This window comes from Dermacentor variabilis, chromosome 11 (genome assembly GCF_050947875.1).
Source record: "Dermacentor variabilis isolate Ectoservices chromosome 11, ASM5094787v1, whole genome shotgun sequence".
In the NCBI taxonomy this organism is placed as follows: Eukaryota; Metazoa; Arthropoda; class Arachnida; order Ixodida; family Ixodidae; genus Dermacentor; species Dermacentor variabilis.
Genome location: NC_134578.1, coordinates 97,530,416 through 97,674,594, shown reverse-complemented (window position 1 = coordinate 97,674,594; position 144,179 = coordinate 97,530,416). Strand labels below are relative to the sequence as shown.

Genomic DNA, 144,179 nt, shown 5'->3' with positions numbered 1-144,179 from the left:
GCTAATTTTACTGATGATCATTGTACAGATCGCAAGAACTAATACATATATAAATTAGAATTTTAGCCTATATGCCCAGAATTGCCAGGAGTTTTCTTTATCGCAAATCCAATGACTCGTAAATTGTCCGTCTGACTGTACTCGAAAAGCTCGCAAGAATGTAATCATATGTTGAAGCATGCACTTTTACAACGTCGAGTGGAAAATTTTTATACTTCAAAAATGAAGGCAACTCAAAGCGGTGCTGGCGAGCTGTCGGCGATCGCCTGATGGCGAAACAGCGCTGGACGATGGGAAAACCAGTACCAGTGCATATCTTTCTGTCAGCGACATCAGAAACCTTCGTCGTCATGCAGCGTTTGGGCAGTTTTTTACTGCTTCCCTTTTTATTGAAGGCCAACACTTGGAGCCGATGAATGAGGCTCATATGTGTATCCCACAAATGTGAAACTCTATAGAGCATGTTGTATTCGTACATTTCACGGAGAGCCCAATGGGTGACCTTAGGCGACTCCGCGATTACACAGGCTTGCAGCGACGTTCTGGATATATAGGGAATTCCTTCTTTAAAAATTGGAGGACGCTTAAGCTTCGCCTTCAAGAGTGGAACGCGACAGCGTTCCCGTCGACCTGCCAAGGGGTGTAAGACAACGGGCTACGGCGCAGCGACTACGTGCCCCGCATCGGACGCGGTGAGCGTCGAGCAACGCAGCGTTCGGCGCGACAACGAAATGTGCGCCTGAGAAAGCGACGCACGCCTGAGCCTTAGAAACAGCTCGTTTCTAAGGCAACACCGCGTTCACTAGAGGCGCTTTTCTACCGCTTTGAGTACCGCTTTGAAGCATCGAACTCATGGCTCAGAAATAAAAAAAAAAGAACTCATGGCTCAGTGGTAACGTCTCCGTCTCACACTCCGGAGACCCTGGTTCGATTCCCACCCAGCCCATCTTGGAAGTTGCTTTTTATTTATGAAGTGCCTGCCGTGATTTATCGCTCACGGCCAACGCCGCGGACGCCGACGCCGACACCGACGCCGACGACACCGGCTTTTCTGCGACACGAGCTCCTTAACGCTATCGCGTTAAAACTGCTCGATCACCGGTGGATCGAGCCTCATTAGGACAAGGCTTGACTCATAGCGTAAGTTATTGAAACGAAACAACATATATATTCCGGCAGCTCCTCCTACATACTACACTCGGTGAAATGGGAACATAAAAAGCAACGAGCAACGTTATCTTTATTGATTCGTGCGACACGTGCTTCGCAGGGACGCAAAGGCTTAGTGTGTTTATAGTATTCTTATGAGCATACCCTTGGGGGAACGGGGCGGTATGTTCCGCCACCAAGCTCTTGCTATTATGCTGCCTAATGTTCTACCTAGGTTAATCGGCAATCGCGAGCATGTGCCCCACGCGGTGGTCGCGGGAACTAACGGCGCTGTGGTCGATTCCGACTACCGGTTGGCCGCGCCGGCTGCAGCGGCGTGGCAGCTTAGCACTGCGCATGCTTTCGCTCGTCTGCGTCAATTTATTACTACACTGAAAAGCTTTACTGCCTTGGCAATTAGAGTGTATTGGCTTTCACTACGAGGGACAGCTTCGCAAGCGCAGTACGAGTCCTAAGAGAGAACTGTACGCTTCGATTTGAATGGCTTTATTGCGAAGGTCATTCGACATCAATTGGGACAAAATGTGTCCTGTAGATAAGGCAGTTCATAATTGATTATGCGAGAAGAAAATAAAAGCAGGATAGCCAATGAGGGAATAAGCAAAAATAAAACTACCGGATAGCATGAAAAATTTTTTAAAATAATTGTTTATCGCTCCATCTGCAAATGGAAAGCCTGCTTACATCCTATATAAGCTCTGCAGTTCCTTGGAGAAAGTTGGTCGTATCGTGCGCTGGTCCACACAAAATTTCGGTTTGTCCCAGTCCAAATTCCATATTGGGCGAAATTTTAAGCTGCCCAATCCCCAAATTTCAATTTGTTCTACTCCCAAATTTCAACTTTTCAACCCAAATTTCAATTCAATTCAAATTTCAACCCAAATTTACCCTTTCCCACCCCTACTATAATTTTTCCCATGCATTTTCAACGGAGGCCCACGCATCCCTATCTGCATTCTCTCTGATCGATTTTGTATTTTTTGTTTATACTGTTCGCTATCGCTTAGCAAGCCGCCAATCATCCGCATTTATAATATTATAACGATTAAACGTCATGATTTCGCAAATTAAGCATTTTTGTGGAGATGCAAGGCAATACACTTTTCGCGTGACTGGCGCTTAGCCGACGACTTGAAGCCGCTTTTCAATCTGGAGCGAAACACGTGGTTGTATGCAATACTCGACACAAGCCAGGCTGCACACTTTCGCAGAACAGCGCGAGCTCCCAGTCCCCAGAACGTCACCAGGACGCAGCAAATTCGCAGCAACGAAACAACCACACGGGACGCAGCCGCAGCGAAGGCGCGCCACCGGAAGCGCTGCCGGTGGCGCGAGTCGATCGCCGCGCTGTTAGTTCTCGGGACAGCCACGGGGCCGATGCTTTCAGGCGGAGCTGTGCCATTGAGTTGGTTCTCGTTTCGTTGGCCGCACCGGCACCTGCGACGTGCGTGCCGTTATGACTGTGGCAATAAGGGTAATATGGCAATAAGGGTCGTAAGTGACTTTGAAGAAGCAGAAGTATTCCGAGATGAAAGAAGTTACCTAACTACAAGTAGGTAAAACTTGCAGCGCGATAACTTAGTGGCTACATGGCGTAGCGCTGCTGGGCTCGATGACCCGGGTTCGATCCATACAGCGGTGGCCACATGTTGGCGGGATTTAAACGCAACAGCGTTCGAGCAATACTTAGATATTTTGGTCCACAGAAAACAACCCCATGTGGTTAGAATTATTTGGGTGTCCCCCATTACCATGTGAATCATGCTCAGATCATGCGGTTGGGGCATTGCACAGCGGAATACAATTCAATTTTATGAAATAGTTCCAACAAAGACAAACCACATACCCTTAAATCGTGTGAGTATCACATATATGATAAAACGCAGAGTTGCAACTCAGCCGTAGTTGGTGTTCTGGAATCGCAAGATGTGTAATTTACTTGTGAGCACAGCCGGCAATAACACCGCTGACATGAACGTCCAGATTGTTTTGAGCTTTAGTTTATCTGCTGATACTGCCCCCTTCGCTATTATCCCGGTGATATTTAAACATTGTCGCATTTTAAGGTCGAATGTTCAGTGCGACGAACAGTTAATTGCAGCGCCCAACGTTATGTTACGCTGGTTTAACATGGTGCGAGGGGCAGTAAATATGTTTGCCTAAAGATCATGTATAATTTACTTGTTAACAGACCAAAGGAAACCATGTTCTAATCATTAGACTAAGGCTGGCAGATGAGTTGTTTTAATTTTTTCTGTGCTCATTGTTCCTTTCTGTCTCAATTGAAACTAATTGAAAGTTGAAACGACGCAAAAATCCTAACGCTTCAAGGAACAAGAGTCAAAAGGTAGGGAATGCTCTAGCCTAAGCATAATGCAGGCTATTGATGTCACGATAAAAGACCGTAAATAACAACTAGTCGGTGCATAAAAAGGCTATTGGCTAGAAAAAATAGAAAGAAAAGGTACAAACAAGACCTGGTTGCACAATCTGAAGGCTAATAAGAATACAAAGACATACAAAAAAGATAATTTATGCATATAAACGATGTAATACAGCTGAGAATCGCGGTAAAAATGAAAACCGCTCTCAGAAAGCAGAATTCGTTGGGGGCCTCTTTAATAAAGCGAACACTACCGCTAAACGTGGCAACATTTACGAACAAACTGTAAAACACGGCAATGCAAGGTACACTACGGTACGTTTGTATTTCATAAAAATAAACCGCGTGAGAAATTAACACGCGGATTGCACATTTGCACAGAGCGTTGCAGACAAAAAATTGACAGTGGCTTAGCTCAGCTATGCGAGGATATACGTAGCGTAAAGATACGGTTATGTTTGGTTAATTTTCCAGTCTTTTTCGGCGACTGGCAGCGGCTCGACTCTCCTTAAAGGGACAAAAAAGCGAATCATTAAATCTGTTTAGACTAATGAAGCATTGTTTGAGAACCCTGCAGGCACTCATTTAAAAAGATAGTTTGATTATTCGATGAGGAAATGAAGGTCCAAATATCAGTATTTGCATTTCGCGCCGAAAATCCAGCGCCGGCACGTCAGCGGGACGTCAGGGATTCCAAAGTACGTTTTCGCATTTGGGCCGCGTTAGCTGAGTAAAGGTTCCCGGAACTTTCCACGTTTAATATTTGGTTCCTTTAGAACAAAATATAGTCAATCTGTACCGTTATATGTAATTAGTAGGCCCTAGAAGATGCCATCAAAATCCAAGACGTCACAGCCACCACGTGCGGGAACTTAAGTAGGCGTCGCCACCCGTATTTCGTTCTTGCACTTTTTCTCGCTAACCAAACATCTTATCGTTCTCAGAGTGGTGTTCTTGCTTTGTGGAACGGTAATTTACTGATGCAGAAGAAATCATTTTTCACTTGTGTGTCCCTTTAACCTCCATGTAGAGCGCGCTGCATTAACCGTTTCTCCCGCGTATTTATACGCACGCTGCGGCCTGCTCGCGCATGCGCAGTACCGTGCGGCGCCGCAATCGGAAAGGGGCGTTGTCCGACGTTATCGGCGCGCGGGCGAGCGTCGTTAGGCGCCATGCGCGTCGGGGCGCGTTGCCCTGGTTGGCCGTGTCTGGTTACGTTGGCGGCGCCAGTGCGTCGAACCATGGGTGGAACTGTAGGCGCTGTTGTTCTCGCCAACGTGACGTAACGTGTGCGCGCGTTCACGCTACGTCAGACTGTATTTAGGCCTTCAATGCAGCAGCGGGCGCACAGGGCGCCGGCGCGTCTGCGGAGACTGCGACGTCACACCTCTGGAATGCGCCGCAGTCGGCGGCTGCGAAGGCGACGCAGCTGCGCCTTTCGTGACGTCACGCGGCTCTCGTGCATGCGCAATATGGCAGGCGCCAAAGCGCGCGAATCTCGGTGCCAATCCGCGTAGTGTAGCTTTACGCTACAAGAATATATTCAAACACCGCGGCGTGAACACGGCATAGAGCTAAAGTACGCTGCCTTCCAAGAAATGAACACTTCAGTTACGATTCAACGCGCCGTGTGACGGAATGACAGTGCTAATGTTCGCGTAGGCGGCGAACAGTGGCGCAGCACAATGCCTCGAGTGAAGACGTCTCGCAGTGTGTTCAGTGAATTAGCGGTGCAGACATGGTAACGTATAAGATCGCTTCCCGCCTGTCCTATAACGTCAACATCACCGCCAAATATCGTCAATGAACGGAGACTGAAAAATGCACGGCCACGTGAATTTCGCCAATACGAGTGATCTGTATAATTTTCCCACTTGCATTTATTTATGGCTTCGCCTACTCTTAGCTTTCATATATGCTCTTCATGGACTGGTTCTCCACGCAGTGGCCGCACCCGTGCCTTATTATGGCTACCTGTGCACACTCACCGAGCCAGTGCGCGGAAAATATGGGTACCTGCCTCCGGACAACGTTTGCGACTACCTGTTTTACGACTCACTCTACAAGAACGGCAAGAACTCCCTCATTGCTGGCTTGAATAAACTGGAAGGTGGCGTTCAGTACTTCATTGGTCAGGCGTCCAAGTACAACAAGACGAAGTTCGGTCTCTCCTTCGCGCCCGAGTGAGTGCTTGTGGAAACTTATTGAACAGTTTGGATAGCGCTTAAGTGGAGTCATAGATGATGATCCATTTCACCGCGAGCACAGCTTTCAAATTTCTTGCCGAAATCAGCACGCAAGTGCTTCAAACGTGACTCCAAACTTATTTTCCCTCGACTAACATCAGCTTGGCTCCATGGCGTTTTGACAAAACTCCTTTTTCAAGAGAACTAGAAACGTGCAAAAAATTGCGTTTTTTTTTTTGTTCCTTTCACTATTCAGGATGGGGCTTCATAGGTGACTTCAGTTCTCATAGTTTGGAATAATTACGAGAAAATAGCATTGCCGTTCTTTGCATATATTTACTGTATATTTTTGCATCAGTCGAGGCCAGTCGCTGAGGACGGCATAAACTCTGATATGCAAATTCTGAATCTCAAAAACAGTACCCGGCCGTTGCTTAGTATCGTGTTCTGATATTTTGCAAACATTGGGGGGACGAGATTTCTATTTGCCCTTATTTTGTAATCTAAAGCCGGAGCTGTGCGTCGTAGCTGCTGTAGGCTGAAAGGCTATCGTTCACGGTTATCTAAAACCACATGGTACTTGCTGTAGGGAATTGGGGTCTTCTCCCTTTGCCTCTCAAGAAATAAGAAACACAGCGTTATGGAAATATTAGACTGAAGCACGCGACGTAACAAATTATGTATAACTTCACCGCACTATTATATCGTATGCTGAACCTTTTACTTACAGTCAATGACTTGTCTTTCTCTCTACATAGGAGCGCCCTCTTGAAGACAGACTACAAGGACCCTGTATTCTTCGCTTATATCGACACCATCTGGGGCTACAATATCTCCCATTTCGGCTTCCTTGACCTCCACAGGCAGTTCGCAACTAAGCCAGTGGTCACAGATGCCCTTTCTGTTCTCAAGGTGATTTAAGTGAAGTTGTTTTTTGTAAGTTACTTGCCGATTCGAGAAAGCTGTGTTGCGCCGTGTCGGACTAGAAATGAGATAAATAGTAAGGAATAGTGTTTTCATTTTAGCGAATTTATCGCTAGATTTAGTGAATTGTAGGTCTGTTCAGTCATAATTTTCTTCATTTAGCGACAACTGACTTTTAGTAACGACAGATTGACAATTGATTGACGACAGAATGATTTAGTAACGACAGAAAACGACTTAAGTAGCCCTTTATAGCTTACCAGCTACAAATCTACGGCCTAATCTGGTTGCACACAGCACGTGGACTTTGTGAGCATGCTTAAGCAATCTCGGCCTGCTCTCACGTTGTGATTAACGGCGCAACGCAGTTACGCTTGTGTTATTTTTACGAAACTTATCAGAAGGGATCTCAACACCACGGATTCTGAAATCTCGGTAAATACTAGATACTGAAGTTCTCACATGCACACAAAAGAAATGGCGAACACATATCCGGTGCAGCGGTAAATTCAATAACGATTTCTTAGAAATTTGATTCTAAGATAGCGAACGCAGCAGGTAAATATTACGACATACAATCTGTAAAATATAGCACATATCGTAGCAGCTGGGCAGGTTCATGCGAGGTTACCGATAATATTGTTACGGGAAGGAAGAAGCGTTCGTCTATTTACAAGTGGCTTTTTAATGGCTGAGCCAACAAGCGTAGAGCAGCGATGATGCTAAACTCTTCTTCGTCGTCTCTAAGACCACCATCAGCGTCGTCTTCTTTCCACATTACCGACTGTGACATCACCCCCGTCGGAAAAAGCACCTGATTGGTGCGGCTCAGCTGTCCGAGAAAGGTAAGGTTTGAGACGGCTGACGTGGATGATGTCAGAGAGAGGTGAAGGCATCGTGGCATCCAACGGAGACACTTCATACGTGACAGGGGTCACCTGGCGAAGGATGCGGGAAGGGCCATGGTATCGCGAGAGGAATTTCTCCGAAAGACCAACATGCCGAGTTGGATACCAGACTAGCACCAGGGCACCTGGTTCATAATGCACGTCGTGATGGCGCTGGTCGTAACGGCACTTCTGGCGTGTCTGTGAAGCAGAAAGACGAATGCGGGCAATCTGGCGTGCTTGGGTCGCTGTGGTTATGACATCCCGAGTGTACTCTGTCGGCGAATCGAGCGTGGTCGAGAGGAGGGTCTCGAAAGGCAAAGTTGGCTCACGGCCGAAGAGGAGATAGAAGGGGGAATAGCCAGCCGTGTCGTGGCGCGAGGAATTGTAGGCGAACGTGACAAATGGTAGAGCAATGTCCCAGTCGCTATGATCGGAGGAAACAGACATTGCGAGCATGTCAGTTAATGTGCGGTTCAGGCGTTCGGTAAGACCGTTAGTTTGAGGATGGTAAGCGGTAGTAAGTTTGTGTTTAGTAGCACATGATCGAAGTAGCTCGTCTATGACTTTGGAAAGAAAGTATCTGCCGCGATCGGTGAGAAGTTGACGAGGTGCACCGTGGTGCAAGATGACGTCGTGAAGCAAGAAATCAGCGACGTCTGTAGCGCAGCTGGTCGGTAGGGCTCTAGTAATGGCATAGCGAGTTGTATAGTCCGTAGCGACGGCAATCCACCTATTTCCGGCAGTCGACATAGGGAATGGTCCGAGAAGATCAACGCCAACGCGAAAAAAAGGGTCGGCCGGTATATCCAAAGGCTGCAGCAGTCCGGCAGGAGGCACAGCTGGTCTTTTCCGGCGTTGACACGACTCACACGCGGCAACATAGCGGCGACATTCGTGAATTATCTCATTGACCGTTGTGATGTTCTTATAAACAAGCAGGTTAAACGCGTCGCCGCTTTGAAGACGCGAAGAGTCGCCGCATAGTTCGACAGTTTACTCGTCTACCTAATACCGCAGCTTCGTCGACGTGCGAAGACATTGGTCCACCGCGTGAGTCCACCTCCAGCGAGAACGTCGTACGTATCGTTCGGCGAGAAATCGAAGCAGCGTCTCCTTCCACGCCAGTCACGCAGTGCTTTGACGATTCCCGGCCGCTTGTGTCCCTCATTCAGTCGGTCATTCGCCAAGAACTTGCCAATGTAGGTCTTCCATCCATCTGCTCCGCCAGCCGTCCTGACTTTGCTTCGTCTACTGCCTCTGCCCCTGTTCACCGGAGCCAATACGGTCCATATCCGAGCTATCGCAACCCGGCCGAATGGCGCACCCATGATGATAGACCCATCTGCTTTTCCTGTGGACGTGTGGGCCACATCTCTCGCCACTGTCGAAGTTCCTGGCCAGCCCACTCACGACCAAGCTTTCCCGCCTACCGCCGCTCCCCACTGAATCCTCGCCCGCCATCACTCTCCACCGAGGTTGAAGACGCACCTGACAACGCTCGAGCCACCGCGACCAGCCGATCGCCATCACCACATAGTCGCCGCTCCCGTTCGCCCCAGCTGCGTCGCTCTCCATCCCCAGCTTACCGTCGCCGCTCTCCGACGGGAAACTAGCTGGGGCAGCTCCTGGAGGTGACGCTGCTCTAGAACACCGGCCTGAAATTCCTCTGCTGACCCTGCCTACTAATCGGAACCTTCTGGACGTGGACGTGGATGGTTTGCCCGTTACGGCACTCATCGACACTGGAGCCCAAATTTCCATCATGAGTGCGGAACTTCGAACGCGCTTGAAAAAAGTACTTACCCCGCACCTCCACCAATGATGTTACGGGAAGGAAGAAGCGTTCGTCTATTTACAAGTGGCTTTTTAATGGCTGAGCCAACAAGCGTAGAGCAGCGATGATGCTAAACTCTTCTTCGTCGTCTCTAAGACCACCATCAGCGTCGTCTTCTTTCCACATTACCGACTGTGACAATATGTATCCACCACCTAAATTTCTCATGGATTTTCTACAAGAAGCGCAAGCAACACAGTATTTGAACTGTATAAACGCCACGTAATTGTCATTCCCCGTGATAACAACGGAACAAGCGCGTGCCAAAAAATTGTGTTCTCACGAGCAACCCGATAAAATTGAAGCAATGACTTGAAACAACATCGTTTTCGGGTTCACAAAATCAGTTCCCTGTGCATTTTTGAGCGGTACAGAATGTGAAGCTAAGCAAAAAAGTTTAGCTCTGATCATTCGTTGTTTTGTAGATACAGTAACGCAGAGTAATGTGCAATGTGTTTGGCGTCATTTATCACATGCACGAACACGGGACTAGTACAAACCTTTTCGGTAGGTTTTACTCTACAGTAGATTATGTTATAGTGTTCCAAAAAGCCATCATTATTTAAACTAGAGAAGTTGGTGTCTTCTCTTTCATGATTTAACGACGCGTTCAAAACAAATCTACCAGCAGCGCGAACGAATTGGGACCGCCCCACAAAGCTAAGGCTTATCATTCTATCATTTTTCGTTACGCAGTTCGCGGATGCCGTCCCACGTAGCCCATGAACAAACGTTGCTAATTAGAGCGAAATTTCCTTTGTGCTAACAACGGGCGTAGATGCTGTAGATAACACGGTGATGACGTAGGTAACGTCGTAATGCCCCGGTGGCCAATTGGACGACAAAGCTTAGTTAACGTAGATTCACGCAATGCGTGCGTTGTCGACGATTTTTTGGCCACTTTTGCTATCACTGTAAATTGAAATAACTCCGAGGTGGGAGTATAACGCTTGTGCTCTAGCGACCCCCCGGTTCGGAGTTTCTTATGCTCCGTATGATCGGAGTAGAATTTTTACTCCGTGCGAGCGGAATTTTTGTGTGGAATTATGGGAGATTTTTTTTTCTGTCTTTTCTTTATTTATTGCTTTGCAATGGACGGAGTTCTTTCGAGGTGCAACGGGAGTATAGAAAGAGGCATCGCGTGAGTTTGCGCGAACATCTTTGCATACAGAGACTGCTGGTCAAATTTGGAAATATGCACACGAGATCGCGTCAAATTCGACGAAAGAAGTCAATGAAAACACATATATCATGACATACATAAACTTCTCAGAAACGCCCAATGCAGAAATTTGAAAGATATCCCACGTACACGCGATACTCAAGAAGCAACGGTGCCAGTATATATAGCCACGATACTGTGTGCCTCGAAACCGCCTAGGGAGCAGCAGTGCTGTTTTCAGAATTACGACTCTCATGCTCGTTCATACGAGATCTGCCTCTCTGAAACCCGCCGTGGTTGCTCAGTGGCTATGGTGTTCGGCTGCTGAGCACGAGGTCGCGGGATCGAATCCCGGCCGCGGCGGCCGCATTTCGATGGGGGCAAAATGCGAAAACACCCGTGTGCTTAGATTTAGGTGCACGTTAAAGAACCCCAGGTGGTCAAAATTGCCGGAGTCCTCCACTACGGCGTGCCTCATAATCAGAAAGTGGTTTTGGCACGTAAAACCCCAAATATTATTATTATTATGCCTCTCTGAAATTTACAGAATACCTTAATCAGCACAAAACTGTTAATTAAGACTAGTAAGAGAAAAATGTTAATGCCGTAATTTTTCAAAATTATCATGCCATTCTGCGAGTGCTGAAGCGACTTCGCACACTGTCGGCGTTCGCGACCAAAAAGTAGTGCGTTAGTTATAGTAAGCAAGAAAGATGTAAGTGCGTGTGCTTCATAAAAAAATTTAATTTTTGCAATATAGTGGTAGAGTAGCAAGAAATTATAACGTGTGAGCATGACCCGCAGCAGCCGACGTAACACCGAAAAATGCGCAGTCATACATTTTAAACACCGCACTACTTGCTCTGCGTCCAAGCAATCTCTCTCGGTTGTGAAAAGGAGCTACATCGCTGATCTGTCGAGTGAATCCTTAAACTCGGAGCCAACAGGACATGCGTCTAAATCTGTGTCTCGGATAGAGCGTAAGGTTAATGCAATATCGGAAGCAACGACGTGTCCAAAACCTATATGCGCGATAGCAATTCGATTCACATCGCTCAATAAGAAGCTTTATTTACAGTACGCATACTTATGTCCTACCATTTTTCTTCGGGCGAGAACATCCGTTCACAGTTGCGTAAAAACAGTTGCTTGCACTCCGGTCTTTCTCACTGGCAACACAGCACCGCAACGAACTTGAGGTACGCCATTCATGTGCGACCGCGGACGTCGTCGCTCGAACAGTGGCTGCTGTTGCCATTGCTACGCGGTCCTTTCAAACATTACACCGGACGTTGTCAGCATTTACCCAAAAAGACATAAAAGTCGTATTTCACGTACTGAAGAACACAAGCCAGGGCCACGCAGCACGAAAACACAGTCAGAACCTGAGCCGACATCACGAGCCAGTGAGCAGCTTCGAGGTATACCTAAGCCTTTTTACGCACTTGAAAACGTTGCTCTTGCATTCGTCGTTGTCAGCAAAGTGATCAGAGCTAACGTACTTGAAGCTGAGATACAGTGAGCTTCAGGCATGCCTACAACACTTTCTGGAAGGAAATACGGGAAACAAATTGACGAAACGCTGTCACGGAACGACACTTCACAGATGTAAACAAACCGTCAGCCATGAGCACTGCCGACTCCGCCGAACGCGCCCGGTCGCTGCCGAGGCGCACAGCCTCATGGGAAGCGCCACGTGACCAACCTGTTTGGGTGGAGGGGAGTTTTTTAAAACTCCCTGTCGGAGTTTTACGGGAGAACAAGATATTTAAGCGGAGTAAAATCGCGTCATGTCGCCCTAATACTCCCGCAGCTAGCCAGCGGAGTGAAACGAGGGAATGGCGCTGTTTTGCTCCCATACATCGGAATAAATATTTCAGGAGGGCAGGTTTTAGGGCACATCACCTGCTAAAAACTCCCAGGTGGGTTTATTTTCGTTTACAGTGTAGACACACCGACAGTGATATCCATAAAAATCTGTTTTCCCAACCACCCTATATGAGCGTAACATAAAACCTGCTGGCCCGTTGGACAAAACACCGGTAGTATTGCTACTTATAGCACGAAGCAATGACACACCACATGAACACAAAAGCAATGAAATTTGATCCGTGTGGTTCTTCATTTACTTTCTAGTGTAGCACTGGGAGGACATTTTGTTCCACTATGCCACATCATTGAACCCCAGTGAGGCTTTGTCACAGCGTCCGACGACAATCCCTAGAGTATCAGCTAGCGTCATCTATAGAGCGCGGAACACCTCAGTTGCATAGAGCCGCGTGCATGTAGCAATCATCATCATCATCATCATCATAATTGTCATCATAATCGTCATCAACAGCCTGCTTACTCCCACTGCAGGGCAAAGGCTTCTCCCATACTTCTCCAACTGCCCCGGTCATGCACTAATTGTGGCCATGTTGTCGCTCCAAACGTCTTAATCTCATCCGCCCACCTTACTTTCTGCCGCCCCCTGCTACGCTTCCCTTCCCTTGGAATCCAGTCCGTAACCCTTAATGACCATCCGTTATCTTTCCTCCTCATTACATGTCCTGCCCATGCCCATTTCTTTTTCTTGATTTCAACTAAGATGTCATTAACTCGAGTTTGTTCCCTCACCCAATCTGCTCTTTTTCTTATCACTTAACGTTACACCCATCCTTCTTTCCATAGCTCGTTGTGGCGTCCTCAATTTAACTAGGACCCTTTTCGTAAGCGTCCAGGTTTCTGCTACGTAGGTGAGTACTGGTAAGACGCAGCTGTTATACACTTTTCTCTTGAGGGATAATGGCAACCTGCTGTTCATGATCTGAGAATAGCTGCCAAACGCACCCCAGCCCATTCTTATTCTTCTGACTATTTCAGTCTCATGATCCGGATCCGCGGTCACTACCTGCCCGAAGTAGATGTATTCCCTTAGCACTTGCAGTGCCTCGCTACCTATCGTAAACTGCTGTTCTCTTCCGAGACTGTTAAACATTACTTCAGTTTTCTGCAGATTAATTTTTAGACCCACCCTTCTGCTTTGTCTCTCCAGGACAGTGAGCATGCAATGCAATTGGCCCCTCAGTTACCAAGCAAGGCAATATCATCAACAAATCGCAAATTACTAGGGTATTCTCCATTAACTCTTATCCTAAATTCTTTCCTATGCCGGTCTCCGAATACCTCCTGTAAACACGCTATGAATAGCATTGGAGAGATCGCATCTCCCTACCTGACACCTTTCTTTATTGGGTTTTTGCTGCTTTCTTTATGGAGAACTACGGCGGCTGTGGAGCCGCTATAGATATCTTTCAGTATTTTTACATACGGCTCGTCAACAACCTGATTCCGTAATGCCTCCACTACTGCTGAGGTTTTGACTGAATCAAACGCTTTCTCGTAATCAATGAAAGCTATATGTAAAGGTTGGTTGTATTCCGCACATTTCTATACCACCTCATTGATAGTGTGAATATGGTATATTGTTGAGTAGCCTATCCGGAATCCTGCCTGGTCCTTTGGTTGACAGAAGTCTAAGGTGTTCCTGATTCTATTTGCGATTACCTTAGTGAATACTTTGTAGGCAACGGACAGTAAGCTGATCAGTCCATAATTTTTCAAATCTTTGGGGTCCCCTTTATTATGGAACACAATTATGTTAGCGTTCTTCCAAGATTCCGGTACGCTCGAGGTCATGAGGCATTGCGTATACAGGGTCGCCAGCTTTTCTACGACAATGTGGCTTTCATCCTTCAACAAATCTGCTGTTACCTGATTCTCCCCAGCTGCTTCCCCCTTTGCATAGCTCCTAAGGCTTTCTTTACTTCTTCCGGCGTTACTTGTGGGATTTCAAATTCCTCTAGACTATTCTCTCTTCCATTATCGTCGTGGGTGCCACTGGAACTGTATAGATCTCTATAGAACTCCTCGGCCACTTGAAGTATCTCATTCATATTAGTAATGATATTGCTGGATTTTTCTCTTAACGCACACATATGATTTTTGCCAATTCCTTGTTTCTTCTTCACTGCTTTTAGGCTTCCTCCGTTACTGAGAGCATGTTCAATTCCATCCATATTGTACTTCATAATGTGAGCTGTCTTACGCTTGTGGATTAGCTTGGAAAGTTCTGCCAGTTCTATTCTAGCTGTAGGGTTAGAAGCTTTCATACATTGGCGTTTCTTGATCAGATCGTTCGTCTCCTCCGATAGCATACTGGTATCCTCTCTAACGGAGTTATCACCGACTTCTATTGCACACTCCTTAATAATGCCCATAAGATTGTAGTTCATTGCTTCAGCACTAAGGTCCTCTTCCTGAGTTAAAGCCGATTACCTATTCTGTAGCTTTATCCGGAATTTCTCTATTTTCCCTCTTGCCGTTAACTCATTGTTCAGCTTCTTATGTACGAGTTTCTTCTGTTCCCTCCTCAAGTCTAGGCGAATTCGAGTTCTTACCATCCTATGGTCACTCAGCGCGCCTTGCCGAGCACGTCCACATATTGTATGATGCCAGGGTTAGCGCAGAGTATAAAGCCTATTTCACTTCTAGTCTCGCCATTCGGGATCCTCCACGTCCACTTTCGGCTTTCCCGCTTGCGGAGGAAGGTATTCATTTCCCGCATATTATTCTGCTCTGCCAACTCTAGTAATAACTCTCCCCTGCTATTCCTAGAGCCTATGCCATATTCTTCCACTGACTTGTATCCAGCCTGCTCTTTGCCTACCTTGGCATTGAAGTCGCCCATCAGTATAGTGTACTTTGTTTTGACTTTGCTCATCGCCGATTCCACGTCTTCATAGAAGCTTTGGACTTCCTGGTCATCATGACTGGATGTAGGGGCGTACACCTGTAGGACCTTCAATCTGTACCTCTTATTAAGTTTCACAAGACCTGCCCCCTTCTCGTTAATGCTATAGAATTCCTGTATGTTACCAGCTATATCCTTATTAATCAGGAATCCGACTCCTAGTTCTCGTCTCTCCACTAAGCCCCGGTAGCACAGGACGTGTCCGCTTTTTATCACTGTATATGCTTCTTTTATCCTCGCAACTTCACTCAGCCCTATTATATCCCATTTACTGTCCTCTAATTCCTCCAATAGCACTGCTAGACTTGCTTCACTAGATAACTTTCTAACGCAAACGTTGCCAGGTTGAGCTTCCAATGGTGGCCTGTTCGGATCCAGGTATAATTCGCAACCTCTGCTGCGTATGTATAAATATTGATCTACAAATAATTACGCCCTATTCATGTGTCTGGCATTCTTTGTGAACTTCAGCCTGTTTGCTCTACACAGGGTGTTTCTCTCAGCAGCACGACATTTTTTCAAGTTTCCTATGGTAGATGGCACAATTCCGACCCTCGATCTTAATTACTCGAAGAGGCGGCCATTACATTTACGAAAAACCAAAGCGTTCAATCGAACAACTAACATAATTACCCTAGTTAATTTTTCATTTAATTACTTTACGCCCCATATTTCAATGTACGAATTGCAGCCGCTGCGTTCGCACGACGTATCCACATGGAACGAATTTTCTGGACAGCACCATTTCCGGGATATTATTTTCATAGTCTCCATCGAAATAAACTGGTGTTCCAGTTACTTTCGTGCTTAAATGCATAAAACAGCGGTTTCTCAAAAAAGTAACTGGAACGTCGATGCATTTCGTCGGACAGTTTGAAAATTAATTTCTCGTAACTGCTGCTGTCCAGAGAATTCGTTCCAAGTGGATAACCATGCGGACTCAGCGGCTGTAATCCGTACATTGACATATGTGGCGCAAAGTAACTAATCAAAAAGTGCCATGAGCAATTATTAAAAGTTTTGGTGCAGCTAAACAATCCATCATGTGTGTGTATCTAACCACTCACTGCAACTAAGGTGACTGATTGTGTGTCCCTCTTCAATGAAACTCTTCAATGCCAATTTAGGTAACCGGCTAAGTAACAATGTGCATCTCCAAATCATACACGAAAAAAAAGAAGGTTTAAAATGTATCTAATGCTAGGCGGAGTCGGAACTTATTAGGCTGGGCAGAGTCAAAGCACCGCATTCAGAAGTTTAAGTGAGTGGTGCCATGAAATAGCTACACATGGGCCGCTCTTCCAATTGTCCGCTTTAAGGGTTCCTGTAGAAATCTATGTACTTTATTCTATGCATATTTTATAGATCTGCTGCTAATTATGCCCTTTAACGGCTTTCTACTGACAACATATTAGGTAGAATTGTAGCAATTTGCATATGTATCTCATGTAGCAGCACCGCTAACCCCATTATGCTGTGAAATAAGACTTTAATTGTTCAACATGTTTTCTGCTACCAGGCCGTGTACCTTCACCTGAAACTGAAGAGCTCAGCAACAAGGCCTTCCTACTACGTCTTGGGTTTGTCTCTGGACACACCTAGTGACTATTCCGTTGTGGGTTTGATGAAGTGAGTCACACTAAAGAGCCCATATTAGGCCATAATTCGTGGCTGGCTATCAGGTTGTCAATGTTAAACTATAGGTCATTTTAATAAATAGGCTATGCTATAGCTACGGAAATGCTCCTTCTACAAGTAGTTTATGGTCTCGGCTGATGCAATTTTTCCGAACCAGTGAGAAAGGAGATGCATAAATTTAGAAAAAAACACTTTGGTACGTTAGGCATTTCACGGTTATCTTACATATTCATCTAGAAATGCGAAGAAAGTCGTGTTCGTGGAGAGCTCGTGCCAGTTACGCGTAAACATGCTGTACATTTTCGAGCTTGGTCTTGATTCATGAGAAGTGGCTATCACTGGAACCGTACTCAGCACGGCTGTTGTTTTAGTAGCAAAGTGCAACCTCTGTCCAGTTGGTGCACCACTGTCAAGGTGTGTTGCGTGAAAATCGAGAAAACGAACTGCTGGAGGGAAACAGCGCCAACATCGAACTCAATTGAATGCCACAGCGCGCACGAATAAACTTTTCAGGTGTGTAGATACACCGACAAGATCTTACAGACAAACCTACGAATTAAACATATCATATGAATAAAAGCAACAAATATTGATCAGCCGTATCAATCATAAAAAAATGGTAACAATCATTTTAGTGAAATCGCGAACAGGAGAAAAGGGTAGGGATAGACAGGGAAGTTAACCAGTGAAAGAACCCGTCGGGCCTACGCTGTGGTGGGGAAGGGGGCAAAGGCAATAAAAGGTGGTTGAAGTAGAGAATGGAAAGAAAAATGATGGAACGAAAACCATTGAGCACCATTAACGCGCTGTAATGCGCTACGACATTACTTGTAACAGCAGAGAAACGCTGCTGCACAGTGTAATACTTTCCTTATTCAACAGACTGCTCCTATACGGACATAACACGACTTCTTCTGACACTATGCAGGCCCGCAAAGTAGGTCGGCATTGCTCAAGCGTGCGCACTTATTCTGGCACGCTCCCCAGTGATTGGATGAGGTAGAGCATCGCCGAGTGTCAAAGGGTGCGAATAAACGCAAGTGTGAGCAAGAGTGCGCATGAGTTTGAGGGCACGTGAGCGTGAGCATCAGTGAGCGGAAAAGAACATTACACCAAGCTGGTGCTAGCAAACAAATATGCAGCGTGTATTCAATGAAACGTTAACTACACTGATTTCAGAACGAGTAATTGAAGTGTGAGATAAGGCACCCAGGCAGTAAGTAGGTAAGCTCTCTCAATTAACAAAGTACCCAGTGAAGAAACGACGAAGGATGAAAGTTTTTAACTAAGGAAGTCAGACACAATCCGCTGAAATCCAAGCTGATAAACAAGAAGAAAGTAAGCGATACATTGCATTACAACGTCGGAAATATTGCGGAAGCATTACAAAATGGGGGAGCATGAAATCAGTTAGAAGAAAACTTGGCTTAGGAACTAGCAAAGTATCTGGAGTAAACTATAAGCACTGTAATGTTATCAGCAATTGAAATGATATAATAAGCCAGTACGGGAGTGTAATACTAATCTATACTGTACCCACACGACCCTCGTAGCCTTGATTGGAAATAGGTCACAGAAGCTTCATCTGTGACCAACCATGAAGTTAGAGTAGCTTTCTGAGACATGTCCCTGGGAAAAGCGCCAAGAAAACAGGGCGTAAAAGAAGATTTCCTCGAAAATGTAGGCATTATTGTAAAGCTTTCATACCTTTATAAGCAGTGGCTCAGACCAAGGAGTTGAAAGAATGCCAACATTATACTAATTATTAGGAAGAAAGAACATTAAATAATTAAAAACTCTAGGCACATTAGGGAAGAGGGTTGCTTGAAGTATTGTATATAATATTCACTCAAGTGGTTACTTAGAAAATCAGGGCAAGGCGTGACTTTAATCAACCAAGAGGTTCAAGAAGGAATATTCAACAATAGATCGTATCCATATCGTCAATCATTTGGTTGAGAAATCTGCGAAGTGCAACAAACCATGAAGACATATAGAGAAACGCAAAGGAAAGACAGGTTAACCAGAGACCATCTCCGGTTGGCTACCCTGTACCGGGGGAGGGGCAAAGCAATAATGCATATGATAGACAGTGAAAAGTAATCTGATTCCGTATACGAGCAGGCATGGAGGTATTCCGTAATCAAGGGGTAGAGAAAGCATACGTCGATATCTTGCCATGTATCTATAAAGATTTCATACCTACATGTATTCTCCACAACAAAAGCCGAACAATACCTACATACGTCAATATCTTGCCATGTATATATAAAGGTTTCATACCTACATGCCTTCTCCACAAGAAAAGCCGAACAATACGTATCAAGAGAAAGGCCAGGGAAAGATGTGTGTGTGTGTGTGTGTGTGTGTGTGTGTGTGTGTGTGTGTGTGTGTGTGTGTGTGTGTGTGTGTGTGTGTGTGTGTGTGTGTGTGTGTGTGTGTGTGTGTGTGTGTGTGTGCGTGTGCGTGTGTGTGTGTGTGTGTGTGAGAGAACTTCTCCGCTTACGTCTATCTCCGGGACGAATGTGACATAGAGTCTCTCACCATGTTACCTAGAGGGCAATCTGCCGCTGCTGCGCTGTGTTATACATGGGAATGCAGGTATATTGGGACTTCGGATTGGCATTGTTCACGGAGAGGCAGGCAAGCACCGTTTCGTCTGTTACAATGATCCGTTCTCTACTAAAACAGCCCGTAAAAAGCTGTTTTAGCGTTATTATTACACAAAAACATGTTTTGTTTACCTATCAAAACTTGTTATTGCATGTATCTGATACGGAAAAAGTATCAGCGGGCTGTTAAACTTGAAGGACAGACAAGATGCGCGCGCGCTTTGAAATAGTATGTTGTCTGTTCTTGCTTTTCTTCACTTGGTCATGCACTGCAGGGGAGTAAAGATGTAATATGCATGAATGGAAACATTGTATAAAGAATTTACCTTAAGAAGGTGTTATTTGTGTAGCCATATCCACGTTTTAGACGAAGCCTCTTACAACACCAGCCAACACGAGCCTCGCAGACACATATACCGTCGTTCCAATGACGGCACGGCGCCAGATTGCCATAGACGGTGGCGCCCGATTTTCCTCTAGGTGTTATTGTGAGAAACATTATGGAATGGGATATAGAGTTTATTTAAACCCTTATTTAAATCTACGAGACAAGAACGAATAACTCTGCATTTATGGCACTATCTTTTTCTGAAAATAAAATCAAGGCAAAAAGAAAAAAAAAGATGCCTGCGCCGTCAATATCGCCGCCCCAGATATTGTCACGGTTGCACCGTCACCGTCAGCACGGCTCGTGAGCGGCTACCTATCTGTGTTCACCTTCGTTGTTTTCCTTCGCACGTCGGCAGCTCACTGTCTTCAAGCCAGCGACGCGCTAAACCTGCACCATCATTGCATCATGCGTCGCTTCTACGACCAAGCATGCTTTCGGCGGCACACGTTCGCTGGTGTATGGATATTTAAACTGCGAACTTCTCGCCTTGGAATAAACCTAATCTAATAAACTTAATCTAAATAAATGTAAAAGGAGAATTCTTTTTTCTGGGCAACCACTGCAAGATATTTGCCGAGTTTTTTTGCATTTAAAACTAAGATTTAAAATCTAGTGACTGTTTGTTTCTAATTTTTGATTTAGGCCGTCAAATTTTTATTAAAAGTGGCAAAAATCGAAAATTTTCAGAAAACGAAACTATCAAGTTTACAACGCTGTAACTCAGCGACGAGAAATGATGTAACAAATATGTGAAATGCATCTAATAGTACATCTAAAGAGGACAAGAACGAGTCGTTGCACACGTCTCTAAACAAATTTAGTAATATGTAAATGCAGCCTTTGCGGAACCCTTGTACACAACGTAAGAAATTTCCGTAAGATGTGAAATGACTTATCAAATTTGTCCGCTTTAAATGGTTGTGTGGATATCGTTTTTAGAACCGCGATATCTGTTCTTGATGCAGAGCCATTTATTTGTAAAATTCTTACTTCTATGTTTTTCAAACTTTCGTATTTTGAGAATCCCTTTTATAAAATTCAGGCTCTAAAGCGGAATTCCGCTTCCAGCAGTGTAATTTACCTTTTTCTCTCAAATGCAACAAATTTCATTAAAATATGTGCAGGGGTTACCTTACAAAAACGTTTTTGCGTTTTACATATGTTTGAATAGGCCGCGTGGAGTTGGGACCGAGCTAAAGCTTCCTCTTAATAGAAATCAAAAGCGGACTGTCCACCAGGACCACGCTTACGGGGCCATGTCACTGACATCACAAAAGGCTACGTGCGGTCAGGTTGACTTTACTGACTTTCTCTTTCTGCGTCAGTTACGCTTTCCGAGACCGTTTAATTGGAAAATGTTTGTTCGCACAGCTCTTACAGAAGCATGTTTAATCAAAATGTCTTCGCTCGCTAGATAACCTCGAGGACGGGCTCCAAACTACTCATTTTCTTTAGGCATTTAAGGTCAATACTTGAAAATATAATTAACATACCTTCGTTAATTACGCACACCACGTCTCAACGTATCCGTATCTAGACGTTACCAATATGAACATTCGAATGATAAAATGACCTCACGAAGACTTATATTGGTTAGTATTTTTATTTGGTGCAGATAAGAACAGTCGGCATAATGATAGGGCAGTAGGCTTCCTATAAAGCAAGTGTCAAAGCATGTTCACTAGGCTGGAGGATTGGGCGAGTTGGTATTGCATTCTAATACTGGTACAGCGCAACATAGAAAAGGAAGAAACAGTTGGAAGTCAGCACTCTGTTCCTGTATCTGGCCGGCTCGGCTTGTTTCTTCCTTTCTATGTTGCGCTTTACCAGTTTTTGAGCGTGAAAGCATGGACAGGTTTTCTTGGCGCAAATCAAGTTCATGAGCTGAAACGCGCGTGCCCAACCCTGCACTTCTGCCTTTACAATGGATTCTTCTACATTATACAAGAAGCTCCTCAGAGTTATAGTACATCACAGAAGATGTGCGAGAACATTGTGTGCGCTCCCGATTACATTTCTGAGCGTTTCTGGCATCAAGCTCGATTTCCTGGTGTCATTAGAAATAAAATGTCGCGGAACGCTTAAGCTTTGACTCTAAGAGTGAAGCGCGATAGCATTCAAAGATCCCCTACTGCTTCTCACGCTTCCCCGCAAGTGCAGCTTATGTAGCTGTAATGTTTACCGGAAAACGCTGGCGGCGAACTCTATGCACGAAGGCGAGTGTCCTGGTAGAAACGCGGCCTCTTGCGTGGGCCGATCCTGGAGATAGTGCACTGCCGCGCCAGGAAAATTGCATCATTTTCAGGTTTCTAACGTTGTTTCGCACTTTTATTATTTCAATTTTATAAAAAAGGAAGGAAGGAAGGAAGGAAGGAAGGAAGGAAGGAAGGAAGGAAGGAAGGAAGGAAGGAAGGAAGGAAAGAAGGAAAGAAGGAAGGAAAGAAGGAAGGAAAATGAGAAGCAGAACGCAGGGAGGTTAACTAGAATAATGTCTCTTTGGCTACCTTACACCGGGGGAATCGGAAAGGGGAAAACAAAGATGTCGGGGAGCGAGAGGGAAGGAAAGAAGGAAATTAGCGGTGAGTTCGCTTATGCGTGTAGTCTAATAGTAATTGCACTAACATTCACAGACGGTCACGCAAGCCCGTCGTCCTCAAGAAGCACAAAAGCGCCGTCACCGCTTTATGGGCCGATGAGCGATGGTTGCGGTGTCCCAGCAGCACCTGCCCGAATAGCGGTCCAGATTATGGAGAGCGTTTGCAAGTTCCTGTCTTTCTGAGGCATATCGTGGACAGTAGAACAGCAGGTGGTCGATATTTTCATCGGTGCCGCAGACGTCGTATGATGCACTGTCAGTCATTCCAATTAATGTAGAGCATGCCTTTGTGAAGGCAACTCCTAACCAAATGGCGACAAAGAAGAGTAGCTTCACGTCGAGGAAGTCCGAATGGAGGTCGGAGTTGCAGTGAGGGGTTTAATGGGTTCAGTCGTGTAAGTCTTAAGTATAGCGAATTCCACTCAGTCAGTGAGAGTGCGTGCCAGTTGCCGAAGCCGCCTTGCGGCGTCTGTCCTTGAAAACGGAATTGCAAGGCTGTGCTCTTCTTGAAGTGATCTGCGAGCAGCGTTATCGGTGGAATCACTGCCACTGATTCCACAATGGCCAGGTACCCATTGAAAGACAACCTCGTGGCCTTTTCGTTGGACGTGATGGTGAAGTTTCACGATTTCGTATGTCAGCTGTTCAAGACAACCGTGTCGGAGAACTGAATGCGTGCACTGTAGGCCGGTTTTGCGTCAGAAAACACAGCCCGTTTTCTCAGTTTTAGAAGATTTAACATAAAATGTATACGCTCTCGATCTTGCAAGGCATGGCATATACATATGCGGAAGTATGTACAAAAATCTATGCTCACTGACAACGCCGCCAACGCCGCACGAGATTTTCTGACACGCGTGGCCCTTAACGTTTTCGCGTTAAAACAGCCGCCTGGAGGAAAGAATTGGATACATTCTTCAGTACTTTGCAACAGATGGAGCAGCGTGGACATGTACGTTAGAATGAAAAGTACTAATGTATTAGGATGAGTGTTTGCGGCATATACTTTGTTAAGACCTAAAAAAGTAAATACCGTGATTTTGTGACCGTTATTGCTGACATATGTAAAGTAACGTGAAATATGAGCTCCGACACAGTGCCCGTGATGGAACTGGCCCCTGGACTACAGGGCTGCATTGACACGCGAAACACTGGTCTAATAACTACCAGTTATCTGAAAGTGTTTAGCTTTGGAATTTTTGGTATGTCTGCGCCACTGTGCAGTCCTCGGGGCCCCTTTTACCACGAGCAATATATTTCAGCTATTTGAAGCAACAATACATGATTATATTTTTTACGGGTGAGCTTCCTCGAGCGTCTCACCACCGTTCCAATGTTATCGCTTAGCTAAAGACGCGCCTGCATGTATTTCATGTATCCAGAATGTCGTCACGGGTCCAATGGCGAAAGAGAGTTATCTAATCAGATTGCGCGCGTGAGGCGAATGCTGGCATCGCATACAATGTCGGTATATATATCGATCCCTACCGCGGGAGCTGGATTTCGGCTGGAGCGAAATACAATCAAAGTCGTACACTTAGATTTAGGTGCACGTTAAAGAACACCAGGGAATGAAAATGAATCGGGAGTCCGCTATAACGGCGTGCCTCAAAATCTTATTATGGTTTTAGCACGTGGAGCGTCATAGTTCTGCCAACACGTCTGCCGCGATGCGATGTGCCATGTGAAGCAATGACAATGCTCAACCCTCTCATAATATATAAACAATGGCGCACAGCAACGTCTCAATCAAACACATCTCGCTGTGTGTTGTGTTCCACGCAGACTAAAAACCAGTGGTGCACGCAAGGTAACATTTGCCATCAACTCGCTACTCTTGTATTGCACTAAACGCTGAAGAAATTGTACATTCGCAGTCAGCATTACAGTTAATTATTGTCAATAAAAGCAAACAACACAAAAGCTTCGCTTATATAGATTCCCACAGTGCGTGGGATCCCCGTAATATTTTAGGCTGTGGATTTATATGCTTAAGATTGGCGTTCAATAATGCAATATTTTCATTCGCATTGAGCAAAAGCGGCTGTAGTGTCCATGGTAGAACGGCTTCAATCCCATGGCCATTACATCCCTACAGTTTGTACAATTCTTCTGTAGTGGCTTCTGCCTCAAGCTGCAAAACCAACTTATCCATGTACCCATTTAATAGTTATGCACATCTCGATTTGCAGCTGCTGCGGTAGCCCATGAGTTTGGAGAGCAAAGTCGCTAGGGGAAATAATTGGGGGCACGTTAACGAAATCGGTAAGTCAAAATCAAAAGCCGTCCACGATGGCATCTCACATAGGCGCTGTGCGATGTTCAGACGTTAAGAATGTGTGCCGACTGAGGAAAGGCTGCTGCGGTGTGTTTCCGACGATTACCTTAGCTTGTTTGCTCCTTAGTATCAAAAAAGGAAAAGGAAAAGAAAACCGTGTTATACCCGTGTCGCACGGGCAACTCGGATCTCCTTCAATCTTCCTTCCCTTAAAGGACCGCAAGGGAGTTTCACCTCAAAGAAGTTAGCTCCGTGTCACACGGCCTATAGGCGAGCTTTTGAAAGCGGCCGCTGCGGGCCCATTAGGCGCTGTTCACTTCGTGCGTAGTCATGAAAGAAACACGTTATATATTGCTAAAAAGTTTTGGTTACTTGTATGTTCTTACAAAATAGAAATATTTATGCATTGCATTTTAAGAATGTCATCTATCTTAAAGACAAAAAATTCTGTGAACGCCCGGTTCGAGAGTCGAATGTAGCTGCACAACTCAAATATATTTGTCAGTGCTCAAATACTATATTATATGCAATAAAAACAGTTATAATTGCTGGTAAAAGTGAAATTAATAAATATGAGGCTGATTTCATGACGCGAAATTCAAGCACGCTGGGAACAGGAGTACTCCCTTCTGTCTGCAAGGAAGATCTTCCATCTCCTTTCGCTAGGAACTTCCTTAAACTTCCTTTGCTAAAGGACTGCCATGTGACACGGCGCGCATCTCCCTCGAGATAAAGACGTCCTTGGTTGAAGGGAGTTAAAAGTACTTTAGCCGCGTCCGTGTGACAGGGGTATTAAAAGCCCCGAATCAACCGTCACTCGTCGCGACTAAACGCTCTTAAGATAAGTCATTTCCAGGCGACGAGCGGCTACGCTTTATCAAGAACACTGATAATGCCGGGGGGGGGAAGGGGGGGGGGGACCAGCATTTTGGCGAAGTTCAATGCGCAGGAGGGATAGCTTCTAATTATTTTATTTTTGTTTTGTTGACGTCATCGCGCGTCACCGCAGTAAGTTTGAAAAGTTTAAGGTCAATACGCCATGTGGTGGCACTCACATGAACTAAACCCTCGTATCCAGAAAAGCTGGATACAAGTTGTAATCCTTTGTAGGGACTGGGTGACCTAGCTTTCTAGCTTGGCACTAAGCTATCATAAAAAAATTGAAATGACTGTGTTCATGATGTTTGAATGCCGGTAAGGTGGGAATGAAGAGATGGAGCCGCATTCTGTAACAATACCTTTTCTCAAGAATTCGGTTTGGCGGTGCGTCACATTTGGATGGTCCGTTGACGTAATGAGAATGAGAGGAAGGGGATTGGCCAATCGACGGGCAGGTTTTTGTTCTGAAAGTGAACTTCACAAAGCATGAAAAAACATAGAAACTTAGGAACGCTTTCTTGTTATTTTTATTGATGTTATTCATAAGGTTTATGTTTTTCACTGTGAAAAGAATGGGTAACGTACTGGCGGCGAGTAATTCAGCGTACTTCGTTCACCGGGATTGATTGATTTATGCCTCTAGGTGGCAAGTCATGCACTAACTTAGCGTGCCGCGTTCGAAGAACCGTTTCATTACGACGCCTTTTCATTTGTCGTGTTCGGAAATTTCCCACAACCATTTTCTTTGCGGAAGGTTGTTATGGCTTCAGCAACAGAAAAACATTTGCGCAGACTGATGGCTGGGGTGGGGCGACAGTTTCCTCGTTGACCACGCACGGCTGGAAACTTCCAGTAGAAAACATCGCAATGCGCATAGCACTTTCGCCACTGTATCAGTACCGCTAGTGCGTTGCGGCCCCAAGGCAACCTCCAGCTCCTCGCTGAGGGGATGCACTGTCTCTTTGGAGAGCCCCATTGCCTCCTGAATGCTTTGTCTCCCATCTAAAATGCGCCTTCTCGATGTTGAGGTCGTCGTTGTCTCTCACGGAAGCTCGCTAAAAGCACTAACACAGGATCCACAGGGATCACCATTGCCCCCACGACGATCTCGCCCGTGCATACAGCACGCACAGGCCCTGCACACGGCACCTTCGGATCCCACTGAAGCACCTCACGCCACTTCGCTTCGTAGCAGACGACGGTTTTCATTTGCACATGATTGACATGTGCGTGACGTCGACATAATGTGCGTACGCGCCCCGAAGTGATGGCGTCACATAAGCGGCGACGAATCGCTGCTCACAAAGCGAATTCTTCGAAGACGGAACCGTTACAGAACACGGATCATGCTAGTACGGCTCATATGCCTCCTGTGGTGAAAATTTAAAAAAATCTTCACAAGAAGCTTGCGCATCGCCCTATGGTCCCTCAATTTCTTGGACTAGTCAACTGCACCAGCTAACTCTAAACAAAGAACGATTTATAATGGTGTTATCACATGACAAAGAGACCTTAGCTTCTAATCGATCAAGTTTTTGTCCATTTAGAGTTTAAGGAGGTATCGTTAGAGATAGCAAAATTCGAAATTACACTAACATGACAAGGGCTGCTTCACTCATGACATGGATCACAACGCTTCACACTTGATGCTAAAGAATATAAAGGAACATCGAATGGTTTATGTAGTAAATGTAGCTTCTCTAATAAGCTCGACTTTAAATTTTGTAGCATTCGCGCCCATTTGAATTGGTCATATTGTTGCTTTTTGAAAGCAAGTTGCTCTCTTTATTGCCATGGTGTTTGCAGGACAGTCTTCACCCCATCGTTTTTCATTTCTATCGCGCACCTCTCCTACTCGGTCAGCAATTTCTCAGACTGCCGGATATTCCCTGTTGCTATGGATACGCTACCTCCAGGCCTTGTCCGAGGGAGAGACTACAGCTACGGGCACACTGTGGTACGTATTCACGCAGACTTTGAGCATTACTGAAGACGTGCTTTAGGGAAAAGGTGGCATAAAATCTTCAGCATGACAGTCACAGGTTGGAGCGCACTATTTGATATAGTTAATCAGGCGGTGCTTCAGCCCTTCTACACTTCCAAAAGTGTATTCAAACATTATATTTCTCACATTGACCCTACCATCTGCAAACTGCAGGAAATGTAGACCAAAGCTCTCACTTTCTCTAAACGATATGAATATACTCGCACGGTCAACAGCGGCACAGTAAGCTGGTGCTGCTCCGCCTTGCAGCGTGCGCGGATGCGTCCGGCTCAGAGGTAGTGTCGTGAATAAGGCGTTGTGTACAAACCTTGTCGAGGCCAGATGACATCTAGTCCAACGCACTTTCACGGCGAAGCTAACACAAGGCAGCACAACCAAAAAATCGAGGTAATTGCGTGCCATTTCGTAACTATGTCGTCTGCTCGCGAAATTGTGGACTGCCGCCGCGCACTGACACGATTCAATTACAGAAGACAAATGACGAATATTACGCGCAGCTGTTGCGCATGCTCCAAAAATGTTTTGGCGTTTTATTGATTGTGTCGCGATGGGCAAGGCACAGGCTCCCAAAGCTGCCCAATTGGATGCGACCAGTCGTCATCGTTCAACCTTTAATCCCTGGCACTCTTTAGAGCAAGCCTTTAACAAATTCAATATCGCTAAACGCGAGACTGTGCCTTACAGAGCTTCCCTGGGTCTCAGCACCGTATGATACTCGCGGTACTTTCGAGTTGCAGCTTGCAGAAACAATCCAAGCCCACGCTGATATTGAGGGACTTGTTGTGTTCTCATTGAGAAACAGACCGCTGTTATAATGTTAAAACACATTAACGCGCAAGCTGAGCTGAAGTTCGATGTTATAGAAGAAAATCAATTGTTCGCGTAGCATTCGAAATGCCTAGATTGAAACGAAATTAAACATTCGGACCACGCAGGGTAAGATTGCGACCTCGCTTTCGCTTCCGCATGTGACGTCATACTTTTTTTTTCAAATTAATTGGCAGCAGTTATCCCGCCGTGACATAGATGGCAACGGTTGCAACACGCAGCTACTTTCTAAAAATATGGGCTTCTATGAAAGTTTCGTCTCTGCTCCAGTTCACATGTAGCTTGAGATTGACAGTCGCTTTATCTCGCCTAATTACGCGTTCAATATACAGCTACATCGACTCTTACAATTAGTAGCAGCATGCCAAGCGGCTGAGAGAGCCAGAGAGTGTCAAAACGTGGGAATAACCTCCTTCCGCACGAATATTTACTGCGTAATACCGTCACAATAAGGTATCTTCAGAAGAAACCATAGCAACAGAGGCATTATTATGGCGCTCTAAGGCCTGCCACTTATTTTTTCATTTCTGAAGATCTACAATTTTCTGCAAAAAGAGGAGTGAATAGTCAGAAATACCATTTCAGTACCTAAGTTGTGAATTTATAAGGTCGGACACGCATGCGACGCTCTGCGACACCCATGTTGCGACAAGAATGGATGATGTTGCCGTGCGACGGCAGCAGGTTTCACGTTCAATGGAGCACGTCCTTCTGTAAATGTCAGTGGGCCATTGGTCATCGCTGTGCCATCTCTCAGTATTTAGGGTGCACATGCCGTTTTCGCGATTAGAATTTGTTTTCCTCCTTCGAGTGCTTCACTAGAGTTGCTGCAGTGGCTGGGTGCTTAACATGAAAGCAGGCAGCGTACGGGCGTGTTCGATTCTTTGTGTGTGCTTTGGCAGCTAGTCCATGCCTCGCCCACCTCCACAAGCTCTCTTTGTTTCGTGCCTTTACAGAACGAGAGCATCGCTGTGCTTAGGGAAGTTGAGAAGCTGAACCTCTCCATTCCCTTTGCAATATCGTTCGGGATGAAGGGAATTTACTACGCTCCCAAGCTTGCCAATCCGTCCTCACCGAAAGCCGAAGAGTTCGTGCTGTTTAAACCGTGCCAGGACTTTGCTTCTGCTAAGTTCGACAACCCTAAGGAGGTGAGCATACAAAGCTCCTCAGCCATTTGAACAACGCAAATGCAGGACAATATTGAAAAAATCGATTTCACGGTACTTCCTGTGGTAGAGGCGTAAACATTCAGTTGCATAAAGAAAAAACACCTATAACAAGAATAGCGACGTCATGAAGGCGAGAAGTTCGTAACGCTTTGTATCGTTTGCTAACTGCATGAACACGAATTACATTCACCTACAAACAAAAATGCGTGCTGAATAAAAAAAATTCAGTGGCATTACACTCCGTGAATGTTGATGACCATCGAAGCTCTTGTGCGGACGCCATATAGGTGACCCATCATATTGAACAAATGTACGGGCATAATTATTGAAGTAATCTGTCGTCATCGCGGCATATAGGTACGCACATACATTCCTTATCACCTGTGTTATTAAATGTGTCTGTCACGTAACACTGAGAGTGGCTCACACCCCCTTAATGAATGGCTCATACGCTCGCGAACGCGGCCTCCCCATTACGACGGCAGAACAGAAGTGAAATTCTAAGCTGGAATGATAGCGGGCACCAAGCCAGTTGAGGAAAAAGATGAAGCTACAGCCATTGATGCTGATGATATTTTTTTGCTCGACGGACCCAACTGTGCAAGACGACGACGGCGATAATTTTTCAAGTCTTTTGTGAAAATGTTAAACAAAAATATTTTTTTTCGAAAACATTGGTTCTCGCACATGTGCCAAGGACCTATTTGTGGCTCACGTGTGATAAGTGCTTTTGCAGGGGGCATTGCAGGTCGCCGAGCCCACAGGGGCATGTGTCATTGAGCTTGGACCTTTTATGCACAATCACTCCGATTGGTCCGCATGATTATTTCTTTTTGCTCAACATCTCGGCAAGATTTTTTGCCAGATCTTAGTCATAGACAGCTTCGCTGTAATAGCAGCATGAGTACAATTGATGTAAACGTTTTACTTTAGTATATGCAGTTGATTGAAAGTGATTTTGCGCAATGGCACGCAACCACTTTGTTCGCGTGTCCTTGTCTTCGGGGAAAGAGAAGACTTGCACCGTATACCCTGTATAAAAATTGCCTGTGCCCACCGGCACGCAACATCTGTTTGGCATCGTGCGTGCCATCAGACATGACAATGCGAAGAAATATCCGCGGTAGACGCTACAGACTCAGCACAAGCACAGCACAACACACAAGGAAGACACCATGTTTTGATATTTGATACAGATGAAGTGATACACCACTTGATATTTACAAGTGTGACGAAACGTAGCTTGCAATACACAGCAAGTCAATAAGTCGCTTTGCGCAGGTGTAATCATTAACAATCGTCACACGTATAACGCAATTATGTTGATCAAAATGATATCGATTCATAACTACACAAAGTAGTTATCGATTGAGCATATCACTACAGATTATCTTGCTCGCCCTTTAACTTTCTGTGTTATCGCTGCGGGAGGATTTGAGAATTTCTATAGTGCTGGTCTGTCGCCAGGATCAACAGTAGTTTTTCTGTGACAATAGTGCCACAAGTCCAGATGCGCATTTCGAGCAATGACACTGCTGACATAGAGATTTGCTGTCAAACACATGGAACGTGAGCATGAGAAACTACAGAAGGAAATGGACCGGGAAAGGGTGTCAAGTTACCATCTTGATGTATTCATAAATATATGAAGGAAAAGTACGTGGGTAATAGGCTGACACTGTGATGCGCATATGCTGTTGTCCAGTCGCTTAGGCAGTGGAGTATGCGCTATATGGGAGAGAGTTGACAGGAGAGTTCGTGCCGAGAATCAATTCTGACGACGATTCCAGTAGCAGCCACGGTGGACCAAAGAGTATCTCGGAAAGGTCAGGCAACCCTGGATGGCCAATTCCCCGAAATGCATTGCGCAGGTACGCCCAGGAGAGAAAACTATGGGACGAGGTCACACTAAGCTGGCTTGCCGAGGCTAGCCGCCTGGTGTCATATTCTGCTCTCGTGTTATTGTGATCGCAATTATATGGATACGCCAGACGCACTTCTACCGTCGCAAGTGCAGTCGGCGTCACCGCGTTCCCCCGTGTGAAGTCCGTGTGCAATAACAGCGGAGCCATGCGCCGTATGGCGCAGGTGGGAGTAAAAGCGTGCGAGGGTCAGCCGAGAAATGGTGACTTGATCTCGGACGCGCAAGGAAGGAAGGCCGGGAGAAAGCCTGCCATCTTCCACCGCGCTCAAGGCATCAGTGGGTTGGGGCGGAGGAGGCCCTCTCCCCGGCGGCGACTGCGGTGGCACGGCTGAGCGCGGCCACGTGGTCCCAATCTTGAAAGCGATCTGCCATGAGTGCAGAGTGTAGGTGCACCAAGAGCGCGTAGCTTCGTGTGCACTCTGCTCTACTCACTTATTTCGCGTTGACGCAAGCGGCAGCATGAAGGTCGATTCGATCGCTGCTGTTGGCGCTCTTCCTTATATAAAAATATGTGCAACAAAATGACACTTAGGGCAGTATTAAACAAAATAATTGACACTAGTTAAACCTGTGCAGTACAGTCTAACAACAAATAAGAAAAAGGGCAAGCGTGAAAGGTGAAGCAGAAATAAGATAGGCAAGAAATTACAATATGCACAGTGTAAAAGGAAATTAGTGGTTGTATTTGAAGTCACGTGCTCTTTCCGCAGATCGAAGGGATCTCAGAAGACTAGGATATGTGGGTGAAGCTGACACCTTCTTTTAATGGCCACACAACCAGTATGCGAAAGGTGCTGTATTCGACATGCACTCCATCGTAATATCGAATACATGCTCTAAACCGGTGTGAATGTTGTACCACGTCTTTTGTGGACCAGGAGTTAAGCGACGATCAACGGCTGGGTTGCTATTGTATGCCTTGAATTGCGAGGGTGTTTCAAGCCGTCGGCTTCGAGCGGTGTGATGGCGGGCGAAGAGTGGAGAAGCGCTCAGCTCGGCACCAATCGGGTAGCGGTAAAGCACTCGACAGTCGCTCACAACAGCCGCAAAGGCACTGCTCATGCTCCGCCGTTCTAATACAATTTCAAAATTCGCACGCATATTCTGTCACACACTCGAAAATGATTGCTCAAACATGTCAAATTGATTAAGTCGAATAAAAGAAAGCTGGACATCAAATAAGATTAATCGTTACGCTGCATAATTTCAATGGAGTAATCGTTCGTCGATATTACCAACCCTACATGCGCAGGTTGCGCCCATTGTAGAGAAAATCCCCAAGATTCCCTTCCACAGCTGCACCTAGCGTCCCGGGGAGGCGTGAATAGTAGGAAAACGAGAGGTAAAGAACATACAGGGAGGGGGCTCCAAGTGTGGCGCCACGGGAGTCTACGCTCCAGATTTAGGGGCCCTAACTTGTGTGGCCGGTGCTGGGATAAGACTGCGCATAAGAGTGATGCGCACACGTTTATGGTGCGGCGCGCAGCCGGACCACATTGGGGATGGTGACAGCGTTGTCCCATGTTCGAATTTCTTTGATGCGCACGTGCGATGTACCCTGGGCACTGGATCGCATTGCCGCCGCCACCAGCTCCTATTTGTTTGTTAGATGTATTTGTGAGGCAAAAGAAATGAAAATCACTGACGCACACGCACGAAGTATATTTTTCGCTTACGGCTTACTCTAGCTGAGACTCACTAAAATTCTACTCAACCTCCTCCCCACCGCTCACTTTGACTCACGAAAATTCTTCTCAGTGGGGCTCACTGGGACTCCGATTCACGGGTCAGTCCGAGACTGAGTGAGTCTGAGTGAATCATCTCCTGAGCAAGTCGGCTAATGATGTTCCTGGCTGAATCTTGTTCGCCCTCGTTTTCCATCCAAGCAGTTGAGTGAATCCCCTTGTGATCTATATTTTGGGATCAGGCAGCACGCTTTTGCCCCCTCCGACGATGCATTTTATATGGGCGGCTGGACTGACACAGAACGAAGTACTAATGCTCTAGCAGGGAGGGTGCTGGGTGTATTCTCAAGCACATTCAAAATCTTACGGGGTTAAAAACTGTCAGACTTGTATTTACAGAATACTTACAATAATTATAGCAGCTGGCAAGATGGTAGCCAGCGCGCGCAACCCATAGCGTCGTCTATTTCCGACCAAGCTGACATCTTCTTCGTCAGCGTGTCACACGACCCCCGGCGGTGGAAGCACCGGCTCGGTGCTGGCTAGGAGGCGGGCGAGTAATACAACTTAAGACGCGCGACATGGACCACGTCGGAGCGATGCTGAGCCACGGTTGACTCAAGAGGGGCGATTTCGTACTTGACGTCAGTTACATTACGCAAGACAGCGTAAAAGTAAAAGTAGCGATAAAGTAACTTATGCGAGAGGCCAAAGCGTCGCGACGGCGACCAAAGGAGAACCAGGATGCCCGGTGTGTAATGGACGTCACGATGGCGTGCGTCATACAAGCGCCGCTGATTGTACTGCGACTCCACAAGTCAACGTCGGGCAATATGGCGTGCCTCTTGAGCTTTGAGTATGGCTTCACGGGCGTACTAGGACGCGGAATTCAGGCTAGCAGGCAGAATGATGTCGAAAGGTAGCGTAGGGTCGCGGCCAAACAAGAGGAAGAATGGAGAGAAGCCGGCGGTATCATGGCGAGACGAATTATAGGCGAAAGTAACAAACGGCAGCGCAACGTCCCAGTCGCGGTGGTCAGTGGAGACATACATGGACAGCATGTCACTAAGGGTGCGGTTAACGCGCTCGGTTAGACCATTCGTTTGTGGATGGTAACCAGTAGCAAGTTTGTGTTTAGTCATGCACGAGTGCAGAATGTCGCTGACAGCTTTAGAAAGAAAGTAGTGGCCACGGTCGGTGAGGAGCTGTCGAGGAACGCCGTATTGAAGGATGACGTTCTCTAGGAGGAAGTCGGCGACATCGGTTGCACAGCTTGTCGGAAGAGACCGTGCGATTGCATATCGGGTGGCGTAGTCTGTTGCTACAGCAATCCACTTGTTTCCTGAATCAGACGTAGAAAAAGGGCCTACAAGATCAACACCTACATGGAAGAATGGTTCTGATGGTACGTCAAGTGGTTGAAGGCGACCAGCAGAGATTGTGGTCGGCTTTTTCTGTCGTTGACAAAGGTCACACGCAGTGACATAACGCCAGACGTCACGGTATAGGCCAGCCCTATAGAAGCGCCGACGAACGCGGTCATAGGTCCGTGACACGCCAAGGTGACCGGCAGGCGGGACATCATGACGCTGGGCATGAACAGTCTGACGCAGATGCTCAGGCGCAACGAAGAGTCGGGCAGGGCCGTCCAGGTGCATGTTAGAGCGGTACAATATACCATGTTGGAGTTCAAACATGCGAAGGGAAGGATCGGGCGTCATTGAAGTGAGCCATTGAATAATGTCCTGTAAGGAGGCGTCCCGACGTTGTTCGGCTCCAATATCCGAAAAGCACCCAGAGAGAGAACGGTGACAGGTATGCCGTCCACAGAAACGTCAGGAGGGTCGACAGGATGGCACGACAAGCAGTCCGCATCTTGATGTAACCGGCCGGTCTTGTATACAACTGAATAGTTGTATTCTTGATGGCGCAGAGCCCAGCGGCCAAGGCGCCCTGAAGGATCATTGAGGGACGAAAGGCAACACAGAGCGTGGTGATCAGTGATGATTTGGAATTGGCGGCCGTACAAATTGGAGCGGAATTTACCCACTGCCCAAACGAGAGCCAGACACTCACGTTCGGTGATGGAATAATTGCACTCAGCAGAGGAAAGAAGGCGGCTGGCGTAGGCAATAACACGTTCTCGTACTTGTTGTTTCTTTGCCAAGATAGCGCCAATACCGTGGCCAGTGGCATCGGTACTGACTTCCGTTGGGGCTGACGCATCAAAGTGAGCGAGAATGGGCGGGGACGCAAGCAGCCCAGTCAGCTCGGTGAAAGCACCAGCTTGCTCAGGGCCCCAAATGAATGCGGCGTCTTTCTTGAGGAGCTGATTGAGAGCACGCGCAACGTTCGCAAAATTTCGGACAAACCGACGAAAGTAGGAGCAAAGGCCCAAGAAGGCGCGAACATCCTTGGTACATGAATAAAGGGAAAATGAGACATCCACCCGTTCGTAGCAATTGCTACAAAGGAAACCCATACGGGTTCCTCGAAAGAAAAGCCTCATAGTTGAAGAAAAATTCGTCCTGGTCCGGGACTCGAACCTTTGTAGCAATTGCTACGAACGGGTGGATGTCTCATTTTCCCTTTATTCATTGCTTCTCTCCACCTTGCAGGTTTCCGCAGAACTACTACGTCAAATCCTTGGTACATGTTGGCACGGGAAAGTCTTTCACCGCCCGTATTTTATCGGGATCAGGGCGTACACCAGAAGAATCGACGACATGCCCGAGCACAGAGATTTCCCGTCGACCGAAGTGGCACTTGAATGAATTTAATTGTAGCCCCGCCTGACGCCTATCGTCGATAGGCGTTCGAGGTGTGTCGCAAAAGTCAGAGAAAAAACGATCACGTCGTCCAGGTAACAGAGGCATATGGACCACTTGTAACCATGTAAGACGTCCATCAATTGTTCAAATACGGCCGGGGCATTACATAAACCGAACGGCATCACTTTGAACTGATATAGGCCATCGGGAGTAATAAATGCTGTCTTTTCGCTGTCCATGTCGTCGACGGAAATTTGCCAGTAGCCGGAGCTAAGGTCGATGGACGAAAAATATTGTGCTCCATGCAGTCATTCCAGGGCATCGTCAATGCGTGGTAGCGGATAGACGTCTTTCTTTGTTATCTTGTTGAGGTGTCGATAATCGACGCAAAATCGCCAACTGTTGTGCCTTTTAACTAGTACCACAGGGGATGCCCATGGGCTGCAAGAAGGTTCGATGATGTCTCGACAAAGTATCTTGTCAACATCGTGTTGGAAGATATGTCGCTCAGTAGGCGAGACGCGGTATGGTCGCCGGTGGATTGGGCTCGCATCACCGGTGATTATTCGATGTTTTACGACAGATGTTTATCCTAGGGGGCGTTGTCCAAGGTCGTATATATCCCAGTATGAGGCAAGAAGTCAACGTAGCTCTTGAGCCCACTCGTGAGGAAGGTCGGGAGCAATCGTTTTTGTTAGGGCATTCAAGTCTGAAGGGACAGGGGGCGAAGCCAGGGCTGAACACGAGGAGCTGTCACAAGTTAAATCCGAAATGTGGTAGTCTGTGGCTGGCGTTATTTGCGCCAGGGATATTCCGTAGGGGAGTACTTGAGGACAGAGTCCAAAGTTCACAAGCGGAAGGCAGGACGTGTTGCCCGAAATGGTAACGACGCTGTGAGGAAAAGCAACGTTATGCGAGAGCAGGACATCCGGATTAGGGGATGCGATGTAGTCACCGTCTGGTATAGGTGGAATGCGGGAGACACCTATGTATGTAACGGCACGATGAGGGAGGCGAATATGCTCTGTGGAACATAGCCGTATCGGGGCACTTTCGGGAGGGTCAATAGCAGCAGGTAGAGCGAGTTGCACAACACCAGCAGAACAGTCTACCAAAGCGGAATGTGTAGGCAGAAAGTCAAGGCCGAGGATGAGGTCGTGAGGGCAGTGCTCTAGTACATAAAATAAAACAGAAGTACGATGTCCGGCGACACTCACGCAACCCGGACACATGCCGATAACGGCTGGTGTTCCACCGTTGGCCACAGGCGAACGGGCAGGAGTGAGGACTTTCTTGAGACGATTCCGAAGCTGAGCATTCATCACAGATACGTGCGCGCCCGTGTCAATCAGAGCCGTAACAGGTACACCATCCACGTTCACGTTAATGAGGTTCCGATGTGTGGGCAAGGTCAAAGGAGGATTTTTGCGTCGGGTCGGTTTGGCAGCATCACCTCCAGGTGCTGCACCCGTTAGTTTTCCGGAAGGGTCCACCGGAAGGAGCTAGGGGACGGTGATCGGCGAGATGGGGGCGATCGGGAGAAGCGACGACGTGGCGAAGGAGAGCGGCTAGAGCGGGTAGGAGAAGAAGTGTCGCCAGAATTTGCTGGCTGCGTTTGCGGGGCGAACCTAGGAGCAGCATGAGGGCCGTGGAATACGTGGTAGGACCAGGGGGTCGAATTCCACGAAGACCGGCAGTGACGTGAAATATGGTCGATACGGCCACAAGTGAAGCATATAGGCCTGTCGTCTGGAGTACGCGATTCGGCCGGGTTGCGATACCGCGTTGGGGAATTCAGGCTGCGGGTGCGTATGACAGTCCTGGACGGAGTGTAGTCAGGTCGATTAACTGAGCAGACGTTGGTCAAGCCAATGTTGGCCAATTCTTGGCGCACGACGGAGTGTATCAGTGAGATGGTCGCCTGGCGATTGTCGGGGCCGTAGGTTGGGGTTGTGAAAGGAGATGCGGCTTTTCTTTCACGTCGGATGATATGTAGGACGTCATCAGAGCGATCGGGCGTGGGCGGGCTGCGGAGGTCTTCGCAGGTGGACGTAGCAGCCGCGTTGGGAAGGCGGCGAAATGGCTGGGCGATGCGGCGACTCTTGGCTTCTCCAAACCACTGGCATTCGTTAATAATGGCTTGCACAGTGGAAGAATTCTTGAAAACAAGGAGGTGGAAGGCATCATCTGCTATTTCCTTAATGATATGTGCAAATTTATCAGGTTCGGACATATTCGGATCCACTTTGTGGCACCGAGCGAGCACGTCCTGGGTCGCAAGAGGCAGCTGAATTCGTCGATAGGCCTAATCAGCTAGGCCTCGCTGCCATATCACCAACGACGACCGGGATGCAGGCATGAGACACAGATGAATTGCCTGACTCATACTCACGCGATGACATATACAAGATCGTTGGAAACACCGACCAAGGACGAGTTGCCACCAAGCTCGGACTTTCAGGCAACACAAGCCGGTAACAGGAAGTAAGGATATTCTATTTGTGTAGGGACGCAGTGTGCTGCCAGAGAGGTCAACGTGGTGACACAGCTGTGACGTGCGAGGACGAGAATTAACGCGGTCAGCTATAACTGTTAGCGTTGTTTCGGGACTGGTTTGGGATATCTCCTAGAATTTCAACATATGTGCGTGGTTACCGAGTCTTAGTTTCCATTTTCTTTCGTAGATTTTTGCTGTGTGATTAAATCTTGTCTGTTGCACGAGTCGGCGTCCCTCATTTCCCTCTCTAGAACACACACCCCCGAGAACGATGACAAGACTGGCGAACAATGCCATGATTTCTTCGGCCTAGTCACCGATTATCGGGAGTTGCAGAGACTGATTGGGAACGTTTGGTGGCAGTAGCTAAAGACCTAACGTTATCAAAGGAAGAGATGATTACGTTTTTTGAGAGGTCCTAGCGGGAGCAGGATCAGCAACACGAATGAGCGCGCGAAGAGCACAAGCGTGCGTGCTAAGCGTCTGAACGGAAAAGGAAATACTCGAGTTAGAAGTTGAGACTAGCGGAGATAAATGCGTGTCCGCGCAATGACACTAATAATAATAATATTTGGGGTTTTACGTGCCAAAACTACTTTCTGATTATGAGGCACGCCGTAGTGGAGGACTCCGGAAATTTTGACCACCTGGGGTTCTTTAACGTGCACCTAAATCTAAGCACACGGGTGTTTTCGCATTTCGCCCCCATTGAAATGCGGCCGCCGTGGCCGGGATTCGATCCCGCGACCTCGTGCTCAGCAGCCCAACACCATAGCCACTGAGCAACCACGGCGGGTGCAATGACACTAGTACACCAATGTTGGTGACATCCGAATTACCCTTTCCTACGCCGAGACAGATTTCTCTCAGAAAACGAAAGGCGGCCTTCTGTTGACGAAGAGACAACCTGGATGCGCATTTGCATCGATTTGAGATAATTGCAGACGGGAAAGGTCGAAAAAAGACTGAGTGGGCCAGCGCCCGGAGCCTGTGTTTAGTGGGTGAAGCGTTGAGAGTGTTTGGCCGAATGCCAGCGGAAGAATCGACCTCGACGTGCTTCTCGACCCATCGAGAAGCACGTCGAGGTCGGTGGTTCTTTGTCTGGCATTGCAATTAGGTCTTGGCATCGGATCGCGGCTGCGTCGTGTTGAACTGAAGTTGGAACGTCGCGACGTCAAGTCGTCTTTCGTCGGTGTAGTCTTGGCTTCCTGACTTCGTCGGGACGGCGGCGTATCGCTATGTCGTCGAGGTAGTTTCTTCGGTGTCTTCGTCGGCGGCGGAGGATCTTCGTCAGTTCGACGAACAGCAACCGCACCTCCATCGGTTGCTGCTTTTAGTTTTCCGGATACGGGCTGGCTGACCGGCCCCAGGCTGGGCCAGTGTATGGCCGGAGCTGCGGCGACAGGTAGCGTCCTGGTGATGGCGAACGCGACGGTCGTCAAGAACTCCACTGAGTAGCGGCGAGGTAGTCGGCGATATCGCGAGGGCGTTCACCTTGCTGCGGGCGCGGAGCGTTCACGGCGAAACCTCGCAGTCCCATCTCCCGGTATGGACATCGTCGGTAGACGTGACCCGCTTCTCCGCAGTGGTAGCTGAGCGGGCGATGGTCAGGAGCGCGCCATACGTCTGTCTTCCTCGGGTAGCTGCGCTTGGCGACGGGTGGGTGTGCTGGCGGCGGCGGTGGTGGTCGACGGAATTGCGGCGTTACGGGGCCCTGGCGCGGTCGTGGAGGGGGACCCTGACGGCGGGCGACGGCGGCGTAGGTCATCGCTTGCGGCTGAAGCTGCGGTGATTCAGGGGCTACTCCGAGTTGTTGTTGGAGCTGCTCACGTACGGCGTCGGCAATCGAAGCCACTTGAGGCTGTGATGATGGGAACAGCTTCTGTAGCTCCTCCCGCACGACAGCTCGGATAGCCTCGCGTAGGTCGTCGGTGGCCAGAGACTGAACTCCGGCGTAGTTTGTCGAGTTCGTGCGGCGGTCGAATTGCCGGTTTCGCATCTCGAGTGTCTTCTCGATGCTGGTGGCCTCGCGAAGAAACTCGTCGACGGTCTTCGGTGGGCTTCGTACCATTCCGACAAAAAGTTCCTCCTTCACAACACGCATGAGTAGGCGGACTTTCTTCTCCTCGGGCATTTCAGGGTCGGCGTGGCGGAAGAGACGGCTCATTTCCTCCGTGAAGATCGCGGTTGTCTCATTAGGTAGCTGCACCCGGGTTTCTAATAGCGCTTGGGCTCGTTCTCGGCGCACTACGCTTGCGAATGTCTGCAGGAAGCCGCTACGGAAAAGTTCCCAGGTCGTTAAGGTGGCTTCTCGGTTCTCGAACCACGTCCTGGCTGCGTCTTCCACTGCGAAGAAGACATGTCGCAGTTTGTCGTCGCTGTTCCGGTTGTTAAACGCAGCGACTCTTTCATACGTCTCAAGCCAGCTTTCCTGGTCCTCGAAAGTTGAACCGCGGAACGTCGGAGGCTCCCTGGGCTGCTGCAGCACGACGGGGGACGCTGGGGCTGCCATTGGGGCGGATTTGGTGGCTATCTTCCTAGTCGTCTCAGGCAAAAGTCCGTGCTCCAGGGCCAGTCCTTGCAGCCTGCGGCTACCTCGCTGGTTCTTGGCGACGTTGGTGTCTTCCGCGTGAGGACTTGGGTCACGGCTTTGTGGGGGCGCCCGGTGCATGAACGCAAAGCACCTCCACCAGATGTCACGTGGTCGTGACGTCAAAGAACACAGTAGCAATACTGCTAAACACAAAACTAACTTTTATTGAGCGAACCTGTGCCCACAAAAGAGGCTACACTTATAGCACAACGATAGCGGCGAACACGGTCGACGATCGTCGAAAATCTGATCAGCGGGTCAAGCGCGTCGGCTTTTATAGAGCAGTCGTCAAATGTTCCAGACTATTCGTTCGGACCCCCCTGCCTTCCACAAAGCTCTACGCCATTCGTGTCAGGTGATGAAATCAGATAACATAAGGTTCGGCGACAACAGACAGCAGATGGAAGCATCGATAACTTTCCAGAAATTTCGGATACATGCAGGCGCGTCCCACGCTGTACGATTACATTTGTTAGGCGACGAAACGTGGTTGCCCGATACAGATAAGTACACGTGTCACTATGAAAAGGTCAAGACAGAAGTTTAGACTAACCACTGAAAGGTTTCGTGGGAAGTTTTGACTGTGGCGAGATTAAGATTATTGGTGTTGTATTTGTCGGTTTTCTTTGGTTTACATTTCTTGTGTTTATTTGTATTTCGGACGTGCCCTGTATTTTAGATGTGTGATAAAAGTCTTTGTGTTGTGCTGCTCGGCGTCCCTGATTTCCATCTCCAGAAGGCACGCCCCCGAGATCGGTGACACAGAGAACCTTTGGTATTTCAAAGAACAGTATCTGCACGTCTATTTGCTGCATTCAGTTCTCGAGATTAAGGATGGGAGATAGATAAAGGCTCACCCTAGCCGCTTCTTAGTTAACGGCTATCAGATCCCTGCCACCTGTGTACGTCTGGGTTTTACAAACGGGAGTGTCGGCGAAGTTTTCTCTACCTCACTACGAGATAATTGGTGATGTCACATGCCAATTTGTTTTTCTGTGAGTATACGCTTGCAAAAAGTCGTGTTATGTAGATATGCTCAGGGAGTATTTACATATCCCTCCCTCTGATGTGCATGATCGCAAAGCGGGTGGTGGTCGCGGGCATGCAAAAGTCTTGTCTTTAGCTTAAGATATTTTCAATGTTGGAAACAAGCAGAGAAGAGAGGCTCAGAGAAAGGACTTGCCACGTATTCATAATTCAAGAATTTTTGAAGGAGATTTGTATGAGCTCACAGAAATGACCGCGCATGCATAGCGAACAAAGGGAACTAATTTAAAGCGATATGCCAACCCACCATATCGAAGCAATTAAAAAAGTTAAATCCAAGCATGCCTGTGGGCATGCTAGGATATGGCATATTGAATGTGGGCATATTGAAAAATACAAATTCTTTGTCATGTAGAATGACAGAAAGAAGGCTCATGTAAGTATATCCTCTTTCTTTAAAAAAAAGCCTCTTATAATTCGCATGCGAGCTGGGTATCACTTTTATGGTAAATTTATGTTTCAGTGAAAACTGGAAAGCACCTAAGACGTTGCACTGGGCAACTGTGGGCCAGCTGACCGCGATAGCCGTAGCGGCTGACGAGGGATAACGTGGACAGCAGGCAGAGGTGGTAGCTTAGGTCAACGCTTCGGGCTCTTGCTAAGGCAATTGTACTTCCAGTTTGGGAACTGTTCGCGAATGGCGTGCCCCTTCTCGGACGATGTCAACCGTACAGGCGGGCAGAGCCTGCGACGCTGGGAACACCTTGCAGAGTCACTCGCGAAAAGCGGGTGTAATGGCCTCCTGGAAACTGATGTAGCCTAACGCGTGTGCTTAGCAGCAGTCTGTCAACGGGCGACGGTTATAGTTTCTAATGCGCATTTCTAGTCAATTCTGAAACATCGTGGCCTCCCGCAGTAATTCTGACATGGCACTGAATGAATGGGTGGCGCGACCGTGCGGCGAAGCGTTCGTTTGTCGCCACCAAGACCACAATTCATTTTTTTTTCCTCTGGCATATAGGAATATTGAGCGGGAAAAGCGCGGTGTTCTCATTAGGTAGTTCTATTCGGGCTACTGGTATAACTTGGGCTATTCAAAGCGAAGCTTTCTTTGCGAACCAGCCGCCCCCCTCACCCCATGCGCATCTCTTGCTGACCACGGCTGCCACCCAATCGGTCACAGTCAGCTGCGCGGGACCGCGGGCAATTCACCGTGTGGTAGGATTCTGCAACTCTTACCTATGGAAATGCGGCCACATTGAAGAACCAGGTTGCGCATTCAAAGAAGACAACCACAGGAAAAGGCGACGGAGACAGAGAGCTCAAATTATAAACTTTCTATCAACTATCAACTATATAAACTATATAAGCTATATCAACTATATACTCTCAACTATCAACAATTGAGAGTTTGCGCTCTTCTTGTCTCCGTCGCCTTTTTCTGTGGTTGTCTTTTTTGAATGCGCAACTTGTTTCTTCAAAGCACTACACCAACTACCTCAGCAAGAAGTTGTAAAGGATGCGGCCGCCGCAGCCAGGATTTGATCACCAGACCTCTTCCTTAGCGCAGCAACGCCTTAGCCACTTAACCACCATGGGTACAAGATGTTTCTGCGTTCTAATACCGCCGCAAAGCCGTGCACCAAGTACCAAGCGCGAAGACAACGCCAGCGTCGTCACGGACTAGCAATCCAGCCTCAGGCTACGATATTCTCCTCAGGAGCACGGACGCCTGCCCGACATCAGCAGCACGACGACGACAAATACAGAAGCCACGAAGACAGCTCCAGTGTCTCCTGCATCAATTGCTCTGGAATAGCCTGTGGGGCCACCTATTTTCAGTGGAGCTTCGCCAAATTACTTCAGAAACCTGTCTCGAGACGTTCGGAAGCATCACAAAATTAAACAACTGAAGCTCTGAGGACAAGCCGCGCGACGCTCACTTCTCTGTGCAAAACACCACGAGGACATCCTTAAACAAACCGAAGACAGCCGTAACAAGGTGGGACTTCACTCATAAAATGCATCTTGAAGATGTTCAAAATTGTCGACCGTAGAGAACGGGCAGAAATTGTACTAGAAGCTCCCGTACTGCTTCATAAGGAGAACGTCGCCACCTTTGTGGGAAAAAATTAACCATCACTTGCGCCACGCTGACCACGACATGATAAAGGAACAGAAGGTTAATTCTTTAAAGTGAAGATTTCTTTGTGAACCGCCCTGTGAATTTTTCGCTGAACATGGCTACCACCCGCCACTGCTGCTGCTCGTGCGTTCTCGCCGAATAGCTCACACATGGCTCCAGGATCTAGGAGCAATGGCTCACTTCACGTGATCACAGCAGTGGAAGGTGGAAGCTAGGGTGGCAGCCGGCTGGCGCATGCCGACCGTGAACCACTGGTGGAGAAGGCGAGGAAACCGGGACGCGGAGAGCCGCGGTGAGGAGGGAGAGAGGGCACCGGAGGAGATGGCGTCGCGGTGCGCACGCGTTGCGCCGCCTGGCATCCGCGTAGACGGTCGCATCTGCGCCTCCCAGGGAGGTCGGCTACCCCAACCAAATGATGCAGCAAGCCAGGTTGCCTCATTAAACCTCTACAGTGTCAAGTGGTAGGGACGGTGAAGAAGGAAGCCGAACTGTGATTATAGAAACCGGCGTTTTATTGGGCGAACTTCTGCCCTCAAATGCAGGCTATACTCAAAGAACAACGATAGCGGCGAACACACTCGGCGATCGTCGAAAATCTGATCAGCGGGTCAAGCGCGTCGGCTTTTACACATAAGTCGTCGGATGTTCCAGAGTAATCGCTGGGACCCGTGTGTCTTCCACAAAATTCTACACTATTCGCGTCGCGCATACATGCACAAGTTGCGGGGGACATCACAGAAACTTCTTGTACATGCAGGCGCTTCCTGCGCTATGCGATAACATTTGTTAGGCGGTAAGAAATGGTCGCCCGGTAAAGATAAAGTACACGTGTCATTAACCCCCTCTTAAAAAGCATCGTCCCGATGCTACAAATATAAGAGAGCGAAACATAAAAGGACACTTATTAAACAAAAGTAACAAAACAACGAGAAGAAACAAAGTCCAAAGGTGAGTTACGCGAAGTCCCGAAGTTCATTAACGCTGGTAGTACGGCTTGAGTCGCACAACGTGGACTATTTCAGGTCGTGAGCGGCACCGCTGTGATAGCGAAATGCCGTCTGGCGCGACCTCATAGTCCACTGCGCCAATACGTCGGATGATCTTGTACGGTCCGAAATAGCGACGCAAAAGCTTCTCGCTCAGTCCTCGTCGGCGTATAGGGGTCCAAACCCAGACACCGTCACTGGGCTGGTACTCGACGAAGCGCCGTCGCAGGTGTTAGTGTTGGCTGTCGGTACGCTGCTGGTTCTTGATCCGTAGGCGTGCGAGCTGTCGGGCTTCTTCGGCGCGCTGGAGATAGGTCGCGACGTCAAGATTCTCTTCATCGGTGACGTGCGGCAGCATGGCGTCGAGCATCGTCGTCGGGTTCCTCTCGTAAACCAGCTTAAACGGCGTGATCTGTGTTGTTTCTTGCACTGCCGTGTTGTAAGCAAAGGTTACGTAAGGCAGGACGGCGTCCCACGTCTTGTGCTCGACGTCGACGTACATTGCTAGCATGTCGGCGAGGGTCTTGTTCAGGCTCCGTGAGACCATTTGTCTGCGGGTGGTAGGCAGTTGTCCTCCTATGGCTTGTATGGCTGCACTGCAGAATGGCTTGGGTGAGCTCTGCTGTAAACGCTGTTCCTCTGTCGGTGATGAGGACTTCTGGGGCACCATGTCGCAGCAGAATGTTCGCGGCGAAATATTTCGCCACTTCGGCTGCGCTGATTTTTGGCAGAGTTTTAGTTTCAGCGAAGCGGGTGAGATAGTCCGTCGCCACGACAATCCATTTATTGCCGGATGTTGACGTCTGAAACGGCCCCAATAAATCCATCCCAATCTGCTGGAATGGTCGGTGAGGAGGTTCGATTGGCTGTAGTAATCCTGCTGGCCTTGTCGGTGGTGTCTTGCGTCGCTGATAGTCTCGGCATGTCTTGACGTAACGGGCGACGTCAGTGGTCATACGCCGCCCGTAATACCTTTCCTGTAGCCTCGACATCGTCCGGCAGAATCCGAGGTGCCCAGCGGTTGGATCGTCATGTAGGGCGTGCAGTACTTCTGGACGCAGCGCTGACGGTACAACAAGAAGGTAGCTGACGCGGACTGGTGAGAAGTTCTTCTTCACGAGCAGGTTGTTTTGTAGCACGGACGAAGACAACCCGCGCTTAAATGCCCTGGGGACAACGTCGGTGTGCCCTTCCAAATAATCGACGAGGCCTTTAAGCTCCGGGTCCGCTCGTTGTTGTTCGGCGAAGTCTTCCGCGCTTATTATTCCAAGGAAGGCGTCGTCATCCTCGTCATCTTGCGGCGGCGGGTCAATCGGGGCGCGTGATAGGCAATCGGCGTCAGTGTTTTTGTCCGGACTTGTAGATTACCGTGACGTCACATACTTGCAGATTGAGGCTCCGTCTCGCCAGCCGTCCTGAAGGGTCCTTTAAGTTAGCTAGCCAATACAACGCGTGATGGTCGCAGACGACTTTGAATGGCCTGCCTATAGGAAAGGGTGGAATTTTGCTGTAGCCCAAATGATGGCGAGGCATTCCTTTTCAGTCGTAGAATAATTGCCTTCCGCTTTTGACAGCGACCGGCTAGCATAAGATATCACCCGTTCATGTCCGTCTTTCTTCAGGACAAGGACGGCACCGAGGCCTAGGCTACTGGCGTCGGTGTGGATTTCAGTATCGGCGTCTTGGTCGAAATGTGCAAGTACCGGCGGCGACTGCATGCGTCGTTTTAGTTCTTGAAATGCGTCGGCCTGCGGCGTTTGTCACTTGAACTCGACATCATATTTGGTTACATGCGTTAGCGGCTCAGCGATGCGTGAAAAGTCCTTGACAAAGCTCCTGTTGTAGGCACACATGTCAAGGAATCTGCGCATTTCCTTCTTGTCGATGGGCTGCGGGAACTTTGCGATGTCAGCTGTTTTCTGTGGGTCGGGGCGTACTCCGGATTTGCTGATGACGTCGCCTAGGAACAGAAGATCACTTTTCGGGCTTCAGAGTGAGCCCCGATGACTTGATGGCCTCTAGTACTGTCACAAGCCGCCTAAGGTGATCATCGAAATTTCCGGTGAAGACGACGACGTGATCCAAGTAAACAAGACAGGTCTGCCACTTCAATCCTGCTAACACCGTGTCCATGACGCGCTGGAACGTTGCAGGCGCCGAGCACAGTCCGAATGGCATGACCTTGAACTCGTAGAGGCCGTCTGGCGTGATGAAGGCAGTCTTTTCGGAATCTCTCTCATCGACTTCTATTTGCCAATAGCCAAACTTGAGGTCCATCGACAAGAAGTATTTAGCGTTGCAGAGTCGATCCAATGCGTCGTCTATCCGTGGAAAGGGGTATACGTCTTTCTTCGTGATCTTGTTCAGTCGACGATAATCGACGCAGAAACGTAGGGTTCCGTGCTTTTTCTTTACCAGGACAACAGGAGATGCCCACGGGCTTTTAGACGGCTGGATGATCTCGTCGCGCAGCATTTCGTCGACTTGTCCTCTTATAGCTTCACGTTCTCGCGGCGAAACTCCGTAAGCGCTCTGGCGGAGTGGTCGAGCGCACTCCTCGGTCATTATGCGATGCTTTGCGACTGGTGTTTGTCGAATCCTCGACGGCGTGGAAAAGCAGCCTTTGTATCGTTGGAGCCGACTTCTAAGCTGTTGTTGCTTAACCATGGGGAGACTTGGATTAATGTCGTAGTTTGGTTCGGGAACTTTTGTCGTCGGGGTAGACGCGGCGGAATCCGAGAGTACAAACGCATTACAAGTTTCCAGAATTTCTTCGATGCAGGCGATCGTCGTGCCCTTGTTGACGGGCTTGAAATCCTGGCTGAAATTTGTCAGCAACACTTCAGTTTTCCCTCCGTGAAGTCGAGCAATCCCTCTCGCGACGCAAATTTCACGGTCTAGCAGTAGACGTTCGTCACCCTCGATGACGCCTTCTACGTCGGCAGGTGTTTTGGTGCCGACGGAAATGACAATGCTGGAGTGAGGCGGGATGCTGACTTGACTTTCGAGCACGCTTAAAGCATGGTGACTACGAGAGCTCTCCGGCGGTATCGCTCGATTTTCTGGCAGCGTTATCGACTTCGACTTCAGGTCGATGATTGCGCCGCGTTGGTTCAGGAACTCCATGCCGAAAATGACGTCTCGTGAACCTTGTTGGAGGATAACGAAGCTGGCAGGGTAAGTCCGGTCATGAACGGTAATTCTTGCCGTGCAGATTCCAGTCGGCGTAGTGAAGTGTCTCCAGCGGTTCGAAATTGAGGGCCTTCCCAAGAAGTTTTCACTTTCTTCAACTGGGCACCGATGTGTCTACTGATTACGGAGTAATCGCACCCTGTGTCCACTAAGGTGGTAACTGCGTGGCCGTCGAGAAGCATGTCGAGGTCGGTGGTTCTTTGTCTTGCGTTACAGTTAGGTTTTGGCGTCGGATCACGGCTGCGTCGCGTTGACCTGTGGCTGGTGTGGGACGTCGTCAGGACGTCTTCGTCTTCGTATTCTTTGCTTCCACACTTCGTCGGGACGACGACGTGTCGTTATATCGTCGACGTAGTTTCTTCGGCGTCTTCGTCGGCGGCGGAGGATCTTGTCAGTTCGACGAACAGCAACCGCACCTCCATCGGTTGCTGCTTTTAGTTTTCCGGATATGGGCTCGCTGACCGGCCCCGGGCTGGGCCAGTGTATGGACGGTGCTTCGTCGACAGCTAGCGGCCTGGTAACGGCGAACGGGACGGTCGTCGAGAGTTCCACTGAGTGGCGGCTAGGTAATCGGCGATGTCACGTGGGTGCACCCAAGCTGTGGACGCGGCGCGTTGACGGCGAACCCTCTCAGTCCCAAGTCGCGGTACAGGCATCGGCGATACACATGGCCGGCTTCTCCGCAGTGATAGCAGAGCGGGCGGTGGTCGGGGGCTCGCCAAATGTCCGTCTTCCTCGCGTAGGTGCGCTGGGCGACGGGTGGGCGTGCTGGCGGAGGCGGCGGCGGCGGCGGCGGACGACGGAATTGCGGCGTTGAAGGGCCCTGGCGCGGTCGCGGAGGGGGCCTTGAGGGCGTGCGACGGCGGCGTAGGTCATCGCTTCTGGCTGGGGCTGCTGTAAATGAGGTTGCACCTCAGGAACCCCAAGCGATCGCCGAATAGAATCAGGAATGCTTTAGACTTCCGTCAACCAAAGGACCAAGCTGGATTCCATAAAGGCTACTCAACAATAGACCATATTCAGACTATCAATCATGTGATAGAAAAATGTGCGGATTATAACCAACCTTTATATATAGCTTTCATTGATTACGAGAACGTGTTTGATTCAGTCGAAGCCTCAGCCGTGATGGAGGCATTGCGGAATCAGGGTGTAGACGAGCCGTATGTGAAAATACTGAAAGATATCTATAGCGGCTCCACAGCCACCGTAGTCCTCCATAAAGAAAGCAACAAAATCCCAGTAAAGAAAGGCGTCAGGCAGGGAGATACGATCCCTCCAATGCTATTCACAGCGTGTTTACAGGAGGTATTCAGAGACCTGGATTGGGAAGAATTGGGGATAAGAGTTAATAGAGAATACCTTAGTAACTTGCGATTCGCTGATGATATTGCCTTGCTTAGTAACTCAGGGAACCAACTGCAATGCATGCTCACTGACCTGGAGAGGCAAAGCAGAAGAGGGGGTCTAAGAATTAATCTGCTGAAAACTAAAGTAATGTTTAACAGTCTGGGAAGAGAACAGCAGTTTACGATAGGTAGTGAGGCACTGGAAGTGGTAAGGGAATACATCTACTTAGGACAGGTAGTGACTGCGGATCCGGATCATGAGACTGATGTAATCAGAAGAATAAGAATGGGCTGGGGTGCGTTTGGCAGGCATTCTCAGATCATGAACAGTAGGTTGCCATTATCCCTCAAGAGAAAAGTTTATAACAGCTGTGTCTTGCCAGTACTCACGTACGGGGCAGGAACCTGGAGGCTTACGAGAAGTGTTCTACTTAAATTGAGGACGACACAACGAACTATGGAAAGAAGAATGATAGGTGTAACTTTAAGGGATAAGAAAAGAGCAGATTGGGTGAGGGAACAAACGCGAGGTAATGACATCTTACTTGAAATCAAGAAAAAGAAATGGCACGAGCAGGACACGTAATGAGGAGGGAGGATAACCAATGGTCATTAAGAGTTAGGGAATGGACCCCTAGGGAAGGGAAGCGTAGCAGAGGGCGGCAGAAAGTTAGGTGGGCGGATGAGATTAAGAAGTGTGCACGGACAACATGGCCACAATTAGTACATGACCAGGGTAGTTGGAGAAGTATGGGAGAGGCCTTTGCCCTGCAGTTGGCGTAACCAGGCTGATGATGATGATGATTATGATGATGATGATGATGATGATGATGATGATGATGGTGGTGGTGGTGGTGGTGGTGGTGGTGGTGGTGGTGGTGGTGGTGGTGGTGTAGATTGGCGAATGGCTACGCGTTCTTTGCGTAGTTCGTCGAAGCTTTGACAGAGACTGACGAGTTCAGAGACTGTCGACTGACTTTTCGCCAACAACATCTGGAAGGTGTCATCTTCAATGCCTTTTAAGATATCGCGGATCTTCTCGGCATCGGCCATTGTGACGCCAACGCGGTTGCAAAGGTCAACAACATCTAAACTGCTAAATGTCTCCCCGCACTGTTACGCACGGCCACGGAAACGCTGCACGGCGCGAAGCTTGCGAACGGCGGGGCGCCCAAATACCTCTGTCACGTTAGTCTTGAAGTCCGTCCACGTCGTCAGATCACGTTCGTGGTTGCGGTGCCACACGCTGGCGACACCGCTCAAATAAAACGACACGTAATTCAGTTTTTTAGCGTCATCCCAGTGGTTATGTATGCTCATCCGGTCGTAGTCAGCGAGCCAGTCTTCTACGTTATGGTCTTCGGTACCACTGAATATGGGTGGGTCGTGTTGCCTCAACGGGCCGGGGGAGACCACGGTAGTCACCGGGGCAACGGGTTGTGGTGGTCCTTCTTCCGGCGTAATGGAGACGGGCTGCAGTGTCTGATTACGAAGTTTCAGAATTCCGGTTGTACCCAGCAGCCTTAACAATTGTAAGGGGAGTTTATTCGGCTCGTACAGCAGCAGCGACAAACTCAGCACCAGCAGGTACGGCGCAGCCAGCGAACGAACTGGGTGTGAGCCACGCGATGGCATTGGGGCTTTTCAGCCTGCGATCTTCTTCGTCACAATTGCAATAAAAATTTCTAGAAAGTATGACTATAGCGAGATAGTATTTCTTGAAAGCTTGCGAATGTGGAGGGGTAAAACATGTTCAGCGCACCGTATGTAATTTTTCAGTTTTGTCCCGTGCTAGATGGCGAGTTTCGCGTCGCAGTAATATTTGTCTGCGGCACTTACTCCGCCCACGCAATTTGCCGCCAAGTCAGTGAGCTGGGCTTCTTCCGAGTAGAATTACTTCTTTACAGCGCTGAAAATTAAGACAGATAAAGGAAATGACAGCAACGGTACTATAATTTAACTGGTTTACTAATGCACAGACAGTACAGGTGAAAAACAGGGCGTGGAGGAATGATGAAGCAATAAATGTGTGCTATCCTGACTTACAACACAAGAAGCCTACGTTGAACTCAGTCTAGGACCCGATGCCAGCAGGTACGATCAAGGAACGGCACCGATAGCCACCCTGCCGGCCTCGTGAAGGGAAATAGTCGCCAAGCCTCACTTCTTTCCGCAGCCCATGCTAACCTGGGCCCTGCCGCGATCCGCGAGCTGACGATACTCGCCACCTTACCAGTCTGTTCCAGAATAAATGTGTACTCATTGCGCATGGGGGACAGAATAGATGACCAAGCTAGCCAGTCAGCCATTTCGGCTGGTCGCGCCGTATGCCGTATGCCATATGCCGTGGCCAACGAACGACCTTGAGCCACCGTTGCCTAGCAACGCCGCAGCCGCACTCGAACAGATGGCGCCGCCGTCGCCGCTCGCTCCACCGGGTGTGCTCCGCTGGGGTAGAGGTAGATGAGGTGTCGCCTCGCGGGGTGTATATATATATATATATATATATATATATATATATATATATATATATATATATATATATATATATATATATATATATATATGCGCGCTCGCCTCATTGTACTTAGTCGTTATAGAGAACGCGAAAGAGACGAAACAGCGACAGAACGAAGCGTGGAAGAGACAACGCGCTCAAGAGACGCGAGAAGAACGCGCCGCACGACTCGAGAAGCGTTGTAAAAGCCTAGTCGTTACCTGAACAGTGTGTCTTATCGTGTCCAGACAATAGAGCTAAACCAAACGCTTAACCACAGGCTAACAGCACAAGCGTAGCCACACCGCTCTTGCTTTCGCAATTCAACTAGGGTTAACCAGAGCTAAACGACAGGCAATTTTTTTTTCTTTTCTGAGAAAGACATAAAAACGGGCGAAAGCAGAATTTCCAGTGTTCTTTACAAGAGTAGGCCTTGAGTTTTTACCATGTTTGAGCCAATACTATAGCTACCGAGAACATGTTCGCGCTCATGAACTGACGTGCGCTTACATATTCAGGAGGAGTTTCCACTTAATTGGCGAGTCACTCAAGCCATGAGTGAAATAATTTCATTTTTGTTTCCCTTGTACTGCTTATTCTCAATGAGGTCCTTCAGTCCCGATTTATGTTGTATTCGTTCTTCATTAATTTTTTAGGTGTGCCGTAAGGATGGCTGGGAAGCACCGAAGTACTTGCCTAAACATGCATACAACTTGGCGGAGAAGAGGACAATCACCTACCTAACCGAGACAACTATAGTTACACTGGTGAGTTCACAAGCTGGCCTGTCGTTGAAGCCTCTATTAATGTGACTGCTATTCACAGGGCACATCGAACACTTCCGTATTTTTTTTTTCTATCTATGTCGGCATCCAACCATTTTCCTGCCACGCTAACTTCATTGTGGCACTGTGCTACTGAGAATACCGCAATGGGTATCTTTGGCCACTGTAATGAGTAGAAACCCTATGTTTAGGCACTATACAAAGGCTTTTTAAGCGCCTATAACTGGCACTAATCGTGTTAATTAAATAAGCCCCCCCCCCCTACACAGGCTGAAATACGAGGAACTTCCGCTTTGCCTCTGAGGATAAGTTTCTGTGTTCTGGAAAGCCGAGTGCACTAAACCTCTCTTTTCTAATATGTACGTTCGCTATAAAATGGAATGAGGGATGGTGCATGATCTCAATGTTTTCGGCTTTCCTGTCGCACCTTTTCCCGCTCAGTATTGGTCTCTATGCGATAAGGGAATGCTGCGGACAAATATTTGTACTTCGGAACTTTCGATGATTCAACGCTCTCTGGAAGTCCAGAATCACCACCTGTCAAAGCCTCTGACGGTTCTTTCAGTACCAATAACTACAGTTTTTGTCTTAGATTGAAGACTTGAACTTAGAAAGAGGTCCATTGGGGATGGTGGCGAACCTCTATGAACACACTAAAGTAGCCTCACATACCAGGTCAGAGCTGCGCTAGAGCATTCCAGTTTCTCGGTGATGCTGACTAAAAGCGTAAAAGGGGCGCATAAGTGCGCTAGAAACATGGAAGTTTATTGCCACGTGGTTCAGTCTCAGTCCTTCTGGATGCCGGTAGCTGTATGAGCCCCCTACATGAATTTTTGGTTCTGTCACATGCGTGGAGACCTCGTATCTCTTGGTTATGATGGTCAAGATGGCGATCTTGAAATGGCGATCAGCCCTGTCCATGCAGGAGGAGCTTATGATGATGGTGTTTTTAATCTCGTTGCCCGGAGTTGATCTAGTGAGGTTGAAGCCGTGGAGTGGCCAGTGGACTTGGTGACAAGGTTGCGGAGGCACAATCGATGTATGTTGATGCAGTGGACGCCACCATGTACACGAAGAACGATGTTGTATTGAGCGGCCAGAAGTGGCGGAGGACGACGCAGAATGTGGCTCACTTGTGGTGGAATTTTGAGGGTGCTTGGCGAGGTCCGCGAAGGCTTCTTGGTGTCGGAGTAAACAAAATACTCACGCCAATCAAGGATCTGTTTCGGTGTGATGGCGACGCTGTGCACGATGCCGACTTGACTCATAGCTGGTGCGGCTGCTACCGCGGATGAAAACTACGGGCTTCCACGACTTGTCTTTTAAGGCGAAAGCCTCTATAGGCTCATGGTGAAGCTTGTGTCAGCAGGCCTGACCACCGGAGTTCCCGCCGAAGAGTCATCACACCATATTGCTACGAAACAGCCACCACAGTGTGGCTGCACTGAAGAGGAGGAAGACGACGTCGACCCGCTTGATATAGCGTCGCCATTGTGGCCTTCCGTTAGCTTCCTCTGAATAAATGTATATAGCATTGGGCTACAGCTACACGTAACATTAATTTGGTGGAGGTGGGCGTTCCCCGTACCGTCATGGAGCTTCGCAGCGGTCGCAACGGCGACAGTGCAACTTCGGCTCCTGCTGGCGGCACTTCATCTACACAACCGTTTCAGCCTGCAGCCCCGACCTACGTCGCCGTTTCTCTACCTCGGGTTCCTGGTGTTTTCAACGGAGTCGGCCGTCCTGATGTTGACGACTGGCTCCGCTTATACGAACGTGTCAGCACCAGTCACAGGTGGGATCCGACTATTATTCTTGCGAACGCTCTTTTCTACCTCGACGGAGCTCCACTTGCATGGTTCCAGACTCACGAAGAGGAGATCTCGAGCTGGAATCTCTTGAAAGAGAAGCTCCGCGATCTTTTTGGAAATCCGTTCGGTCGCCAAGTCAATGTCAAAAAAGCCCTTGCCACACGTGTACAGACGTAGAACGAGTCCTACGTGTCGTACATTCTCGACGTCTTGGCCCTTTGTGCCAAGGCTGACCCGACCATGTCTGAGGACGAGAAAGTTAATCACGTCCTCAAAGGCAATGCTGACGATGCCTTCAATTTACTGGTGTTTACGAACGTCACCAGCATCAATACGATCCTCAAGGAGTGCCGCCGTCTCGAGCAGGCTAAAAGCCGCCGGGTATACCAGCACATCACGCGACTTCCCAACACAGCTGCTACGTCATCTTGTGACGACCTCTTCCACCAGCCGTCGCGATGTGTCAACTTGACCCGCATCAATCGTCGTGAGGTCGAAGCGGCGCAACGGGCGGCCCCTTCATTCCGATCCCCTGATCATTCTCCGGTGACAATCTCCTTGATACAGGCCGTCGCCCGTCAAGAGTTGTCCAACGTCGGCCTGCGATCCATTCGTTCCGTACGCTCAGAACCTCTCTCTCCACGCTCGTCCCCACCGCGCTCTTCTTACTCTTATGGACAGCGCAACCCCTCAGAATGGCGAACCGTGGACGACAAGCCGATCTGTTTTTACTGCCGACGCATTGGACATGTCGCTCGCCATTGCCGCAGCCGCTGGACTTCTCCGACTCTTTATTCTTCTGATTACCACTCTCACCCCTCTAGCATCCTTTTCATTCGCCCCTTCTATGCCCGCTGCATCATCTGATCCTGCGACACCTTTGACACGACCCCGTTACTCCCGCTCACCTTCTCCCTCCCTTCGTCAAACTCTTCGCCTCCGTCACGCCCTGCTCCTTCTCCGACCTACTCGCCGCACCCCAGACCGGAATACTAGATAGTGCAGCTTCTGGAGGTGACGCTGCAATGACGACATTGGCACGAAATCCTCGCTTCACATTATCCACGAACAATCTCTTGGACGTTCTCGTCGACAATGTTCCTGTGTGCGCGTTGATTGACACCGAGGCGCATGCGTCCATTATGAGTGCTGCTCTTCGCCGTCGGCGCAAGAAAGTTCTGACGCCCGCCCCGAACCGAGTTGTACAAGTCGCCGATGGAAGGACTGTCGCTATTGTTGGCATGTGCTCTGCCCGACTCACCAGTGCTGAGAGACATACCATCGTTCATTTGACCGTCATCGAGCATTGCCCTCACGAACTCATTCTCGGTCTGGATTTCCTTGCCAATCATTCTGCCCTCATTGACTGTTCGGTCGGCTCACTTCGCCTTGACTTGCCTCTTCTTGCCGAACCTGTGGACCCCCCTCCAAGCCGTTTGAGCTGCATGGATTTTATTCACCTACCGCCCCACTCTGTGACACCCGTCGACTTGTTGTCCTCACCAGCTGTACCTGACGGTAATTATGTGGTCGCACTAATTCCGGCAGTTACACTTACACGTGGTGTTACCGTGCCGCACAATGTGCTGACAATTACTGGCAACCGCACCTGCCTTCCTTGTCAATTTCGCGCTAACCGCGCAAGTTCTGCCTCAGGGGATTTCATTGGCTATAATTAGCGCTTTGCAGGATGATGAGATCCAGCCATTCACAGTGGAAGATCGTCACAGCTCAGCCCATACCGTGACGTCATCGCACGGTACTGACGTCGACATTGAGAAGATGGTTTCCTCTGACCTTACACCTTCTCAAGCTGAAGCTCTTTGCCGCGTTCCTGAAGCCTATCGCGACATTTTTTTACTTTGACATTCGACCCTTAGGTCAAACGTCCGTCGTGACCCATCGCATAAACACTGGCGATGCCAACCCTATTCACCGACGTCCATATCGTAATTCTGCGTCCGAACGAGCTGTTATCCAACAGGAAGTTAAAAAGATGCTTGTAAAGGACATTATCGAACCTTCATGTAGTCCCTGGGTTTCTCCCGTCGTACTTGTCAAAAAGAAGGATGGAACGTGGCGTTTTTGTGTCGATTATCGCCACCTCAACAAAATCACAAAAAAGGACGTGTACCCTCTGCCACGTATTCATAACGCTCTTGACTACCTGTACGGTGCCACCTATTTTTCTTCTATCGACTTACGGTCCGGCTACTGGCAGATATCCGTCCCCGACATGGACCGAGAGAAGACTGCAATTTTTACCCCTGACGGCCTTTATCAGTTCAAGGTGATGCCTTTCCGTCTCTGTAACGCGCCAGCCACCTTCGAAAGAATGATGGACTCTTTGCTTCAGGGGTTCAAGTGGTCCACCTGTTTGTGCTAACTGGACGACGTCATCGTTTATTCGCCCACTTTTGACACGCATCTGGACCGTCTTTCGGCGATTCTTGGCGTGTTCCGCCACGCCGGTCTCCAGCTGAACTCGTCAAAATGTCATTTCGCTCGCCGCCAAATAACCGTCCTCGGACACCTCGTGGACGCCCGAGGCGTGAGACCTGATCCGGACAAAATTCGCGCCGTTACGAACTTTCCTGTTCCAAAGTCTACCAAGGACGTTCGCAGTTTCGTAGGGCTGTGCTCTTATTTCCGACGCTTTGTGAAGGATTTTGCGACCATCGCACGTCCCCTTACCGACCTCTTGAAGAAAGACGCTCCATTTTTTGTGGGACCTCACCATGCCGCATCTTTTTCGCAGCTCACTACCCTCCTTACCACACTTCCCATTTTGGCCCACTTTGACCCGTCTGCCTCAACGGAAGTTCGAACTGATGCCAGTGGTCACGGCATAGGAGCAAGGTTAGCACAACGCCAGCGTGGACATGATCGTGTTATAGCCTATGCCAGCCAACTTCTATCATCCGCCGAGCGCAATTATTCAATCACAGAGCGCGAGTGCCTCGCTCTTGTGTGGGTTTGCGAAGTTTCGTCCATACTTGTACGGACGCCCCTTCTGTGTCATCACTGATCACCACGCGCTCTGCTGGCTATCCTCGCTTAGGGACTCCACGGGACGACTCGCTCGCAGGGCGTTACGCCTGCAAGAATATACCTTCTCCGTGGTATACAAGACGGGACGCTTGCACCAGGATGCCGATGGTTTGTCCCGCTACCCCGTCGATGAACCGGCTGATGCGGACGCCATCGCTTGCGTTTTCTCTGTATCCCAGTTGCTTGAAATCGGCAACGAGCAACGCCGCGATCCCTCATTACGAGCCGTCATCGACCATCTGGAGTCAACGCCTGGCGACGCCTCTCTCCGGATGTTTCTCCTTAAGGAGGGGACATTATAACACCGCAATCTCGATCCACACGGCCTTGACCTTCTGCTCGTAATTCCATCACACGTGCGTCCGACTGTCCTCCAACAACTTCACGACGCTCCCTTGGCTGGACACTTGGGCGTCTCGCGCACATACGACCGTGTACGACGTTGATTCTTTTGACCGGGTCTCGCCCGCTCCGTGCGGCGCTACGTTGTCGCTTGTGAGCCCTGTCAGCGCCGGAAGAAGCCCTCCACAACTCCAGCTGGATGTCTCCAGCCCATCGACATCCCACCGGAACCCTTTTTCCCTGTTGGTCTAGAACTGCTTGGACCGTTTCCTCTCTCGGGCTGCGGAAACAAATGGGTCGCCGTCGCTACTGAATATGCTACGCGGTACGCAAACACCAGAGCCCTTCCGAGAAGTTGTGCTACTGACGTTGCTGACTTTCTGCTCTATGACATCATTTTAGTACACGGTGCTCCGCGCCAATTACTCACTGACCGTGGCAGCAGCTTTCTGTCGGCAGTCGTCGAGGACATCCTCCGCTCCTGCTCGACAAAGCACCAGTTCAGCACGTCCTACCACCCACAGACCAACAGCCTCACGGAGCGCCTCAACCGGACCATCACCGACATGCTTTCGAAGTACGTTGCGAAAGCCCACCACGACTGGGATCTTCACTTACCATACGTGACGTTCGCGTATAATTCATCGCGTCACGACACCGCCGGCTATTCACCATTCTACCTTCTATATGGCCGAGAACCCGCGTTGCCCTTAGACACTTTGTTGCCCTCGGCAACACGTTCAGCCACTGAATACGCCCGCGACGCCATCGCACACGCCGACCACGCCCGCCAGCTCGCCCCCACCCGTCTCAAGGAGCATCAAAGACGCCTCTATGATTGCCACCATCGCGACGTGCACTTTACTCCGGGTTCTCTGGTGCTTCTCTGGTCACCCATTCGACGTGTGGGCCTTTTTGAAAAGCTGCTGTCGCGCTACACTAGCCCATACCGTGTGGTATGACAAGTGACCGATGTCACGTATGAAGTCGTCCCCGCCGACCCCACAGCGTTATCGTCGGCTGCAAGTGACATCGTTCACGTGGGGAGACTAAAGCCATACCATACTCCTTTCACCGCGGATGTGTACATTAAGCACCGGGATGGTGCTTCTACTGCCGGGGGTGATGCTACGAAGTAGCCACCACAGTGTGGCTGCACTGAAGAGGAGGAAGACGACGTGGACCCGCTTGATATAGCATCGCCATTGTGGCCTTTCGTTAGCTTCCTCTTAATAAATGTATATAGCATTGGGCTACAGCTACACGTAACAATATGAAGACAGATTAAACAATGAAAAATGATTGATAGTGACAGTTAGTTAATGATAATGGTATAACAGGGATTGGTAGAGGTTAATAATGACTAGTAATGACTAATAATTACTACTAATGATTTGTAATGACTACTAATGACTCCGAAATGACCAATATGTCTAAAGACGTCTTGTAATGACCTCAATTGATTAAAATGACTATAAATGTGTGGCAGAGAGCAGTAATCACTAAAATGAGTACTAATGACTTGTAATGACTAGTAATGACTATACAATGATCAATATCTCTTACGACAACTGTAGCAGCCACCATGGATTAGACATGACTAAAAATACTTAGTAAGGAACAGTAATGACTAATAATGATAGAAATTACTTGTAATGACTACTTATGACCAGGATATGACGAACATCTCTAACGACGCCTTTTTACGACCACTACTGATTAAATTGACTAAGAATGCTTAGTAGTGAGCAGTAATGACTAAAAGAAAGAAAAGAAAGAGAAGAGGCAAACAGAAAGAAGTGAATGATAAGACGAGGAAGAGTAGGCTTTCGCCGTTCACCTCTTTAGAGAGATCTTAAGAGACCCTCTAATTTTTTCTTTGGTTGCTACTAATCATCACAATCACCGTCTTGTGCAAGATAGCCTTGCCGCGTCAGCGCGCTGTCTATTTCACTCAGTAATAAAGCGTTTAGCATAATCACTGACGACTGAGGGGGTCGCAGACTGGGAAGAGCATCCCTGCGCATACGTGTAGGCTGTATGTACGCTTCTTTTGCAGAAAAATAATGCAGTTGATAGTTTGCGCTCAGCAGCCGTGTGTAGTGTTTTCTCCTAATTCCTCTTCCTTCTACGCTCTGCGCAACAGTTCTAATTATGTCGAACCAACAAGCCCACAGCGGAATTTTCCCTAATTGCATAGATCGACGTTTTGGTAAGAAATTAGGTGGAACGACCGTACATTTTTACCGCAAATGTGACTGCGCATGTCTCGTAAATTGTGCAATGCGCAAAATTCTTTACACCCGCTAGAATATGTCAATTGGTTTATGTGTCATGAGTAAATTAGTTAAAAAGAGGATTATTGAATGTTTGGTATTTAGATGATTAGGAATTTCAATTTCTTGGGCAAGTAATGTCTGCCTCTTCGAGCAGACCAGCTCGCGGTCTAGAATTGGGCCATGCAATTTGCGGTCTAGAATTGGGCCATGAATCTGCCACATGCAATTTTAAAAATTTTTGAAAGTGTTCGCTGAGCCACCGCCTATTACACCGATCTTGTCCGTTTTAGATCACCTTCTAGGAGAAGTTTCTGGAATTGTTATTTAAGGGATTAATTTTTTTACTACTGAGTTCCTTCAGTTCGTGCTAACACCTAACAGAGATGAACTTTTTTCCGTGCGTGGTGCGGTCTCTGTCGTTTCCTTTTTTTTTCTTTTACAGGCATGTGATGCCAAGCTCTTCAACCTAAAACTAAACTACGGCCTTGCTGCCTACGACATAGACTACGATGAAAGTCAAACATGCCAGGCTTTCGGCTTCGCAACATCACTTGGAGGCCCTTCTCGCCTGAACCGGGTCGTTAATATGCGCCAAGTGATGGATTTTTTGCGTACGAACTACACCAGCTCCAAAGACAACTTCAACTGCTTAGCGGTTTCGGACCCTTTAAACGCCCTGCTTGGTCGTTAAACTTATGCGTCCATATGGGTTTTACTCTGAAGTCGTCGTGGCCGCTGGACTTGTCAAGCGACCTTCTACAAAAAAAATATAAGAGGAGAGTGAGAAAAAAAAACTTCGTTTTTGAGTTGGGCATCACGTGTCCGTTTTCAAAGGGTTCAATGTTGCTTCTGCAATCCTCAACAATGTATGATGTACAGAATAAGCTAATTAAGAATAATTTTGTTGCGATAGCAATTACACGAACGCTCAAGGCACCACCATTGCCACTGTCGTTGTCGTGCTGTCCTGGTGACGGCGCATGCGCCGCTCCCACGCAGGGTGTTCGGACTCGAGGGGCGCCGAGTGCGTTTAGCTGCAAAACGGGGAAGCCCCGGGAACTCAGCATCAATGTTGCATCGTTCAATATTTTCAGCAGTGGAGCATGGGCAGAGTTCTGCCGTCCTCTGCTGCTGTGTGTGTCATGCGCGCCACACCGTAAGCACACTAAGGTTGGTGCTTATCTGCTTTGGGAACACCTTCGCCTGAGCCGCAGTCTACGTGAAATCAGTCTTATCTAATGGTACAGTCGGCTGGTCCCTACCATGCTCGTACTCTGTTTCGAACGATGTGGAGCCTGTTTTTTATCGGAGCTAGAGAAAGCGTGACCGAGCCCAACATGCAGCCACTCCCCAGAGCTGTCTTGAAGCCGAAAGAGCAGACACGTCAGCGCGTATTCTTTTGTAAACTAGGCGAACAGGCACCGACGCACGAACGGGGCAGACGCGGAGCCAAGAAAAGTTTCAGAAACATTTCAATTTCACAGCTTCCTATACGAGCCCGCGTGGAGGAAGGAAAGAAGTTGGGAAGGAACATCGCACAACGCGATTGAAGCCAACAGTGTCGTCCCAACACTTGGTGAAAACGTCAGAGCAGAGATGCTCTGCGTGAACGTGCGGAAGGTTTTAGAACTCACGGTTAATTTTTTTTTTCTATACCCACTCGCACGGAGGAAAGCAAAATTAAGCAATTATAAACGATTGCCTTAGTGTTCAAGGTAGATGCGCATGGCCATATAAAGCTTGATTAGGCACGTCGAGGTTTACAAGTTATCACATTCAAGTGCAAGCACTCTTACCTGTCCGCCGTTTTGCAGAATAAGTTGCCGGAATGATGATTCACTCAAATTTGTGCCGAATAAGTTTTTAACTGTGCAGTTGTTCAATAAAGGTGAATATCTCAGGCTGAATGTGAACGACCTGATATCTCTGAGAAGAGGCTTTTTGAGGTAGAGAATCACGTACATTTGATGCCAATTAGTGTAGTTTTGCCGGAACCTTGTCCAGTCGGGTAGGTGGGTTTGGGCATGGGATCTTGCCAATGGTTTCCTTCTGATGGTGGTGTTCGAACACTCTGCGTGTCAAATGTTTTTTGGTGAAGGTAAGGCCCGGACACGGGTCCCGAATCGTGGAGGTACCCACCCGCGTTGGATGTGCAGGGTGAGTGTGAAGAGTCAGGCCCAGCGTGGCCGCAAGTTCCCGTAGCCGACGCCCGCGCTTCTTTTCACGCACGTACTGCCAAAGTGTGATGTCAGCGTTGAAATCGCCCCCGATCACCCGGGGGGTCCCCGCCCGCAGCCTTCAGGGCGCGAGTCAAGAGGGCTGCGAAAATTATATTTTTTGAGCTTCGGAGAACAATAAATCTTCCGTATATGTGACGGTTCGTTTCTTAAGCGGAAGAAGGGTGACCTTCACATATGAATATTTAGTATTGAGCTCCAAATCAACCTGGTTCGCTGTATAATTTTTTGTGAACGCAGATACAGGAAGAGGGGTCCTGCTGGAACGTGGCATAATTTGTAAGGGTGGCGCCGCTTTCTGGCTCCTGGAGGACAACCACCGCAGGCAGTGAAGCGAATGTTAAGAGGAATCGCCGGAGGCCTGCCCGCTTGGCGTGGTAGCGGAATCCCCGGCAGTTGCATTGGGGCTGGGGGTGGTTGAACGGGTACGGGGGAGCGCCTAATTTGAAGGATGTCTTCCGTGGTCATTGAAGTGAAAGAGCGATTGTAGGGACCCTGGTCCGAAGCCAGCACTCGCGCTTCAGTTTCAATGGTTTCGGCGTGACGTATTTGGGAATCCCCGGCAGTTGCATTGGGGCTGGGGGTGGTTGAACGGGTACGGGGGAGCGCCTAATTTGAAGGATGTCTGCCGTGGTCATTGAAGTGAAAGAGCGATTGTAGGGACCCTGGTCCGAAGCCAGGACTCGCGCTTCAGTTTCAATGGTTTCGGCGTGACGTATTTGGATAGCTGCCAGACACGTGTTTGATAAGACCAACGGTTAGTCGGACGCCACGCGAGCATTGGTCGACGTGCTGCGAGACGATTGCGGGCATATTTTCAGGCATTTGGCTATCGCGGAGGAGATTGCCGCGGAAATTTGACTTTCTAGGGTATTGTAACGGGCGCGTGTACGGGCCTCAAGACGGGCCTCAAGTGCAGCTTCCACGCTCAGTGCTGCCTTCGGTGCCGTGTGCTCAGTTTACGTAGCCTCGGTTGCGGGAAGAGGGCGGAGTGGTAGGCTATTTTAATTGCGATTTTGGGAGGGCAATTTTCTTGAGCAGTGTGTCAATTTGGTACCTCGAGAGGTGCTATTTTGGTTTGCTCGGCACTGCGTGCCACAATTGGTAGGGAAGTGGCAGGGGAGGAGGAAGCAGCCCTGCCCGCACCGTTCACCTGCTTTCCGCTTTTCACGGCGTTGGCCGAGGCCCAGGCTAGGGTGCCCTAGCGCGGGTGCTGCCAAGCTCCAAAACAACCGGAAGTGAACGATGTGACGTCGCATCGCGACGCAGAACCAGTGAAGGCGGAGCTTAGTCCCGATGGCTCGGCGAACGAGTTGAGGAGGAAAAGCATGGCTAGAGAGGAGGGTAACATGTAATCGCTTAACGCTACATTAGTAAGTAACGCTTCACTTAAATTGTGGTGCGAATGTTCTACTTAAGCAGTACTCTACGCGTCTACAAAATTTGTCAGGACCGTTTCAGGGGCCCTTTAGGGAATTACAGGAATGGAAATGAACTGCCCGGTCATTCCATGAGTGGGAATGGGTTAAGCTTTTTCATTCCAGGGAATTGAAAAGAATAGCGGCAAGTTCTAATTCCCCGAAATGGATTTGAATGGGGGCGCCCACTCCGAAACACTGGTAGAGAGAGAAAGAGTGAGAACAAAAAAGCATAAATAGAATGCAGGGAGCTTAACCAGGACTGAGCCATATATAAGTTGCATTAAACATTCGCATGCAAATAAAATAACAAGCTTGGTGTCACGCGCTCATAACACATGAACAGAGCTCACTCGATGTCCACGAACACATTCTGTAGCAACGCTGGCGTGGTGGAGAGAGTGAATAGATGGGAGGGAATGCTTCTGCTTAAAGCCCCTTAAACTTCGTAAAGTATCGGCACGCATTGAAGAATGCCGCCTCCTCCTCGCGCGCTCTGGCCGAGGCTGACGCCGCGTCGCTATTGGCCTAATAGCATCACGTGGGCCCTCGCGCCGTGCTTCAGCACGCGACCTCCAGCAGCGGGCGTGCGATGAGATAGCGCACATGCAGCGACCAGCTATCTCGCATCACCCGACTGTTTCACGTGCCGAAGATTACCTCCAATTGATTGATTAATTGAAAATATTATTATTAAACCGAGCTGGGGTGCCCGCCTCTTAACCTACACGTATGTAGGAGGGGGGAGGGGGGGAGGACGAAGCAGTCCCTGCGCGTTGAGGACGGTAAGTCTTCACGGCCTCAACGGCCAGGCGGATTGCTCGACGCTGGTCGTCTTCGCCTTCGCTCTGGAGCAAAGCCTCCCAGGTTTCTTTACTGTCAATGTTTTCCTTGGGCCTTGGGGAGCCAGCACACTCCCATATTATATGGTCTAGCGTACCTTTTTGATTAGCTCCAAGATAAGGCGGCAGCCGTGTGCGCGTTCAGCCGCGCGAACAACCATGCAGCAACCAAGGCCGGGCTAGTGTAGGAGACGCGCGTGGACCTCTCGTGATCGCGCGTGCTTGATCACGAGGGCTCCAACCTTAGGCGCGCATGTAGCAACCACCCTTGGCTCATTCTCGCACACATTCCCTCGCGTAACTATGCCTCACGATCACGCCGTTACGCAGTGATATCTGACGCCTAGCGATGTCAACCTCCCGCGCCTTGACATCCATTGGATAAACTCCTAAAACACCAAGTCAGCCGCGAATATCTGTAGCTTTATATGGGTATGGCTTGACTGCGATAGCAATTATACTGTCACGGGTATAAAACTATTTACAAGATGTATTTACAAAGCATATATAAACAGCAGCTGAGAATCCCGAGAGCCTGTTGCCACTTCGTCGTCTTCACCACCGACGACATTGTCCTCTTTTCCACCGTAACACGACCCCCGGCAGAAAAAGCACCGTCCCGGTGTTTCAGACGGGGCCGTCGGTAAGGGTCGAGAGACGTGTCGAGTCGAGAGATGTCGACATCAGGTGATGTGGAACCGGGTGGCATAACGGAGGTCTCGGGGATCATCTCGTAAGTGACATTGGTCACTTGACTTAGAACACGGTAAGGGCCTTTGCAGCACGGAAGGAGCTTCTCGGAGAGCCCCACTCAGCGGCAAGGGGACCAAAGTAGCACGATAGAGCCTGGTGAAAAATATGTGTCACGATGGCGGTGATTGTAAGCGTGTCGTTGAGATTCCTGCGATGCCGCCAGACGAGTACGGGCAAGCTGGCGCACATGGTCAGCGTGGGCGATGGCGTCGCGGGCATGCTCGGTCCTCGAATCCTGTATCAAGGGGAGTGAAGCGTCCAATCGTAATACAAGGTCACGACCGAAGAGTAAGGAAAAGGCGGTATACCCAGCAGTATCGTGGCGTGATGATTTATAGGCGAACGTGACGCAGGGCAGCGCCACATCCTAATCCTTGAGGTCGGGTGAAACGTATTTCGATAGCATGTCAGTAATAATCCGATTAAGTCGCTCAGTAAGGCCATTGGTCTGGGGAAGATAGGAGGTGGCCAGTTTGGGCTTGGTAGAACATCAGCGTAGGATATCGGCGATGACTTGGGGGAGGAAAGAGCGGCTGCGGTCAGTTAGGAGCTGTCGCGGGGTGCCATGTACTAAAATGATGTCCCGGAGTAGGAAATCTGCGACGTCGGTTGCGCAGCTCGTGGGAAGTGCCCGAGTGATGGCATTGCGCGTCACGTACTCAGTAGCGACAGCGATCCATCTGTTGCCCGAGCTAGACTTGGGTGAAGGGCCGATCAGATCCAAACCCACGCGAATACAACGGCTCAGGTGGAATGTCAATCGGCTGTAAGTACCCGGCAGGAAGCGTTGCTGGCTTTTTGCGATGTTGACAGGGCTTGCAAGCAGCTACATAACGCCGTACGGAGCGTGCGAGGCCGGGCCAGTAGAAGCGGCGGCGCCCGCGGTCGTAAGTGCGAGCAAAGCCAAGGTGTCCGGCAGTTGCGGCGTCATGAAGCTCCTGAAGCACGGTTGAGCGGAGCTGTTGATGAACGACAAGGAGAAGGGAAGGACCATCAGGATCAAAACTGCGTTGGTACAATATCCCGTCGTTGAGAACGAACCACCGTAACGATGCATCAGTAGGAGCAGATTGCATTCGGTCAATGAGGGTCCTCAAAGTAGTGTCATGGCCTTGCTCGTTGGCCATGTCCAATAGCTGGGAAATGGAAAGAACACTTGCGGAAACGTCCATGTCGGCGTTGTCGGGCGTGTGTACAGGGTAACGGGACAAACAGTCGGCGTCCTTGTGCAGGCGACCACACCTATACACCACCGAATGGGAATGATCTTGTAGCCGCAAAGCCCATCGTCCAAGCCTCCCTGTAAGATCTTTTAAGGACGAAAGCCAACAGAGGGCGTGGTGGTCAGTTACAATAGAAAAGGGCATGCCGTATAATTTGGGGCGAAATTTCGTCACTGCCCACACAACGGCTAAACATTAGCGCTCGTTAATAGAGTAGTTCCGCTCCGCAGGTCACAAAAGACGGCTAGCGTACGCGATGACACGTTCATGACCGTGTAGAATTTGTGCCAAGATGGCACCGATTCCGTGGCCACTGGCATTGGTGCGCACATCTGTAGGGGCTGAAGTAGTGAAGTGTCCTAGAATCGGTGGGGTGATGAGCATGGTGATAAGGCGAGAAAAGGCGGGGGCCTGAGAGGCTTCCCATGAAAACGGCACACTTTTCTTCAGGAGATCTGTGAGAGGGCGTGCTATGGTAACAAAATTTTTAACAAAGTGGCGGAAGTAAGAGAAAAAGCCCACGAAACTTCGGACATCTTTTGCAGAGCGTAGAACAGGGAAATTTTTCACTGCACGAATTTTCTATGGGTCTGGTCGGATGCCAATTGCATTGACGACATGTCCAAGGACAGTAATCTCTCGATGGCGAAAGTTACATTCTTTGGAGTTGAGCTGTAGACCAGCCTTGCGAAAAACGGCAAGTACAGCTGAAAGGCGCTCAATGTGTGTGCTGAATGAGGGCGAGAACACAATATCATCATCTAGGTAGCATAGAGGAGTCGGCCACTTGAATCCTTGGAGTAATGAGTCCATCATACGCTCAAAGGTAGCCGGAGCGTTGCATAGCCCAAAAGGCATAACTTTGAAGTGGTAAAGACCATCAGGTATTATAAAGGCAGTCTTTTCACGATCTCTAACATCGACAGCAATTTGCCAATATCCGGACCATAGGTCGATGGGCGAAAAATACTGTGCCTCGTATAGGCAATCGAGGGCGTCGTCGATACAAGGTACTGGGTAAACACCCTTCTTCGGGATGCGGTTGAGGTGCTGGTAGTCAACGCAGAATCTCCATGAGCCGTCCTTCTTTTTGACCAGCATGACAGGGGACGCCCAGGGACTTGAAAATGCCTTTATGAAGTCTTTCGCTGGCATCTTGTCTACTTCAGTTTTGATGACGTGACGCTCCGAAGCTGAAACTCGGTAGGGTCTCCGATGGATGGGTGGATTATCGCCTGTATGTATACGATGTCTGACAAGTGACTTCTGGCCTAAGGGAAGGCTGTTCAGGTCGAATATATCCTTGTGGGAAAGCAATAGGTGGCACAGCTGTTCAGTCTCCGCAGGAAAGAGATTCGGGGCGATCATTGTCCTAATGTCGTTGTCAGTACATTGGCAGACCGGAAAGGCTCACAGGAAGCGTCGACAGCAAAAGTATCAACGCAAGTAACTTCTAAAGCAGTGATTGTAGCCAGGGTGATATCTTTAGGCAGAATTTGCTTAGCGAGCCCGAAGTTCACCACAGGGAGGTACGTGCGATTGTCTGTAATCCGCAGTATTGTATGCGGGACAGTAACACTGTGGGTGAGAATGATGGCAGTTATGGTAGCGGAGGTGTAATCACCGTCGGGAACTGGCACAGAAGGCGGCATTTCGATGTATGTCAAAACCTGTGGTGGAACGGGAACAAAAGCAGTCGGTCTTAGGCGAATTTCGTGTGGTGTTGGAGGAACGTCCAGTAGAGGCAGGTCAAGACGCACAGTGCTTGAGGAACAATCGATGAGCGCTGAATAGGCGGAGAGGAAGTCTAGGCCAAGGATGAGGTCATGGGGGAATTGGTCAAGCACCGTGAAAACGACGACAGTATGGCGGCCGGAAATGCTCACACGTGCAGTACACATTCCGACCACGGTCACCATGCTATCGTTGGCGATTCGTACGAACCGAGTAACGGCAGCCGTAACAATTTTCATTAAATGGCGGTGGCGTAGGCGTCTGGTCATAATCGATATGTGTGCTCCGCTATGACGCTATGAGGGCTGTGACGGGTGTGCCATCAACTTGGACGTCAAGGAGGTTATTTCTCGTAAACAGCGTCAAATGACGATTTTGCGGCGAATCCGACATTGCAGCACCACCTCGAGGAGCCGCATTGCCTAGCTTTCCTGCTGGGACGGTCCTGGGTAAGTCGGCGATGGCGAGCGGTGAAGCTGGGGCGGATGTGGCTGGCGACGTTCAGGCGAGGGCGAGCGAGCATAGCGGCGAGTCGAGCTAGTGGCGCCGGAAGCGTCGTAGAAGTGACGGGGTGAGGAACTTCGGGGCGAACTTGAATTCCGGAAGGTGTTTCGAAGACCAACGGCTCTGGCAGTGATGGGAAACGTGACCGATTCGGCCGCAGCAGAAACAGATCGGCCTTTCCTCAGGTGTACGCCAGTCCGATGGATTCCTCGTAGTGTAGGAATAACCGACACTGTGAGGTGGACTGCGATAGGACCGAGGCATAAGAGCAGGGCGGGTGTCAGGGCGACTCAAGGAGCAGGCGCTCCTTGAGTCGCCCTTATTAGCGATTTCCTGGCGAACCACGGACTGGATGAGCGATATCGTCTCAGCTGTGTTGTTCCTCGACGTCTGTTGAGGCGAGGCAGGAAACGCCGCTTCGAGTTCGTGGCGTACAATTCGGGTCACGTTTTCGCTTGGTGGTGGAGAGCTAGATTGGTCGGAGGGGCCGGTACAGGAAGAGGTCGCTGCAGTATTTGGAAGCCGTGTAAACTTATTGTATATACGGCGACTCTTCGCCTGCTCGAAGCGGCGTCATTCCTTCATGATGGCGTCGACAGTCGAGAAGTTTCTAAAGACCAAAAGGTTGAATGCGGTGTCCGAGATGCCTTTAATAATGTGCCCAGCCTTGTCCGCCTCTGGCATGGACGTGTCGATCTTATGACAGAAGACTAGGACATCCTGAATGTAGGAGACATACGTCTCGGTGGCAGTTCGAGCACGCGTAGCGAGTTGTTGCTTGGCGGCTAGTTGTCGACCAGTCGAATTGCCAACAACGTCGGACAGCTTTTCTTTGAACAAGTCCCAGCTGGTTAGCTCTTCCTCCTGTGTGTAAAACCACCTTCGCCGTGTTCCGTCGAGGTAGAACATGACATTGGCCAGCATTAGGGTCGGACCCCACCTGCTCTCCTTGCTGACGCGCTCATACATCTTCTACCATTCTTCAACGTCTACACCATCGAGGCAAGTCAACTTGCCGGGGCCTTGCGGCTTAGGTAGAGCAGCGTACTGGGTATGCGTAGTCGGCATTTCAGCTGCAGATGCGGTGCCTTCCACTACAAGCATGGTCCCAGCCTGGGTGAGACGTCCGCTCCGGAGCTCCGCGGCGAAGACGCGTACCCCGCACCTCCACCAAAATATCACGGGTATAAAAGTATTTACAAGATGTACTTACAAAGCATATATAAACAGCAGCTGAGAATCCCGAGAGGCTGTTGCCACTTCGTCGTCTTCACCATCGACGACCTTGTCCTCTTTTCCACCGTAACAATATCAACACACCAAGAGCATTTCTGCTGTCGTCGCGAGGTTCCTTACCGAGTCCAATGGCGATAAAATCGTCGCCGCGTGCCGCATGCTGTATCTGCCACCAAGAGCATGCGATGGTGAGTAGGCGATCGCGACTCAATCTCACGCACGAAAGGGAGGGCAGCGGTAAGGAAGCGCGCCGTCTTCAGTCGCGCTCACAGATCCGGAATGAAGGTAGGGAGGGGAACGCGTTCTACTCCGCGGGGCCTTGGCGGCCGCGCGCGCCATCCTGGGCGCGTATAAAAACATATCCCTTGTGCCCCAGGGGGTCAGAGCTGCGCGCCTATTGGCTGTCGCCCCAGGCCACTTCCGCTAGCATGGTGGCACCCTGGGCCTCGGCGTCCGAGGTTGCCTCCGAGATTTAAGTTTGTTTACGTTCCGACGCTGGGCTGCCGCCGCGGTGAACGCGATGCAGCAGTGGGCACTGACGCCCATTTGGTGATAGGAACACGCATCTTGCGTTGTGGTTTATCCGTGGCACTTGAAGTAACTTGAAATGCTTCAAGAAACGTCTGTGCAACGTTGCGCAAGGATTGTGTGCAGGCCTTTGACAACGCCGCGCCTCGCTGCTTAAAGCCGCGTCGCTCCGTTTTCAACGATGCTAAAGCATTCATGCGGAAAGTGGATGCGCACCACAGCGAGGAGGAAGAAGATGGCGGCACGATCATGGAGCCAAGTATTGAGACCACAACAATAACGACGACAAGGATAAGTTTTATTGCGAAAGCAATACTGCTCGCACTTTCGGCCCATCGGTGGTCGTGGCGCCTCCTTACACAGCTGCGCGTCACGTGACCGCGTGACGTCACGCCAGACGGAGAGACGGGGCCCCAGCTCGCGGCATCGATGGTGGAGGCGAAGCCTTGCGCGCCGCTGCTGCGGCGCTACCGAGAGAGGGCGCTCGCTGGTGTGACGTCACGCCAGACCGAAAGACGGGGCCCCAGCTCGCGGCATCGATGGTGGAGGCGAAGCCTTGCGCGCCGCTGCTTCGGCGCTACCGACAGAGGGCGCTCGCTGGTGTGACGTCACGCTAGGAGGATAAATTGGGCTACAGCTCGGCTCCTCGCAGTGGTCGGCGCGCTGCCTTGCGCTATGTCGGATGATGTATAGCCATAAGTTTAACAAAGGGCAACCATGTCCACACCATCAGCCGAACCAAGGCGCAACCAAGGGTATTGCTTTCGCAATCTTCCAGGCTTAACCAAGCTAAGCCTTCAGCCAATTTTTTTTTTTGCAGTTCAACGTACTTATTTCCGAGAACGCTAGTACGATCAGGTCGGACTTAACGCCGCATACGTTAATTACGCGGAGCGCGCTCTTGTCCAAAATAATTCGACGCCACACACAGTGAGTGAATGCCACGCAAATCAGAAGCCCGCATATATTTGCAGATTTGCATCCATTAGCCTTCAAAGCATGCTTCAAACCGTTAGCACTTCCCGGCTGCCGCAAGTGCGGCTTAGCTCTGTCCCTCCCCCCTCCCCCCCCACTCATTCTTCGTGGGATATGATTTTCTTATGCCCGCTATGCATGAAGGAAAAGCGCGTGGCCAAAATGCAATTGTCTCGCCTCTTATTGAAATAAATTGTAAACCAAGGGGGAAACTCTGCTAAAACATCGAGATTGCTGCGATTCTTCAGGTATGAAAAATAAAAAGGAAACGGTAATTTCTAATTGCTTCAGCGCACGGCTTCAAAGTAATGCGGCGAACCATTTTGTGTATTGCAGTGAAGCCAGTGAGAATTTGCGTGCATACGCAGTGTAAGCAACACGTTAATATAGAAACTGTAAACCTCACTCGGCCGCGCTTCTAGCCTTTATTATCATGTTAGGTGCTCACCTGAAGCCTCCGCGCTGAAGCATACAGTGTGTTGCAGTCAAACGGAGAGAATTTGCGCTCGTACTTAATGTAAGCAACATGTTATAAAATCTGGGAACCCCACCGGGCCACGGTTGTAGTCTTTATTATTTTAGGTGCGCACCTGAGGCCTTCATCTGCCGGTAATATTTTTCTTTTCGCTTGCTACAGAATTTCACCCCAGTACATATAAATATTGTGGAGAAGCTTTTTAAAACACATTCTCCATCAGCCGACGAGCTTGACCGGCAGATCTGGTTTTCGACGATCACCGACTGTGTTCGCCGCTATCGTTATACTTGGAGCCTAGCCTGTTTTTGAGAGCACAGGTTCGCCCAATAAAACACTACTTTCGCCATTCACAGTTTTGCTGCTTTCTTCACCGTCACTACCACATGACAATATTCAATCTACTACTAAAGTAAGAAGTACAGTGTCGAAATACTCACACAAGGTAGTTTTGAGTTTCACCATCGAGCAACGTAGTCTACTGTCTAGATTGTGCCTCTTGTAGCAAACAATACTAGGTGAGGCTGGACAACCAATTCATACAGGACTCAACGGTCATCACGCAGATACAAACCACAATTTACCTAAAGCAATAGCCAGGCACTTTAATGAATATAGTCATATGTTCGGCAAAGGAAGACTCTATATAGTACAAACAAATTTTCGTTCACCTCGCGAGAGGAAATATACGGAATCATACCTCATACACAAGCTTAAATGCCTGCACCCGACGGGAATTAATTTGCCACGTGGTAACTAAGAATCGCTAAAAGCTGTAATGTAACACATTATGTCACCAGCGAACCTTAATTTTTAACGTCGGCTATTCCTCGATTTCCCTTTTTTTTCTGCCTCTCCCATACCACTAAATTTAATGTACTCTTCCACGTTTCTACGCATATACAAACTGTACGACCCCTTTTCTCATATACACCTGCCTCCTCTCGCTTTTACTTTTGTCAACTTCCTATATGTTATTCCGGTTTTGTTCGCCCCTCTTTTTTTCTGCCTCCATTTATTTATGTTTTGAAACACTCTCACCAACATATTCAAGAGACCCAGACGCCAGGATACGTTTCTCCGTGCCTCAGCCACACAGTGTGTCGCCACTTCTGTATGCTGCTGTGACGACGCCTATGCTGAGCTTCTGAGGCTAACGTCCCGTGAAAGACGAAGCCGCTGCCTTCCGGTTACCCCCATTCATTTCCCCCCTGACCTTGTCCCCATCTCAACACCATCAAAATTATTCGATTGACTGCTGCTACGCTACTCAAGTTATTCTTTCAACTCGTGTCTTTTTTTGTTACTCGCGCACTGACCGGCTGTCGGGCTCTTCTAAAGCCACAAAAGCATGTCGCCAATTACACCCCTGAAGGCTCCCTTACCTCTCGCTCCAACACCCTCGTATGTCCTCCTTTTTCTTTTCTTTATTTGTCTTGCTCTCTTTTTTTTTCTCCCCGCCTTCAAACTCTCCCTCTCTTTTCCCGCCTTCTTACAGACTACGCCTAGAGACATCAGGCGACAGCGCTCATGTTCTTTTCAGTCTCTCCTTTTACTGCTGGCCACCACCAACAACCACCACACGTGACGTCACTGTACGAACCCTTTAAAACTAACAAGCCGAGGATCAAAATCAAATCAAATCAATCTTTATTTTCCAGTAAAAGAAACAGAAACTGGATGGTCGTATTGGGCTAAAAGCTACGAGAGTAGCTTGACAATACTAGGTCAATACAAATGAGGCGGCCTTTGACGAAGATAGGTCCTCCTATCGAACCGTTGGCCAGCCTTTCTGAGGGACCTTATCCCTGTTTATAACTTGTATACCACAGTATGCTACTTCATCTGTCGGCCCCATTCTTGATTTTGCATTCACATTTACCTTTCTTTTATAACAGTCTTTAAGCAAAACATTTAAAAAATGTCATGTAGAACTCAAATTCTATGATATTTCCTTTGACCTGCGGTCCACAATCACTCACGGAAATGTTTGCAACCGCTCGATACAATAAGCCCCAATTGTGTAAAAGAGCAGGTGCGCCTATTTCGAATGCATTATCAGTTATGACGCTTAGTGACAAAAACTATCGGAACTTCAGATCTAAACCACGTCGCACAACGCTGCGTGGTACAAGTGCCCAAAGCGAGGTCTGTACAAAAATATTGAGTTCTATACGTTACCATAAACATAAAACCACACAATATATGAACACAAAAGACATTCACCACATCAAAGTAGCACACAACTACCTTCATTTCTTACTTTTATTTTTATTAAAGACCAAATGCTAAATCGAACAAGACAATCGTTGAAATCTTTTAGTCGATAATGAAGTTGGCTTTCAGATTGCCTACTTAGTGGGCAAAGTTTATAAAAGCTTATTCACAGATTGCTGAAACATCACATTGCCAGTACCAAGTATTGCGAACGTAAACTACCTTTGCGGATTTACCAATCACCATCACCAACCGTCAGTTACTTTACCCACCGTATATATATCACTTATACTGAGGAATCCAACTTATCTCTTTCCCGAGTGTCAATGTCTTTTGTTTTGTTTTTTGCAATACTGTATTAGCTACCACTGTACACTATGGTGTAGAGTTTGCGTAACTATCCTCTCTCGAATGCCTATGGTTTAGAGCTATTGTTCAATAAAGATACAGCGAAATGCCTCATATATATTATGCGTGGTACAATACTAATTTAGGCAACACATGTACTTTTTTCATCTCAATATCACATACTGCAGGGCTAAATTTCCCCTGCACCTGCATATGCCACCTACGAATTGCACGGATAAGGTCACAACCATTGAAGTTTTGCGCAAACTGTAATCGAACTGTAATGGGAAAAAAATCGAAAGTCGAAATTCTTGAAGAAACAGCCTCGCTGTCACTAGTTAGAGCGAGTGCCCTGTCATTGTGTATCACTCAAGTTCAGTCGCGCGACGTTTCGTAGAAATGCGCGAGTCGTGTTGCTCGCTGGCAAGCCTCGCCTTCCAGATGGCGCAATTGTCGGCGTCCTCGCTTTCCCGTGGCTCCGAGTCACGTGGTCGGTGTCGAGGCAGTGTTAGAACCCGAGAAAGCGCCGCCCACAGTTGTGGGGTAGGCGGTCGGCTGGGGCGCTGTTGTTTCGACGTGCGAGCGCGTCTTGCTCTTGGAGCCGCCATCGAAGACGCCTGCATTTGCCAAAGGGTTTTTGAGCATCCTCAGTGCGACTCTTCCACCACATTGGCTCAAAGCTAAACAATGGTTCGTGGATCGAAAATACGTTTCCGGCTTTTTATTTTTCCTTGTTTTGTGTCCGTCCGGCACGCCCAGGAAGCCGCCCGTGTCCAAGGACTCGAGGCCGTCACCAATAGGCTGGGGTGCTTATGTCCCCACCGCGCCCAAATCGCCGGACATTTCACTCACTTCTGTACACATTTGTTCATTTATGTGCCTGCCTGCTTTATCATTGTCACAACTTGTGTGCGTTTTCTTACATTATATAACGACAACATGTAATGCCCGGAACAGAAATATAGGCTATCGTTAATACACAAATATTAAACCCTTCGAGGTTTGAAACCTCATGCGCGATACAAAGCATCTGAAGGGACGGGATGAAAACTCTGATAAGCCGTCTTCTTGGAGCAACCTCGCGCTTTCCTTGATGTTTCATTAATATGCCTCGGTAAAGTTTACGACAACAAGCTTTTAAAAATTTCATACATTTCAGTATCTATAGAAAAGATACTGCCGCCCAAAAAAGCAATTAGCCGGATTTTAATGGGATATTAACTATACGGGAAATCTAGGTGAAATCGCACCAGCCCGTCGTGCTTTCCGAATTAACATCCAAGTACTGGCGGAATGAGCGACCCGCGCGTCGTATGCGCTGCCGGTGTGCGGGCGAGACGAGAGGGTTGCTGTAAGGTGTTGGCTTGCATGTGCGCCGTGTGCCCGCGCGTTAAATATTGGAGGTCACGTGATCCGCCCACTACTTCCCCACGGCCGAGGAGAAGGATGGCTGTCGCTCCATGCGCGAGCGAGAACATGCGCTCTACGCGACTGTCACGTCGTAATTCTTTGTTTCCCCCGACTTGAAAAAAAAAGGGCTAAAAAGAAAAGGGGGCCAAGCCCGCACCACCAATATGTATAACGGGCATGAATCCAGTTATAAGATCAATGAAAAGAGGCTGGAATAAGAAACCCAAGAGCAATTTGAAGAAGTAAGCCAATCAAAAGAAAACAAGACGGAGGCGAAGCCTGTTGGGTGTCACCAATAACACAGGCAAATGCTCACCTTAACTAGAATGGAATATAGATACACAGCGAAGTGCACGAAACGAAGCTCTTTCCGAAGCGAAGATGTGTTGCGGGTCCCAATGCAAAGGGCGTGCCGATGTACGCGACTGGCGGCTTCGTTAGCGATGCTTTCCGCCGCGCCTATAGCTGGATGTCTTGTAATCCGAGTTATTCAGATGCGGCACAGTTGGTAGGGTGAAGAGAGCGACAGCGTTAAACGATAGCTTTGGTACAAGTGCGCACACTCCCCGTGACCGGCGCACCCACGCCTGTGCATAGGTAACATTTTGCCTGCTTAGTTAGCGAGATAACGTTTACTGCACTTTACTCTTCCGAACTCCACACGTTACTTGATCTCATTGTCTAATACGTGGTTATTGCTATCAATGATCTGCCTCTCGGTAAAAACGACCAAGTGTGGTGCAAGAGCATCAAATGGCTCATTCAGCGAAAACGTCGGCGTCTGTAGCAGCGAAACGGCACCTGAATTCACCTCGGCTGCGACGACACGTCACCGGCACGCCAAATCATGGGTACAAATTGATGGAGTAGAGCGGGGGAAAGGGAATACCTGCTCCTGCAATAGCGCGCCAGGTGTTGCGTGGGGGGAGACGGCCTCGTGGCGGCGCCACGTCATCGCGCTCTCCAAAGCCGGCGCGCGGTCCCTATCTCTCTCTCTCTCTCTCTCGCCCCCGGTGAGCTAAGCTGCTGCGCACGCCGGTCGGAAATGGTGGCCGCTGCTGCTTTCTCGGTCTCTCGTCGCGCAGGACGTCGGCGGCATGCTGCGTTGGCACCGCAGGCTGCTGCTGCTGCTTGCGGGCTCGGCCAGCCCGCACCGCTGTGGAGTCTCAAGCATCCACATCGTCCGCGGCGGCAACCTCAACACTATTGGGAAACGTGGCCGTCCACGCCAGTGCAGTGCATATGAAGTATGGGGGCGAAGGAACGCAGCAAAACGAGCGAAAAGGCGGGCAGTGGACCAGATGAATGGGAATGAAAACAGCGTGGCCACCGAGGAACACTTCGTCAGCTTCACGCTCACCACGGACATTAGCGAACGCACTAAGGGAAAATAAATGCGCTTAATTTCTCAGCAATATTGTGCAAATGATTCTGGTCTGCAGCTAACATGGTAACGTAGAAATTGCAGAAAAGAAGTAACCTGCACCAATTTAAATTTCAAAGCTGCATAAGATACTCCGCAGCTTAACTGTAAAACATTACTCCCAGTGTAAACTCGAAGCAGCGCTCAGCGGCGTTCAGTTGGACATTAATGCTTTCGGATTCACAACTCATAAGGAGTGCTTAGGTGCCTTTTTTTAATATCCACGCGTGGCTCTTTTATTCGTCGTTGAACTTCCAAGTTTCCAAAACACGTTCAAGATGATATATTGTCCATCGGCCCAAGATTTAGTCCAAGTATACCCACAATTCCCCCGCAACGCATCTACCTCTACACATCTTTATCAATAGCCCCAGGCAAGCAAATAATGAAAGCGATCTAATTTCCCAAAAGACACCTAATTTGTCTGGATGCTTGTTACTTTGGCTGCAGATGACCCCTATAGCGCCCACCGATATCCCTTTACACCCCCCACCATCTCAAAGGATGATGCTACGTTTGGTTGTTCAATTCAATCTTTCATCTGCGCAGCTTTCTTTCTGAGAAATCCATATGGGTTTCCTTAATAACTTTGTACTACATTCATGGAAATTACATTTATCCCTTTTCATGAATGTGGCACCAAATTGTGGTCTTCGGTGTCACGAGTTTGCCCCATTCTGTGTGCGTGCACGAATTACTGGCCCTGAAATATCTCAGTCTCCTGATTAGCTCACATGTTAGAACCACCACTCCAGAAAGGCATTGTTCCTGGTTTCGATCCTCCAACCAGCCCGAATTTTGTTTCAACAACGAAGCTTTGTTTCTAAAGAACCCGTATTACTATTCTGTGCAGCTTCTTCCTACAGTCGAGTGGGTGGCAGTTTTCTCTTGCTGGCCTCCGCAGAACTTATCAACCACTTTTCCAGCAAAAAGCGATTTCCTTCCTCAAGACATCAGACACCAAGCCAGTGTCAATGCACAGTCTTATCAGTGCATGTCTTATGCGTTGTCAGCGGACGTACCTTCCTGTCACGTAGACCCATGAAATATTTGTGCAAAATGTCGTAAACATTTCCGTCTTTGCAATAGTGGTCCAAAATTATGCGATAATTTTGTTTTTGTTTTTTTTCCCCACTGTAACAGCTGTAAGCCATACGGGAGGAACGGCACGAGCGCTTTAACAGAAAAGTCTTTTTTATGCCGTCGCATTACATAAAACTTGGCCTTTGGCAATGTAGGTGTGTGGCCTCAGCTGTGTCCAACGGCCGATCATGAAGGTAGTCTACTGAGAAGCATGGGTGAACCTACACTGGTACGAGTTTGCTATGTATCTCATCGTACGTATACATGAAATGTTATTATGCGCAATAAATACTGGAATTCAGTGATGCAAGAAATGCTCAAAGGGCAGGCCTAGAGGAACATAGCGCTGTAGGAAGAGCAGCGGAGCGACGTGACGTAGAAAGCCCCGCTACACGAGGAAGGGGGCCGTTGTCTGGGGTATGCTTTGTGTACATCGGATTGGCCAATGCTCTTAACTACACTGCGCTGCATGCAGGTGGTTTTAACACAACGGTTTTTATAGTTCGCATATGTATATTACATGCACGTAGTTGTAAAGCGATACGTACGGCTGCATGCAGGTGGTTTTAACAAAACGGTATCTATAGTTCACACATTTATATTGCATGCACGTAGTTGTAAAGCGATAGGTATGGCCTCTGTGTACATTATCATCATCATCATCATCATCATCATCAGCCTGGTTACGCCCTCTGCCAGGGCGAAGCCCTCTACCATACTTCTCCAACTACCCCAGTCCTGTGCTAATTGTGGCCTTGTTGTCCCTGCAAACTTCTTAATCTCATCCGCCCATCTAACTTACTGCCGCGCCCTGCTACGCTTCCCTTCCCTTATAATCCAGTCTGTAACCCTTATTGACCATTGGTTATGTTCCCTCCACATTACATGCCCTGCCCATACCCCCATTTCTTTTTCTTGATTTCAACTCAGATGTCATTAACCCGCGTTGGTTCCCTCACCAAATCCGCTCTTTTCTTATCCATCAACGTTAAAGCCATCATTCTTCTTTCCATAGCTCGTTGCGTCGTCCTCAATGTAAGTAGAACCCTTTTCGTAAGCATCCAGGTTTTTGCTGCGTACGTGAGTACTGGTAAGACACAGCTCTTATACAATTTTCTCTTGAGGGATAATGGCAACCTGCTGTTCATGATCTGAGAATGCCTGCCAAACGCACCCCAGCCCATTCTTATTCTTCTAATTATTTCAGTCTCATGACCCGGATCCGCTGTCACTACCGGCCCTAAGTAGATGTATTCCCTTACCACTTCCAGCGCCGCGCTACCTATCGTAAACTGCTGTTCTCTTCAGAGACTGTTAAACATTACTTTAGTTTTCTGCAGATTAATTTTAGGCCCACCCTTCTGTTTTGCCTCTCCAGGTCAGTGAGCATGCGTTGCAGTTGGTCGCCTGGGTTACTAGGAAAGGCAATATCATCAACGAATCGCAAGTTACCAAGGTATTCTCTGTTAACTCTTATCCCCAATTCTTCCCAATCCAGGTCTCTCAATACCTCCTGTAAACACGCTGTGAATAGCATTGGAGAGATCGTATCTCCCTGCATAACGCCTATCTTTAATGGGATTTTGTTGCTTTCTTTATGGAGGACTACGGTGGCTGTGGAGCCGCTATAGATATCTTTCAGAATGTTTACATACGGCTTGTCTACAACCTGATTCCGTAACGCCTAATCTGTGTACATACTTACTACTGTTGTGATAGCTGCAATTATATATTATGCAGTGATAGCTGTTTGTGTACCTACTGGGCAATCTATTTTAGTGAAATATTTTATTGCGTTGTTTTATTATTTTACCAACACGATTACAGTTTCTTCTCTACTCGTGTTTTCAGCATGGTGGACAATAGATGGTGAAGCAACCGTTACAGGCCGTTCGCTAATTGAGTGAAATTTGTTAATTAGCTTGATAATTATTACCGCCAGCGATTTTAGGATTGGAGGAGGACGCTGCAGGACGAAAAAGCAATAGAGACGATTTTAAAATCGTCATTCGTTGTTAAGGTACTCGTTCACGAAAACGGACCATTTCTCGCTTAGATAGGGAAACTGGGCGCGTTGAAACCGCGGTAAGCATGCTGCCCACGTGATGTTTCTTGCGTCAGTTTTTTTTTTTACATCAACGAAATGACCGCTAGAGCACGCCTTGTAATTCATCTCGCAAGGTCATATCTCGTTGACCTCGACTACGCCTGTACAGGTCATCGCAGCCTGTGGCTCTACGTCATGACAATGTCGACAATAACGTCGGCATCACTTCCGAAACTATTTATGCGCCCTGTTTCGGCATCAGCGCGTAAAAGAAATTCCATTATTAGAACGCACGTCTTAGGCGCCCGTTCCTGAGTTGAGCGTCAGCGTGCCTCGGCGTCCATTGACGTAACCGAGTGAACGAGCACAGCGAACTATGAAAGAGCGAACGCGGAGCCCAACGAGGAATTAAAGACGGCAATAGCGAAGAGAGCGCGAGGAGGAAAGCGGAGGACGAGGCTCTGCATTTCGACGGGGGTGAAAAATCCAAAAAACGTCCGGATTCTGTCCGTTGGGGGCACGTTAAGGATCTCCTGATGGTCAAGATTATTCCAGAGTCCCCCACTATACCGTGCCCCTTATTCAAATCGTGGTTTAGGCACGTGAAACCCCGGAATACAATTCTGACAGGGAATGCATGAGGCCGAAAGCGAATGAAGACAGTATGGAGAAAGCTCGAGGAGGAAAGCAGAGTGCTGTACGAGATTACGAGATGACGCCATAGTACTAGAGCGCATAAAACCCCTTAAACTTCGTAAAGTAGCGACACTCTCCTCCTCCACCTTCACTCCTCGTTTCTTATCTCCTTCACGCTCCCTCCTCGACCGTGGCGCCACCTACACTGCTCGAGCGTAGCAACGGCGCCAATATGCGCTCCTCGCCCCTCCGCAGACGCTTCTCGAGCAAAAATGGCGCTGAAACAAGGCACGAGGGCCCACGTGATGCTATTAGGCCATTAGCGATGTAGCGGTGGCCTCGGCTAGAGTGCGCGAGGAGGAGGCGGCATTCTTCAAAGCGTGGCACTACTTTACGTAGTTTAAGGGGCTTTTTAAGAGCGCAGCCCTTATGCGCCGGTTCCTGGGTTCAGCGTCGCCGTCCCTCGGCAAAACCACGCAAGCGTGCACGTGCCAGTGCTCGCGTTTTCGTCGTCCTCTTTCACAGATGGCTGCGATGTCGCTCACCTTGCCAGTGTTTCCATACTGCCCCTCTCTCTGCGTAGGCGCTAACGGCACTGGCCCGCTGCCAGTCGGTGCAGTGATTTCGGTATCAAATTCTTTGCCTCTGTATATCGCAGAACGAATACGCGTATACAGCTGCGCTTCAAATTTCGCATTAGGCAGTATCGTAATCGGCGGACATCTTTTTGTTCACAAATATCTAAACAATTCACGTTGTGTTTAAAATCGCGTAACTTGCTTCCTCTGGTGCCCCACTGCAATACTGGCTTTGTAATGTGGGCCCTTTTTCAAAAAACTAGCTATTGAGAAGTTATAAATTATACTTCATTAGCAAACGGACTGCGTTGGCTACTTTCCCAAATAGGGTCCACTGCGTTGAATGGACGCGCTGTAGAAAAAGAATACTCGCAATTAGCTAAGCGCAAATTGAAAATTATTGTTCACGGAAATCTATCATTACGATATTGTCACAGCTTATAGGCAGGAAGGAAACCACAGTACTGTAAACAGTTCATTGAACGACCTCGCGCTCTTCTAATCTATGACTAACATGCACCCACGCGGCGATTGCAAGAACCGCAGTAAGTGATCCTCGAGTCAAACGACGATCGCTTGAATCCGGTCACTTTTATACACGTGTCGTAGAATCTTCCAGATGGCGTAGTGACGAAGAGCTGAATTGTACAACGCGCTACATGATACATACTGTAACTAAAATCTCATGCACACCGAGTGTTCTAATTCAGTTGCTATGGAATTACGCTGCTGAGCATGTGGTGACCGGTTCGTTCCCAGCCACAGCTGCCGCTTTCTCATACTGACGGAACGCAAAGTGCTCGTCTATTGTGCTTTGGTTGTGTGGGTAAAGAATTCGCAGAGGAGCAAATTATTCCGGTCTTTGCACTATCGCATCTATCATAACTCCCTGTGTACCCTATATACTCCGGGAGGTTAAACTCCACAATTCATTAAATAAACTGGCACGTCTTTCTGGAAAGCACTACAACGTCCTAGAATCATGTATCACCTGATTCGCGAATAGCTACGCTCGCGGTCACATCAGGAACCGTGGCAACAAGGCCGCGCAGCAAAATCGAATGAAATTCACACGGCAGGCGTGTACGTATTGTCTTTACGAAAAAAAAACGATCGCAAATCCCTCGAGCGGCTGTGTTTCTGTTGAGCGCTGTGATGGTATAGTGTACTATCAGACACCAACCCATAGACAATAGCATCAGATCACAACGACAAACTTCACAGATAACTTGAGGTAGCAGATGATATGCGGCTATCGATACATGATCATCAAATTATATGATCTCAAAGTTAGCACATTACAGGCACTCAAGCGAACACAAGTGCCTGGGATGTTTTTTTTTTTCAGCAAGGTGACGAGGCGTGCCGAACACATACAGTTTGATGTCCGTAGGCTTTCAGCGCTAACTGTCCAGTACAGCTTGCCTTGCAGATGATATTACTGGAGAGACTACTATCCAGCGCATTACTGGACTTCTTGCCTGATAAGGTGTTGCCTGAATTTATACAATACGTTTTTATAAGTATACGAAGGCAGCCCATTTAGAATATAAAAGAAAATTAAGCGTTGCTGAAAGAAAGTCGTCGCGACAAAACTGTATTATTTTTCCGTGACAAACCACGCCCATCAAATTGCGAAGAGCTTAAGAGCTTGGTAAGCAACGTCTCGTTAAAGAGCATCGAAGTGGTTCACCTGAGGAGGTGAGAACGACGTAGGTGACGAGGGAGCCTGTGGCCATCAGCATGAACAGCGCGAGGATATAGCCCCACTCTCGCTGAGCACCGGTATGGCTGCAAAAGAGTCGAACGTTGAGTAATCGAGACGTAGTGCAGGGGAAGGGCTGGTCATCTGGGGGGATACAGGAGGTCACTTTCCAACTATACAAGGTGTTTCCCTTATGTTGAGCCAAATTTTAAAGATATGCAAACACTACGTAGGTAGGCAGAGCCAAGGTAAGCTTGTTAGCCGTTACTTGGACACACTGAGATATTTTATTTTGTTTTGCAGTCCGCCTATTCAGATACCTTAATTAACAAATAATGAACTTCTCAATTATTATAATTATATGAAAAGTGTCAATGAGAAGATTATAGAGTAACATAAGAGACTCCCGCTACAGCTTTGTGTAGCTCAATACGCACTACATAAAAGTGTTTTTCCAAGCTTGAAACAAGTCCGCGAATACACGCAAAGTGCCTTTTGCGGCCGGTCGCGCGGCAATGTTGTGTGCATTCGCGGGCTTATTTCACGCTCGGAAAAACTCTTATGTAGCAGGTATTGAGCAACAGAAGGCAGTATCGGGGTTTTTACATGTTGCTGTGCAAAGTTCTGATTCAGACTTTTCATCCAATTATAATATTTGAGAAGTTCAGTATTAAGACTAATTATGTAATTAGCCGCCTGCAAAAAATAAACTTCGGTATCTCCTAGCGACGGCTAATATTACCTTAGTTCGGTCGAGCTACGTGATATTTGCCTATATTTAATGTGGGTCAAGTTGCGTGAAATAGCCTGTATAGCAGGCAACCACCACATGTCGGCTCTGGTCGAACAATATGTTTACCTAGGAGTTTCTTCCGTACCAAGCTCACACAAAAATATTTGGTGTTCAACGCAGCATTTTTTTCGGCTAAATTAGCACCAAGTATATTTGTCTGTATCGTCTATTTCAGCATATGGCATTGCTCTTAGCCTGGTTGGTTCAAATAGTTTCTAGGCAACACTCAATGACAGCAGTCACCGCCTATTTGCCAGCTCGCCTCTCCGACGGTGACCTGTGCAAGAATTTTTTTTTTCTTGGACGAACTGGCCAAGCGAAGATTCCAGCAGCTTTGCTGAGTTACCACTATCACAAATGACGACATTCTTGTGAAAACTGTATATAAAGTTCCAGTTTTGCTCATTGCACTGCGGAGACGCGATGACTCGCCAAATATGCGCAGTGGCCCTACGCTCTTTCGTGCTGCATTATTTTCTGTAAACATTCGTAGCTCCACGCGAGACATCTCCTTTCGAAAACACAACGTGTGGTAGGCGTTCCCACATACTTTTTTCTTCGTTTGTGTACGTGCGTGGCACTCCCTGGTGGTACAGAAGCACAAAGACACTACTCTTTCTTCCACCTCATCATTCTTACCCTGCCTGTCGCTTCTTGCCACTGGCTCATCATTTCCTACTTCGATGTTGTGGTTTATCAATAATCTGAAGCAGCATGGCGTCAGCCGGTCATTTTAAGTACACCGCTCAAGAGGCTAGCACAGTATTTTCCAAGCACGGTATTCTTCGCTGCAGCCATTCGCGGAGTAAATAAGAGGTCGAATCTTCGACTCGCACTCTGCGTGTAGTCGGCTTCTGCTCGGGAATTGTATATTTCATTCGTTACAAACTAGGGGAAAATCCCTCTTGGATTCTACTGGCGGACGTCAAAACGAGTGGGAGGCTGAGCTCATTGCAGCTGTCACTGTCAACCGGAGCGGGAATAACTGCAAAACCTTTTTTTTTAGAACAGAAGCTGAGGTCACTATACCTTTTCATTAGTGTGCTCTAAATTTACCGTAGCGTGTAAAGTAGGTCTTATCAGACAACCACAAGCGCATTTGTCGCCAACACACATTAGGATGTCTACCTGCTTCTGCAGGAACTGATTGATTGTGGCAGCTGCCATTTAGCACTTTAGGAGCGCGCTACTGTAAAATGTGAGTCGCGACATCTGCAGACAAACTGCTTGAATTTGAGCCCTGCGCATTGATATGCCGCGCAATGTATAGCGAACGGTCAACGCACAATTTTGTCGTCGCCAAAACCGCAGTAAAAAATTCATGCAGAAACTCATCGGGCAGCTGTCTAAGTATGCGTAAGCATTGTGCAACTTGCTCATCTCCACGCAGCCCGCTGACATTATCAATGTTATGATCCGGCCACCATAAACATTTATCAAGCCTCATCTGTCGTTCGCTTATCATGTTCGATAGCGAACATAATAAGGCACGTTTATTTGAGGCAGAGTTCGTTACGGCACTCGAACCCATGATCATTGGTGTTAATTAATGTGAAGTTAATCAGCCACAGTTAACCAAAATATAATTAACTAAGGTATTCGAACGTTCTAAATTGGCTGGGAGTCGAACCCACGACCTTTAGTTTTAATTAAGGTGAATTAAGGTTAATTTAGCGATGCTGTCGCAAAACCACCACAACTTTTGCTGAGAGGGGTATGCAATGCTTTAATGTTGGTTCGGATGCTTGTTTTACGCTTGTTCTTTATTCAAACGTATGCTGTTCTGTGTGTTGTATGGGTGATTTCAAAGAATGTATGCCTCCTCGCTCATCTTTGCTGAGCGCTTGTATCCTCTACCTTACGTGGGTGTGAGCCATTGCTTGAGGGGGTACGAACCATCAAAGGATTATGACCATTTTTTCTTCTCTATGAACGTGAATTATCCTTTGTCCTCGACACCGTGCTTCTGTATCATCCGGGCACCTCAGAATTCACCCCTCTTTCCGAAGTTGCTAGGAATGGTGAAGGAGCGCCGTATGCTAGCTCGCTCATTCACGTCCGATGCCCAAGGCATCCAAAAAGATCGTCGCGACCACGGTGAGCCTACATCGTCCTTTGCCGTTGATTCTCACATCTGGATTCGGCTGCCATTCCACTCTCCAGGCCTTAGTCCAAGGCTTGCTCCACAATATCAGGGTCCGTACGGGATCGTGAACTGTCCATCATCTCTACAGTGTGAACTTCGAACTATGGGAACCGATAGAATTTCTCCTATTTCATGCAAAGGCCACGTATTTGCGCGATACTTCCCCGCCAAAAGGCATTTTGATCATTACGGTAGAATACGTTGAATATGCTTTGAAATCGGTGGCTCTGAAAGCGTGCGAACCTCATGAATGGGTGCTGCTCAATCTATTTGAAGGCAGAAACCGTAAATTATATGCATAACCCTCATGCAGTACGGCTTTCAGAAATGCTTCATTGCTAAGTAAAATCAATTTTTTTCTGTAGAATCCGAATGCTAATCGTTTGTAAATGTGCCGACCCAGTGCTTTGGACGCCGACCTATAACTGTGCTATCAGAATATCCTTCCTTGCTGAAATTCGAGTTGTTTTATTGTGCGATTACTCAGTGACGAAAAGCGGGCCAATGGCACAAGTTACAATTTCGCGGCCGCTACAGACGGTTCACTTCCAGTACTCTTACGCCTAAAGTTAATTTCACCAGCCATGTCAGGCAGCTAACATCGATGATATGATCAGACCAGACAATGCATATTTTTTCACATGTATTATTTTTAGCGTGGCAATAATGCACCTTACAGCAACATCACTGAGATATCCGACTACATAGCATTGCCAAAGTTGTACTCAAGTAAAAAACACATTCTTATAGAAAATTGCAGCCCCCTCTTTTCATTTTATTTCTGTAACACTTCGGAAGAGATTCAGAACGGAAACTCCATCGGACCTGCGTCGCCCACACAGGTTCTTTTTCTACGCTGTGTACTCAAATCTATGCAATGTTTAACTGTGGCCAAGGGGGAAATGTCGCTGGCTCCATCAAAATTTATTTTCCGATGACGGCTAATCAATTCAAGCCTGCATCTTCCTCTGAATTTGCCTCTCCTTTATTATCACCGCACCATTATGGGCGAAACCGAGTCTTCCTAATCATGTCATGACATTCTCCATTACTCAAACACTATAGCGCCGTGCGCATATCTATATTTAAGGTTCAATTGAATACAAACCGAAGAGTGCCAGGAGCGAATCGGATGCAATTAGGTATCGAATACTTTTGGATAGTTTTCAAATTATGAACAGCCGTTTTAACCTCCAACATAAAACACTGCATTGCATTTATGAATCCTGATTCATTAAACCGCAAATGTAGCACGCGGTAACAGATGCCGTATATACTCGTGTAATGGCCGCACCTGTCTAGGAGCCGCCGCCCGAGCTTTGTAAAAAATTCCCCCAAAGTTTATTTAAAAATTACCCGTGTATAGGCGCACCCTTGATTTTTGGAGAATTTTTTGGCAGTGTTACCTATTGTGTGGTGCAAGAGTTCCGAAACCTCTTTTTTTTTTATCGGTGGCAGAACAAGGCAGCTGTGCTGCGTTTCTGGCGCCTTCTGGTAGCAAAAGCACATCCTCCAAGATTCGTAGATGCTTCCGTTGCTTGTTTATGGGGCTTCACCATTTATTGTAACCGGCAGCTGACCCTCTACGGGAATAGCCAAGAATAGCCAGAGCCAGTACAAGCGAGTACTGTAGTTAAATAAAGGCAAGTACCACCGACAATATTGACGAAAGTAATTTCATGTCTCCGTGTAATGACCGCACCTCCTATCTTCACCCCAAATTTCGGAGAAAACAAACCTACGGCCATTACGCAAATATATACGGTAAGTAGCTTGTTCGCGTAGACAAGGCTATTCGCGGAGTGAATTATCGCTGTCCAGCCGGTAAAGTTTAGCTCCCTGGACGTAGCTTGCTGCCCAGCGCAACGTCTCGTGTTTTAAATCCACTACGGCCACAAGAATGAAATTTGTCGCACTCCTCCAAATTTACCCTTAATCACACCGTGTTGATGATTCAAAGTACTCGAAAGCAAATTAAAAAAACAGTACACAATATTCGTATTTTTGAGTATGATTGACATTGATTTGATTATGATCTTTGAGATTTTAAGACAAAATTCAATTCTACAGTATTCAATCCGTTATTTCGACGTTTCCAATATTCCCACACCCTACAGAATCGGAAAATTTTTATTTGGAATCCGCCGTGATGACAAAAGAAAAGAAGTTTTCCTGCCGAAATTTGGTTTATGCAGCGTTTCTTCCAACTTGTTACATCATGTAAAGCGTAAAAAGAAGCGCGAGCTCTTTTGACCGACGCATTTGGAATTTGGTGGAGAAGGCGCCTCTCAGTTCTCTCTGCGTTAAGAGGCTAGCGTTCTCTTTCCAGAGCTTAACGCGACCGTAGCTCTACTGTAACGCACCCTTGCGCACCTCTGGGCGACTACCTGCTCCTCGATGATCCTCATGAGAATCGGTACCGCAGGGGTCAGGTAGCGGGTGTCGCGAGAACTGTGTTGGCCTCTGGCCATGTCAGCACTGCTCAAGCTGGACCGACTGCCTCCGGTCATCGTGGAAGTGCCGAGCCCCTCCATATCCGATACCTGATGAGCGATGCAATGGTGTGACGAAATTCAAAATCTGACATATAATATTCACTAAACAAAACGAATTGACAATTCCAGTTTTTCAATATTATAAGCCACGCTAGCTTTGCATTGAAAGAGAAGAAAGGGAACAGAGGGGCCTAGTTTCCGCGAGCCCCAAACACATAAAGCCAACACACAATGGCAACAATGAAAGCACAGGGCTGCTGGCTAACACACCGTGGGTCAGCTCTAGTACGCGTACATAAATAATTAAACAAGAGAACGGAAAAACAGTACAGTGGTAGTTCGACTGGTAAGGGCAATGCATGAGCAATGCGAAGACGTGGGTACGTATCCCACCTACGGCCAGTTCGTTTTCATCCACTTTCATTCATGTATGATTTCTACATCTCCAATGTATGCTTCCTCTCTCTATGTATAATTCTCTCTATGCTTTAATTGCCATTGTCTGTTGGCTTTATGAGTTTGTGACTAGTTTTGCACGAGTTTCCCATATTGCCTAAAGTTCACTATTATTAGGCAAAATTGACATCTTCACTTGTGGCTGTACAATTAAGGAATGGTTTCCTATGTTTACTTAAATACCCATCATCCTTTCAGATATTTAAATACGAGCCAAAACATAATTGCCCGCATTACTAAGCTTGCATTCCTGGCTATGTCGTTTTGGGTTCGATATTTGTATATGAATTATTAGCATTTAGTCCATATAACTAAAGTATTTCACTTGAATTGTCAAGTCTTGTTCTTTCGTTACATTGCATATTACGCCATAATGGTTGTTCTTAAAATTCTTGACTAATATTTCTTTTGTACATCGCTGTTTGTCTAATATTTTTTTCAGTCGTGTTTTATTATTACTCCATGGTCTCGTTGCAATTAGTGACATTGGTACCTTCGTCTTTATTTGTAATCTAATCACTGTTTGTTGAAGGAATGATAAATAGAAATCGAACTAACTCTAAGACTGCCCACCACGGTATTGCATTCAATAAAAAGAAAGAAACACGGTATCCCTGTGGCTATGTCGTTGCTCTGCTGGACTCGAGGTCATGGGTTCCATGCCAGCCGTGGCGGCTACTTTCGATGAGGGTGAAGTGAAAAAAAAAACGCCTTCTTACATAGCTATAGGGGCACGTTACAGAACCCCAGAAGGTCGAAATCGATGCGGTATCACCAAGTACGGCATGCTTCATATTCAGACCGTCATATATTGCCACAAACAGCACGGAAACGTATTTATTGTTTCAATTTTTTTAAACTGACGTCAATACCATCTGGCCCAGAAAATGCATGTTGTTCAAGGACGCGAAGTGATGCTCTGATAAACGGAGTAGCATGTGTAATGGCGTTCAGGCTCCCTAGAAACCGGGTACACAGTAAAGAAAGAGAAACATACACCGACTACTTGAGTATACTTCATTGTATGACGCAATCAGTGAGTTAACATTCTCGGAAGTGTGACGTCACAAACACATTGCTTGCTTCGCATATATTATTGAGAACGAAGTTCCCGTAGGGCAGCCAGAACTTTATTAAATGTGCTATTCCTTCAACTGTGCCTCACTTGGCGTCTTCAGACAATAGAAGTTCTGCGAATCAAAAGATAAAGCAGTAGCATGATATTACCTCTTTTCTTGCTGTGTCACGCTCTCTGTACCAGCTCATTCGTCGATAAGGATAAGCTCAACTTCAAGAGATAACGTTAGGTCTATGGAACACGCCGCTGCGGATTGTTCACGACTGTTCTTTTTTTTTCAATCTGGAGCGCCTAAGTTCTTTCTAAATTTAGGCATGCAAATACTTTGCATACCGTCCGCATCACAACATAGTCGTTGAGGCCGGTGATCAAACCGGCGACCTGCTGCTAAGCGGTTTCTTTGTTCACTTAGTTCTTAGAAAAACTGCTTGCAGATGGGAAAAGAGAAAAATGAAATGGTTCAGAGAAAACCTTCAACCGTTGTATTCACACGCGAGAACATTACAATGTCATGCCAGTGATGTAACGGTCTTTGTGATCAGTGAGAAAAGTTAAAGAAGAAAAAAAGAGCTGAAGCAGCTGGTAAAATGTCGCGCACTGACAAGCGATTCGACAGCAGTCACAGGTGTTATACAGATGTTCCAGAGAGTCACAGATGTTCCAGCAGATGTTCCAGTTGTACACACATAACCATTAAACCGATTCGAATAAAGCTTCGTGCATCTGAGAGAGAACATTCAATGCTACTGACTCTAGGCAGGAAAATCTTGATTTATAACCCGGTAGCTCTTACGGAAGCGCCTGGAAAATTCTATGTGTGAAAAATCGGAGCGTATATTTTGCAATTTTGTAAGCATGTGCCAAGAACGGATATCACAGTTCTGTCAACTGCATTTTTTAGAGCATCTAAAGGGTACAAATTCGATTTTGTCACGTGGTGGGGACGTTGAAGAACACAGTAGCAAATACTGTGAACGACAAAACTAACTTTTATTGGGCGAACCTGTGCCCACAAAAACAGGCTACACTTATAGCACAACGATAGCGGCGAACACGGTCGGCGACCGTCGAAAATCTGATCAGCGGGTCAAGTGCGTCGGCTTTTATACAGCAGTCATCGAATATTCCAGACTAATCGTTGGGACCTGCATGCCTTCCACAAATTTCTACAACATTCGAGTCACGCGATGAAATCAGATAACACAAGGTTCAGCGACAACAGACAGCGGATAGAAGCATCGATAACATTCCAGAAACTTCTCTTACATGCAGACGCGTCCCGCGCTGTGCGATAACATTTGTTTGGCGGCGAAACGTGGTCGCCCGTCAAATATAAGTACACGTGTCAATGTGCCAATGTGCATGTGCCAAGAACGGATATCACAGTTCTGTCAACTGCATTTATTAGAGCATCTAAAGGGGACAAGTTCGATATATGGATTTACCATTCAAGTAAAATCCTCACAATGTTATATTAGCTTTCTGCCGAAGTCGTACTCACAAACAACTGGTATATTTCAGAGCAATCTGTAAGAAGTCAGCATTGTCCTCTTCAAATCTTTTATCAGCTTACAGAGTTGCGATATCATTATATTTTACTGAGTTACAGTGTTAAAAAATTCGCGCGTGATTCAATTTCGATTTAGGGATTTTCAGCACATCAATTCTTCTGCGGTATAAGCAGGTGCAGACGGAAAAAAATCAACGAATCTTCAGTTCGCATAACCAAGTGAGCGTTATAAAAGTTAGCCAATGACACATTTCACCCTACGCTGACTCCACATCTTTCGCAACTTTGGAAGCTTCAGCTCTCGCTTGTGGACGAATAAACCTCCTTTTGTAAAATGATACATATCGTAAGGAGTAGTATACGACAAATGCACATGCACTGGCGAGTAATTCGCGCATCTATGGTTGCCTAATAAGAATGGCTTGTTGAACGAGTTTGTACATCACTGCATGGTAGAAAGTGAGCTAGCGAGAAAGGAACCAGTAAGAAACCTTTTATTCTGGTTTCTTTCCGTTTGATGGCGTACTGCCATGCATCGATGGTCGGAACACGACAGAGAAAGCACGATGTGCACTACTTGCAACACCGAAATAGTCCGAACCGCTTTGCACCTAACAGGGTGGCAGCGACGGGTGACCGATAAAAACAGGATACCGGTCCGGTTTAAACTCCGTTTGGTCATACGCGTTCTTGAAGCGAACACTGATGACTCTGAACCGATTTAGAAGAAGCAGCGGGCTCAGCATTTCAGCCCAATCGCCCGTCTTACTGAACCGCGTATTTCAATAAAGGAAAAATATCATGAAGATCCAGCGCACATTTTGGGGCCTATGTGGAACAAAGCTTTCGTCAAGCGGTTAATAAAGTGCTATAAGTTTGCACATCTCGTTCCTGCGCCGTTGGTACAATGAAAACTTGCATGCGTGCATTTGCTTTCGCGCACCAAAGTAACGCAATACGATAGGTGGCGATCATCTCAAAAGCACGTTGACGTTGACATGACTGAAATATACATACGTGCGATTGTGTCCCAGTGGTTAGATCATCAGGCTCCTGTACTGCGAGATGTAAATCAATGCCTTTGTTTAGATATTAGCTATTGGGAATGACATCAAGAAGGCCCAGCAGCCACGGTGAGAAAGTCCGGGATGGTTTACTGAGAAAGCTCCGCGTTAAATCGTCAAAAACAATGCCATCTTCTTGGGCCCCAATCTCATGTACGATGGTGTGTGCATTCAAGGTTTTTCTCCAAAGTCCTTTGTAGCACGTCCCAAAGCAATAATGGAATATGGAATCATGTGTAAGATGCATTTTGACAAATCTGTTGTTTAACGCAACAATAGGCGATAGTCTCGTGCTGCAGAGTAAATATCACAAATATGTAAGATACTTGCTTACAGACATGCTTGTGTAGGTGGTACCTGCAAAACAAACCATAAGAACTCCTCTGTTATATCTACCTGACTATATTCTGCCCGTTTGCCTTCCTTTGTACTTTCTGTTGTGTGACTATTGCCATTATTATGCGCTATCATCTGGCCTAGCTTTACATCTTTGTTCTGCATGCATAATTTCCAGTATATTGCCACATCTAAGTGATGTTGAAAAATCGCACAAGACCACAACTGTGTCAGAAATGTAAGCCTTAATTGAACTACTTTGTGCCCAAGTATACAAGTGGTAACCAAGTCTCTACGAAAACGGCGAGCACAATCGTCGGTCGTCGATACCTGAACTGTGGGCGAAGTGTGTATATTTAAGCCCGACCCATCCTAAATTGCAGGGCAACCGCTGGCGCTCGCGTAGGTTCAAGAATGTGCACCAACATTCACGCCTCGCTCACAATCTGATTCGAACAGATTCTTTCGCTATAGGGAAACAGCGCTAAAATTCCACATGGCAACAGCAGCGGCTGAACACCCCGCCTAGCGAGCGGTCCTCAAAAGGCCGATTCCTACGGAAAGTGCTTGGCCAGATGCGGCGGGCGTTATCAAGTGCTCATATAGAGGCACGTCTATCATTGCAATAGGAGGGATAAGCGGGCTAGTTGGTATTGCACCCGCCGTGGTTGCTCAGTGGCTATGGTGTTGGGCTGCTGAGCAAGAGGTCGCGGGATCGAATCCCGGCCACGGCGGCCGCATTTCGATGGGGGCGAAATGCGAAAACACCCGTGTGCTTAGATTTAGGTGCACGTTAAAGAACCCCAGGTGGTCAAAATTTCCGGAGTCCTCCACTACGGCGTGCCTCATAATCAGAAAGTGGTTTTGGCACGTAAAACCCCAAATATTATTATTATTATTAGTTGGTATTGCATTATTAGTAAAACTTAGAGCACGAGAAGGCACTGGACGAAGAAAAGGAACACGAACCTCCCGCGCTGTGGCCGAACGCGTGTGGTGTGTGTTCCATTTCATCGCCAAGTGTCTTCTTACGCTCGAAGTTTTCTAATAATGTCTCTCTTTCTTGAAGATGTCATACCGTTGCCTTCCCGTTGCGATCGGACGGCTTCAGCATACTTTGAGTAGGACAATCAAGTTGCCGTAGCGGCTCCTGGCCATCGCTTGTTTCCCATACGCCCCAATTTACGACAACATTAGAGAAAGATCCGATGCAGGTAGACACGTCTTGCCCCGAGTGATAAGGTTGAGGTGCGATAATTATTCAGCCGGTAAAAAAAAACGCACACCGCAAGAAGATAAACCGCGTACTAGTGTCAATGTGCACTTCGCTGTAGTCGCGAGCGTAGTGGTCAGTGTGTTGAGTTCTCATTGCAGCGAGTTCGGTCCGCCACTACGAGGATGCTACTTCATTCCTATGCACACCATGCGACTTTTCTGCAGCAGAGGTTCATCACACGTGAATTGGCATTTTATTCTGTAAAAACATAGTCATATAGCTGATTACGCACTGCTTTACCAGCCTGCTCACACACTTTTGGGCCTTTTTATCAAATACTTCTCGAAGAAATTATCAAAATTTCGCAGGGTGCACATGGCCTTCTAGCAAGTGCCTTTCTGGCACAAGTGGGGCAGCATGGACGGGAGGGATAATTTTCCATAACGAAGAGTAAAAAAGTGCAAGCTGGGAAGAAATAGAAGGGCGCATACACAAATACAAATACGCCACTTCCAATAGTCCATTCCTGTGATCATCTTACTACGTTATACGGCACGCCTATCAGCTTAGTCAGATCATGTCAGTGCGCAGGGCAAGGAAGCCAGAAAGAATTGACAAACTATAAAACTTACGTAAACCATGCTGGCATCCCAAGAAAAGCTCATTATTTTCTTTGATAGGAGGCATGCTTACACGAACGCTGACAACTGTTCCTGTCGCTTGCGCTTCAGTAATCTCTCCGGTAAGCAGATTGTTGGTTCGCGCAACAATTCTGCAGATATGAAACAATCGTTGACCAGCACGCGAGTTACAATGCATAGCTAAAAAGCCGCCGGCAATACTTCAGTTATATACCCATATAGGGCGACTTCATCTACTTTAAATATTTCAACCGGACAATGGAAACATACTTCGAAGGCAGTGCAGTCCAACACAGGGTCTGAAAACGCTAGCTGTCACGAGGGAAGAATGCGAGAAACTGTCACGTGACACAGGCGCCAGGCGTTTCAAACAATGAGTTTGGTACGAGAGATGCATGCGTGCGATCGTGGCCTGGCTGGTTTGTGTAATAGGCTGCTGTTCGGAAACAGATGTTCGGTCCCAACCATCGGTAACGCATTCTTTACTAGCATTATCGCGGACTTTAGCTATTTAAAACCCAGAAATTCCGGGCATTCGTCCCGCTTCCATTTTTTTGCCACCACGTGGGGTATGTGCCTTAAACAAATGAAATTCGCGCCATGACGTATGCCATGACGCATGCCATGACGCACAACTAAAGAAAACAAAATAAAAGGGAGCACACCCTGGGACTGTCGCTCCACCTCGGTACTCACAAACGAGCGCGCTTATGTATCAGCCTTATCTCGAAGGTGATCGGCTCCTTGCTCTGCTAGCGATGAATCGACAATTTTGCTAGACAACCAGTCTGACAGCTCGTCTACATTCCGGATGAGATGTCTGCCCGACATAACTGCTCCCGCGAAGCATCCGCTGTTTTTTTTTTCTTTTTTCATAGATTTTCTTATTTTTTGTGGACCGCTGCGTCCGCGGGCTTGCGAATACTCGGCGTTATGTTTTATGGATTTTTTGTAGAGCCGGCGCGATGCATTAAGAGGAAGCTTTAGATCGGGCCTATCATCGATGCCTGCTGCTCATATATGTTGGGAGCTCGGTTTAGCGCAGGCAAGGAACACACGTTTTCACAGCTTCAGAATGGAAAGTCGAGTCGCTTTATTAAAAAGTAAAAGCAGGTTTGCCGAGTGGCTGTGGTGGCACCCAAGTCGGGCGAGCAGGCGGCAATGACCCCCACTACGAGGGAAACTGGATTTCCGGAGCAAGGAGCAATGACTGCCACGGTGAGGCAAGTTGAATTTCTGAGGAGAGGCGACAACAAAGTGACGGACGCTCGCTACCAAGGCTCTGCCCCCCCCCCCCTAGGATGCCGGAGGCTTAGGTGTGAATGGCGTAAGGAATGAAGAGTTGATGTTCAAGATAGGCTGGTTTCACGCGGTCGCACGGCAATGTCTCTTCTTTGCCGCGAACGTCAATTTTCAAGGTTTTCTCTGAACGCGAAACCACACGAAACCAACCTTCATAGGAACGAGTCAATGGTGGCTTGATAGAGTCGCGCCACAGAAAGACGTGCGTGGTAGTGTTCATTGTCGGAAAACCAAACCCAGGCTGCCCGCGGGCGGTACGTGGGGGTGTAAATCGAAGCTGGTCGAGCCAGGAATGAAGCATCTCTAAGTGCTGAGCGGCCGCTGGCGGAGTGCCTTGCTAGGGGCCGAAAAACTGGCCTGGAACGCGAATTGCTGACCAGTAGAGCACCTCGGCTGCGCTTACTCCGAGGTCATCCTTGATTGTTGTTCTCAGCCCCAATAGTTGTATTAATAGCGTTGTTCGCAGCCCCCAGTTACCACCCAGAGCTGTCTGTCGAGCGTGGCGGTCAATGAAGCTTTCTGTTAAAAATTAAATAATTAAATTATGGGGTTTTACGTGGCAAAACCAATTCTGATAATGAGGTACGCCGTTGCGGAGGGCTCCGAAAATTTAGACCACCTGAGATTCTTTAACGTGCACCTAAATCTAAGTGCACGGGTGTTTTCGCATTTCGCCCCCAAAGAAATGCGGCCGCCGTGGCCGGGATCCGATCCCGCGACTTCGTGCTCAGCAGCGCAACAACATAGCCACTGAGCAACCACGGCGGGTGAAGCCTTCTGTTGTCCTTGGAGACGCTAGACTATGCCGTTGCCCGGAGAGGGGGGGGGGGGAGGGGGGCGTTAAGCCATGGTCTTGTGAAGGCATGTGCCGAGCAGTTTCACCAGGACAGAAAAAAAGCGAGCTTTGAAATTGTCGGCCTCGGTCAGTAGTTATGCGCTAAGGGAAACCATGCCGCTACACCCACGTAGCAACAATTGCTTCAACCACTGCTACGGCCGTGATGTCTTGTAGTGGCATCGCCTCAGGACACCTTGAGTACCGGTCGACACAGGTAAGGAGATAATTGAAACCTTGGCAGGGCGGAAGAGGTCCCATCAAGTCTAAATGCACGTGTTCGAAACGGCGCTCTGGTGGTTGAAACGACTGTACCGCTGAATGTGTGTGCCGGGTCACTTTCACGGCTTGACAGGCTTGGCAGCTTCTTGCCCAGCTACGAACAACTTTGTTGATCCCTGGCCAGGCAAATGGGCCTGTGGTACGCCTCTGTGTCACTCTGCAGCCGGGATGGCTTAACCCCTGCAGCGAATCGAATATTGGTCGCCGAAATTGACGGGGCAGGAACGGACGAGCAGCTGCCTGCGATGTGTCGCACGTGACCAATGTTGCGTAGGAAAGCGGCACCTCCGCGAGCTGGAGCGACGAGCCATGTTCCCGCAATTCGCGCAGCTCGGGCTCGTTTAGCTGGGTGGAGGCTAGAGCTTGGAAATCCGCAGGGCCAGCACGCACAGCGCCGATCCGCGACAGTGCGTCAGCTTACATATTTTGCGTCCCAGAGATATGGCGGGGGACCGTAGAAAATTCGGACATAAAGCAGAGATGCCAAAGCTCACGTTCTAAGTACGAGAATCGTTCTTGAAAACAAAGGTGAACGGCTTGTGGTCGGTCGAATGTAAAAGTTACAGCCTTCAAGAAAAAAACTGAAATGCTTGACAGCGCTCTAAATGGCGAACATCTCCCTCCCGAAGGTGCTGTATTCAGCTTCCGTAGGTTGGAGGCGCTTTGAGAAGAAGCCCACTGGCCTCCAGTCTGTGCGATCGTGCTGCTGTAGAACTGCATCCAATGACGTGGTCGACGCGTCTACCAAGCGAGTTGGCAGGTCGGGCAACGGATGAATCAGCAACGCTGCAGTCGCCAACCGCGTTTTGGCTTCCTGGAAGGAGTGTTCGTGCTCCGGGCGCCAATTGAAGGTAGGTGTTTTCTTGGAGTCGCGGTGCAGCAGGTCGGTAAGTGGCTGAATAACTTGTGCACATAATGGTACGAAGCGCCTGTGAAAATTCATGAGCCCCAGAAACTCGCGCAACTTCCTGAAAGATGTTGGAGAGGGGAAGTCTTCGATTGCCCGCACCCGTATTTCTAGTCACCTGATGCCTTAGGGTGAAATGGAATGGCGGAGAAAATCCAGGGCTTCAACTCCGAAAATGCATTTCTGGGGCTTTAGGACCATTCTGTGCTCATCCAGTCGCTGAAACAGAAGGCGAAGGTGCTTTTTGTGCGCCTCGTCTGTGCGACTTGCAACGAGAATCTGTTCAAGGCAGACGAAAATGAACGGAAGTCTGCTCCTAACCCCGTCCATGAACTTTTGAAGTTTGCGCCGCATTCTTCAAACCGTACGGCATACGGACAAACTCAAACAGGCCAAATGGAGTAGGGAACTGCTGTCTTCGGAGTGTCGCCGGGTTCGACAGGAATTTAGTGGTACGCGCTCATCAAATCGACCTCGCTGTGTATTTTGGTTCCTGCGAGACGAGCGCCGAAGTCATGTATGTGGAGAAGAGGATATTGATCGGGAGTAGCGACGACATTCAAAGCTTGGTAGCCACAAAAAGGCCGCCAGTCGCCACTGTCCTGCTTTGGAACCAGATGGAGAGGTGAATACCAATTGCTGGAGGAAGGACGAATGACGCCGAGCTGAAGCACGTGTTCTAACTCACAGTGCGCGACTTCTAACCTCCGTCCAACGAGCCTTGTGGCCGCGCGGCGACAGGTATCGCCGGTGGTGATGATATGCGTCACCTTGCGGTTCACGGGCAGTGCATCGTTTCGGGGCTTCGTGAGTTGCGAGCACTCAGCAAGTATCTTCTGGTACGTTGAGGCCGGCCGAAGCGTACGCATGCCAGGTGAGGTGAGGTTGGACTGCACGCCAAGTACATCGAGGGATGTGACGTTATCCTTTAAGCGCTGATCGCGAACACACATCTATGTTCAAATGGCTGGGGAAGTTCGCTCCCAGTATGGAAAACCTGGTGTCAGCGATCATAAACACCGATCTGTACAAGTACCGCAGTCCGATGTCTAACGTTTAGACTGCAGTCCATAGGACACTGTGGCAGTTTCGTTCACTGCGTGGAGCATGGGTGTGGACTTCAAGCGTTGGCGATCTGCGGCCGTGGCGGTAACGATAGAGAACTCGGCTCCGTTGTCCACGAGGAGGCAAGTGCCAGCGATGCAGTCGACTACGAAGAATAGGTGGCTTGTGCGAGGGGCGATGTCGCATGCAGCCGTTAGCGACTGGCCGGTGCGTTTCCCGTCCACGAACAAGGCTGGGTGTAGCGACTTGCTTGTTCGCGAAAGCGCAGGTGGCACCAGCTCAACTGCCTCGGTGCTGATACCACAGTCTCTAGGTACGCTGCGAGACTGTGAAGGCAAACGGTTGCGCCGAATCGGTCGCCAGTGCGGCCACCAGTCCTTAGCTTCTCCAGTGCACTGGTAAGGCGTTCGACTGTTTCCTCCAGGCGCGATAGTCGGTCTTCTGGCTCTGAGACTCTCGCAACGGCGATAATTTTCTGCGCCGCAGACGAGCAGTCGCATATGCGGTCAGCGAGTGCAGCTAGCCGATCGAGACTCATCTCGTCGGAACCCACCAGTTCCATGCGTGCAGACTGTGCGAGGTGTTGCAGCACAGCTCGCGCGAAATTGGAAGCTTGCTCGCGTTTGCGCGATGCTCACACGTTAAATGGCGCAACCCGTTCAGCAGTTCTGACGGCCGTTGGTCGCCGAGTTCCTCGAAGAGAAGCTGTTGGAGCCTGCTTTGTTGCGGTGGCAGGAGGTGCTGCAAGACCGCGCATTTCAGGGCGTCGTATGCTGTGGCTGAAGGCGTACGCGCTAGCAAGTCGTCTCTAAATTGGCGATGTCGGAGAGTAGCGCGGCGACGATGTGCAGTTACTTTACTGTCTATTAAGTGATGCACCGGACTTCAAAACGGGCATTTACTTGCATAAAGCAAACTCGGGGATTCTTGGGTCAAAAGCTGGGAAGCTGAAGCTCTGCGGCAACGACAGGAGACGTAATCGGGGTGTAGTCTCTGTCAGCAGGAGTAGGAGCAGCGTCGTCCATGGCTAGTGTTCGAAAAAAAAACGTAAATGTCCTGGGTCACCACTTGGGAGCTCGGTTTGGTGGAGGCAAGGAATACACGTTTTGACAGTTTGGGCACGGAGAGTCGACTGGCTTTATTCAAACGCAAAAGCATATTTGCCGCGTGGCTGTGGTGGCACCCCAGTCGGGCAAGCAAGGGGCCATGACCGCAACGGCAAGATAAACTGTTGCACCTCGAAGTTAAGACATTACCAAGGGTGGAAAAACGCGTTTTCCTATCCTGAAGCTTCTTTCCTGCCTTGGTTGCTTCTTCTCGGTGTAAGATGAACGAACTATCCCAGAAACAAATATTGTTATGTTATATTTCTTCTATAGTGGGGCCCTTCTTTTGCGGTTCCTTCTACAAAGCATCTCTGACACTCTTTCCGGTCCTAAAGCCTCTTTCGGCCCTTAGGGGTATAAGATGAACCAACTGGCCCAGCAACAAGTATTGTTCGATCAACTGGATTTCCGAAGCAAAGGGCAATGACCCCCCATGGCGAGGCAAACTGCATTTCCGAGGAGCGGGGACAATAACGTCACGGACCGTTGCTACAAACACGTGTAAAACGCAAGAATGCTTTTAGGAGAAAACCGCTCAGTCGGTTTGTATTAGAGTCGTTGCACTTGAGAGGAAATTAAATCACAGTGATTGCAGCAAACAGAATGTTGATTTAAGCCATGACATTTCTTTGCCATGCTATTGGCGGGAACAAGTAATTCTGAAAAGAAATGGAAGTACGAAGTTTACAAATATATAGTGCAACATCAAAAACAAATTTCCCAGTTCTATCAACTGCATCCGTTGGAGCATCTAGATTGGACAAATTTGATGTATTCTTGATTAACAAATTTGATGACAAACTTGCTACAATCTTTCAAAAGGTTTTGCCTACGTCGTATTCAGACGTTAGTGGTATATTTCTTATGCCTTTCAGTTAGCAACGCTGAGTGTTTATTCTCTGCTGCTACAATGCGTAATTGCGACACATCGTCATGATTTCTCTGCCACGTTGTCTGTTTTAGCCAGTACTAAAACACTGCTCTGCCGCAGCACGAAAGTTCGGCCAAGTGCTGTAAATACGCACGCTGTTAGAAGAACGCACCCTCACGATATTGCTGCATGAAAGTTATTGAAATTTCGTCAATAATTCGAAATATAAGTTCAACAAAATGCTGTCCGTTGTGTTAGCTACGCTAGTGCGTTTCGGTGAAGATCGACAGTTGGCTGAAGGGGCAATGTCCAAATTTCCTAGGTCTGAAGAGCAAACTCAAAAAGGGGTTCTGATAGATGGGGTAGCACACGCGTACGCGTGTTGTAAAGGTTATAAACTGGAATAATGTGCCTCAGAAAGGCTCAGCTTTCTGACGCACCTTATCACTATTATAAACAGGGAATATATATATATATATATATATATATATATATATATATATATATATACACACAGTCAACGAACGATTCTTTTTCGGACCCTCTAGGGAACGTAAAAACGTCCGAAAATTCAGGCAGTCCGAAAAAATGAATGCATGCACAAAAAACGCACTTTTTTTTTTATCGGATCTTGAGGTAAAGGGCGAAGTACCAGGCTTCCGAAACCCTGCCAAAGCATCAGTGAAGTGGCTATAAAAACAGGCGTTCAAAAACTCTGTATGCAGCCGACTGCCGGTTTATTATGTACATGTGCATTGTCGGGCGGCCGGTGTTATTGCTGCATTGGCTTAAAGAACTTGTTGATTGTTGTTTGGACGGCGTTCCAGTTGCATGCGATCATATTCGCCTCGATCTGAGCAAGGGTCACGTCAGCACTGTACACCAATGAACGAGTCAACAGTGCACGCGTCAACTCGGCGCTTGTAGTTGGCGCAGGCACTGGCTCCTCATTTTCAACATCGGAGTCTTCTGAATCCCTCACAACCTGATGGACTATTTCCTCGTCAGACAGTTCCGCGCAGAAGTCGAGCTCGTTGTCAGCGTCAACAAACTGTTCGAAAGTTAGTTCCGTGGGTATGGAAACCCCAGCAGAGCAGAGGTCGTTGATCACGTCGTCCATTGACGCCGAACTCCTTGCTCACGCCAGCTTGGGACCGGCCGCTCACGACTTGCTTAATAATGGCAGCTTCTCCATCGTTAACCGACGGTACTGCTTTCTGCGCTTCGATGCCATCGGCGAGGACGACGAAGACGGAGTGGGGGCCATCGAAGGCAAGCGAAATCCTCAAGTTGCGAACAGTGGAGCTCGCTGACGAGCGTCGAAGCACCTAGGCCTAGCGTCGCAGAGCACACTTGAACAGCACAACCACACACCACGCTAGCCAAAACGCGGCCGGCGTAAACAAACGAAATGGCGCCGCTCCGGAAACTCCGCCGGAGGCGGAAGTGCGCCGATAAACATAGCCAGCGTGGCCAGATCAAATCGGTGTGTGACGGCTAGATTCGGCTAGTTGTGGTTCAAAGCGATGATATGCTTCGGCGGCAAGTCGATTTCCTTCGCAAGGGCGCTGCGCGAGGAGCCAAAGGAGCTTCCGTCGCGTCAAAAAGTCCGGAAAATTGAACGGCGGGGGGTTCGAGTGTCCGAAACTGCAGATGTCCTTATACATTGATTCTATGGGGCTCGTGGCGGTGCCGCAAAGATGTCCGAAATATCGGGCATGTCCGAAAATTTGGGCGTCCGAAAATTCAGTCGTTGACTACATATATATATATATATATATATATTATTCCCTGTTTATAACAGGGGCGATACATATATTATCCTTGTTTATAAATAATAATATATATTCAATTACGTCAGGTGTACCCTAAGGAAGCGTATTAGGCCCGCTGCTCTTTTTAATTTATATCAATGATTTGCCGGCTCCTATTTCGGAAGATGTCTCTGTCAGACATTTTGCAGATGACTGCATTTTTCAAGAGCATAAACGAACGTAATGATCATCAGCTCTTACAAAACTCGCTATTGGCCGTTCATCAATGGTGCCTTAAATGGAATATGCAACTTAACCGAGATAAAACTGTCATCTTGCGAATTTCGCGCAAAAAGCAGGTTCCTCCTTTCTCTTACAGCCTTCTAAATAATTATATTGTAGAGGTCACACATCATATATACTTCGGGGTTACAATAACAAACGATTTAACATGATCTGCGCATATTGCAGAAATTTGTTGCTCATCATTTTCCAAGCTGTGCTTCCTGAGGCGGAAGCTTAGAGGTGCTCCAAGTAAGCTTAAACGTTTTGCATACATAACATTTATTAGACCAAATTAAGCTACGACAACTATGCACTGCAATAGTTATTTGCGTATGTTGACGTTATTTTGCCAATGCAACTATCCACGTTGCGATGTAGACACAAACGCAATAGTTGAGCTTTAGTACCATGTCAGCAGGAATGATTCTCAGTAGCACCTTATAAGAGGCAACCTACAGCAAGTAACTACAGTAGCACCAATCAAGGAACTGCCTTATTAACACACGGGCTCCATTTGGGAAAACTTTCGGATAATTTTACAAGTGAACCAACACACTTTTCCTCAAGAAATCTCTAGCAGGTGACGTAAGCAGTGAAACAACCTAAAGAAAATACCCTCTCATTTCGCGTTTTTGCGTGTTATAATTAACACCGTCATGCTACCTTTATTTAAGACGCCCACCTCCAAAATTGGGACTTGAACAATTTAGGAGTCCGGATTGAAAAACAAGACGCAGCAAAGGAGAGGTCTAGCGCTTTGTAGTTTTCTTTTTTTTTTTGCGTGCACGCTCTTTGTTTGAGATGTTCATTTCTTTTTTTCCGGAATCACAAATTTGTCCAGACCCCAACAAACCATAATTACACGTATGGATGTTTTTTAAGAGATGTATAGCTACATCTCACAAGAAAGCGGTTCTTGTATGGGTATGCCGAACATTTGGTACTACTGTACAAACGACCTTTATAAGCGCGCTCATTGAGTTCCCACATCAAACTTACAACTGAAATCACGCCATATTGATTGCAAATGGACTAAATATTTCTTTTTTACTCCTGGACGCATTGGAGCCTCTCTGTGGGTCCCATGTAACGTGTAACCTTGCTCCATGTCCCGGACGCTGATCCCTTCGAAAAAGATAAGCTCGTGAGGTAGCCATCGAACCGGCCACGATAGTTTAGTGGCGATGACCTTGCGCTGCAGAGTTCAAGGTCGCGCGTTCCGTCTCAGCTGTGGTAACCGTATTACGGTGTAGAGGAAACGTCAAAACGGCCGGGTACTTATATTTAGGCGCAGAGTAAAGAACCCCGGGTGCTCAAGTTAACCCAGTGCTAAGACTTGCCTCATAGTGAGATGAAGGTTTTGGCACGTAAAACCTTTCTTTTTTTTTCCCTCGCCGGCACACATCCTCTCACAAGCGCACTTACAGAAATGCAGCATCATTACTACGCCGTAACAACACGATTAACAACGAAGAAAAGCGAAAGAAAAAAGATATGCTTACTAGCACCATGCGTCTCTGTCGTGTCCCCCGCTGCGAGAAAAAGCATTTTTTGAATAATTTTTTTAATTACTCACAATAACTCACAGATAGCTTAATCAAGAAAGGGGCTGACAGATGGAATAGCACACTGTGGGATAAAGGGTATAAACAGGGATTAGGTGCCTCAGAAAGGCTGGCGAGCGTTTCGATAGGACAACCTATCTTCGTCAAAGGCGGCCTCGTCATCGTCAGCATGTTGGTTTTAAAGGGTTAGTGCAGTGACGTCACGCGCGGGTGTTGTCGGTGGTGGTTGCTTATAAAGGTAGAGACTACAGAAGTAATGAGTGCTGTCGCCTGACGTCTGTGATCGTCATTCCCAAGACGAGGGGACAAGAGAGGGAGAGTGGAAGGCGGGGAGAAAAGAAAAGAAAGAAAAGGAGAAGAAAAACCGGGGGGACACCAAGAGGAAAAAGAATAATAAGAGGAGAAAGAAAAAAAGAAAAAGAAAGAAGAGGGCGTGGGAGGACTTTGGGAAAGCGAGAGGTTGGGGAGCATTGAGAGGTGTCATTGGCGGCATGTTCTTGTGGCATCAGAAGAGCCGGTCAGGCGGTCAGTGCGTGAGCAACACAAAAGACAAAAAAAAAACATGAGTTGAAAGAGTGATTTGCGTAGCATAGCAGCAATGCGTCGAGTAATTTTGAAGTAGATGAGATGGCGACAAGGAGTCTGGGTAACTGGAAGGCAGCGGCATGGTCTTTCAAGGCACGTTAGCCCCAGTAGCTCAACGTAGGTGTCGTTACGGCTGTATACAGAAATGGCGATACCCTGTGTGGCAGAGGCGCCAAAAAAAAGGCATACTGACGTGTGGGACTTCAGAATGTGTTTGTGAGGGTGTTTCAAAAAACATTGAAAAGACAGACAAAAGAAGAAAAGAGAGGAGGGAACTGAAACCAGAATAGCAAATAGGAGGGTGACGGGCGCAGAAGCGGGCGGGGGCGAGTATACATAGGAAAGAGGGTCGTACAGTTGATATAAACGTAAAAACATGAAAGAGTATAATAAATTATTAGGATGCAGGAAATTATTATTAAGAGGCAGGCAATAAAATTTTTGAAATGGAGGAATAGGTGAGGTTAAGAATTAAGGTTTGCTGGTGACATAATCTGTTTTGTGTCTTGGTTGATGATATGAGAATTTCAGATTTAAGTTACCGCTTTTAAAGATTCTAAGTTGCCACGTGCCAAATTAATTCTCGTCGGGTGTAGGCAATTAAACTTCTGTATGAGGTATGATTTCGTATATTTACGTATGACAATTCCAAAGGCAGTACATATGCCGCAGTGTAATTATAGCATCCACGAAGCAGGAATCACGAAAGTGGAGCGGTAAAATTTAAGAGGCTGAAAGAAAAAGTGAAGTTACAGCTATATTCAAGTTTAAAATGTGGTGCTCCTTTTCAGAGATAGACTACTAAATTTCATGTAGGTCACAAATTAACTATCACATTACGACGCACAGCTCCCTTAATAAGGCTGACTTTCTAAAGTTGAAGGAAACTATCTGCGTGCTGTCAGAAATGGGTTGAGTGAGCGATATTCGAGGAGACAAATCGTCGAACTTCCTGCAAAACATCGGCATGGTAACTTGCAGCATCATCGATACATAGGTCAATGTGATGACCTGCGGTATATCTTCTGTAAACTAATGCAACAGCAACAGCAACCTATGCAATCCCCTTTTCAACCCAGATTTATTTCTGCCATTGAGGTGTTAGTTATAAAGTTTCACGCGTGTCGCTTTTCTTATACGATAACACGGTGTGCATTCATGTAGGAGGAGATACGTTAGATGCTTAAGAGGGCGCACCGCTGATATTAAAATAAATAAATACTTGATGTTTCTATGTATAACCGATGCAGTATAGGTGGCCAGATTACTGTGTGTGGGTGATACATGCTTCTTGAACGTAATCTTACACTGCTTTAGTCCTTCGCGCATTTTTTTTACCATTTCAAATGATGTTGCGTACGGCATGGTAATTTCGCAAAAAGAGCGAATTTGTGCTCCGGTCGTTGATTGTGGCATGCCTGGAATGCAATCCGATTAAACGTTTCACGAATGAACTGCAGCGTATATCATGAATCCACCAGAAAGACAAAACGGCAATGAACGTAAACACGCCTTTTTCGCAAGGAGGCAGATGCCCGCCCTTCTGGAAGTGTATAGAGAGAAAAAACTGTTTCGCCTGGCTGCGTCATATCGTGCTGCCTCATTTTCACGTAATTTTACGTGCGGAAAAATTGGCGCGAACTTTTTCCTTCTTTTGGCAACCTTACTTTCCTCATCTTGAAGGGGGCAGCGCAGAACAACGAAGACAAAAGGCAGGAAACACACAGGACAGCGCTGAACTAACAACTAACGTTATTAGAAGGCCATACACAAACTTACGTACTACAACCCATACCCACGTGCTCTCCCATCGATGGCGTCATTATCAGTGTACAGGAACAAATAGAAAACCCTGTAATCTAATCTTACGCTATGAGGCGGTTTAAAAATTCACATTCACTCTCAAACAAATATAATGATGGCATGCTTATACAATGCGATCCTTTTTTCCTGATAGAGTAGGCTTCAATAATCTCTCTCGCAGGCCGGTTGCTATGCTCGGAAAGTATTGTGGTGTCTTCATAGATGGAGTGCACCCATCCTCAGAGCAATGCCACGCGACATCTGAGTAGGCATTACTCGCTAACGAGCGCCTATGCTCTGCCATCTAATGTGCAGTCACCGACCTGTTCGGCGGATGCAGACGTGACCGCCGGAATATGAAAGCTCGTAAACAACTCCCATTCTACCCTTCACAGGCGGGACGTCTGCTTAAGAGGGCAGCCTTTCCCAGCATGAGTGGAGGCAGCCTGTGCCAACTTTCTCGTATTAGATACTCTTCACTCTATGTTAGAAATGTCTTCACCCTCCTATTAGATATTTAGTGAGCTTAAGTTATCTCCGCGCACAAGCCGCCAGAACCTGAGGCTTAGACAAATAAGCAGTTACCATAACAACTACCATATCGATACGAATCTCTTCAACATATTGCGCTTTGGTTCTGGCTTTGAATTCACCCTTCTCGAGTTCCTGCTTCCAGTTCTTAGAGTAGCAGTAAGGCTGACGTAGCACTGCTCGCAGCTGCTTTGCGGAGCTCCCACGGAAAGCTACCGAGAAAAATACTTTGGCTGGGGGTAACATGAATGAATAACATGATAACCAAAACTGATCTCGATAAGACGCAGGGAAGCAGTATCACAATGCGTGCTTTGCTCACCCATTGTTCGACGAGAGCCGAGAGCGACGTTGCTTGCTTATTTGCTTGCTTGCTTCCTATACCATGGCGCGTACCCACTACGGGGGATTGGTGAAGAAGCCGACGGGTAAACGGAAAACAGGTATAGGAAAACGTGTGTTTTTGAGAGGAAAGCAAGCTAGAAGGTAATAAATTTTAATCACGGTAATTAAATTTTGTAAAGTAATAAATACTAAATCAGTAAATTAAGTATGTATCCTCCTTGTGACATCATGGAACTCGCATACGCGTGGGCACCCAATAGTTGAGTTCCCGTGGGCTACGCGAAAGTCTTTTCACAAAAACATAAACTCTTTATCTACTGGTTCAAGTGACGGATAATAAACATCCAATTTTATATGCAAATTAGCACGACAGTTATTTCTCACAGACCCAATTCCAGTGAACAGAAGGCCCGATGGTATTCCTTATTTCGTTGCTTAGCGGGATCCAAAACCGAGTCAGCTCCAACACAAAGCGCTTCGTCGATGTCCTTCCTGCACTTGTGCGCTTGAGGGTGTCAGCTACTGGCCGTTATAGCGCATAGATCCGTGAATAAACCTGCTTTTCCGCCACACAGTGATCAAAAAGACCTAAAAAATTCAAAACTGAGGAGCTGCAAAAAGAGAAAAAAAAAACATGTGCGTCGGCCGGGAATCGAACCCGGGTCAACTGCTTGGAAGGCAGCTATGCTAACCACTATACCACCGACGCCAGCTGTTGCGGGAGGCTTCCTAGTAGCTCTTTGTGTCGCCCGCAGATGGCAGGCGTAATGGCTGGAGATACTAGGTCAGGACGCGACACGTAGACCGGCTCCTCCTGCAGCGCAATCGTCCCTTCGCGTTTCGCGTCGGATAGCTTCCCAGCTTTCATATATATATATATATATATATATATATATATATATATATATTGCGAGAGATACAGAGAAAGACAGAGCAGCCCCGTGACATTCTACGCAATATCCGCTCCGGAAATATGCTTCTCTGCATGTGCCAGACAGCCGTATTGTTGAAAAGTTGTAGGACAAAAATGTGAACAGGAGCCAACGTTTAAACGCAGGCATTTGTCTTCGTGAGGGTGCTCCGACCAGTACACGTGTCCATGCTAAAACATTGGCTACATCGACGTTCTTTGTTCTATGATACACCCCCCCCCCCCTTTCATCTTCGCATTTGTACATCTTCCCTGTGAATCTGTTTTGTTAAGATAGCCACCAGTATGATGATATTCAGCAAACTAGAAACTCCAAGAGCAACCTTGAAGCTTAGTAGGGCAGCTAACTGAATTTTTCTGACGTATGTGCTTGACAGAAACGAGATGACTTGAGAATTTAGGTCTCCCGTTATGCTGATGATGGTGGTGTTTGCTTCGTTTCCTCTACTTTTTTTCTCTTCCTGTCTTTTAATGCTTACAAAATTTATGTTCCACAAAGGCTAAAAAACCGCAAGCTGAGCCTAGCTTGTTTTTTTTTTTACTTCCGAGTATTCTGGAGCCTGTTTGAGCTTGCCTATTTCGATATGCGCCGTTTGCCTCAACAAGAACGAGTGTAGGCGGCATCACACACGATGCGAACATCAATCTGCGCACACACATTTAATTAAAGAATGCAAGTGCGCGAAAATAGGTGGCTCATAAAATGGTACTGTGGCAGCACAGATGGGTAAGAAATAAGTGCAACAAAGAAAAAGTCAGCCGACATCCTATTCCGGGGTCTACAACTTGGCAGGTCGCCATGCTATCACTATGCCACCGACACCATCTGTTTCAAAGCGCCTCCCCGGAGCGTTTTGTGTGGCAAGGATCTACAGCAAGAAGAAATCCAGATGGCCGGCGCAGCAAAGTCATCGCAAGCATCGGGGATTGGCTTCATTGGCATAAGTACATCCCAGTACCGGTTCTGTCGAGTAATCACTTAGTTCGTCTGTGCCGAAGCCGTACTGTTTTGTACACATATGTACACATATGTATGTATGGTCGTAAATGTGTCAACCGCCAGTATGCGTGTTGGACCATTGCCAGAATCAAAGCTTGCTCTTTGACGACTGCTGCGAGAATGGTCTAGGTGTCCTCATTTTTCTTTTCTTTATATCTATATATATATATATATATATATATATATATATATATATATATATATATATATATATATATATATATATTGGTGATAAGGCAGCAGTAAGGGACATATAGAGTTCCACAAGTGCGCATCCCCGCATATCGCCTTTTACCCACACATGATGGTGGACGTCACCCTAGAAACTAAAACCAAGTAGGAGTGCCCGAGTGGGACCTAGGCACTTGCCCCAACCTCTTAACACATTCTCGCTGTTTGTAAATGTACCCTCGGCTTAATGGTGCCGTCAATGGAAGGACAGCTATCTTGTTCAGGGCAACTTAATGATGCGACAGAACCTAGTTGCAGTATACGTCATATCGTCTATTGGTTTCGATAACTGAATCACTAAGTGCTATCATATATAACAGAATATGTGTCCGCGTTTATCGTGCTTAACATCGCGTCCTTCTGCAATATTGCATTGCATTGCAAAGGGACGCGATGTCAGAGCTTGACATGTTTCCGATCGCTAGATTTACAGCCCACAACGTAACAAAAGCGATCCACGGTACTCGCTAAAGGAAAGCTAGAGACCAGCACTGACCGCGCAGCTGGCATCAATACGCAGAACGTTGTAACACAAGCAGACGACTCTTCCTGTGTGCCAGAAGTGCTTGAGTGTAGGGATAAATTCTCTTTGTATTGCTCTTTCTATTTCTATTCTGCAGAAACGATTTAACCAACATTCTAACTATGACGAACATTTGTTCGCCATGAAGTTGGAAAAATTATCGATGACGCCAGCCGGGTAGCCTATCGGATAGCTCGCCCAACTGATATCAACTGCTTCATTTGGGAGGGGGCGGCTGAAAACACAGGGGAGCGACGACACTGCGATCGGTAGCGACGCACATTTAAAAATTTGCAATAAATTACACGTTTTACGCGGAGCGCCTAAATGCGTCACTCAAAAATTGCTGTGGCTTAGCTAAGGTTAAGCCCAGGATGCGAAGCATACTAGCCTTTATTTTAGTTGTTGAACCACTGTTTAGCCTGGTGAATTGCTGTTGCTTGGCTATATTTGGTTCGGCTAGACGAAGAAACAACTCATGCGTTACTCTACTTCGCCTTCAAGAGTGGAACGCGACAGCGTTCCCGTCGACCTAAGACAATGGGCTACGGCGCAGCGACTACGCGCCCCGCATTGGACGCGGTGAGCGTCGAGCAACGCAGCGTTCGGCGCGGCAACGAAATGTGCGCCTGGGCAAGCGACGCACGCCTGAGCTTAGCTCGTTTCTAAGGCAACACCGCATTCACTAGAGGCGCTTTTGTACCGCTTTGAAGCATCGTACTCGTGGCTCAGTGGTAGCGTCTCCGTCTCACACTCCAGAGACCCTGGTTCGATTCCCACCCAGCCCATCTTGCAAGAGTTAAGCCAAAGCCACCTAGAAACAAGCGCAGCTGCCGCGACGCTGCGAGCGACGGCGCGAGTTGGAGCCCCGTTTCTCCTTTGTCGTGACGTCACGGTGTCACGTGGTCAGCCTTGAAGGCGACGCCGCGAGCGACGGCGCGAGTTGGAGCCCCGTTTCTCCTCTGTCGTGACGTCACGGTGTCACGTGGTATTGAAGGCGACACCGCCGCGCCTGGGGAGCTGGGTTGAGCTCTAGTAATATGCTTCGCATAATAATCAGAAGGAGCGGCCCTAACGACTCAGTACGTTTGTCCAAAATCACGAGAATAGTTTCAGAGTCCCTTTAAGCGTTCAAAATATCGCCGCAAACTAAATATATGTAGAGCTAGGCTAAACGCCTATTTGGCTCAAAAACGTTTCGTGTGTACAAGCTTCCTATGGGAAATTTTTCTAAAAAGTATAGAGTACGCAAATAGATTCCTCTTGTCGACATCTTGTCTCCACAAACCTGCGGCTTTTCATAGTCATGGAATAATATGGTGATAGCACTAACCCTACGTAAACAACATTTGCATTCTCCAGAATAATCTTTATCCAGAAGGGAAACAATTGACTTCGATTTGCCAAATATTTATCTGAAAAATGCGTGCAACATGGAGAAGCCACGACAGAAAGACTGGAATGTGGTGAATGGGGTGGGTATCGATAATTATGACCGAGCAGCGGGACATTGCACATACAAAGTAGGAAACGAAATAGTCGCAGTTTCGCCCGAAAGGCGAAGCATTGATTGCCAAATGACTATACTGCCACACGCCGCCAAGTTAGCCGTTTCGTCAGCTGTAAATCTGCTGTAAGCATTCGCTTATGAACTAAACTACCAAATACCGTGGCACGCCGGCACGGGCAAATACGAACACATCTCCCTCGATGACCGCTGACACTCGCTGTCAGAACGCTGGTGTGATGAAGAGCGGCAGCAGCGGCGAGCGAATTCCCCTTCGTGCAGCCTCTCCCTTCAACGACAACTAGCCGGGAGGACACACAACGCACACGAAGCCGCCGCCTACGTCAGGTCGGCTAGCCTCCGAAACCACCGCGGATCACCTTCCCGACAGGACGCGCGCGTCGGGCTGAGCCGCGCTAAGCGGAGACGTACGCTACCAACACCTCCTGGATAGCATGGCTGTGCACTCTGCTTTATGACGTCATGCTGGATGGACCGGAATCAATCCTCTCAAGCCCGGCGTAACGAAAGTGGTGTCTTCCAAATCATCCGGGCTTATTCAAAAGCCTCCTTATTAGATTACATGGCAGTCGGGCAAGGTAGCATGACGTCAAGGATCGAAGCGCACAAGTCTTGTGCTGTATAGGAGTTGTTGGCGCTACCCTCCCATTTTCCTACCGTGCGCACCTGCCCGCTTCCCCCCTTGCTCTAGGGAAAATTTGGTGCTCATCCTCCCCATCTTCCTCATATGCGTGCGAGAAGCCGCTGCATCAAGCACAATCCTTCTGGCTCACCCTCGCATGCTTTGCCTCGCACCTACAGCAGACGACGCGCGGCCGCCATCTGCTCGCGCTAGGACTTTACACGAAATATCACGGGGAAGCCAACGCCGATGGCTAAAATTCGCCTGGAGTGTCCATGTAATTGCTATCGCAATAAGAAGTAGACGGGTAACGATCTCCTTGGTGACACAAGAAGTATAGAAATCTCATACGTAGCTCTATATAATTCGCACTAACTTTTTCTGCACACACCTGTTGTCACCATTCTTCTCTCAATAACTTCCACATACGTCACCTTGGCTCCCGCGATGTAGCTGCGTAGGCGTCTCACGCAGTGCATACACGTCATTTTGTGTATTCATGTCGGCATGGGTTTAATCGGTGTTGAGCGTTAACATAAATGTTGCATTATAATAATGTAAGAACCCTGGTGGTGAATAAACCTCGTCAATATGTTCGCTTCACATAAATTTCAACATGTGAGTTCAATCTGCACAAGTTTTCCCCATTCTGGTTTCTTTGCGATCATAGAAGCTCCTATTGAACACGCAGTTACATTGGAGAAGCCGCGTCAATGACTCAGTCGTACGCACTAGCTGTCTGCGTTTCGCAGCTACTGCGCAAGCTGCTTTGTCGTCATTAAACAACTCGCAATGCGAAAACGCACACGTCACTAAGAACGACACAATTACACATTGTGCCTCTGGTACGTAAATCGGTACTGAGTGAGCTTTGCACAGAATACCTTCGGTTGAACAGAAATGTGGCTCGTACACTTTATTTTTTTTACTGCTTAAGAGAATTCGAAACATAGCCAGGTGCTACACAAATAAGTTAGTTGGTCTGCTTCATTTACTTGCGCGCTTTGATTGGTTTGTCACTGGCAGTTGTTATACATAATTCTTTGAATAACCTGCTTTGACAGCACAAGGTGATCTTAAAAAAAGCAAAAAAAAATCCGTCACAAGGAGATTTGATGCTTTAAAGAAAAAAATTCTGCGTCGGCCGGGAATCGAACCCGGGTCAACTGCTTGGAAGGCAGCTATGCTAACCACTATACCACCGACGCCAGCTGTTTCGGGGCGCTTCCTCGTAGCTTTTTATGTTGCAACATCCTCCCGCAGACAGCAGACCGGATGAATTGAGAAACGAGGTCAAACGCGAGCCACGCGACGGCGCGGATTTTCTCTCTCTTTTTTTTTTTCTTCGTTCTTTCGGGCTTGCCTCCAACGGCGTAATCACCCATTCGCTCTTCATGTCAGATGACTTCCCAGCTGTAGGGTGTTTCGCGTAACTTGAAACAAGGATTTTTACAAAGCGGCTAACCGCAGCTGAGTGAAACCGACGACATGTAGTAAGCCGTTATGTAGCGCTCCTCATAGTAATTCATATAGTCCCCCTGCCTTCGGCTGTTCTCTTTCCTTTCCTTCCTCGGCCTAATTAGTTCATTAACTAAAATCAGTTATGATTTTTTTTGTATTTTCTTTAGCGTCAAGTGCATTTCGTTACGTTGTAGACGGTATTCAAAAGCGGATGATCCAATTTATTGTGGCAACGTACATGCTGCATGGTGATGTTCTTCGGCATTTAAAGAAGGCCGGCGCTGGGTGCGCGCGCGTGGCAGCAGACGACTCCAAGTGGAGTCCGCTGCTGCGACGCATGATGACGTCACAAAAAGAAAGCTTAATAAAAATGCATGAAATGCTACCGTTATCGTTTTGTTGTTAAATGCTCTACGCCTAAATAATTAAAACATTTATTTAATGCTGCGTTTTAAAATAGAAAATGACTGTCGGCGCCTACACACGCGTGCACGCAGTGGGAGGACCGTTGTGATTCCTTGTGGCTGTGTTGTGTGTCCTGTAGTACTTGATCACTGTGTAATATCGGCGAGTACGAATAAGGTTGCCGTTACGAAGCTACAGAAGCTTCGAACGAACTGTGCTGCATCCGCGAAACAGCACGACATGTCGCCTCATTTGGACTGTCGGTTTCGAAGAGTCGTGGTAACACAGCGCCGACTGCATATGGTGCCGACACGGATAATGTATATTGCAGGGTGTGTCTTATGTAGCGATTCTTTAAGTTTAGTGTACGCCTTCTGGCAAAGCCGGATGCCTGTTTGGCCTTGGACACCAAGTCGACACACAGCTCGCGAGCTCGAAAACGGAGAAGTGGTGCGCGACGGCATTGACGTCGATGTAGGGTGCATACACATTTCCAAATCGCTTTGCAAAGTAATGGCGCCTTTTGTCGATGAGCAAAGTGCATTCCAACATTTCGCGTCGCCTTACGCAAGCAGAAGCCTAGTAACGAAAGCCTGGACGTGAAACGTGAATCTAACAGAAAGGCCTGTTCCCGCCTGAAGGCAAAGTCAGCAAGTGCCCTTGACGAGTGTCAAGTGACTCACACGAGGCTGGGCGTTGAACAGTGTGTGGAGTGCCACTGCTTCAGTCTGGCCAGGGCCCAACCCGTTTTCGTGAACCATTTGAAATGCCCAGTGTATTAGTTGCTATAGATTGTGGTGCAGTGAGACAGTCATTCCATAGCAGCCATGAAAATTACCTGTGGAAGTAATAGTAATGCGATAGGCTTTCGTGGTGATTGTCATTATGTATCACATGCATCGGATTGCGATCATTTACACTCCGTGCACGTGTATCGATAAATGCTTTATCTTCTGAAGATACGGTACAGCACCTGGATCTTGGATGGATCTTTCACTGTACAGGCTATACCAAAACCTCTCTACCTTTGGGTGCTTTATTTTTGCAAACTGTCTTTGGTCTACAAAGAAGGCCAAGTTTCTCTTGCTGAGTTTCACTCACTAATTGAACAGGCTTGTGCGACTTGCAATCAACAGGGGTCAAACACATGCGGTAGAGCTTTAGTCGTACAATATTCAATTGGGGGACATTGTACATACACCCCTAGGAAATCATTTGCTATGGCAAATACTAACGTATTGGCATTTCTTTTTTAAATTTGTATGCCCTAATAATATTGTTAAAATATGGAAGTATGTCTGCAAATTTAATAAATTTGTAGACCCTGACATAATTATGCATGTTGGTACATTATATTGTCACGTGGTAGTGACGGTGAAGAAAGAACACAGTAGCAGTACTGTGAAAGAGAAAACTAGCTTTTATTGGGCGAACCAGTGCCCACAAAACAGGCTACACTTAAAGCACAACGATAGCGGCGAACACAGTCGGCGATCGTCGAAAATCTGATCAGCGGGTCAAGCGCGTCGGCTTTTATAGATCAGTCATCGAATGTTCCAGACTAACCGTTGGGACCCGCATGCCTTCTACAAAGTTCTACACCATTCGTGTCAAGCGATGAAATCAGATAACACAAGGTTCGGCGACAACAGACAGCGGATAGAAGCATCGATAACTTTCCAGAAACTTCGGATACATGCACGCTCGTCCCGCGCTGTGCGATAACATTTGTTAGGCGGCAAAACGTGTCGCCCGATAAAGACAAGTACACGTGTCAATACCCCCCCTCTTAAAGAGCATCGACCCGATGCTGCAAACAAACGAAGGTAATAAACAAAAGCACTCGTAGCAAAGAAAAGAACAAAAATGACGAAGTTCGTCAGCGTCCGTAAAAGGGTTTAAGGCGCACCACGTGGACCACTTCAGATCGTGCGCGGCGCCGCTGTGAATGCGAAATGCCGTCTGGCACGACCTCATAGTCCAGAGCGCCAATACGTCGGATGACCTTGTAGGGTCCGAAATAGCGTCGGAGTAGTTTCTCACTGAGTCCTCGTCGGCGTATCGGGGTCCAAACCCAAACACGGTCGCCGGGCTGGTACTCAACAAAGCGTCGTCGTAGGTTGTAGTGTCGGCTGTCGGTCCTCTGTTGGTTCTTGATCCGTAGGCGGGCGAGCTGTCGGGCTTCTTCGGCGCGCTGGAGATAGCTAGCGACGTCAACATTCTCTTCGTCAGTGACGTGGGGCAGCATGGCGTCGAGGGTCGTCGTCGGGTTCCTGCCGTAAACCAACTTAAACGGCGTGATCTGTGTTGTTTCTTGCACCGCCGTGTTGTAAGCGAATGTTACGTACGGCAGGACGGCATCCCAGGTCTTGTGTTCGACGTCGACGTACATCGCTAGCAAGTCGGCGAGGGTCTTATTCAGCCGCTCCGTAAGACCATTCGTCTGCGGGTGGTAGGCCGTGGTCCTCCTGTGCCTTGTCTGACTGTATTTCAGAATGGCTTGGGTGAGCTCCGCTGTAAAGGCCGTTTTTCTGTCGGTGATGAGGACTTCTGGGGCGCCATGTCGAAGCAGGATGTTTTCGACAAAGAATTTCGCCACTTCGGCTGCGCTACCTTTCGGCAATGCTTTAGTTTCAGCGAAGCGGGTGAGGTGATCGTCGGGTCTGTCGCCACGACGATCCACTTATTTCCGGTTGTTGACGTCGGAAAGGGTCCCAGCAAGTCCATCCCGATCTGCTGGAATGGTCAGCAAGGAGGCTCGATTGGCTGTAGTAATCCGGCTGGCCTTGTCGGCGGTGTCTTGCGTCGCTGACAGTCTCGGCATGTTCTGACATAACGGGCGACGTCGGCGGTCAGGCGCGGCCAATAATACTCTTCTTGTATCCTCGATAGTGTCCGGGAAAAACCGAGGTGTCCAGCGGTCGGATCGTCATGTAGGGCGTGCAATACTTCTGGACGAAGTCCTGACGGGACAACAAGAAGGTAGTTGGCGCGGACTGGTGAAAAGTTCTTCTTCACGAGGAGATTGTTTTGAAGCGTGAAGGAAGATAATCCGCGCTTAAATGCCCTGGGCACAACGTCGGTGTGCCCTTCCAAATATTCCACCAGGCGTTTTAGCTCCGGGTCTGCCCGTTGCTGTTCAGCGAAGTCTTCCGCGCTTATCATGCCAAGGAAGGCGTCGTCATCTTCGTCATCTTGCGGCGGCGGGTCAATGGGGGCGCGTGATAGGCAATCGGCATCGGAGTGTTTTCGTCCGGACTTGTAGGTTACAGTGATGTCGTATTCTTGTAGTCTGAGGCTCCACCGTGCCAGTCGTCCTGAAGGATCCTTTATACTCGCTAGCCAACACAACGCGTGATGGTCACTGACGACTTTGAATGGCCTGCCATAAAGATAAGGGCGAAATTTAGCTGTAGCCCAAACGATGGCGAGGCATTCCTTTTCGGTCGTAGAATAGTTGCCTTCCGCTTTTGACAGCGACCGGCTAGCGTAAGATATCACCTGTTCGACTCCGTTTTTCCTCTGGACTAGAACAGCACCGAGGCCTAGGCTACTGGCGTCAGTATGGATTTCTGTATCGGCGTACTCGTCGAAGTGCGCAAGTACCGGCGGCGACTGCATGCGTCGTTTGAGTTCTTCAAATGCGTCGGCCTGCGGCGTTTCCCACCTGAACTCAACATCACATTTAGTTAGACGTGTCAACGGCTCGGCGAGGCGTGAAAAGTCCTTGACAAAGAGCCTGTAGTAGGCACACATGCCAAGGAATCTACGCACTGCCTTCTTGTCGGTGGGCTGCGGGAACTTAGCGATGGCAGCTGTTTTCTGGGGATCGGGGCGTACTCCGGATTTACTGATGACGTGGCCTAGGAACAGAAGCTCGTCGTAAGCGAAGCGGCATTTTTCTGTCTTCAGAGTGAGCCCTGATGACTTGATGGCCTCTAGTACTGTGGCAAGCCGCCTAAGGTGATCGTCGAAATTTCCGGCGAATACAACGACGTCATCCAAGTAAACGAGACAGGTCTGCCATTTCAATCCCGCTAAAACCGTGTCCATCACGCGCTGGAACGTTGCAGGCGCCGAGCACAGTCCAAATGGCATAACCTTGAACTCGTAGAGGCCGTCTGGGGTGATGAAGGCGGTCTTTTCGCGACCTCTTTCGTCGACTTCTATTTGCCAATAGCCAGACTTGAGGTCCATCGAGGAGAAGTACTTAGCGTTGCAGAGCCGATCCAATGCGTCGTCTATCCGTGGAAGGGGGTATACGTCCTTCTTCGTGATCTTGTTCAGACGACGATAATCGACGCAGAAACGTAGGGTTCCGTCCTTTTTCTTCACCAGGACAACAGGGGATGCCCACGAGCTTTTCGACGGCTGGATGATGTCGTCGCGCAGCATTTCGTCAACTTGTTCTCTTATAGCTTCGCGTTCTCGCGGCGAAACTCGGTAAGGGCTTTGGCGGAGTGGTCGAGCGTACTCCTCGGTGATTATGCGATGCTTGGCGACTGGTGTTTGTCGAATCCTCGATGTCGTCGAAAAGCAGCTTTTGTATCGTCGGAGCAGACTTCTGAGCTGCTGTTGCTTAATCACTGGGAGACTTGGATTAATGTCGTAGTCTGGTTCGGTAACCATGGTCGTCGGCGTAGATGCGGCGGAATCCGAGAGGACAAACGCATTACTGGTTTCCACAATTTCCTCGATGTACGCGATCGTCGTGCCCTTGTTGATGTGCTTGAACTCCTGGCTGAAGTTTGTCAGCAACACTTCAGTTTTCCCTCCATGCAGTCGAGCGATCCCTCTTGCGACGCAAATTTCACGGTCTAGCAGGAGACGTTGGTCGCCTTCGATGACACCTTCTACGTCAGCGGGTATTTCGGTGCCGACCGAAATAACAATGCTGGAGCGGGGCGGGATGCTCACTTGGTCTTCGAGCACATTCAAGGCGTGGTGACTACGAGGGCTCTCCGGCGGTATCGCTTTATCTTCCGACAGCGTTATTGACTTCGACTTCAGGTTGATGATTGCGCCGTGTTGGTCCAGGAAGTCCATACCGAGAATGACGTCTCGTGAACACTGTTGGAGGATAACGAAGGTGACAGGGTAAGTCCGGTCTTGAATGGTAATTCTTGCCGTGCACATTCCTGTCGGCGTAATCAGGTGTCCTCCAGCGGTCCGAATTTGAGGGCCTTCCCATGCAGTCTTAACCTTCTTCATCTGGACGGCGATGTGTCCACTCATGACTGAGTAATCGGCGCCTGTGTCGATTAAGGCGGTGACTGCGTGGCCGTCTAGAAGCACGTCGAGGTCGGTGGTTCTTTGTCTTGCGTTGCAGTTGGGTCGTGGCGTCGGATCACGGCTGCGTCGTGTTGAATTGAAGCTGGTACGTCGCGTCGTCAAGTCGTCTTTCGTCGGTGTAGTCTTGGCTTCCTGACTTCCTCGGCACGGCGGCGCGTCGTCATTATGTCGTCGAGATGGTTTCTTCGGCGCTTTCGTCGGCGGCGGAGGATCTTCGTCAGTTCGACGAACAGCAACCGCACCTCTATCGGTTGCTGCTTTTAGTTTTCCGGATATGGGCTCGCTGACCGGCCCCGGGCTGGGCCAGTGTATGGTCGGCGCTGCGGCGACAGGTAGCGGCCTGGTGATGGCGAACGCGACGGTCGTCGAGAGCTCCATTGAGTAGCGGCGAGGTAGTCGGCGATGTCACGTGGGCGCTCTCCAAGCTGTGGACGCGGCGCGTTGACGGCGAAACCTCGCAGTCCCATCTCTCGGTATGGGCATCGTCGGTAGACGTGACCTGCTTCTCCGCAGTGGTAGCAGAGCGGGCGGTGGTCAGGAGCGCGCCAAACGTCTGTCTTCCTCGGGTAGCTGCGCTGGGCAACGGGTGGGCGTGCTGGCGGCGGCGGTGGTGGTCGACGGAATTGCGGCGTTACGGGGCCCTGGCGCGGTCGTTGAAAGGGACCTTGACGGCGGGCGATGGCGGCGTAGCTCATCGCTTGCGGCTGAGGCTGCGGTGGTTCTGGTTGCACCTCAGGAACTCCAAGCGATCGGTGCACCTCTTCTTTTACGATGTCGGCGATCGAAGCCACTTGAGGCTGCGACGAAGGCAAGACCTTGCGCAGTTCTTCTCGCACAATGGCCCTGATGGTCTCGCGCAGATCGTCCGTGGCCAGTGATTGAATACCTGCGTAGGGGGTAGAGCTTATACGGCGGTTTAATTGCCGGTTCCGCATTTCGAGTGTCTTCTCGATGTTCGTCGCCTCACGAAGAAACTCTTCGACGGTCTTCGGTGAGCTTCTTACCATCCCGGCGAAAAGTTCCTCCTTCACACCACGCATGAGTAGGCGAACTTTCTTTTCCTCGGCCATATCCGGGTCGGCGTGGCGGAACAGACGGGTCATTTCTTCCGTAAAGATGGCAACGTTCTCGCTTGGTAGCTGCACTCGGGCGTCCAGCATAGCTTCGGCCCTTTCCTTGCGCACGACGCTTGTAAAGGTGCGTAGGAAGCCGCTACGGAACAGGTCCCACGTAGTCAAGGTCGACTCCCTGTTCTCAAACCACATTCTGGCGGCGTCTTCTAAGGCGAAGTAGACATGCCGCAGCTTGTCGTCGGAGTCCCAGTTGTTGAATGTCGCGATTCGCTCGTAGGTCTCCAGCCAGGATTCCGGGTCTTCAGTCGCTGTTCCATGGAAGGTCGGTGGGTCCCGGGGTTGTTGTAGGATAACGGGGGACGCTGGGGCAGCCATTGAGGTTGTCTTGACCACGATCTTCTTTGTCGCCTCAGGTAGAAGTCCGTCCTCTGGGGGCAGTCCTTGCAGTCTGCGGCTAGCACGCTGGTCTTGGGCGGTGTCGGTTTTGTCCTCGGGCTTCGGGCTTGGATCGCGGCTTTGCGGGGGCGTTCGGTACATGAACGCACTAGCACCTCCACCAGATGTCACGTGGTAGTGACGGTGAAGAAAGAACACAGTAGCAGTACTGTGAAAGAGAAAACTAGCTTTTATTGGGCGAACCTGTGCCCACAAAACAGGCTACACTTAAAGCACAACTATAGCGGCGAACACAGTCGGCGATCGTCGAAAATCTGATCAGCGGGTCAAGCGCGTCGGCTTTTATAGATCAGTCATCGAATTTTCGAGATTAACCGTTGGGACCCGCATGCCTTCTACAAAGTTCTACACCATTCGTGTCAAGCGATGAAATCAGATAACACAAGGTTCGGCGACAACAGACAGCAGATAGAAGCATCGATAACTTTCCAGAAACTTCGGATACATGCACGCTCGTCCCGCGCTGTGCGATAACATTTGTTAGGCGGCAAAACGTGTCGCCCGATAAAGACAAGTACACGTGTCAATATTATTCCCAACGAACTCCTCAGTATCGCTGTTATTTCTCAGCATTCTCCCACAACAGGTATTGTTCTTTCATCTTTGAAACAAACGAAAGTCCTCCCGCTTTTCAAATCTAGTGACTAAGGCATTTGTAGCTATATATAGACTGATCTTCTTATCACCTTATTCAAGTAAAATGTTAGAATACATAGTTTATAAGCATACTGTTGAATTCATTGAATCGCATAATGCCCATGCAAGTTTTAACATGGATTTTTGCATGGATTTAACACCATGTCGCAGTTAACTCACGACGTCACTCATGCTTGTGTTTTCTAGCAATGTCAATCATGATTAATAGTTTGCACTTCATTTGCTTGCTTTTTTTCACATTGCATGGTGTGTGCATATTGTTCTTTTATGTATACCTGAATAAAAAATTCAGTTGCAAGTCAGTGCTCCTGTTGCGTTTTCACTGTCCTTCATACTTTGTGCACTGTTTCTAGTCTTTCGAAAACCCACTAACTCATCCAGCTCTCAGTATGGAAGTTTAAAGTCAGCTGTTAAAATGAGAATCCAATAAACATGGAAACTGTCTATAGGACAATAGCAATGATTTTACTGTTTGCAACATGCAGTTTGTACATGTTGGTACAAGATTTCAAAGAGATATACAGAGTGTTACAGTGTGCAAGGTTGAATGGTCCCGTCCCTGCCATCAATACTAAAATATCATCATAAATGTGCACAGGTCTTGCACTGGAAGTCAGAGACTTGCTCCAGGGCTTTCTTATTCTATTAAGTGTCAGCTGCTTGCATTCATAATGTGGTTGGTTAATTGCTTACCTATTTCCCATCTAAGTTCCCTGCATTTCCTTCTGCTGTATTCACCAAATTACTTTCAGCACCTTCCTTTCAATGACATTAAGGGTTACAATTATTTTGTTTCAAGGTGTTTTCTAATGCACCAAGATTAAAGATTCTGACAAGTTTTCCAAGCTGACGCAATGGCAAAAATATTCTCAGCCATAAAGTGTGCTCATTGAGACACCAAGCACATTGTCCCGCAAACCATCAATCAATTCTATTTTTAGATAAAAGCACATCAGTTTCTTACTTGTCAAGCTACATCTCTAGGCGCCACATGGTCTTTCCAAAAGAAGGTTGCACAAGTATTTAAATGCACTGTTTAAAAGTTTACTGTTAAGACCTGTGTTTCCTTCATTTCAGTTGCAATATGCGAAGTTGGTAGCAAGAGTGTTTAGCTTTAGTGCATCTGCTGTTGACAGAGATAAGCTGACATGAAGGTGAAAGGGCATCCCTACATATATCAACCCAATGTAAAGGTATGGCTTGATAAAGACATGTTGCGCTGGAAAGGTTAATTAAAGGTCAGCAGGATTCTCTGGTAATGTGGCGCGCACAATACAGCTGGCAAACAATACGCTGATTACTTTGCAATTGCTCATTCGCTTCTTGCTTTCTTTCTGTAGCATAAGTCTGCATGCTATAGTGTTATTTATCTTCATAACATCATAAAAAACATTGCAATTCATTGCTCCACCAAAAGCACCATCAGCCAGCTAAGCCTTTCTTGACATAAAGCTCCTCAGCCTGGTCTCTACTTATGTTAGCTTTGAGAATGTCTTTCCACACAAACTTGTCACAGGAACTCTGGAAAGGAGGTCAAGAACGCAACATAAATCTTTGGAAACTGATTTGTCCAGCCCCAGTATCATTTTACGATCCTGGCTTTTTTGATGCCAGTTTGGGACTTAAGAAGCTGCAGCTAGCATGCAAGTTGACAAATTATATATATTTCAGAGGAGCTAGACTTGAAAAGCCATTTTATTATCCCCTACATAGAGGTCCAAAAGGCTCTACATGAAAACTATGAGATAAACTTGCGTAAATCCCACGCAAAGTAGGAATTGATGTTACGTGAAGTATTTTACAGGTAGTTGGCTATGCCAAGGAGAGGTGTTGCTATCGGTCGTTCCGAAACGAACACTCGTGTGAAAATTCCTTTTGAATCTCAAACGGAGGCGATCAACAACGGGTGGGTTTGTTGCTGCTGAGACTCCTGGATCTTTTCATGTGAGCCATCTGGTTCCAACGCAGGTAGCGTGAGAGTTACATGACAAAGCTGAAATGACGACAATGCAACGAACACGATGGCATCACAAACACAATACATCCACATATCTAGTGCCACAAGCTAATATACAACTTGGGCTAATGGGCTGGCATAAAAACATGTAAGAGTAACAACGGCCATTATTGAAATGTTTCAATACAAACTATAACAAAAAATTTAGTGCTTTGTTGCACCTATAAAACTGCATAAATATCGTATGCTAACATAAGCAAATACACAATAAAAAGTCCATTACAGTAAAAGCAATATTGTAATACTTATGCGACTCTATTTTATTGATGAGGCCATGAAAGTAGAAATGCCAGGTGATAACACTTTGCCAAAGCTCAAGCCAATGTATCGTTTAGTCCACTTCCTTTTTGGTGGACCTTAATTTGCCTGTCATTGATGCCTGTACATGTTGACGTAGCTCCTGCCAGTCATGGCAAAAGCTGATTTTATTATGATTATGGCATACAGTTTCTCAACTCCAAGCCCGCTGCTGCTCTTGTTTTAGCACAGCTTCCTTCAGTTGCAGCAATACTATAATGTTAATATGTGCTTGGCCAATATAAAGATATTTCTGTACTCTTGCACGGAATCCTACCTTTTTACTTCTCCCATTTCTCCCCAGAATGATGCAGTTGATTTGATTTTCATGTCATCCACCTTTGCATGACTCTTGCATGTCATCCTACCTTTTTACTTCTCCCATTTCTCCCCAGAATGATGCAGTTGATTTGATTTCCAAGGTTGCTTTTGCATTGCTTGTAATTAAGCTTGGAAGGTAGCATGCTCCACTCTTTTTCTGGCCTTGCTGGATTAAGCAACAAGCGAGAATACTACTTCAGGTGGCACAGTGGTTGCTTTATTTTGTCCTCCAATGTAATAGCAGTTGCTACGAACTTAGCAAGAACATGGTCCAGATGCCAGCAGTCCTTTCTTCACCTTCGTCACAGATGTTTGACAACGCAAATTATTGGCAGAAAATTTGCAGATCATGCACTTCAACTTGCTCACCAGCTTCAATGCAGGTTGCTATGCAACGCTTGCAGTAGTTTGTCCTGCTAACGCATTTCACTGACAAAGAAACTTGTGTGTCTGTATCACCATCACTCTTTTCTTTGGTGTTTGGTTGGATGAAGTTCTGCAAGAGAAGAATCTGCCTAATCATCGCACGAATTCCTGAGTATACATTAACCAAAATATTAATTGAATTGGTTTTAGCAATGTAGGTAGTTGGGCAAGTTGGTTCAGCATTGCAGGCTTGTAAAATATATAAGATAGAAGGAAAAAAGAAAGCACAAGAATCGGTCGTGCATGTGCTACGTGTGTGTTGTCCTTTCTTTTGTCCTTGTATTTTAGGTGCATTTACACATCTGAAACTGTTTAAGCATGTCGCATCTTAGTTTCAACAGGTATGGCTGACTAGATCTTTGTGGTTCTTAGTTTTCCTGCATGGGGTTTACATCTGAGAGAGAAAGAAAAGAACAAGGAAGGCCGGGTAGGTTAACCAGACGTACATCCAGTTGGCTACCCTGCATGGGGGTGAGGGTTTGAGGGGTTAAAAGAAAAAAAGGAGGCAAGTCGAGACAGTTCACTCGCACAAAAGGCAGATGGTGTCTATAAGTATCTTTTCAGATCCGTTTATTTTAGAAAGTCATAAGAACATGTATGTATAGCCTTCTTCATTAATATGGCCAAGCACCCAGGATCCTAGCCTCTGTGAAAGGTCAACTATCCAGTTGGGTGGGTACACTCTAAAAGGGCTGACATTGAACATCAAAGACTGACAGGGGAGGAGTTCAATGGTCTTTTTGCAGTTACAGTGGTCACATTTAATAACGTAGGACAGTGAATTTGTAAAGGCACTTGATCAAGTATGCCTCTAAATACCAGGGGTTACAAAGAAGGCCCAGATGTCATAAACAGTTCTAATAGAGCTTTCTCTCACCCCGAAAGGGAGATGATGATGTTGCAGCAGGTGCAAACATCTTTGAAAGTGGAGGCTAGTGAGTAACAATGGTTCTTGAAGATGTAGCCCGAGAGCTCACCACTTTCAAGCAAACGAGATGGTACTCAAGCAAGATGGTGGAATGTTGAATATGTGCTCTGAGCCCTTTAGTATGTATAGCTATGTAGGCCGAAATTAGGTCTCCCTGCTGATTGTAATTGTAACAATTCAATTGTCAACAATCGTGAGTGTGCTTTACACACAGTAGATTCAAGAAAATGCTACCTCGACCATGGCTATATCACCAATTTAACCAGTTCATAGCTAAACTTACATTTCGAAATGCTAAAGGTCTCGTTAACGGCCATGCGCTCAAGAGGATTTATTTAGAATTATTTGTCCAGCATGCCATACATGTAATCGCCTGTTGTGTTGACTAGGACAGGGACCATCGACTTATATTTGCAGAGGCTTTGTAACAGTGAGGGCTGTCCTTAGGAATTCAGTAGCCACACAATACACGATTTGTGGTGCAACCACAAATATATCTGAGCTGTGCTCCACGACGTCAATGAGAGAGTCACTTTTGTGATAGTGCATTTCGCACGGATGTAAGTGTAAGTCAGTGTGCTTTTTTCTTTTTTTTCTCACTTCCTTTCTTTAGTCCCTTGCTGTCTAACATGGAGAATAGTTTTCCAAGCCTGGAGCTGGGGCCTAACTAGATGCAATTAAATTTTCTCTCGAAAGAGAGAGAAGAGCTAGATATTGAAGATTCCACAGCCACTGACAGTCCACAGCACACTCTAAAAAAAGTTTACACCCTTTGGGGCTTGTCTTGTCCTACAGCGATAATCGTCATATCTGCCTTACTTGCATATTTCCTTTCTTGAAAACTCGGCGCTCGATACTTTACTGTCGAGAGTGATGTGTCAAGCTGATTACGCACAAGCCGTTCGTGACTAGGAAGTACTGGCCTCGCAGCATTAAAGAAAGGAAATGCGGGCAAGACAAATTACTATTATTGTTTGGGGACAAAATACAAACCAAAGGGGGTAAACTTTTTTGAGAGTGTAGTCATAGCTTACATAAATCCAGATGTGGGCAAGGTCTTGTATGCATCTCATAATGGCCAACAAATTTGCTTTAATTAGCTTCACCGCAACACAGACATTTTATGGCCTCAATTCTACAAAATGCAATGCAGAGAAGAATATGTTCCGATATATATATATATATATATATATATATATATATATATATATATATATATATATATATATATATATATATATATATACCTGCACGCGGGCAAAGGTCTTGTATGTGTTTCTTAATGGTTGTTGACAGATTTGCATTATCTTCACTACAATACAGACAAGTTATGTGGTGAGTTATACAAACTGCATTGCTGTGAAGCATACTGAGATTGAAAGGGGGCTCAGTTCAGCTCTCACGGGGACTATAATAAGATAAAATAAGATAAAACCTTGTACTCCATGTTGCCTTGTACGCATGCGCGGTGTTTTGGAGGGCTATATATGTCGAGTGCTTTCACCCTCATTAAACAGTTGAAGTAGCGCCCGTGGTGTCGCCGTCTTTCTTGTGTGTGTTGTGTTTTGGTGCCAAATCTTTTCAGTATGCAAGATCACCAACTAGCCCAGGAGTTAACTCTTCTAAACTATAATAAGAGTCCCTAATTACACACGTGTGTACACGTCGTCTCCGGTCACAGTATGAACACTGAACCATGTAATATGTGTACTGACATGCATTCAGAGGTGTTTCTGGTGTGGTGTTTTAAGCCGTTGTTTTGCCCTCAGGATTCCTCTCTGTTCGCGCTCTCTTTACACAACCACTCGCGAGCAACAATAAAACCAACTAATAAACCCAGCTATTCGCTGCAATGCATAATTGTTGTCTGCAAATGGGCTTTACAGCAGCATTAAGTATTATGCAGCGAAGCGCTATCGGAAAAAGTGTTTAAACTCCGGTAAACACATCGCGCTTCATCATGTTTTCGCAAAGTTCAGTGTCTCGCAGGTAGTGAGACACTGAACATTATATACATGAACACACACACACACACATATATATATATATATATATATATATATATATATATATATATATATATATATATATATATATATATATATATATATATATATGCAAATCAAGTTTTTACGATATGTTCTCAACAGTTGCAGTGGCTGCGATGAACTTTTACACCAAAGTCTATCGGCTTCATCGCATAAAATTTGTGCTGCAGTGAAAATGTATTCGACGTATACTATACATATCTGACTGCACTGGCACAATAAACCATCCGCAAAATTAAGCCAATAACTGTTTAGCTTGAGTTTCGTAGTTTTAGTGTCTTCGTGCGAGTGAGATGTTTCCAACTTTCTAGTTTTTTGTCAGTGAGGTTCATTATTACGTTGTACTGCAAAGAAGCTGCATGTCAGAAGTACATATTCTTTACTCGTTGCGCAATGACTAACAAATTAGTGGTTCTCGCCATGAACTGCTGTCCATATTCGCAATGGTCACAGTAATCTCACAGTCCCTGCAAATCAGTATTCATTCGGCTCATACTACGCGTCTTTTGGTGTGAGCTACTAACGAGTGATTCATTTTTTCGGCTGTTTGCAGTCGTTCATTAAAGCTGTATGTGCTAGTATTTAGAAAATTGGACAATGTGCAATGATTTACTCATTTTTATGTTATATTTACATTTCTGTTTTCTTTTTCTTCTTATTTTCAATGTAATACAAGGCGTTGTGCAGGTTAACGATGCGGTACTTGTAAATTTATTAAGATAGCTCTGTTTTTTGAACACTCTAAACATGCATGGTTTTGAATCTGTCTTCGGTTATATGTGTAAAAGGCAGGAACTTCTTTCTGGTATAACGTTCTTGGTTGCAGCAAAGGATGTATAAATATAGCTGATTTTGTATATAGCTTCCTGATTTTTCTGCGCCGCAGTTCTTTGATAACGCACTACCAATGCATACAAAATACACTATAAAAATGTCTTTCCACACTACACATTGCAATTTTTGACGGGGTGTTTGCACCTGTAAATTCAGGAGCTGTTGTGTTGTGGCTGCCCAATTTACGTGTCCGACATTTGTGGCACGTTCGCTAGTATAGGAAACAAAGGTTGCAGTCAGGAACTGCTCTGCTTTCTTTTCACCCGATCATGTTGGTGCTCTGATCGTCCATCTTTTAGGTAGTCAGAGTTGTCAGTTGATAGTTCTTTATCTACTGTCATCGAAAGCTTTATAGTTAGCCTTTGCGAAATATGAAATAGATTATCATATCTTGGTGGTGAAGCAGCGCACTGACAAGGACAGGGCGAAGACACCTAAGAATTTATGACACTAGCTGCAAGGTATGATGATTATTCACCAACTAGCCCAGCTTTCCACATTAATGAAGTTGATTATTTACTTGTAGCATGAAACAATGACGCAGTAGAAATGTCAGCTTTTCATATGAAAGCATGCAGTGATTCATGCATATGTGCTTTTTCAATCCAGTGAGTCCACAAAGGCAGCCCTGTCAGAATAACTTATTCTTATGTGAGAATAAACCAAAGTTATTGTTGAAACGTCCTTTCCCATACTCACTTGAATGACTGAGATGCCCTTGTACTTAACTAGAGATAGCTAGTTGGTCAGCACACTTGGTCAGGCGATGGCCTGGCCAACTAAGGTACCACTTCGCCAGAAATTAATGGTGGTTTTCAATTACACCTTATTGTGCAAGGTTTTGTGTAGAGCAAGTAGAGCACCACACAATAAATTAAATGACTGACAGTCACTGAACAAGCGAACCTTCTGCCTGGAGTCAATGTTTGGACAAAGTGACTTGCCTTATCAACAACTGATTTCCACATAGCTCATCGCTCGCAAGGGTCGAGGAGGTGCATAAGCAGGTGCGTAAGAGTAAAATGAAGGCTATGGAAAGGGCAAGTGGAAAGCTTTGAAGGCAAAGATTAGTTTGCGATAGTAAAAGGGGTGTGCTAAAGGTTTTCCCAAGTGGGGTGACGAAAACAGCCCATAGAACTTCAAATGAACCATTACGTACAAGTAGGCGTCAACCTACTGTGGCAGCCTTTTAGGGAAACCTTCTAATTAAGGTAAGGCTTGCACTGTCAACTCTGTGGACAGCTGAAAGTATCTCATAATCATTTCACATAATGTCCTGGCCATGACCAAATATAATCTGGAGCTCCTACTGTTCCACTTGCCCTTTGTATTTACTATGATATAGTGTTACCTGAAAACACATCTTTCTTGATGGACAGCTCTTAAACTGGCAAAGCCTTCGCTTACTTTAACATACTCGGGCTTCTTACGCACGATGTCAATTTTATTAGCTTTTTGTCAATGGGTAACTGTTCGAAGACCGGTGGTGTACAGAATTTATTTATCTTCCGATGGGCGCTTACTTGCTCAACATCTCCCAATATTGCACATCATTTAATATTTAAGAAAACAGCAGTTATAGTGGACTAAGCATCACTGTATTGACTGATGGAACTACCCACATAAAAATATTTCACTTTTAGTACTCTTAAGAGTTCAGCATTTGAATTGTTGAAACATTCAAATGTGGTCAAATACACTCGCTTACAAATATTGGATTGTGTCTGCATTAGAAAAAAAAGAATGAAACTGCTGCCATGTCATGTATGGAATATCTGGCTTTTAAATTGTCATGAACTCAAACCCTAGCAATAACATGAATTTCGTTTTTTCTACAACAATGGTTTTTTGTAGGATCATTTCTGATCACTAACTCAGCCACGCAAGCGCCTATGAGTGGTATGTATGACGGATAAATTAATATTTGGTACGTTATATTTTAAGCTTGTTTCTTTACTAGTATATGCACTTGAACTGACTTGACTTATGGTTGTGCAGCCTGGCCAAGGTTCACTTCTTTATGCATTGGATACTCGTTTAACGGGTTCACGGCAACTCTATTTTCATTAATCACTCTGTTGTGGCAATCTAAATGTACCAACAACCATCATCTTGCACTCATTTCTCTCCTTCCAAGTTGAAAAAGAAACACAAAAGAAAGAACCATGGTCACTAAAAAAAGTTTTGCCTTTAGTGTACATATATGACTAAACCTGTATTCCATACATACTAATCCAACTAGGAAGACATTACAGCATGGAGCCCCTCTGGTTGCTTTGAAGTTCCGAGATTCGTGCAGCTCTAATTAATATCAATATAAGTGACCTTTCCTTTGTATACGTTCCAAGTAGTACTTAATGAACTGGATTGTGGAAAGGGGCCTAATGCTGATGCTATTAAGCTAATTTGCCAAAGACATTGCTACCTGATTTGTGTGAAGCCTGTCTGCAGCTCCTTTTTATAAATTTAGGTGTATAAAAAAGGGTAATGTTATAAACCTGATGATAAAGTAGTCATTGTAGAGAGAATCTGGTTCATATTTTAATGTTTGGAACAGGAGCCAGAAATACCACCGATGTCACCTGCCATTGTTAATGATGTGTGGCATGTCCTACATACATTATTCTTAATCTGCTACTGAGCCGCCACCCCACTGCTTTAAATCATTGTCCAAACAGAACGAGCATGCAGGTGGCTGTGTTAAGACTTGTTATCATTGCCTTTCACTGAAAGCCATGACCGAAGCTCTTAACAGTATTCATTTGTCTAAGCAATGCAACTTTGTGTCATCAAGCTGAGTACTAAAAAGAACTGGTCTGCCAAAGGCATTTTCATAGTAGCCTAATAATGTACCCGCAGTTTCTTTCCAAAAGCTACCCAACATTTTTCAGCGCATGCTTGCATTCTTGGACTTTTGTCCATGCTGTCTGGTTTTGGAATTGCTGACCTACACCATTTCAGGCGTGCTTTCTAGTAAGATTGGTAGACTTAGCTTTCCGTCAATTGTACAAGCAATACTAGCCAGGTGTGCAGCTGTGTTCCCCTATTCGATTCTGAAATAAAATACTTGTACACATTGTGGTATGTTTAACATTTTCTGTGCCTTCGACGATTTGGCCAAATAATATGGCCAAAGACAAGCTAAGCTCATAAACAGTACTTCGCATTCTCTAGCAATGCCATGGACAAGACAAGATGTGTCTCAATGCTTAGTCAGGCTTTTGATCGAAGGCAATGCATAATCCATTGCAGGGGAGAGCTATTAGTAGAGTTTACGGAACAGAATAATATGCGGATAATGAATACTTTTTTCCGCAAGCGGGATAACCGAAAGTCGACGTGGAGGAGCCTGAACGCCGAGACTAGAAATGAAATAGACTTCACACTCTGCACTAACCCTGGCATCATACAAGATATGTACGTGCTCAGCAAGGTGCGCTGCAGTGACCACAGGATGGTAAGAACTCAAATTAGCCTAGACCTGAGGAGGGAACGGAAGAGACTGGCACATAAGAAGCCAATCAATGAGTTAGCGGCAAGAGGGAAAATAGAGGAATTCCAGATCAAGCTACAGAACAGGTATTCGGCTTTAACTCAGGAAGAGGACCTTAGTGTTGAAACAATGAACGACAATCTTGTGGGCATCATTAAGGAGTGTGCAATAGAAGTCGGTGGTAACTCCGTCAGGCAGGATACCAGTAAGCTATCGCAGGAGACGAAAGATCTGATCAAGAAACGCCAATGTATGAAAGCCTCAAACCCTACAGCTAGAATAGAACTGGCAGAATTTTCGAAGTTAATCAACAAGCGTAAGACGGCTGACATAAGGAAGTATAATATGGATACAATTGAACATGCTCTCAGGAACGGAGGAAGCCTAAAAGCAGTGAAGAAGAAACTAGGAATTGGAAAGAATCAGATGTGTGCGTTAAGAGACAAAGCCGGCAGTATCATTACTAATATGGATGAGATAGTTCAAGTGGCTGAGGAGTTCTATAGAGATTTATAAAGTACCAGTGGCACCCACAACGATAATGGAAGAGAATAGTCTAGAGGAATTCGAAATCTCGCAGGTAACACCGGAAGAATTAAAGAAAGCCTTGGGAGCTATGCAAAGGGGGAAGGCAGCTGGGGAGGATCAGGTAACAGCAGATTTGTTGAAGGATGGTGGGCAGATTGTTCTAGAGAAACTGGCCAGCCTGTATACGCAATGCCTCATGACCTCGAGCGTACCGGAATCTTGGAAGAACGCTAACATAATCCTAATCCATAAGAAAGGGGACGCCAAAGACTTGAAAAATTATAGACCGATCAGCTTACTGTCAGTTGCCTACAAACTATTTACTAAGGTAATCGCAAATAGAGTCAGGAACACCTTAGACTTCTGTCAAGCAAAGGACCAGGCAGGATTTCGTAAAGGCTACTCAACAATAGACCATATGCACACTATCAATCAGGTGATAGAGAAATGTGCGCAATATAACCAACCCTTATATATAGCTTTCATTGATTACGAGAAAGCGTTTGATTCTGTCGAAACCACAGCAGTCATGGGGGCACAACGGAATCAGGGTGTAGACGAGCCGTATGTAAAAATGCTGAAAGATATCTATAATGGCTCCACAACCACCGTAGTCCTCCATAAAGCAAGCAACGAAATCACAATAAAGAAAGGCGTCAGGCAGGGAGGTACGATTTCTCTAATGCTATTCACAGCGTGTTTACATGAGGTATTCAGAAACCTGGATTGGGAAGAATTGGGGATAAAAGTTAATGGAGAATACGTTAGTAACTTGCGATTCGCTGATGATATTGCCTTGCTTAGTAACTCAGGGGACCAATTGCAATGCATGCTCACTGACCTGGAGAGGCAAAGCAGAAGAGTGGGCCTAAAAATTAATTTGCAGAAAACTAAAGTAATGTTTAACAGTCTCGCAAGAGAGCAGCGATTTACAATAGGTAGCGAGGCACTGGAAGTGGTAAGGGAATACATCTACTTAGGGCAGGTAGTGACGGCGGACACGGATCATGAGACGGAAATAATCGGAAGAATAAGAATGGGTTAGCGTGCGTTTGGCAGGCATTCTCAGATCGTGAACAGCAGGTTGTCATTATCCCTCAAGGGAGAATGTATAACAGCGGTGTCTCACCTACGGGGCAGAAATTTGGAGGCTTACGAAAAGGGTTCTACTTAAATTGAGGACGACGCAACAAGCTATGGAAAGAAGAATGATGGGTGTAACGTTAAGGGATAAGAAAAGAGCAGATTGGGTGAGGGAAAAAATGCGAGGTAATGACATCTTAGTTGAAATAAAAAAAGAGAATTGCGGGCATGGGCAGGCCATGTAATGAGGAGGGAAGATAACCGATGGTCATTAACGGTTACGGACTGGATTCCAAGGGAAGGGAACCGTAGCAGGGGGCGGCAGAAAGTTAGGTGGGTGGATGAGATTAGGAAGTTTGCAGGGACGACATGACCACAATTAGTACATGACCAGGGTTGTTGGAGAAGTATGGGAGAGGCCTTTGCCCTGCAGTGGGCGTAACCAGGTTGATGATGATGATCGATGGGCATCCTCTAGTCATTTGAACAAACCCAGCTCTATGGCCTGCTTATCAAAATCCTTGTTGGCATAGCGGATGTGTAACATGGTTTCTTGTCTTATTTGGTCAATCAGACCTCGAGCTTCAATTTACTGCAGCAGATGTCCAATTCAAAGTATTCACAAGCCTCTACATCACTCTTGTTGAAAGCAAACTAAGCTGAACTTAACAACTATTTGTGACATAGATGTAAGTATTCTATCACTTTTCTTTTGATGTCAGTGTGCAAGAATATTCCCATAATTCTCAGCCACTCAATGCCCCGTATTTCAGTCTTTTAGGTCCCTACGGCACTTGTGAGTGCACAGAAAAGGATGCTACGTAACTGTTTGTAAACACCAGTGATCCTCGCAGTTCCTCCCATCTTTAATACTGCCATGGTGGTACTGGATGCTTTAATACTGCCATGGTGGTACTGGATGCTTGAAGGGCACAGCTTCCAAATTTTAGATGGGATGACCTCAGCGTTCCAGCCTTGCAAACCTTGGAGTGCCCATTACGATGAAGGCACAGAATATTGGCAGGCACACAGCTGGTGGTTTCAAGGGCTAGGCTTGCACGATCAGCCTTCCGATGATACTTGCTATCCCAGCCTTGTGAGCTATGGAGCAGTCATCGTTGTGGTGGTGAGATAAGTCTGCACTCTATGTGCTGTTCACTTCAAGGGCTAGGCCTTCAAAATGGATGTCACTTAAGAAATTTATCGTCCCAGCCTTGCAAGCTTTGCAGTTGTCATTGCAGTTGTCCTTCACATCGATAGGCAGGCTCCAAGGCTGGGCTGACAGGCTGTGTCATTCACCTCCAGGGACATCCTGGCTTTGTGAACTTTAGGCCGTTGTGCTGAAGGGCAAGGTCAGACAGGAGCTAAAGCAAGTAGAAGGTGCTCCCGCCTCACAAACCTACAGATGACGCCTGCAGCCACAGTAAGAGTCCTGGGTATTACGGCACAAAATGTAAAGGACCGTGACAGATTCCATGGCTACCCCGATCTTGCTCCTTTAATGGAACTCTAATGTGAACGATCATGATAGAAGCGTGATGCTATCTTCCTCTTCTGTTTGCAATAGGTACGAGGGCATTCAAGGCAAAAAAATAGGGAAATTAAAGGACCTATTTGTACATATAAGTAGGGGACTAATCCCTGCGGACCACGAAGCCCCGGGTGACAAAAATGAAGGGAATAGCTGGAACATGGAGGAAAGCCACGTAGGAAGGTCGCCCCGTCTATTGTGCTGAAGACATGCAGTCAAGATTTCACTGGACTAGGGCAACCTTTACAAACCTGGCCAACACATTGCTACAAGAGTACACTTCGTAACTTCACCAGGCCACAGAATTCTAACACGAGGCCTGCGAGCTCCCGTTTCTGTGGCCAGAACACAAGCTTCTCGATCGATGTGGTCTTGTAGTAGCTGGGGTGAGTGCAGTGCTGCTTCCCTCATCGTCTCACCTTGCAGCAACGGTGTTTTAACTGGCTGAACAATACTTTATTCATTCGCTTTGTTTTGTGCCACTGCTTTATTTATTGTAGTCTGCTGTTCACTTGAAAATACCATCTTAGCTTCTAACTTAAATCTTTACGATTTACTTCCCCTTCCATGGGTGCATTAAACTTTTGTTGCATGTATGCGATGGCTTTATTTTCTTTTGGGTATTACGAGGTTTTGGGCAAGTCACCAATTCCAAATATAAAGAACCGACATGATATCTACTGATTATTGGTAGTCATGTGGAAAGCAGGCAAACGCAGTGAATATGTAATGGCTAAAAAATCACTCCACATAGTTAGGTGGTCTGTTGAGATTGTTAGGCCTGCCAAATTTATAAGAACACGACAGTGCACGCGATAAAGTACTTAAATTTAGAACAATATACAAAATATTATTCGGTTACTCACTATGTTGACTGCTTATTAAATAAAGACTGGCAGATTTTATTCCGTAATGATGCTGTGAACAGCCATGCAGCTCAGTATAGTTGCAACCGCAATGGGTATGTGCTGCGCAGAAATGTATATGAAGTTTATTATTAAATATTCACATAACATCTGACGAGAATTCAGTTGCCGTATACATGCAGCCGTGCAGGTAGGTCTGCATGATCAATGAGCGCAAAAACAATTAGGCCATAAAAATCGCTGAGTGACTTGCTTTATTTGAAATCGATTTTTCCCAAACTACACACAAATGAAAAATCATCACATATCTGTCTCAATATGACAAACATAAATGAGGGGGGAAATGGCAAGAAGAGGAGGAGGACAAATCCAGAAATATTGGGCTTGGTTCGAAACCTGACAGCAGCTTCAAAGCATGGCCAAAAAGTTGGCCCAGGATGCTAGAAAATCTATGTATGTTGGGAAGAGTTCGAGGGCATTGTGGTCAGCTCCATGCTTGATCCGTAGTACTATCTGCAATACGTCTCAATAATTGGCCTCCTGAAAGTTGTTTCCTATATAAGCATGGCTGTGTATGTTTCAGCTCAAGAACGGAAGTTATGGTTACCTGCTCCTTGCCTGAATTGACAGATGAGCACGCTTAATAAATCAGGACAAGTCAATAGTGTACTGAGTAGGCGTATGTTAGCAGGCTAGGATTTTCTTTGTCACCAGTTATATTTCACATCATTTTACCTGTTGCACAATGTAGACCAATGAAGGCCCAAGCAAAAGAGGGAAGATGGAAAAGTGAATCCATACATGACTTCCTTTAATGACAAAATGAATGTTTTCTGCATCAATGTCATAATACATACCTGCCAACTTTTGCAATTTCATCACAAAATGTCAGATTTCTAGACGTTGCTTATAATTCTTCTATTGACACAAATAATTATAATGTGGGCATTTCTAAGGCGCTTCATCATCTGCGCATGATCATGATAATTATCAGATCGTGTTCTTCATCTTCTTCTCTTGTGGGGACCCTTCTTAAGATTGATCTGTGTCTTCAGTGTGATCGGTCCACCATGTCTTCGGGGCGTATTAAAGGTCATGCTAAATGCTACGTCACAATAACGTTTTTTCATTTGCATCCTAGTAAAGGCAAAAACTGATCTTAACGGAATGCAAATATTATCAATGGGCAATTTTCAGAGCCAGACTACTCAGACCCACTCAGTTATTCAGGCTTACTGGCAGCTTTGCCACAATAAAACGGCAGGTAATATTTTGGCTGACGTTACATGAATATTTTTTCAATAAATATCACAAACATTTGTTTTTCTATGACGCAGATTATGTTTGCTGCGAATATAGAGCAGCGTGGCTTTTCATAGCAGCTCTACAGAATGAAGTCATGTAAGGTTCCCAGAAGTGTTGCATAATTCAGTTTCCTAAAATCAGCTTCACCACAATAGTATTGTTATGCAATGAAACATATGCAATGGCGGCGAAGCATATTATAAAAGTGGAAAGGGGCCACTGTAATGGGACATATAATCCATTCCTTAAAGGGACATTAAAGAGAAAAATTATTTCTTCTGCGTGAGTAAATTACCTTTCTACAACACCAAAAACACCACCCTTACTAGTATAAGACGCTTGGTAGGCCAGAAAAAGCGCAAAAACGAAAGACGGGCGGCGACGCCTCCTTGAAGTTCCCTCACCTGGTCGCTGTGAAGTCATGAATTTGGATGGTATCTTCTAGGGCCTACTTAAGCATATAGCCGTACAGACTGTGTACATTGTGTTCTAAAGGAACCAAATATGAAGTTTCGGGAATTTTTTCTCAGCCAACGCGGCCCAAATGGAAAAATATACTTTGGAATCCCTGACGTCACACTGACGCAGCTGCGTCGGGGTTTCAACGCGAATCTCAAATACTGATACTTCGAAATTCATTTTCACATCTAATAACCAAACTATTGTTTTAAAATGACTGCCTGCAGGGTTCTAAAACAATGCTTTATTAGTCTAAACTGACTTATTGTTTCGCTTTAATATCCCTTTATTGATACGTGTGTGCACCCTCCATCTCCTGTCAGTAAAAGCACCAATACACCTATTAATTGTACTAGCAGGCCATCAGAGCTACTTTGGACATGGCTGTGGCAATGTGAGCTCTTATTTCAATCACCTTGCAAGGATGTAGCTAATATTCTAGAAATAATAAACACTTAAAAACATGAACACTATAAACTTTGGCTTGATAAACAAAATGTCACTTTCTTACAGCTAGGCCCGCACTTTTCGCCCCAGAACATGGGCCCCAAATCTTCACAGAAACCGCTTTGAATGGCTGCCAGTACAGCTGTTACATGTGTCGGTACTTGTAGTATGACAGGGGACAGTAGGTGTGCACATGTGTAATTAAGGAACACACGTCCTGTGACTACGGCTGTATTAAGTAAAAACTGACTTTAGGAAACCAAATTATGCAACATTTTTAGACCCTTGCCCAAAGCCGACCAAATTTCTTGCGCGAAAAACAATTCTCAGAATTCCTTACTATATTCCAGTGTTTTCTGTCTGGAACGGTAGTACTTTTTGCACATAAATTTGAAGAGTCTGTAATACAAATGGTTTATTTATGTGTAATTTGTCTATCAGGGTAGCTTAAGCGCCAAGTAGAACACAAAAGCAAGATGACATACAACACAGCAAAGCTGAAATTTGGCTGAGACAGCACAAGATAGCACGAATTTTAGTTCTTTTGTAAATGTATTTTGACCATGAGGGGAAAAACCCTGTTCACTTAATGTTGAAGATAAAAGCTATAGGGAAAAGTACACGAATTCTTAAGGAAAGAAAATGCACAGGGTAGGCTCTTCAGAAAGTATAAGCTTTGCCTTTTAATGAGAGTTTCTCACAAATTTATATGTGGTTTGTAATGAAGGCTAATTTTGAATGCTGATAATTCTAAAAATTATATCACATTGAAGTCATTTAATAAGTATCTAGCTTCGTCGCTTTTTCCTTCAAGTTTGGCGTCGGCATCTAACCTAGTAGACGAAGCAGGATACAGCTGTACAATGGACAGGGAGAACGTGAACGTTTACAGGACAAAGGACTCGTGCCAGATAGACTTAGCGGAAGGCCAATTGCGTGATGAATGTATTGAATGGCTCATGCAATTCAGAGATGCTCAAACAGTAAACATGTTTAATACCTCGTAGCGGCATGACTGTCACCTCTAACGCAGGCGAAAAAGATGAGCTCACATGCAGGTAGCGCGAGAATAGATCCCGCTAGCGCACTTGACCAAAGCGGCCGCGGTGTCAGCCTGCCCCGAGATCCTGTGGCATCATGACTGGCTGGCTTAAACAAACAGTGACTACGGCAGCTACTTCTTCGCTCCCCCTCCCTCAAAGTGATGACACAGCTGACCGAGCGCTGCCATGCCAGCATCAGCGCACCAACTTTACCAAGGCGAGTAGTGACGTGGCCTCGCACGGTTTGGCAGACGTCCTGCGATTGTAGGGTGCACGGGAATTCTACATTGACATGCTGGACATCTGGTTCATCCCGCTAAACAACCAGTTCCTTCTCAACCAGGTTACAGGCTCCGGCTCTCAGCCGCTGCTCTGACTTGTGCAAGTACTCGTGGGTGGCCGTCCTTGCTCACTATGTCACCTAGAGCGCTCACTCTCCTCCAGCTGGTGTTCCATCACAACAGCTCTCGCCATCTATCGTGTCATTCTGCATCTGGTCGTCCCACATCACCTGCGTCCACCCGTGCCGGTCGTCTGCATGCACCGACCCCAGCATCAAACTTCTACTTGGTCCGTGAGCTTCCTCCCCAGCTCAAAGTCAGCTGCTCGACGATGCTTTCCAAGAAATACACTGGGCTAAACGCAAGCGCTTTCGGCTACTCTACAGCTCGTCGCTCTCCTTCCTTAGACGGTTCAACACAAGCTGCCCGCTTTCCGCTCGGGGCAACTCACTCATTGCCAATTCAGAGGCTCAGCCACCGACTCGACAAGGCGCAAATTTAACTCTCGCTGGCACGGCGTTGCCACAAGCACAACCTTCGTGATGCACTGAGTGACCGACCACTGAAACCCTGATGCTATCGGCATTCGAGATTCCACTGCAAGCAGCAGCAGGCCAGCTTTGCGATGTTGTGCTCACACCTTCCGCGGATCCATGACCTACCGAAGTTTTGCAGAAGCAACTCTGCCATCCGGTTTCTTCAGCTCGAGAATCACTTCTACGTCCACAACATGAGTGACCAACACTTGCGCTATCTCCACGCAAGTCCCGAGCTGCCAGACGGTCTACTTTCGGACCGCCGACTTCTACAGGCCTGGGCATCTACGCGTGCCTGTGGGAGGTTGCGATTTTTCACTCTGGTATCATTGTGGCTGCGCCTCACACACAACCTATGCTGCCGGTGCTGCCTGGCATGTCTCTCAGATTGCGTGAACCCGACATTACCAATGACGACACCGTCTGCACACTTTACCTGGGCTTTAACATTGGACTTTATTTCAGTTGCACTTCGCACTAGGGGATGGGCTCTGTAGCCGCGCGACTATCGCATCCAACACAGGCAAAGAAGATGGGCTCACGCACAGGCAGAGCAAGAATAGAACATGCTAGTGCACGCGACCTGAACAGCTGCTCCCAAGATCCCGTGACACCATGGCTGGCTGGCTTGAATAAGCCGTGGCTACCTCTTCGTGCTGTCTCTCATAAATTGGTGACCAGGACGACCGAACCTAGCCTTCCCACAACTTCTTTGTACATACACCTCTTCTCACAGTGCTTCTGTCGCAAGTCAGAAAAGATTGCCTTAGCCTGCAAGTCATTATTGCACTCATGTAATTAACCATGAGGACTTGTTAATTTGCATTCCAGCAGAAGGGTTAAACATTTACACAAGTCGGAAATCAAAATGGAGCGACTCCCATGCATTATGGGAAGTAATGTTATGGTAACATTTTGTTGGGTGGTAACCCAACATTGTTATGATTAACGTGAAGTGTTGCTAGATGGACCAACATGTTTGTGTAAAAGAACTATGTGCGTAACGAAAGCAAAAAGACGTCAGTGACTATGATTGAGTGACACTGACGGCATAATTTCTACTCCGGCCATTTGAAGTCAGCTTACAACATGCAGACTTGCATTCTACATGTGTACTGGACGAGCATATGAAAGAGAAGCATGGATTGTGAAGTTATCAGTGATTATGTGTTATACAATCGTACGTACCTATGGCTATGTCATGTGATGTATGTTAAAACAATGATGGCTTCATAGGGTTCTCAGCCGAAAGCAGTTTTTTAAGAACACATAAGAGATATCTCTGAAAAAAAAAAGATTCATAGCTGAAAAACATTTCCTCCAGGTCCTGGGATGGAACCCAGGACATTGTGCTAAAGTAAGGTTGATGAGAATTTTCCTTTTCGTGAACCCTCCTTGATTTTGCGGTCTTCCACAGAACTGATTTGCCATTAATTGGGCTTAGGAGCAGGCAAATGGTCAACGGCCCTGAATTTGACCGCCTCGATGCCTTGGGGTAGCATAGAAGAGTTTATTGGCTACTAGCCTGCTTCTAAAGTCACATGCAATTAAAATGAATTATATTTGCTAACACATGCAGGATCGTTCTAATAACACATGCCTCCATGAACTCATGCACTGCCCAAGATCATAACACGCGAAAAGCACAGTTCACATTAGTAGGCCTTGCAAAGCGTGCCAAGATGCACACCATGAAATTTATTTGAATTGTTTGAGTGCTTCCTAATATGGTCATTTAATGGAACACTAAAGACAAATACGAAGTAGATGTGGCCTATTAAAGTAGCATTCCATAAACCTCACAGTGCTCGTTTCGTGCCAAGAAAAGACTTAGTTTAGGAGAAAATTGCGTCTGAAGAGTTCGCATACCTAGAGAGCAATTCAAATCGCCTGCTCCTGAGGACAGAGTGGCGACGTTGTGCCATCACTGTCCTTCACTTCCATTGGTGAGTAAAACAGTGCCCTACAGACGGTGCTACAGTTTTCTGTGCAAAATGCGTAAGCGCGGCCATGGAGCAACCGAGCCAAGACGAAACGTTGGACTCGCCGCTGCTACTGCTCTTGAGCAAGTAGCATGGACTGTTCGGGAATCCCGCAACATCACATAAACATCGAATTCTCTGTAACTTGCAGTTTGTGTGTGTTTCGCGAGCCAGAAAAGCCAGCTCAGCACTATGTGATAACGAAACTACTAAAGCATGTTAGCCTGGGTGGTGCTTTCAAGGGTAACCTCAATGGGTTCTTTTTTCTAAAAATCAAATAGAACTAGACGAGTTGCATTTTTTTCATCTTATAATGCAATGCAGCAATCTTTTTATTACTAGTAGATAAGTCCTAGCGACAGAACTTTGATGAGGAGTGCCTTCATCATCGGGCTGGTACTTGAATTTTCTGGGGCAGCCTCCCATTGTGTCCTGCAGTTACTTCCGTTTATCAATTACTGAAGCTCTGTTCGCAATAATAGTGATGCCTTCGACGTTCTCGAGCACTCATCTATTACTTTAGCTTGACTTAATGATTGCCTTTAGTGTCCCTTTAGACACTAGTCCCTCTGACCTGCATAGGACTTGCCACAGCAG

General features: G+C 47.3%; 1 protein-coding gene, 1 long non-coding RNA gene and 2 other non-coding genes across 4 annotated transcripts; 1 reads left to right on the top strand and 3 right to left on the bottom strand.

The window, feature by feature from the left end:
- Window positions 1–52,723: 52,723 nt before the first annotated feature.
- LOC142564858 (uncharacterized) lies at window positions 52,724–62,874 on the top strand. The gene is made up of 3 exons (XR_012824694.1): window positions 52,724–52,905; window positions 53,024–53,134; window positions 61,078–62,874. It is a non-coding gene; the product is annotated as an uncharacterized LOC142564858 (long non-coding RNA).
- A 12,342-nt stretch (window positions 62,875–75,216) lies between these two features.
- Window positions 75,217–89,483, bottom strand: LOC142564856 (uncharacterized). The gene is made up of 3 exons (XM_075676036.1): window positions 89,320–89,483; window positions 83,996–84,093; window positions 75,217–75,742 (listed from the first exon to the last, which is right to left on the bottom strand). The coding sequence occupies exons 1-3, from the start codon at window positions 89,478–89,480 to the stop codon at window positions 75,609–75,611; spliced, it is 393 nt and encodes a 130-aa protein (XP_075532151.1). The 5' UTR covers window positions 89,481–89,483; the 3' UTR covers window positions 75,217–75,608.
- Window positions 89,484–109,615: 20,132 nt separating this feature from the next.
- On the bottom strand, window positions 109,616–109,687 carry TRNAG-UCC (transfer RNA glycine (anticodon UCC)). The gene has a single exon. It is a non-coding gene; the product is annotated as a tRNA-Gly (tRNA).
- A 5,262-nt stretch (window positions 109,688–114,949) lies between these two features.
- Window positions 114,950–115,021, bottom strand: TRNAG-UCC (transfer RNA glycine (anticodon UCC)). The gene has a single exon. It is a non-coding gene; the product is annotated as a tRNA-Gly (tRNA).
- Window positions 115,022–144,179: the final 29,158 nt, after the last annotated feature.

Bases quoted from the DNA above. Each gene is read 5' to 3' on its own strand.
- LOC142564856 (XM_075676036.1), bottom strand. From the start codon at position 89,480: ATGGAGGGGCTCGGCACTTCCACGATGACCGGAGGCAGTCGGTCCAGC. The intron at 84,094-89,319 runs GTGCGCAAGGGT...ACTCTTTTGCAG, and splicing joins GAGCAGGTAGTCGCCCAGAG to CCATACCGGTGCTCAGCGAG. The intron at 75,743-83,995 runs GTGAACCACTTC...TGGCAAATGCAG, and splicing joins CGTCGTTCTCACCTCCTCAG to GCGTCTTCGATGGCGGCTCC.